Source organism: Barbus barbus (genome assembly GCF_936440315.1).
Source record: "Barbus barbus genome assembly, chromosome: 35".
In the NCBI taxonomy this organism is placed as follows: Eukaryota; Metazoa; Chordata; class Actinopteri; order Cypriniformes; family Cyprinidae; genus Barbus; species Barbus barbus.
Window position 1 is genome coordinate 9,458,981 of NC_136763.1, and position 132,438 is coordinate 9,591,418.

General features: G+C 36.9%; 8 protein-coding genes and 1 pseudogene across 11 annotated transcripts; 4 read left to right on the top strand and 5 right to left on the bottom strand.

The window, feature by feature from the left end:
• Positions 1 to 3,349: 3,349 nt before the first annotated feature.
• On the bottom strand, positions 3,350 to 10,154 carry LOC306854850 (gastrin-releasing peptide receptor-like). The gene is made up of 3 exons (XM_079393100.1): positions 9,640 to 10,154; positions 5,840 to 6,191; positions 3,350 to 5,563 (listed from the first exon to the last, which is right to left on the bottom strand). The coding sequence occupies exons 1-3, from the start codon at positions 10,038 to 10,040 to the stop codon at positions 5,180 to 5,182; spliced, it is 1,137 nt and encodes a 378-aa protein (XP_079249226.1). The 5' UTR covers positions 10,041 to 10,154; the 3' UTR covers positions 3,350 to 5,179.
• A 16,955-nt stretch (positions 10,155 to 27,109) lies between these two features.
• On the top strand, positions 27,110 to 34,641 carry LOC306854731 (endoplasmic reticulum membrane adapter protein XK-like). The gene is made up of 3 exons (XM_079392973.1): positions 27,110 to 27,462; positions 29,810 to 30,072; positions 32,520 to 34,641. Exons 1-3 carry the CDS (start codon positions 27,218 to 27,220, stop codon positions 33,323 to 33,325), a joined length of 1,314 nt encoding a protein of 437 aa, XP_079249099.1. The 5' UTR covers positions 27,110 to 27,217; the 3' UTR covers positions 33,326 to 34,641.
• A 272-nt stretch (positions 34,642 to 34,913) lies between these two features.
• LOC306855059 (NADPH oxidase 2-like) lies at positions 34,914 to 41,681 on the top strand. Of its 2 annotated transcripts, none has more exons than XM_079393482.1 (13): positions 34,914 to 35,125; positions 35,369 to 35,461; positions 35,846 to 35,956; positions 36,079 to 36,163; positions 36,753 to 36,901; positions 37,966 to 38,147; positions 38,661 to 38,793; positions 38,882 to 38,974; positions 39,048 to 39,301; positions 40,029 to 40,191; positions 40,602 to 40,748; positions 40,841 to 40,965; positions 41,059 to 41,681. In XM_079393482.1, exons 1-13 carry the CDS (start codon positions 34,940 to 34,942, stop codon positions 41,174 to 41,176), a joined length of 1,839 nt encoding a protein of 612 aa, XP_079249608.1. In that variant the 5' UTR covers positions 34,914 to 34,939; the 3' UTR covers positions 41,177 to 41,681. The 2 variants fall into 2 exon arrangements, with proteins under 2 accessions (XP_079249608.1, XP_079249609.1); XM_079393483.1 differs by having other exon boundaries at positions 35,025 to 35,125; positions 35,434 to 35,461; positions 41,059 to 41,680.
• LOC306855060 (dynein light chain Tctex-type 3-like) lies at positions 41,523 to 44,647 on the bottom strand. The gene is made up of 5 exons (XM_079393484.1): positions 44,511 to 44,647; positions 44,019 to 44,060; positions 43,700 to 43,823; positions 43,475 to 43,552; positions 41,523 to 42,501 (listed from the first exon to the last, which is right to left on the bottom strand). Exons 1-5 carry the CDS (start codon positions 44,535 to 44,537, stop codon positions 42,425 to 42,427), a joined length of 348 nt encoding a protein of 115 aa, XP_079249610.1. The 5' UTR covers positions 44,538 to 44,647; the 3' UTR covers positions 41,523 to 42,424.
• Positions 44,648 to 44,771: 124 nt separating this feature from the next.
• On the bottom strand, positions 44,772 to 57,299 carry LOC306855304 (X-linked retinitis pigmentosa GTPase regulator-like). 2 transcript variants are annotated; one of them, XM_079393883.1, is made up of 17 exons: positions 57,162 to 57,299; positions 56,449 to 56,574; positions 56,268 to 56,360; positions 55,771 to 55,833; positions 54,721 to 54,879; positions 54,440 to 54,589; positions 53,599 to 53,757; positions 53,364 to 53,519; positions 53,111 to 53,235; positions 51,880 to 52,071; positions 51,556 to 51,700; positions 50,921 to 51,018; positions 50,422 to 50,481; positions 46,281 to 46,493; positions 46,102 to 46,150; positions 45,554 to 45,624; positions 44,772 to 45,461 (listed from the first exon to the last, which is right to left on the bottom strand). In XM_079393883.1, exons 1-17 carry the CDS (start codon positions 57,190 to 57,192, stop codon positions 45,282 to 45,284), a joined length of 2,070 nt encoding a protein of 689 aa, XP_079250009.1. In that variant the 5' UTR covers positions 57,193 to 57,299; the 3' UTR covers positions 44,772 to 45,281. The 2 variants fall into 2 exon arrangements, with proteins under 2 accessions (XP_079250009.1, XP_079250008.1); XM_079393882.1 differs by having other exon boundaries at positions 45,554 to 45,651.
• A 368-nt stretch (positions 57,300 to 57,667) lies between these two features.
• LOC306854673 (pleckstrin homology domain-containing family A member 3-like) lies at positions 57,668 to 62,524 on the top strand. Its single transcript, XM_079392875.1, has 8 exons — positions 57,668 to 58,018; positions 58,352 to 58,468; positions 58,626 to 58,781; positions 60,190 to 60,326; positions 60,451 to 60,621; positions 61,200 to 61,243; positions 61,346 to 61,455; positions 61,655 to 62,524. The coding sequence occupies exons 1-8, from the start codon at positions 57,979 to 57,981 to the stop codon at positions 61,774 to 61,776; spliced, it is 897 nt and encodes a 298-aa protein (XP_079249001.1). The 5' UTR covers positions 57,668 to 57,978; the 3' UTR covers positions 61,777 to 62,524.
• A 763-nt stretch (positions 62,525 to 63,287) lies between these two features.
• gucy1b2 (guanylate cyclase 1, soluble, beta 2) lies at positions 63,288 to 76,042 on the bottom strand (the record flags this gene model as incomplete). Its single annotated transcript, XM_079393006.1, has 15 exons — positions 63,288 to 63,520; positions 64,032 to 64,222; positions 66,351 to 66,505; positions 66,605 to 66,751; positions 67,017 to 67,165; positions 67,259 to 67,579; positions 67,815 to 68,031; positions 68,138 to 68,241; positions 70,654 to 70,765; positions 71,085 to 71,281; positions 71,559 to 71,658; positions 71,998 to 72,158; positions 74,626 to 74,720; positions 74,800 to 74,873; positions 76,022 to 76,042. The coding sequence occupies 15 exons, from the start codon at positions 76,040 to 76,042 to the stop codon at positions 63,288 to 63,290; spliced, it is 2,277 nt and encodes a 758-aa protein (XP_079249132.1).
• A 24,434-nt stretch (positions 76,043 to 100,476) lies between these two features.
• Positions 100,477 to 102,923, top strand: LOC306854934 (nuclear receptor subfamily 0 group B member 1-like). The gene is made up of 2 exons (XM_079393254.1): positions 100,477 to 101,123; positions 101,854 to 102,923. Exons 1-2 carry the CDS (start codon positions 100,571 to 100,573, stop codon positions 102,093 to 102,095), a joined length of 795 nt encoding a protein of 264 aa, XP_079249380.1. The 5' UTR covers positions 100,477 to 100,570; the 3' UTR covers positions 102,096 to 102,923.
• Positions 102,924 to 107,801: 4,878 nt separating this feature from the next.
• Positions 107,802 to 131,799, bottom strand: LOC306854774 (RING finger protein 207-like; annotated as a pseudogene). The gene is made up of 17 exons: positions 131,621 to 131,799; positions 125,819 to 125,936; positions 125,581 to 125,725; positions 124,914 to 124,995; positions 124,757 to 124,832; positions 124,565 to 124,575; positions 122,064 to 122,115; positions 121,788 to 121,834; positions 121,286 to 121,358; positions 121,123 to 121,191; positions 117,372 to 117,608; positions 109,800 to 109,962; positions 109,145 to 109,330; positions 109,010 to 109,061; positions 108,786 to 108,903; positions 107,993 to 108,070; positions 107,802 to 107,907 (listed from the first exon to the last, which is right to left on the bottom strand). The product of its transcript is annotated as an RING finger protein 207-like (transcript).
• Between the last annotated feature and the right edge of the window lie 639 nt (positions 131,800 to 132,438).

Below are 132,438 nucleotides of genomic sequence, written 5' to 3' on the forward strand. Positions count from 1 at the left end.
TCTGAAGAAGCCAGAAATAGGCATGGAGGAAGTGAATAACATCTCTGCAATAAGAAATATAGGTCCAATCAAAAGAATATGAGAACGATGTTCTTTCAATGGACTCTGTACTTGGTAAAATACCAGGAATTCAGTCTATTTTAATGCACTTCCTGTCATTTTATTAAGTATACAATGCTCTACATACCTTTTTGCTGGCTAAATTGCATAGGATGTATGTTTCAGCCTAATAACTCACTTTTTACACCATTTATCTTAATCATGAATGAGGACGTGAATCATATATAGCTATATATATATTTTCTTTTTCTTTTTGTATGACATGTCTTTTTATGTAATAAGCATATTTTGTTTCTAAAGCAAAACAGTCAACGGTTATGTACTGCCCAGTAGCTCAGGAAGTGTTTTCAGTGGTTTTACCTAATTAAAGCGATAGCATCAGAGGACAGAAGCTTGTAAAAATATCTGATAAAAGATCAAAGGCTATAGCTTGTTTTTGCAAGGTTTTAGCCAAGAAATTGACAGATTATCAAAACAACAGAATAATTAAATGACTAATCTGGAGCCTCGTACAACATGATGCAACACAATTATATATGCAGAAAGCTCTCATCTGTACACAATTTATTTTAAGAAATACTATATATATATATATATATATATATATATATATATATATATATATATATATATATATATTTAGAAATACTAATATGTCGTTATGTAGAGTCATGCCCACATGCCTGTGTACCTCAAAAGCTGTGGTGTCCAGTCACGTATTTGATGCAGTGCCTGCCAAACTGCTTTAATCAATTTCCCACGATACCCTGATATTGATGATGAGGTATTTACAGGAAGTGCACAGCTCATTGCACATGCCCAGAGGAGAGTGATGAAAAGATACTGTCCATTACAGAACAAAAATAGACCTGCATTTAGCATTCCAGTTGAAGTCAGTTTGATTCAGTTGTATTAAATCATGTTTTTGAATAAAACTTGAATACAAATTTAGATGATACCATGAAGTACCACATATTTTGTATGTTTTGAAAAAACTTTGTTTAAAAGTTAGTTTTTTTAAATTGTGCAAAGCGCCCATCTTTATGTTGCCTAATGTTATAATACATAAGGTCAAATGTTTTATTAGACATTATACGTCAAAACGTCAGAATTGCTGTTAGATTGACTGGGCATCTGCAGCAGTGTGGGACACATGAAGACTCGTTTTTGTGCCAGATAAATATGATTCCAAGTCTGCAATTTAAAGTACCACAACAATAAATCTAACCTCGTCATTTTTGACATTTAGTGCAAACGTGTGAATAATGACTTAAAGGTGCAAATTCACTATAAAAGCATATACTCGCGCGCACACACACACACACACACACACACACACACACACACACACACACACACACACACAGATGTGCATAAGGAAAGCACTTACTGATCTAAAGTGACAAGTCAAAACCCATATTAGGGGAAATGTTAAATGCCACGTTATTTGAAAACACACAACGCTTTTAGGTATGACTGCAGCTTTCATTTTTTACTAACCAGCAGCACTAACACAGCATCATTCTGAATAAATACAACCACTCTGGTTTAATCATCATTATTTGTGCTAATCACTATTTGCTTATCACAATATATCACTATAAACACTTACAGAATAAACAAGATACATTCTTGGTGAAAGATACTTTACTAAAAAAATAATTAACCATTTTAGCCTGACACAGTGACACTGGAGCAACCAGCAGAATAAGTTTGGGGGCATGACCATCTGTCTGCAGAGGGAGTGTTCAGAAAACCTGTTTGAAAACATTCATTATTATCAGTGCTTGAAGTGGGCCGGTACGCACCAGTACACAGTACTGGAATTACTATATTTTAGCCTTTTGAGTACCTGCACTTTTTTGTGCGTACCGGCACTTCTGACATGTTGCCAGTACTCAGAGTAAAATCGTCAGGGTCTGGGTGATTAGGCAATATGATCCCATATATGATTAGAAATTATATAGAAACTTTTTTTTTTTCCACTTCAAGCACTGATTATGATGCATACTATCCATTCATTCATAATTGATATATTTTCTCTTCTTATTAAAACTAATTTGTACTGTGGCAGTGACTGATTTTCTTATCTATATCTCTCTGTATATATTGCCTTCACTGCCAATAATGAGGGCAATTATATGCTTAGAGTACCATTCAAATTATTATTTTAGTATCATTCAAATAGTTTGTATTAATAATTTGAATTAGTATTAATTTTTACATTTTTTATATTTTCCATTCCATTTGAATGTTAATTAGTTTTAGTCATTTTTCTATAGTTACAAGTCTATAGCTTTTATTCATTTTTATTTCAGTTATAGTTTTAGTACATCAAGTTCAGCTCATTTAAAATAATAAATGTTGCCTTGACAACTAGCACAAATAAAATAAGTTTATTTTTTATGTTTTATTTCATTTAACATTTGTTATGATTCAAATAACAAACATTTTATGGTTTTAGTTTTTGTTAACTACAACAACCCTAATTTACAGACAAAAAGGTCATAAAACAAAGCAAAAACAGTTATGGGGTGAGTGTAGACAAACAAATAAAGTCTTTATCAGCTCCCAAATGGAAAAACATTAATAACAGATTGATTATTTGACAACAGTGAAACTAAAACAGTGGGAAAACAACTGATATTTTCCAGTGCAAGCATTCTTAAAAGGTCAGACTGACCTCAACACCATTTTCTGCTCCCATACATCTATTTTTACTCAGTCTAATCTCCTCAGATTTCCCTAAGGGACCGACATGGCTCTGTTATATATCTCTAAAGAGGGGTTGGTGAGAAAATACTGATTTACAAATAAAAATAAATTATAATCCACCTATATATTCTGTTCATAACATCAGCTGTCTGAACATCAATATCTGATCTGGACAAACATTGGGGACCTCCAAATGAGTTTTGATCCCACATGGTTTATTAAAAGGTCATATACTGTATGTTCATCCAACATGATGCCTTTAGATGTCATGGCTTTTATCTTTCTTAGAATCAATAAGACTAATAATTATGCACTGGTTACTCAGATCATCCAAGAGGTCAAGGTTAAGCATAGTCCAGTTTGCCCCTTCTGGTAAATGTTGTAACTACACCACTCTGATGGGACAAAAGGCATCTTTATCCTTCATCTTCCCCTATTTGTCACAGTATTATCTCTCCATTAGTAATAGTTGACTGCCTTTTATTTTGTTTTGCTGTCTTTTCACAATTGCTTGTAGATTATTGTACTATTTGTACACACCAAGCTTTCAAAAATGGACAATCCCACGTAATATGCAGCTATTTTAGCGAGTAAATGCACCATTTTATTCACAAAGTCAAATACACTGAAGTTTCTTCATGTGATCACAAGTCCACAACAACAACAACAACATGATTGCACATTAACTTCATTACAGGTCAAATAGTTCTCTTTTCATCTTATAGCATCCTTTTTAGATAGAAGAGCAGCAGTCTGCGACATGTACAAAATGAAAAGCTTCATCAGTTTGCTACTATGCTCTTTGGCAAATACAATATAAAAGCAGCATGAAGGACTGAGCCACAAAACAGCAATGCAGAAAATATTTTCTATTTCTTGGAAATACAAAGAATTATCCCCTAAAGGTACCACAAAGCATGTGTCCTTCAGCAAATCCGGTCCATTTCTAGAGTTCACCTTGTACACAATACTGATGAATTAATACAGCAGAACATTAGCCAATTATCTTTTTTCTTTACTTCTATCATGTAAAGCAAACAAGGATGCTATTTTTGTTCACATTTAAATGCAATGAAAGAAGTGCTTTTTCTGAATCAACCTCTGTAAACCTAACAGCAAAAATATTCAGAATAATCACAGTCACAATTTATTAGAACGGCAAGACACCATGAAAAATATCTATCCAAATACTGCAAATAAAACAAAATAATAATAATCTTTGTTCATTCCTTACATTGAAATGTTGGATGTACATACTATGATACACGGTGGTCGGTTCTTTCTTTTCAGTGAAATGGCCAAATGGGTTTGCAAATCATTTATAGCGGATTCACAGTAAGTAAAACATATAGTATCAAGATACCTAAAAACATGGACTCAATATCATTAGATCGTGAGAAAATACGATTAAGATAATTAAAATTCAAACAAATTAGCCAGCAATTCACTAAAATGTAAAATTGCGATATTCACCTTGCTAATATGTTTTTCAGTTGTTTTGCTATTTGAACATACATTAGATGGATGTCTTTGACCATTTCATTACTTTTTGGCTATTTTCATGTTTTAAAATGTATAAAATATGTCTAGAGACACGTTCGTTCTGATCAGGTGTACTGTTGAGCTCACCTATTGTTTGGTCTGAAGAGTCTCGTAAGTCTTGTACCATGAGTCCATGAGAGTTTTTGAATTTTTAATATTAGCATGTAATATATATTTTTTGTATTTATTTTTATTTTACTTTGCTTTACCAGAAAGGTCCTGTTGAGATACAATGTCTCTTTTATCAGGGAGTCCTTGTTCCAGGTTTGAACTTTTAGTTTACATTTTCCAACCAAAATAAGTAAAAATAAATAAAAATCCTCTCTGTGCGTACCATCAGATGAATTCCTGCAGGCCCCATGTGCCTCTATGTATAAGCAAATTTATTCCAGGCAAGCATAGACATTTATCTTGAATTATCTTTAAAAATGTGAATTAACAACAATAATTACCAACATTCATTCCAACCAGTGGTGGCGTTTAAAAAAAAAAAAAAAAACATAGGGAAACGCCACCACTGATTGCAACAGAGTTAGAATTTAGATACAGATAACCGAAAGTCTCATAGTCCATAAAATTTTCCATTGTCCTCATTTGATTGTATTTTCATTCTTTCAGGTAAGCAGTAACCAATAATAACCAGCAGGCACAAAACCTTCCTAATTTTATGTGGTTTCAACAACTAAATGGTTTTTTATTTTTTTCAATTATTTTAAAAGGAACAGTTCCTCCAAAAATGGAAATTCTGTCACCAAACCTGTATGCTGTTGCAAATGTAACATTTTAAACAATGCATACATTTTCATTTTTGTGTGAACTATTTCTATAATGTAACTGTAGAAGAAGTAATTGATGTTTAGCTCTAATGGCAGACAACGTTGCCGTTGACAAGGCTGCAGCTGGCCACAGAGTGGTTCTGGGTACTTTTGATTGAACTCAGTCGTGTATTGTTACGCCTAGCGCTTTGTGAATGCATCAAGATAGACGGGCAGCAGCAGCAAAGCTGCTTGTTGAATTGCTTTCTAAAGGATTTGCTGAGCAGGTAGAGAGCAAAGGGATTCACACAAGAGTTGGTGAAGGCAAGGATACGTGCGCACACGCTGGAGATGAAATGGACCATTGAGGTGTCCACTTCTGTATAATGGTAGGACCGGTAGAGGTAAATCACATGGTTTGGGAGCCAGCAGATGGCAAAGAGACCCACAAACACCAGCACTGTCTTGGCAAGCCGCATCCGTGACTCAATCTATGGTTTACAAAGCACAGAGGTAAATATCATATGTGCAGAACACTAGTGTCATTTGGTGACACTAGTGGCACAGAAACTACACATTTCAGCTTTCACACATTTTTGACAATTAAATTGAATTTCTAGATTAACACAGAAAAGCCTAAATTCAAAATACAAACAAATCAATATTTTTTAAATTGCATTGTGTTTGTATTAAACACATGTCTTGAAGTTGGAATGTTAAAAACCATTCTAACTTCAACAAAAGCACTACTTCATCTTTAAACTCACCTGCCTCCGAATATGTGCATTTCCCTCCACAGGCATGTTAATTGCACTCTGAATCAGACTCCTGGCAATAAAGATGTAGTACACAGAAATAACGAAGAGAGGAATGATGTAAAGAATAAGGAAGGAGGCCATGGAATGGATTTTGGGGTGCAGGTCTCCAGCGTGAGGGTATGGGGCACATGCTTTAAAAGTCTCATTGGTTTCTGGGATGTGGAAAGTGTGTAGATCGGAGAACACCACCTCAGGAATGGCCAGGATCATGGACAGCAGCCAGATTGATGCAGCCCTAAGGCAGACCTTTAGCGAGGCTTTAGACGCCTGGATATCCATTGGCTTGACAATGGCCTTGTATCTAAGAGACAGAAAAGGACCCGGGAACAGAAGGAGCCATTTTAATTACGAATCTAACCTTAAGACCGAACACACACACACAAAAAAAATGATGACTATTTGGTTGAACAGACATGACTAATTATATCATGGCATAGGGCAGGATAAATAAAGGGGACTCTCATGCAACTGAGGTCTGTTAACCACATTTTTATATCTATGGACCGCTGTTCAGTCCAGTTATTATTATTATTATTATTATTATTATTATTATAATAATATGCATTTAGCAGACGCTTTTATCCAAAGCAGTTGTAACCTAATGTTCCCAACCCCCTAGTAGCATTACCATCACACGGTTAATTTTTCTCAAAATGAATTGTGATATATTATATTATATTTCTGTGAAAAAGTTGTGAAAAAAGTTCATTATAATTCACAAACAATGGTCCTAGAAACAAGATGACGACTGTAATATTACAGTATTATTCAAAGGTCATTTGCGCAGCAATTGCTAACTACATTGCAAAATGGCACTAGCTGCATTTGTATGAAATAATACAGCTTGAGTCATAAAAGTTTATAAGCAGACAAAGAAACAGCATACCTATATAGATGATAAAGAACTAAAACGCAAAAGTAGGATTCTGTAAGAAAACATCCCATTTATATTCTCCATGGGAATGTTAATTTTTTTTTCACAGTAGCTTAAATTGTTAAATGATAAACCTACTGTGAGTTATAAGGTTGCTAATAGATTATATCACATTTCACATTATTTAATCTTGGTGCAAAACTACACTACCCATTCTTCAAATGAATCAGAACTGAAACAAGCAAATCACACCAAAAAGAGCTTTTTAGTGACCACCCACTCCCATGAAGCACTGCGAATGATGCAATTAAGTTTGAGATGTAAAATATATTGTTTCTACATATATAATCATAATCTTTAGTAGTCGTTTATTTCTGTCACTTTTATTTAATTGTCATTTGCAGTGCTTCATGGGATTGTAGTCTTTCATAATTAGCCTGGACTCAAAATTAAAGTATTTTCAAATTAAAGTTTATAGTGTTGTGACACTGTCACGTTGCACAGGGAGCGAGGAGACACGGAGATTTCCAATCACAAGGTTTATTCCAACTCAACACACGGAACGAGGAGCTTGAGGAATGATGAACAATACAGGTTATGGGACACAGGGAGACACAGGGCTTAAGAACACAGGGAAATCAACGAGGAAGAACAGAAACAGGTGAGGAGTAATTAAACACAGGTCTAGGGACTAATTAACTAATGATAACAAGGAACGAGGACAGGAACAGGAAGGCCAAATATGGACACGAGAGGCGGGGAAACACGAGACACAGTCTGACAGACACCTTATACCTGGTTGGTCTGTTCATGGCATATAATGCTTTAAGGAAAACTTTTAAAAAATCATTAACCAAGGCCGCTGAAAAAGTTTCAGAAAATATCAGACCACTAGAAGGTGGTTGACCAATCAGAACTGACTAGTTATACATTTTTTTTTTAAAAGTTACCAAAAGTGTCACTGGCCTATTTATTCTAAAGCAATGAATGCAGACCACAGGAAAAGATCCTCCCACATATGAGTGCCATCTACCATCTGTTCATGGCTGTTCACCTACATATGAAATCAAGCCTCCAGTGCTAATTAGATTCCCACCACATAGATCATGGAATAGACACTCTCTTTTAACTATTTAGGCTTTTTTTTCATTTTCTTTATATCAGATAAAGACAAAGGTGCAGGCTAAGTGGAATTTCATTTCAATCACATGAATTTGTATAGTGCATTTCCCAATTAAGCAGTCTTACAAAGAACAAGTCAAGTCCCCTTATATATATATATATATATATAAAGAAAAAGTACCTAACAAACCCCTCAGTCAGTGACTCCTCATGAAATTCTGAGAAACCGTATTTCATGTTTTTAAATAATTTTGTAAAGTCTAAATTAACAATAATTCATCTTAATTTTGATTGACTTTTGATTTCATAAAAACACTAATGTCACCACAGAATGTCAGCACTGTTTCTCATTTAATCAGACAGCTACTTGACAGTTGATCCCTTGCTCTCGAGGTCCACATGTTACTCTTGAGTGCTCTAGCATCAACACTAACAAGCAGAGGAAGCAGATCATTTTTCTCCATCATTAGGCATGTTATTTTTCATTTCCACTCATCTGCTAATATCACACACCAAGTCACACACTTCCTCATGAGAACAGACAGCCCATGAAGGCATACAAGCATACGAGTAGAAGAACAGAATAGAATGTTTTCTGATCTAAACCACTAAAGTCAGGTTGCCTTCTCTTTTATATTGGGAACTACACAAAAATCGGGTTTTGGTAGGTTCTCAGATTGTGTGTGTGTGTTGCTAAAACCTCTTAAATATAAAATTACCTTTTTAAAAAAGTGATAATGACAGATGTATATGAACATAGGTACTTATTTTCTCCTGAATTGTTTTGACAAGTGGGACAGATCATCAGCAGAAGTGGGACAGTGACTTTAAGTTTATAGTTTACATGTTGTATTGAATTTTCCAGTAACATTTTACAATAAGGTCCCATTAGGTGCATCAGTTAACTTTAACTACAATGAGCAATACATTTGTTACAATATTTATCAATCTTAGTTAACATTAGTTAATAAAAAATATTATTCATTGTTAGTTCATGTTAGGGTATTCCATTAAATAATATTAACAGATATAACTTTTGATGTTAATAATGAGTTTGTAAATGTTGAAATTAGAAGTATTTTTCATTGTTAGTTCATATTAACGTTAATAAATGGAACCTTATTTGTGCTGTTATTGGTATACCTTAAGTGTTACCATTCCAACTGAAAAATCATGTCATATCATCATATGTGGTAATGAAGGAATATCACATAATTTGTTACTGTAATCTACTTAATCAAGGTCTACCAGTTCAGTTCCACCCCTACCTGTTAGTCACACTGTACTAGCTAATGAATAACCAAACCTAGGCTACTTAAAACAGACCCTTGCAAATAATTCAATATGATTTTGCAACATTTTCTATCTCCATTTTAACCAATCCTTTTTTTTTTTTTTTTTTGTAGATTATTTGTATTTTTTTAGAAGAGCATTCCCATTCTCAAGCTTGATCACATATGACTCTGGAGGAGGTAATTAATGAATTTCATATTTTCATTGCTTCCTGATATTTAAAAGGCAATCAAGCATGAAGCATAATGTCCCGTTTTACACGATTTCCTAGTTTTACTGAACTAGACCTAGGCTAATAGTGATATGAAGAATGTGGGGAGAAAAAGCTGTTAATGTTACTGTGAAATTAATGAGTTTAAACAGAAATAGTAGCCTTGTAAAATGTTGCCAAACAATTCAAGTTTTTGCTCTCTAAACCACACTGTGGCAAATCAATAATTGGTTAGCTATATTTTGCTACCTGTCCGCTGCCAGCGCTGTGAGCGTGAACACCGAGACTCCAACCGATGTCAGCTGGATGAACGGGATGAGTTTACAGCCCATCCGCCCGAAAAGCCACTCATCCGCTAGAAACTTGCTGGCATCCACGGGCGCGCAAGTGACCAGCAGCAGCACGTCTCCCAGAGCGAGACTCGACATGAACAGATTGGGGACATTGCGCATGGATTTCACGATGTAAAACGTCCTAATGAGCGTCACATTACCAATTAGTCCAGCAGTAATGAGGAGCGCGTAAATGGTGGCGATAATGATGCCTGATTGCAAGTGCGGATGCTCCGGAGCGGCGCTGATGTTGTTGCGCTCCGGAGTGTCGCCCAGGAACTTTACTTCGTCAGTCGGTGTTAATATTACGTCAGACATGTTATCAGATCAGCCCGTGTTCATTTTTAATCTCAAGTGTCTGGTATACACGAATATTGCCATGAATACGGTTTGTTCCGGTCATATTCCTCTCCAGCGCATCCTGTGCGCAAATGGAGAGTCCATGTGAGGTTTGGCTCCTATATGCCAAATTGATGCGCCTGCGCTCTCAAGTGCAGAGGGTCACAAAAAAATTATACAAAAATAAACATATATATGGTTCAATGCTCTCTGTAAATTTACTAAGCTGCCTATCTAGACAGCATCGTACAGAAATTAATGTTTGATGTATAGCTCTTTAAAGATGAAAATTCATAATCCAATTTACATTCTGTATTTTTTAAACATTTTTTGGAATGTTGAATGAAATGTTAAAATGGGATTATTATGAAATGGAATGTGAACTTCACATTTACATTTTTAAATAAATTGTGATATTATTTTTGCAAGTAGTGAATTTTCAAAGCATTACTAAGAGTTTATTTACTTTTCTGAATACAAAAATAATAAATTCTATTTTCACATATCTATTATTATTATTATTATTATTATTATTATGTAAAATTAGCCTACTTTAGTAAGTTTGCAATAAATAGATAGAGAGAGAGAGAGTTTTGTTTTAATTCAACAAAACAATTCAATACAATATGCACTTTATTGGCATTACAATGTGTTTACATTGAATCTAGAACAGATATGTGTTTATAAATAAATACATTTAAAATTCAGAGTGGTGTGTGTGTGGGGGGGCATCACTGATTTGTTGACTCCTCCCTCTATTTGTGACATGCATCAATGTATCTCGCTGCTAGTAAGATACAATCTCTTTTTTCCCCTAATAAATATTGAAGTTCTGTTTTATTGTTTCACATTGTAATTTCAGGGCAAAGTATTTCAAACTATGGATAAAATTTATTTCTAATGTCTTGATAGGGCAGCTAGTGAGGAAGTGTTGACGTTTCCAGCTATGCAACAGGGCATGTAATGTCAGCTAGGTCCCCTGGCAACTGTAAGTTATTATTATAGGCATATTTTAAAATTCTGCCTGCACAGAAAAGTCTTTGTTCCTGGGAACATCAACATAACTTTTTTTCTAATCAAACAAACCTGATTCAACTCATCAGCCTTAGTGGAGTCTTGGATGGGTCAGATAAGGTGCTATTGGTGTGGAACAAGGAAACACACTGCTAAATATGATGAGAACACATCAATGCATAGTCTTGAAAACACTTTCAGAATATTTTTATTATATGTAGGCCTAATCCTCAATGACAAATCTGCACTCTGGCGTAAACATAAATAGTGCTCGGCTTTGAAGCATGTTGGTATAGCCATCTACTTAATAGTCTGAAAGTACGAACTATGGCAGAAGATTACTCAGAAACAGAAACAGACTTTGAATGTGCTACCCAAGACAGGTTTATGACAAAATAGAGAAGCTGACACTTAACACAGTGCCAAGGTTTCAGTTCATTAGATGAAAATCAAAAACACAGAGAAGATCAAATTTTACTTTCAAATTTGCAGTGCGTTAATTGGCTGAACCGAAACTGATTGGTATCAAGGATGCAACGTATCTGTTTGTCTTAAGCCATTACTGTTGCACAATGAATCAATACCTTGAATGCCGGTGTGCATCTATTAAAAAACACTCCATAATACACAAGAGACACCAGCTATCAACACAAGGGATAGCTGTTCATGGAAACAGGCTTCAAGTACAGCCGCATGATGAATGATCTGGCTGTAGTGGAGAAAACCTCTTACAGTGCCTTCCCATAAACTAATGCCATAGTCAAAATCATATACACAACTTTCATCAATATTATGAGGTACCAGATTATAGTCAATGTGTGGCTCCTGCAGCTGCATGGGAGAATGGATGAAGTGTCTAGCGATAACAGAAATGTCCTAGCTTATCTTCACCAGGTGTGAATGAATAGGGCAAAGACTGAGCTCCCATTGTGTAGGCAAGATAATCCTGTATTACACGAAGAAAGGGGATGCTACACAAAATACATTTTTTAGAATTCATTCACCAGGCTTGCCACTTCCCAGACCACCCCACACCTTCCCTTTGATTTGCCGGTGAAATTGTCCGCCTCAGTTTCACTCTGAAACATGCTTTAAATCGAAAAGCAATATGCTTTTCTGCTTTTATCCTCTGATAATACAACAACCTCACAAAACCCACTCCACAAGCATTTCCATAAAATAAAATAAAAACATTCTTCTCTGTGTTGTAAGACACTTTCTGCTTTTAGTTTTTTTTTCACTTGCAGGTTCTGAAGAAGTTGGCTGATGCAATGAGGATAAATGAAGATCCTCTGCATGCTGAGGTTCACTAGTAATGTTCTAAGTAATCAGTGGTATCGATGGCGATATTTACAGCAACAGTTTATGATTGCCAATGAAATCTGAAGTACCCTTATCACATTCAGGCAGATTGCTCTCAACTTCCCAGTGTCAATTAGCATTATTGTTTTGACTGCACTGACACTATTGGATGAGAACAAAACTTGAACTGAATTAAGGTGAATAACAACACTATTGCCTTCTTTATAGCTGAATCTGCAGCTGAATTTTGCAACATCAACACTAGTATTAAACTGAACTGAATCAACAGTTGAACTGACTTGAGTTATATATAAATAATGAGAACATTATCTTGCTATAGCTGCTTTACAGCACAATTTGGGGTTGCACTTTATTTTACAGCACGTGTATGTACTTATGGTGTACCTACAGTGTACTTACCTAAGAAAGTACTGGTAATATAAGGTAACTACATGGGTTAAGGTTAGGTTTAGGGGTATAGGTTCAGGGTTAGTACCTAGTTATTGTAATTACTATAATAAGTACATAGTATGTACATGAGAAACAGGACTGTAAAGTAAAGTGCTACTGAATTTGGATTTGAAATTTGCATAATTGATTCTGGTACTTACCTGTTTAATACTGCAAAGCTGCTTTGAAACAATCTCTATTGTAAAAAGAGCTATAAAAATAAAATTGAATCAACTTGGTTAAAACTATTATGACAAGTGTGACATCATTGTGAAGCTGTAAACATAATCTGAACAATGACAGCAACAAATGAATTGATATTAGTCTGTTTTTACAAGCATGACCAGTATATGTTTTGTGTTGACACCACCACCAAAAAAAAAAAAAGTTAATGTATTTTGGGACTTGCAAGACATGTTTAAAATTTATTTATAAAATAAATAAATAAAAATCATGTATATAATATCGTGCACAAACGGACATCTGTCCCCTACTCTGCGTTTAGGGAGCAGTGAATACTTTATAGAGACCATGTGGATTGGAACCTGTAGCCTTACTGATTAAATGTCCACTGCCAAATTAATCTGCTCTCTAAATAATCTGCTAATGAATGAGAGGATGAGGATCTCAAACCAGTATTTTATTTGTAATAAAATATGCTATTATCTTTAAGCCATGTGAGATACATGTCACGTGTCGGTTACCATTTAGTTCCGTTTTGTCCTTATTTGGCATTTCTTGTCCTAGTTTAGTTCATTATCATTCAGTTCACCTGTCTTGTGTTAATCATCTCGTTTGCTCATTAGTTTGTGGTCTTTATAAGCCTTGAGTTCCAGAGTCTTTTTGTCCAGTCTTAAAGTAACTTCTGTTATTTAGAAATGTTGTTTCACTGCTCTTTGTTATTAAATCTCACTTTTGATATATTCCCTCCCTGGAACGACATACCATTACAATATGGGGTCTGAATTAAAATTCCTTGATTAAAATAATGGAGGAAAATAAAGACATATGGAATGGCGGAGTAGGACATGACATAAAAATTAATTACAATATTAAATTTGACCCATTGAGTGCAGGGACACGTATTAGAAGCTGAAAAGTCATGAGGAACAGTTATTTATACAGATTCCTTGTGGGACTTTTGGGACATGAAGAATGGATGTTTAATCATAAAAGTACAAAGGTCTTAAATAACTTCCAGTGGATTCAAAATGAAAGTTTGTTAAGGTGAAATAAGTAAGATTTATAAAGATATAAAGAGCTGGAATTGTGTGTAAAACACAACTCTTTTTACCATGATACAAAGAAAAGGTATGATGGGAATTTTTTATATTATATCGATTCTTTTTATACAGCCTGTTCTAAATGGCTTCTCAATTGCTTGCTATGTCTTTGTTTTTCTTCAGTAAAAATACAGTTACACTTCAGTGTGACAATTTTATTGATTTGCCTAAATGTCACATCAAATGAATGTCTCATCTATAGGACATTATCTTGGCCAAACCACTCCTTCCAGATAAGCAGTCTGACAAAAAAATAAAAACTCCCCACTGCAATTTTTCTGGAGTCAAAACCTGGATGCTGATTAAATGTCATTCTTTATTATGTTCCATAAGCAAACATTCAAAGAGCCTGCCTTTCTGTTAATCCACCTATGAATCCATAATAGCATTTATGATATTCCTTGAAAATATCTGAAAATAGTTTTCTTTTCTTCGCATTGAATGAATGTTGTTGGATAAATAAGAGGACACAGATATTTTCCAGTATATTCATATAAAGACCTATTCAACATCTTAAATTCTGGAGGGAATAAAAGACTAATCATGAACAATGAGCAAGGAAAACTCATGTCAAAGGTCATCAGACTTGCAGCGAACTGTTGTAACCTTTTCAGCATGACTGGCGATGAAAAGGTTCCGTTGAGACCTTTTCTTCTAATCAACTATAGTGATAAATACAGAATCACAGAGTGGAGTTATCAAAGCTATTATAAACAGAACACATGCCTGACATGATCGAAAAGCTGCTGCTTAAATATATTTCTAGCAAATTATGCCAGTGTGCAGATCATTAGCCTCTCCCTTAATAATTTATTTCATATTTCCTGGTCATTCCGCTTGCAATCATTCAGGTGTGCAATGGGTTTTATCATTCTGTTTGCTCTTATCAAATCTTGTTCCCAATATTATAATTTTAATTACAGCGGGTAAAATAAGTATTGAACACATCACCATTTTTCAATAAAATAAGTATTGAACACATCACCATTTAAATATATTTCTAAAGGTGCTGTTGACTTGGAATTTTCACCAGATGTCGGTAACAACCCACGTAATCCATACACAAAACAAAACTAAACAAGTAAGTTCAGAAATTAAGTTATGTGCAATAAATTGGAATGAGAAAGGAGAAAAAGTATTGAACACATGAAGGAAGGGAGGTGCAAAGGTGCATGGAAATCCAAGACACCAGCTGATATCTATTAGTCATTAGAAAGCAATCCTGCCCCTTGTCAGTGGAAATTAATATTAGCTGGTACAGTCCCAACACCTACAGTACCAGGATGATGAAGATTAAACAAGGGTGGACATTTCAGCAATACAATGATCCCAAATACAGCCAAGGAAACTCTCGATTGGTTTCAAAGAAAGAAAATAAAGCTGCTAGAATGGCCCACCTGATTTGAAGAAAATAAGAACTAAAGATCAAAGTTCATATGAGGCCCACAGTACCTTCAAGATTTAAAGACTCTTTGGAGGAATGGGCCAAAATCACACCTGAGCAATGCATGCGACTAGTTTCTCCATACAGGAGGTGTCTTGAAGCTGGCATTACCAACAAAGGCTTTTGTGCGAAGTATTAAATACATTTCAGTAGTTCAATAGTTTTTTCCTGTGTCATTCCATTTTTATTACACATACCATAGATTTCTGAACTTATGTGTTTTGTTTTCTTTGTATGGATGGATTACCTGCGTTGTTACCGACATCCTGGTGAGAATTTCATGTCAACAGCACCTTTAGAAATATATTTACTGAGAAAACTGGTGAGGTGAGCAATACTTATTTTTACCCGCTGTACACACACACACACACACACACACACGTATATGTAAGGGATAATCAACGGCTAGCCATGCATTAAAGGATTTTTAATATTCCGCTAAGTGCATTTAAAATCCTTTAATGCACGGCTAGCCGTTAATTATCCTGCTTATTCCACGGTCATTTGCCAAGTTATAGACAAGTTAAAACTAGTATTGCTCTTTGCAGCGCAATATTTGACCGAATGAGTAAAAATGACAGTTTTTGTTAGCATTCCACCTGCTTCAAATCATACACAAATCATTCAAATCATACAACTTATTCATGACCATATTGTAAATATATTATCATATATAACACACACACAAACAATAGCAAATACACGGTAAATATTAACAGACAGCATTGATAAAGAAAATGCAGTTTAGCCTTTGTCCCTCATAATATGGCAGGAGGATACATACTGCGGTACTAGGTGGATACACTTTGACTTTTCTTTCTGTTGAGTTTGTCTGTGTGGCTCGCTTGCTGGAATTCAGGCACAATTTGAGCCATTTGGGTAAAATAAGTGTCTCTAATGTGTTTATATTTGCTGCACTCTGTGAGGAAGTGCAGCTCGTCCTCTATGAGTCCCATGATGAGTGGAGTGAGAACACAGTCTGAGCTCTCTGGCTCTCCACCTCTGCTTGTGTCGGCCCGTCTCCACACTCAGACTGTACTCACTCTGACGATACTTCGTCAGGAGCTTTCTCTGACCATAGTCTTTTATTTTAATCAAGTAAGGTAACAATTGATAACCAGTCTTTAATCTGTGGAAGTACTGTAATTTGTTAATTTGTGCTACTTTGATCTGCCAATCATTGATGTAGTCTTCCTGGGTTATTTTTCCAATTTCTTTAACTTTTGCATGTCTTAACTCAATTGTTGAATTGAGTTGGTGTTTTTCCACTAAATAGTGCATGGGGTCACTCTCTGGGTGTCCTGCCCTGTAAGTAAGAGTGCAGTGATGGTAATCATCTGTCAGTGTGTCTGATAGATGGAACCAGAACTTCGCTGTTCTCTTCTGGATTTCTGCTAGAAGGGGGAATCTGCCTAATTCTGCCCTGCAACCGAGACTAGGGGAGTTTCTGTGTCCTGAGTCCCAGGATGTTCTTGCAGAACTCGAGGTGGCAAGTGAGGCTCAGTGGGATTTTTATCCCAATATTTATAGTTCAGTTTAAATTTGGGGCCCCAGATTTCACAACCATATAGAAGAATGGGTTTGATGATGCTGTCAAAGATTTTCACAATTTAATAGGTGGGTTGAATTTGAACAAAGATTTTCTTATAGTGTAATAAGCCCTACGTGCCTTATCTGTCAGATGTCTCTCTCTCTCTCTGTGTGTGTGTGTGCGAGTGATGCGTGTTGGTTAGTGAGTATCAGTTAGCCTAAAACAGCACATTAATATGGAACAGTGATTAACCTGACTTGGAACTACCTGTGCATTAAACGGTTTTCAGAATCCAGTATTCAGACAGACCATGGAATATATATATATATATATATATATATATATATATATACACACTAACTGGCCACTTTATTAGGTACACCTTGCTAGTACCAGGTTGGACCCCCTTTTGCCTTTGGAACTGCCTTAATTCTTCGTGGCATAGATTCAACAAGGTGTTGGAAATATTCCTCAGAGATGTTGGTCCATATTGACATGATAGCATCACGCAGTTGCTGCAGATTTATCGGCTGCACATCCATGATGCCAATCTCCCATTCCACGACATCCCAAAGGTGCTCTATTGGATTGAGATCTGGTGACTGTGGAGGCCATTTGAGTAAAGTGAACTCATTGTAATGTTCAAGAAACCAGCCTGAGATGATTTGAGCTTTGTGACGTTGCATTATCCTGCTGGAAGTAGCCATCAGAAGATGGGTACACTGTAGTCATAAAGGGATGGACATGGCCAGCAGCAATACTCTGGTAGGCTGTGGCGTTTAAACGATGCTCTATTGGTACTAAGGGGCCCAAAGTGTGCCAAGAAAATATCCCCCACACCATTACACCACCACCACCAGCCTGAACCATTGAGACAAGGCAAGATGGATCCATGCTTTCATGTTCTTTACGCCAAATTCTGACCCTACCATCTGAATGTTGCAGCAGAATTCGAGACTCATCAGACCAGGCAACGTTTTTCCAATCTTCTCCTCAAATTTAGGCCCTAGCCCGAGAGCTTGACAGAATTATCAGCCCGAGTCTGTCCCAAGCCCGACTTTTTTCCCCCTTCTCCCAAATTAGATACTAATTTGTATGTATCAGTTTTGTATGTAATGGCAAAGTGATTATATTTCGTTTCGTTTTTTAATTTTTTTATTAAGTTAATTTAGAAAAACGTTTGGAGCATTTTTTTGTTCCTTAAATAAGTTTTTTTCTTTCTTAAAGTAATGACTAAGCGGTCAGCGGCAGACCAGCAGGCTGATCATAGCCATGTTTGATCAATTTAGCCTTCTCAAATCATCACGACTTGCCTAAAATAAAATCTATAGATATACTAAAACAGTTCAAGCATATAACAATGTTTAAACATTAAACCTAGATAAATGTGCGCTAAATCCTAGTTTGTGTTGAGAGTGGAAGCTAAAGCGCAGGACATGGAGGCGCCAGCTCAATCAATTGCATTTTTTTCAATGGAAACAACTTAAGCCGCAATTTTTGCTCATAAAAGTAAGAGTAATACATCATTCGTAACTGTAAAGGGTCTACTTTTATTTGTGTGCACTCACAATATCAACAAAACTTTTTATAAAATATATAAAATAATTTCATAAAATAAAGAAAACAATGATGCGCCGTCTCGTCTTGAACAGGAGCGCTTCACAAAAATGAATCGAAAGTCAGCGAATACATGCCTCACAGACATAGATAAATATATCTATAGAAAGCTTTAAATTACTACTTAACTAACTAAATCTAATCTAAAACAAAAACTCTTTCATTATAATCCGTGAAGATGCACTTTTCTCTAAAGGCGCGTCTAATGAAGAGATGGCGAATCAGGATCATCATCTTCATCTTTGTGACACTGACACAGAAAACACTAGTTTATTAGTAAATAATTCAAATATATCCTTACTATTTCCCCCCGGGACATTCATGGTAATTACTTTTGCTGGGGCTTTGCAGCAAGCTTCAGCCTATTGTGTGCATTTGAACGCAGAACTCTTCATCTGTGCTGACGGCTCACTGCTGGCGGACTCTAAACACCGTCGAGCCGCTCTTGACAGTCATGGCACGGTCTCGTGTTGTTTCCACCAGTGCAGCAATTTTTTTCATCAATAATTGATGGATGTCTAAAATATAAAAATAGGGAGAAGCCTAAAACAGGCCTGAGGCCAGGTCCGCGTCTGAACTATGACGTGAATATTGGCCCGAAGCCCGGCCCTAGAGGTGTAAAAAAGTCGGGGCCCGGTGATTCTGATGCTCAGTTTGAACTTCAACTAGCCACATCTAGATGCCTAAATGCACTGAGTTGCTGCCATGTGATTGGCTGATTAGCAATTTGTGTTACCAAGCAATTGAACAGGTACCTAATAAAGTGGTCAGTGTGTGTGTGTATATATATATATATATATATATATATATATATATATATAAATTTTTTTTTTCTTTCTTTAACAACAAGGGGAATAATTTTATTTAATTGATCATACATTCAGGATCAGTAATTAACTGCAGGTAAATCTTTCACATGGTAGTCGTAGTCATGTCCCGAATGACAGAATATATAGGCTATGTCTGCCTGGAATAGACTGAGATGCTGATGTGTCATGAACATTAGTGGCTCTGATGGGGTGCAACTATACAGAGTTATGCTGCTTATGAAACTCTATGATATTTTCATTACGTGCATTAATAAATGCCATCTTTGTCCTCAAAAATTAATTAATTTTTCTTATACAAACGCATGCGCTCATATACACACATGAACTCTTACATGGGAAGGAAACCATAGCAACATTACAATAATTTGCTAATGCCAGCTGCTTGAGCTTTTTTGTGTGAAAACTGGATTTTTTTTATTACTCAGAGTACCTCATTTTGGCCTGACAAACTGTAACTTCGAGATTGTGAATTATGCAACCGGGGGGGCAAGATCAAGAATGGCAGTTAAATTCTAGGAAAATGCATATTCTTACCTTTGACTGATGGCTCAGGGTGAGGTGATGGTTGATGGCAGGGCAGCGAACAACTTGAATTAAGCTTATAAGAGGGGAAAACTGAGAAAATTTCAAAGTAAACCATTGGGCTGTAATACATTTGAATAGCTGTATCTTAATTGTTCAAATGAAAATTATTACATTTCTAAAATATTCTATTCATAGATTAATTGTGATACATTAGCTCATTATTGCTTTCTAAATGAACCACTTTAAATACATAAAAGAAAAATACATACAGACAGACAGCCGGACAGCAGAGAATGTTTCATGACTAGATTTTGACTGGAAACCAGTTTTTAAAAGCCTCTTTTTTCGATTGAAAATTAACATTGTATTTTGACAATATGATTCCCTACAAACAACAAATACATTGCAAAAATTTCATTACTGTACACTAGATATTTTACTTGTTTTTTTTTCTGGAAAGCTCATGAAAGGTTTCTCTTGGTTTTATAAACATCCTTGACACACAACCAAAGAGTGTGTCTTTGCTTTACTGAACCTGCATGTGTTAACCTGCAAATTATATGAACATTTAACTAAAAAATTAATAGTAACAAATATGACGTCATTTTTATCCCTTTGCACACAACATACACAACATGCAGGCCTTTAGCTGAATCCAAAGAAGTGAATAACAAATTAAAAAGCATTTGGAACACAACTGACAATTACATGAACCCATAAGACCCTCACTGAGTGACACAGCTGAACTCTATGGGGTTTCCATTAAAACAAATGTAATGACGCAGACCGCTCTATTCACTGTCAAATCTAACAGCTATGGAAGAGGACCTCCTTTCCACCCTGTTCCGTCCAGGGCCCAATCCCAGCAGAAAATCACACACTGATTAGGTCTGACAGCATTTCATTCTCTTTAGTACTTCTGTTGACTATTCAACTTCAACTGGATTACCGCTGGGTTTTATTGCACGCTAGTCAAGATAATGCATCGCCTGAGCCCACCAAGGAAATTCAAGTTTAGATTTTTATAGGGTTATTCAAGCTGGACAAAGTTACATAAGTTATTTGCTTGCTTAAAAGCAAGACAGTAAATTAACACCAAATTTCCACGAAGAGTTTACTCCTAAATAAATATTTTCTGAAAATGTACTTACTGTTAGACCATCCAAGATGTAGAGGTGTTTGTTTCTTCATCAGAACAGATTTGGAGAATTTTTTCACTACAGATAGTGTTATAATGGAGAGAGGACTTTGGATTGAAACTTGGATTTCAAATTAAAATCATCTTAGTGATGGATTTGTTTATTACAAACATTCATCTTTTCACTTCACAATACTAAATGATGGACTGAAGCTGTGTGATTTACTTGTGGATTATTGTGATAAGCTGTTTGGACTCTCATTCTGACGGCACCCATTCACTGCAGAGGATCCATTGTTGAGCAAGTGATGTAATGTTAAATTTCTCCAATTATGTTCTGATGAAGAAACAAACTCATCTACATCCTGTATGGCCTAAGTGTGAGTAAAAATATGTGGCAAATTTTCATTTTTGGTAGAATTATTCCTTGAAAACATTCTTCATTGAAACAATGTAGTTCTAGAAATCCAGAATTTCCACATGACAACTGATAACAATGATGACAAACAGGGTTTCAGATTAAAAATTACATTGCTAATTGTTTTATGCTGTTTGTGTCTGGCGCATGAATGAATATAACAGTGCTTTGTAGACGTAGATAGATAGTATCTCCAGATCACAACCGCAAAGCATCTGTCTGTCCTTCTTACACCTCTCTAACCCTTTGCTTGCTTCCGCTATTGCTTGTGAAGCTGTGTGTTTATGTTTGACGGTCTATGAGATCATATCCAACTTATCTTGCATTCTCTTGAGCCAGAGCCAATACTAATCCCGTTCGGAGAGCCCGGAGGAATGTAACGGAGCAAAGTGGAATGGGCGTCCACAATCATTGCAGAAATCAGTTCCTGAAAAACTGTCAAATTGCACAGAACTGGGATCCTATTACATTACATTTTATAGATTGGCCCACAAAAACACACACAGAAACACACACAAACAGAGCACAGTAAATCAATTAGGCTATGGGAATCTATATCTCAAGCATTAAATGGGACTGCAATTACTCTTGTTCTTATCGGTGGTTTCAGGATTGAATTTTCCCATACTACAGTGAATGGTGTATATATATATATATATATATATATATATATATATACAGCAGGTAAAATAAGTATTGAACACGCCACCATCTCAGTAAATATATTTCTAAAGGTGCTGTTGACATGAAATTTTCACCAGATGTCGGTAACAACGCAAGTAATCCATACACACAAAGAAAACAAAACAATAAGTTCAGAAATTAAGTTATGTGTGATAAAATGGAATGACACAGGAAAAAGTATTGAACTACTGAAATTGATTTAATACTTCGTACAAAAGCCTTTGTTGGTAATGCCAGCTTCAAGTCGCCTCCTGTGTGGAGAAACTAGTCGCATGCATTGCTCAGGTGTGATTATGGCCCATTCTTCCACATAAATAGTCTTCAAATCTTGAAGGTACTGTGGGCCTCATATGAACTTTGATCTTTAGTTCTTATTTTCTATTGGATTCAAATCAGGTGGGCCATTCTAACTGCTTCATTTCTTTCTCTGAAACCAGTCAAGAGTTTCCTTGGCTGTGTATTTGGGATCATTGCCTTGCTGAAATGTCCACCCTTGTTTCATCTTCATCATCCTGGTACTGTAGGTGTTGGGACTGTACCAGCTAATATTAATTTCCACTGACAAGGGGCAGGATTGCTTTCTAATGACTAATAGATATCAGCTGGTGTCTTGGCTTTCCATGCACCATTGCACCTCCCTTCCTTCATGTGTTCAATACTTTTTCCGAGGTGTCATTCCAATTTCTTACACATAACTTAATTTCTGAACTTATTTGTTTAGTTTTCATTGTGTGAATGGATTACTTGGGTTGTTACCAAGCGGCAACCTCCCGCTCCCTCTAGTGAAACCAACACGGAAGTGATTAAAACTGCAATTCATCGACTAGCCGCTGGAGGCTGGCTCCAAAAGGGAGTCAATCACATTGACTCTCCATGTTAAAATGCCCAACTTTACAGTAGAAAAAAACATGTTTACAGCCTGGTACAAAAATTTATTTTGGTCTATATAGCTAATTTTGCCCTTCGAGACAACTGTGAGGGGGATGAATTGTTTTATAACTCATCCATTTAAATTATATTAAGCCTTAAACTTCTGCATAATTAAGGGCGTGGCCACTTGAGTGACAGGTTGATTGACGTTGCTGTCTCTATCTGCTGTCTGTTAGCCGTCACGTTACCTCAGCCGCTGAACTTGGCATCTCTGCCGTGTTTCTGCTTTTGTTTTATACAGTCTATGGCTTTTTTCGTTATTATTTCTTAAAATTATCTAATAAAATGGCTTGTTGTGCGGTTAATTGTACTAACAGACCGTCCAAGTCTAGGCTCCATTTTTTCCGGTGAGTGATATTGTAATGTAATTTTATTTATTAATTTATTTATTCTTTATAATTTTATTTAAAACTTAACTACACTCCAGAATCCGACAGATTGTGATTGGCTGTAACGTTAGGCCTGTAATTAACGTTACTGGTTAAGCGTTTTCCTCCAATAGAAAACTGTTAGGCTATAATACAAACTCTGTGGCTTAAAGAATTAAAACTGATTAAAACTGTTTTTAAAAGACGAAACTCAGTGAGAACATGATTAATAAAGCATACTATATACAGACAACCAGGTACCTCAGTTCCGCCCACGTCCCGCCTCATTGCCCATTTTGGATCATCCGGGAGTGACGCGCGGTGACGCGTTGCCAAGATGGCGGCGGTCGGCTCCGCCCACTTTAGGCTTCAAAAACGCTCTTCAGAAACCTACGAGTGACGTCACGGACACTACGTCCATTTTTTTTTTACAGTCTATGGTTGTTACCGACATCTGGTGAAAATTCCTGGTGAAAAGTCAACAGCACCTTTAAAAATGGTGACGTGTTCAATACTTATTTTACACACTGCATATATATATATATATATATATATATATACAGGATATATAATAGGACTCGCTGTAAATACTTTGATCTGCATGAAAGAACACCCGTTTAAATGCAGTATAAAAAGGTAGGCTACTTCACATAAGAAAGCATGGAAGTCTTCTGCTTCAAAGTAAAGTTGCAATTATGAAAAAAAAGGCAACTTGATAGGAATTGTATATGGAAAAAGTTAAATGAATTATTTTGTTTTACATTTTCATTACTTTGCCATTTACAAATACAGCATTTGATCATAATTTAATTTGAACTTTAATTTAGTCTTATGAACTCTTACTCAGACTGATTTGCAAAAATATAACACATATACACACACACGTTTGTTTTTGTGAAAAGTGGGAACATCCCATAGGAATGGCTTGGTACAGTAGCTAACACTAGGAGAGTGCTAAATGCTAGACAATGTAGTGTGTGTAATAGCTCTTAGGTGAGCGTGTGATTGGTGACAGCTGTGTGATCAGTGCATTCAGCTGTGTGTGTGTCATCAGTGCAATGGATGATGGGAAATGCAGTCCAGTGTTATGTGTGGTGTGAGAGTCAATATGATGGAGAGGCGACCTCTTGTGGCAGTCGGACAAAAGACCACGAACCAGATTCGTGACAGCATTTTGTTACCTTGAAAGGCTCTGTCTTTATAATAGGGAAATTAGTTTGGCTGTAATGCTCAAGCAACTTGCAAAATAGAAAAACCAACATGGCAAAGAATTGTGATAAAACCGTGAATCGTGATATTTCAAAAATATTTTTTGGATATTTTTGTCAAATCGCCCAGCCCTAACCGAGGGGGACCAAACCCATCGCCCCTGTCCCTCCGGAGGTCTGTGCACACCACTGGGTGTGATTGTTAACCTTTCCATGATGGCTTATGAAAATCCCAGAACTTTAGAAGAGTTAGATTGTATTTTGTTCAAAACTCCCGGGCCTGATGGCTTTCCATTTTAATTTCATAGAATTTTTTGGAAAGATCTAGAGATTAAATTTTCACTGTAGGCCTATATGAAGACTGTTTAAGTTCTGGTGAACTACTAGACTCTATGAAAAAAAGTCTTATTATACTTCTGCCAAAGCCAAAGAAAATAAAGACAATCCTCATTGAAAATTGGTGGCTGGGCCCATCCTTCTCCTAAATCCTTTTATAAATGGTTAACTTTTCGATTTACAAAAAGATTAAAACCCTGTCTGGAAGATATTATTTCAATAACACAATCAGGTTTTAGACATATTTCTAATAAAATACATATTGTATGGGATTTGATGGATTATTCAGATTTTATTGAAGAAGGTGCCATTATTTTGTTTCTAGACTTCTATAAGGCATTTGACTCTATTGAGCATCCTGAGTGTTTTGAAAGGGCTGGAGCTTTTTTTTGGACAAGGCGGAACGAATTTCAAGAATGGTTTATCCTGCCTTTTCCACCTTATTCTTCAAGTAAAGATGGGCATGGTCATTTGTAAATTGTATGGGTCTTGCTTCTGGTCTCATTTGCTTCCAGCTATATTTTTAGCTACACAACCACTCATTTTGCTGCTTGATACTGCAAATTTGTATGTCTTACCATATTATTTTAGTGTATTATCTTAATTATGAACACACTGGTTTGAAATGCAAACACTTTTACCGTTTACTGCACGTTGTTATTCTTCTCGTTATTTCCTATAGTTGCTAATGAACCGAAAGTCTCGCCCATAGGCTTACTTCCTCATTTAGGAATAGGATGGATAGATATTGACCTACAGAATTAATATTACTTGCATAGAGTTTTTGAGAATAATTAATGGCATATTTCCTAAACTTCTAAGCTCATTAATCACACATGTACTCTACTTTTAAGGAAGAAAGTCCCAAGGTTGAATTGATTTCTTAGATAAAAATGCAATAGGCCTAATATTCATACCAGAAAAACATTACTCTCTATGAGCAGCACTGCCCTTAAAGCAATGTCTTCATGGAAACAGATATATCCTTCCTTATCTCTATGTAACATATGGTCTGTTCATAATAATTTTGTAATACTCAACAAGGTTAAAGAAATTCATACCCTTCACAATTTTTATCCCTTTAAGTCATTTTCATCAACTTTTTGTGCATCTGAAAATGAATCATGTACCTCACAATCATTTTATAATGTGATTTCAATTTTGATTTTTACAGCCTTTAATAACCTCATTGATATTAGGCTATAGAAGAAATGGACCTGTTTCTGTTTTGTTACACTGGTTCTGCTCTTTTAGATAATGCTGTCAAAATCGTGTGCTTGCTTGGAAAAGTCATATCCACAAGTCTAAAGCAAAAAAAAATTAGCTCTGAATTAAAACGTTTTGCTTATTCCCTGCAGTTGCAAATTAAAAAGCAACAAAACAGCAAAAAATACAAGATTTTAAATTAGATCATTGAGTCATCTGTGAGTTTTTCCCCTATCCCCCACTAGAGTAAAACAAAAAGTAAAGAATATAGCCTAATTTTGTTTATTATTAGCCTATACTTTGTTAATACTCAGTCTAAATCCCTCACAACAATTGATTGTTAGTTCCATTTGTCATTGTAAGCCTACTTTAACAGTCTGTATTCAGACATTACTTGCAAAAAAAAAAAAAAAAGACCTCTCCAAGATGCATGTGCTGTTGACAAGCGTACACACATCTCTGATGCCAAATACAGTATTTTTTTTGTGCGGATTTTTGCAACGCAGCTCGCGGTCACAAGGTGTGTGGGTGGAGAACTACTGACAGGTTTTCTTGCGCACACCCGCTTTTAACACGTCTTGACTGTCATACAGTCTGACATTAATAACAATCGAGATCCCACAGAGTGACATGATCGTCATGTTCGTACAGTCTGACAAGTACAATAAAAAAATCGCACAGTGTGCGCCCGGCTTTATGAAACAGGCCCCAGGTAGAAACGCGCCGCTGACACAGTGAACGCTGCGCTCGCTGCGCCCTCTACCGGTTAGACGCGGCGATCAGCTGTGAATCTGCGGCTGCTGCGTCTACTGTAATTTAAAAATGCAGGCTCACAAGATCCGAGAACAGCAAACCAACATGGTTGAGTGAGAATGAGACTACCTATCTCTGTCCTTGTGTCGGTGTCTTTGTTTACGGCCGAGACGACGGCTGCTCTGTATCTGAGCAGCACTTATCGCTCCGCTGGTGATCAGATTTGGCAGTGCTTCACGCTCCTCTTCACGCTCGTGCCATCCGTGCTGGTGCAGCTCACACTGATCTTTATTCACAGAGACCTGAGCAGAGACAGACCTCTAGTGCTGCTGCTTCATATACTACAACTAGGACCAGTAATAAGGTGAGTGGCCAATTTGCGATTCTTCTTCAATGTAACGTTATTTGGATCATTTCTCCTTACAAGCCTGTGGAAGGAAATTATTCATCTACGTATTAGAGGAAGACATAAACAATGTCCATGATTGTGAGCGAATACACATAACGAAGGTGTTTTTATTTTTTTATTTTTCGCACGTGCACGAACCTGTGCTTTACCTGTTACAGATTATGAATATTTGTTTAATTCATAGTCCACAGTGGGCAGTCGTGTCAAAGCTTTCATGGTTTAGGGCTCAAGGCTTCATGTCCCCGGGGCTTTCCATGAAATACACCCATTTAATTTCTGATAAGGTGCTTTTAAATGTTTTTCTTTAAGCTGTTAACATTCTATTAGACAAACAATATAATTTATATTTGGATATGCCTATATGGCTTTTAAAACAAGTGACAGTGATAATATTTGCAGTTATTAGCTTTTTACTCAATGCCATGACATATTGCACAGTATGTTTACTGGAAACAGAATTTAATGCTTATAATATTACCAGGTCCATTTTTCATCAATTAATTTTTTACTGTATGAATTAATGCTAGTAAAAAGAGGCACTTCACATGAAGTATAGATGATATGATATATGTTTTGTTAAATTATAGAATTTAACGAGTACGTACGTCCCTCTACCGTTAGTACAATATTTTTATTTATTCATTTATTTAATCTTATTTTAATATTTAATTTAATTTTTATGTTAAATTATGTTTTTGTGAACCAACTTTAACATATATTTATGTTCTTTGTTCTTGTGTTCTTGTAATGTTATACATAAATTGTTATGTTAGCTGGGATATATCACATAATGGGAATATAAATAATAGATTATATATATATATATATATATATATATATATATGTGTGTGTGTGTGTGTGTGTGTATTGTCCTCAAATCATCTATTAGTATGTTATTGACAGTTTGCTTTCCAGTCCAGGCCTCACAGTGAACTCTATCGGTCTCTGTTTGTTTTTGCATTGACTGTGTGCATAATTGAAGCATTGATATCGCCTTTTCTAATGGTTCAGTTTAGCAACATCACCTGGGCTCACTCAGATTAAGCCCAGCAATGTTTCAGACCTTTGTGATTCATGTATAATTCAGTTGTTTATTTCACTGAATTAGTGGGAATGGCCTTTAAAGGCTCTCTTGGCCTTCTCTTAACACACTGTCATACGTCACATTATCATCAAGGTTGCCTGCACCCTATTATTGAAAAATAGCAAGGCTGTTGTCAAGGTTTGGGATAGGAAATACTCATTCAGTGTTTGGCACCTACTACCTGTCCTATGAGACCTAGCCTCTGCATTTTAAATGAATGAGATGGACAAATCGCCCACTGAGGCCTTATAAAAGCTGTCCTCGGGTAAGCTAGAACTATGCTTGTGAGCTCTCACTGGATTGAGCACAATTCTCTGAACTGTGACATGGTCTATTGTAACATGGAGGATGAATATAACTGGACTGCAACATTTATAGGACATTTGCAGCCAATCCAGTAACCCCCTAATATAATTATTTTTAATTATAAAAATGACCAAATGCAATATTATGTTATTTCTTTCAAATATAATTTTAAAAAAAGTATAGAACAATTTTTATTTAATTTTATTTAATTTTACCCAAGGCAATATATGTGACCCTGGACCACAAAACCAGTCTTAAGCAGCATGGGTATATTTGTAGCAATAGGCAAAAATACATGGTATGGGTCAACATTTTCGATTTTTCTTTTATGCCAAAAATCATTAGGATATTAAGTAAAAGTTCCTGTTCCATGAATATATTTTGCACATTTCCTACTGTAAATATATAAAAACTTAATTTTTGATTAGTAATATGCATTGCTAAGGACTTCATTTGGACAACTTTAAAGGTGATTTTCTTAATATTTAGATTTTTTTGCACCCTCAGGTTCCAGATTTTCAAATAGTTGTATCTCGACCACGTATTGTCCTATTCTAACACACCATATATCAATCGAAAGCTTAATTCAGCTTTCAGCAAATCTCAATTTCACAAAATTGATCCTTATGGTTTTGTGGTCCCGGGTCACATATGTTGTTTCTCAGCTGTTATTTATAAAGATATAGGACAGTTTTTTTTATTGTATTGTATTTTATTTTAATAATAAAAATAACCAAAGGCAATGTAGTTGTGTCTTTTGATTATCATTTTAAAAGTAAAGAACTAATTTTGTTTTTTTTAAATATACATTTGTTTTAGAATACACACACACAGCTATTTTTTTGTTTGTTTGTTTTTTAAACCTTGGCCACTCATTTATTCAAACAATAAAACTCGGTTTTATTCCTTTAGGTGCTTGGATGCCATCTGTATCTATGGCAGTTCCGGAAAGGTGGAGGAGCCATATGTCACCATCACCCGTAAGAAGCAGATGCCCCGGGAAGGGCAGACCGAGGAGGTGGAGCAGGAAGTGGGCCAGGCAGAGGGGAAGTTAATCACCCACAGGGCCGCTTTTGCCAGGACATCGGTCATACAGGCCTTCCTGGGCTCTGCACCCCAGCTCACACTGCAACTCTACATCTGTGTGCTGCAGAAAGGGGTGTCCATCGGTAGAGGTGAGAACACACACACACACACACACTAAGCAGTATCAAGTACATTCTGACACACTTAAAATAGAGCGCTGCAGGAGACAGACTAGGTTAATAAAGGCTTTTAGAGAAACTGAAAGCTTAGTGCCATAGTGTAGCTAATTGGTTTTTATAACACGGCTTTCTGGAATACTTGATTCTGATTGATCAATTGCGTGATTTAGTGGCCAGATATTTCTGAATAATGACTGTTGCCTATGCCAGCTGATCGCTAATCCGAGAAGCCGGTTTCCTAGAAAGCTGTGCTCGTGTTTCCATGCTTTCTAAGTAAGCTAATGAAACAATTTCCATTAATTAGCTATATAATAATTGGGATAATGTACAGACGGACAGTCATTATCACAAAATAAGTCACTTCAGGGTGATACAAGATCATGAAAACTCTTTGTTTTGCCATAATGAGCAGCTGACTGTATATCACTTACTATACATGCCAGTCACATTTCTAGGATTTCTAGAGCATGGCTAAGACTTTTCTTATTCCTGCTTTGTTTTCATTCTGTTATCTGGCCTTCTGAAGTACAACTCCCAAAGTGGACACATTGGGACACGTTGCACATTCTCTAAGTTTCCTCTTTAGAATAACCTGTAAACATGGAACTGCTCTCCATGTCAGACGTCACCCAATTAAATTGAACAAGCTCCCCTCAGTGACACATTCTACACACATGCTTGAGTTACATTGAATACCTCTGAAATAACTTCTAGTTCTGTACTATCTGTTTCCTCTTATTATCTTAAGCACGCACACTTTGTTTCTGAGAATATCAGATAGAACAGCATGTTTTCAGACAGTATGTGCAGCCCTCAACAGACAGAAATTATTTATAAACTAGACCACAGATAAATTCATTTTGAAATACCCAGAAGCGCTGAACAGTCACTGAAAATAACCAATAAATTAGATACATTGCCAGTAGGCTCAGACTAATTTAAAAACTTTTGTATTTATTCAAACTTATTAAAAAATGTTTTAATCATTATTTTAATTTATTATTATTATTATTGTAAACCTGGAACTAAACAGAAAGTTTTGGGAATTTACATAAAAAGACCAATAAACAACATTTACTGCAACATGTACAGTGTTTTTTTATTTTTTATTATTTTTTTTATTTTTTTATTATTTTTTGTTAACCTGGAACAAAATAAAGTCATAGGATTTCTTGTGAAAATAACTAATAAACAACATATAATGCCAATATTCTGAAAATATTCTGCCAAAATTCATGTGCATCTATTTAGACATTTCATCTAGATTGTTATGCTAATAATAATAATGAAAACGTAAAATGTGTATTTTATTACAAATGCAAGGAAAATGGTCAGTTTTGGACTGTTGGACTCCACTGTATATTGTAGCCAGCTTAGGCATTTGCAAGCTGTTATTTGGTATAATTAGAGTTTACTCTCCACCCATCAACTGTCACTCCACATTGAATATTAGGAATTATATACCTGACTCTGCCTCGCAGATATGCAGTCATCCGCACTGCATGAAGAATGTGTTGACAGCCTTGCGGTCTATCCTTGAAAGCAGTATTGCAGATCATAATGGATAGTGAATCAGTCTGACCCCTTTACCCACGAGGCATAGAGTAATGGAACGGTGGCTGACTTTAGATCAGATGGAAGGCTGATGGAGGCCATATGTTTGCACTGCTGGTGGATCTGGGCCTTCAGGGTATCTGCTTTTGTTATCTTTTATTACTTAACAACAATAGTAAACAGTAGTAGTAAATAGTAAATTATGTAACCGAATGGCAACATATTCTGTGCCACAGTTATAAAGGCCCAAAACCAAATAAAAATAAATAAATGATTTGATAAAACAAATACAGTTAATTTTCCAGTTAATTTTGTCCTGAATTTATTTTTGTATTGCTTTTTTGTGTGTTATTTTCTGCATTTTATTTTACTTTTACTTAATTTATTTATTAATTCATTAATTATTTTCTGTTTGAAATGTGGAAAGAAGAAAGTATCAAATCTTTTATTTGTGTATTTATTTTACATTTACTTATTCCCACATTTATTTTCTGCAACATGGAAATGTGTTGGGTATAAAGTTTTTTATTTATTTATACTTTTGTTTTTTATTCTTATATTTTTCATGCATTTATTTATACTTTTGTTTTTATTTTTACATTTTCATGCATTTATTTATTTCCATTTTTTTTTTTTTTTTACTTTTCTATGTGCAACATAGGAATGGAGAAGGTCATAGTCATATATATCCTTGTTTAATTGCTTATTTATAATTTCTGCATGTTTGGGCCTCTATACACACTGGAGTGGTTTATTTATTCAATATCTACTTATATAATGCAAATGTTTGTTCAATTGCTCTTAACCACAAAGTATGTTTGGATTTAACGTGATCATGTTTCATTCCTTTTGCTCTTTGCCAGGTACACTGATGGTAATTTCCCTTCTCTCGATTGTATACGGAGCCCTACGCTGCAACATTCTGGCCATAAAGATACGCTACGATGATTACGAAGTCTCCGTGCGTCCGTTGGCATACCTGTGCGTGTTCCTGTGGCGAGGGTTTGAGATCGCCACACGCGTGGCAGTTCTGGTCCTCTTCAGCTCTGTGTTGAAGGTATGGGTGCTTCCGGTGGTGTCGGCCAACTTCGTCCTGTTCTTTCTGCACCCGTGGGTTCTCTTTTGGAGCAGCCGCTCTCCTTTCCCAGAGAACATTGAGAAGACGTTGACCCGTGTAGGGACCACGATTGTCCTTTGCATGTTGACCTTCTTGTACGCCGGCATCAACGTGTTCTGCTGGTCTGCCGTTCAGCTTAGATTGGACGACCCTGATCTGATCGATAAGGGTCAGGCGTGGAGGCGCCTCACTGTGTATTATTCCCTCCGTTTTTTCGAGAACACAGGGCTGACTTTGATGTGGTACGTCCACCGGACTGAGTTCTACCAATGGGTGGATGCCCCCGTGTTAGAACTGTCGCTCTTGTTGGGTTATGCCACAGCTGTTTTCTTTATGTTGCTCTTTTACCAGTTTTGCCACCCTTGCAAGCAACTCTTCTCATCCAGTCCAGCCCAAGGCTTTTGGGAATGCTGTGGATCCCTCTGCATGCTTCGTGGGACGCTTTCCCAGCCGGGCTCCAGGAGGACCAATCCACCAGGGAAAGACACTGGAGACGGTCCACCCTGTGTAACCAAAGGGGACATTGGACAGAGTTTGTGCGGCGCTGTGTGAGCAAAGCATAGTTCACCTAAAAATGACAAGCCTGTCATCATTTACTCACCTTCATGTCATGCCAAACCTGTATGACTAGGTATAAAGTCATTCGGAGCCATTTGGAGATGAGGGTGAGTAAATAATGGCAGAATTTTCTTGTGTAAGTGAACTATCCCTATAAATCACTGTATGAAGTGCTCTTTAAGGATCAAAAGGGACAAATACAATTAAAATGTTGGATTTCTGCCTTAATGGTGGAATGTAAAAGTCAACGTTTGTTGTCCTTTGAGGTGAATATTCTTTTTCCTTGTTTAGTTTACAAGGCAAACGAGCCAGCATGTTCCACTGAAGTGCATGTGAAATTCCCTACCGAGATGAAACCGCTGCTTTTGTCATGTGATGTGGGAGCGCTCTGTGTTGGTTTGATTAATGTTATAGCTGTCTCTGTGTATGGATTGTTTTAAGCAGATTTAATTAAACGATTGTATTTAAGCTGTTGATTTTTCCATCACCTTGGGGACATTGCTTTCTGAAAAATGTTTGACAACCTCTCAGGTTCATTATTAATACTTTCTTCTAGTTTATCTCATTATTCTACTCATACATTCTAAAAAATGCTGGGTTAAATAAAACCCAGTGCTGGGTAAATATTGGACAGAACACATGCTGGGTTGTTTTCAACCAACAGTTGGGTTAAATGTTTAAATGTTTAACCCAACCTTCTGGGCAGTAACCCAACCGCTGGGTAAAAACAACCCAATCGCTGGGTTTGTCCATATTTTACCCAGCGCTGGGTTGTATTTAACCCAGCATTTTTTTTTTGAGTGTACTGTGTGTAAGACTGTGAAATTAGTCCTAATTGGTCAAATGACAGTGTCCTATCATATGATAACATATGGCCTAAATTCAAGCAATTGCTTGAAATTTAAGAACTAATGGATAGAGAGAATGACAGTTGGGTTGCCAGGACCTTCATAATCCTGTAATGAATGATTTAATCGATTGTTTTTCTTTCCTTTGTTTACTCTCCTATTTTGCACTTGTCTCATCTGGAGGCCTCTTTTGCACATTATTCTGATTTTTATTACAGAAAGTAAAAAAATGTCTTTATTTTCTTTGAAGGCAGTAGATGATTGTATCCTAACTGTACTGCCCCCTTGTGGGGAGTTGAATTGTTTGAGTTTATTCATTTTGCAAGACTGTGATTGGGTTCCATCTGGAAAGTCCCTCAAAATATGTCCTTCAGCGCACTGTATAGAGCACATCACTGCTTTTGATATGTGCAACTGTCAGTTAAACCCATAATAAAAAATAAAGGAGAATGTTATTTTGTCCATGGTGGTACACAGTTTATTGAATTTATATTGTTATTTATTTATTTAGAAACATTCTCATTGTGTTTACTGTATGTTTTCTATGTGTGAGGTTCATTTTTTTCTGATAACTTAAATTAAAATTACAATTATATATGCTCAAGAGAAGTTTTTTATTATTATTATTATTATTTAAATCATATAACCATAAAAGTTCTGACACTACAGCAACTAAAAATGAATGACAGGCTTGACTATAAATCAGAAAGAGAACTGAGAATTATCTGACCGTCCCCTTTAGGTTGAGGAACTTTGCGTGATGGTTTCATTTGCCTCATGGTCTCACAGTTTCCTGATTTGCTTCTCTGCTTTATATACCAAATCCTCTTTTGTTTTGTGGCTTTCTTCAAAATCGTTCATCCACACCTCTCAATTTTCTCTTTCTACACAGCTCAACATCATGGGAAACTTTGCGGCTAATGAAGGACTATCCATTTTTGTTATTGTAAGCTATTGGAGTTAGACATGATAACTTTCTAATTTTTTTAATCTCTATTTTATTATCTTTGGATTTTAAAGTACTTAATTGTTTTTAATTGCATTTGTGTGTGTATGTGTGTGTGTTTGGCACATTATTTTTTATTTCTTAAACATACTGAAGAACAGAGATACTCCTCATGCTTTATACTTTATACAATATTTACTTAGTCTGCAAATCTTCTCAGATGCTCTCCGTTGTGATTTTCAGCTGGTATGGCTCGGCATCAATGCGTTTCTCTTTGTGCATTTTTATATGGCGTTTTTGGTTGATAGATACTACTACACTAGAGTCATCCTTGGGGTAAGTGTTGAAAAATGTATGCATTTTAAACATTTAATTCATTCAATGATGTATAAATATGATTAATGTATTATTGTTGTAATTGTTTATGATTGTAAATTATTGTATTGATGTCATTTGTAATTGTAATAATTTGTGTAGTAGTGTTAATTATGTTAAATTATACTGTTAATCTAATTTCATATTTGTATGTTGTACTAAGCTAGTGGATTGTTCTCAGAATTTAGAAAAGTACAATTCTCATATGTAGGCCTATATATTGTTACATTTTATTTGCAAGTACAGTTTTTAATGCATCAGAATATGTTGTTCAGAGTTTAAAAAAGGAAATGAAACTTTTTCTGTCTCTAAGGCTCATTTTCACTCTCTCTCTCTCTCACTCAGGATGCTCTCTCATGGGCCAGAGCTCCAGCTGCATGTCTGAATTTTAACTGTATGTTGATCTTGCTGCCCGTCTGCAGAAACCTGCTCTCATTCCTACGTGGATCCATACAGGTTAGAAAGTGAAAGTGAAAGGCCTATATGCACTTCAGGTAATGAAAGCGAAAAAGCCTGAATCTCCTCATTAACGGTGTGCGTGTGTGTGTGTGTGTGTATGTGTGTGTGTGTGTTCGCAGTGCTGTAGCCGCACTGCAGCCCGTCAGCTAGACAGAAACCTCACTTTCCACAAACTAGTGGCCTACATGATTGCCCTCCACACAGGTACAACGAGAAAGACTATTCACTTACTTCACACTTAACCTTTTTTCAATTTTCAAATCTTTCCTCAAACCCTAAAACTCAACTGAACTCAACATTTTGCACACACTCTCAGAAAAAAGGTACTAAAATGTGCCTTTAAGATACTAATATGTAATTTTTACACTCCAAAAAACATGGTGCTGAATAGCACTAAAAGGGGTTCTTTGGCTCGTAATCATAGGGGAACCAAGTGCTATATATCACCTATATCTTTAAAGATGGTGCTGTATAGCACCTTACCCACCCCAAAGAACCAAGAACCTTTACAGGTTCTTTATAGATGCTATATAGCACTTAAATTGGTTCCCCTTTAATTACGAGCCAAAGAACCACTTAGCGGTGCTATATAGCACCTCAACTACCACAAAGAACCACTGAAGAACCAATTTTTTGTGTATGTAAGGATAAATAAGGCACAAACCTTTTGTACCTCTTGTAACTTTTTGCATGACCCCAGTGACAGTTTTGACCATTTTTTCTGAGAGTACATTTATATTTTATGGATAAAATTCTGAAAGCCTCGCTCATGATGTCTTGTATATTCTCCCAGCCATCCACATCATAGCTCACTTGTTCAACTTTGAAAGATTCATGGATTCCCAGCTTATGATCAACAGCAGTCACCTGCCTTACGTGCTTTCTCAGATTGGCAACAATGACAACAGATCCTACCTGAACCCTATCAGAACCAATGAGACGGTGAGGTTTTTACTCGTTTCATTCACACACGTTTCGTGTTTTAGTTACACAGTCTCGTTGTTAACAGACGCCCCCATTAAAACTCTGTTTCTGAGGCAGCATCTTGTTCATTACACAAAGAACCTCCAACTGATCTCACTTCAGCCCTGTAGGATAACCTCCCACTTCCACCCACGGTTACATCACATAACCATCATGCTGCTGCCGCTGTTGTGATCACATGATTTTAAAAATTCTGTTGCCATGGTTTTGCTATGATGACCCGGTGGACAATAGCCAGAAATAGAACATGAGAAGCCCATGATCATAACAAAAGCATTAATAGTGCCATGTTGAAACACATTCAACACACACATCCTATGACTGATATAAAAACTGTATTTATAGCTGCTATTGAGAGTAACTATAACAGATTTGAATGATTTTGTGGGTTTAGGGAAATATATATAAAAAGATTGTTTTACCTCTACACACTATCTCTATTATACACTACCATCTGGGATCAGGGAGATGTTTGAAATGTTTTGGAAAGAAGTCTCTTATGCTCACTAAGTCTGCATTTATTTGATCAAGAATACAGTAAAAACATTAATATAATGAAATATTATTACTATTCAAAATAATTGAAATTTAAATTTTAAAATAAAATTTTCTATTTTAAAATACTTTGAAATGCAATTTAGCCTTGAGTATCACATGGTCCTTCAGAAATCATTTTAAAATGCAGATTTGGGGCTCAAGAAACACTTTTTTTATTTTTGAGGAAACAGATTATTATTATTTTTTTCAGGATTCAGTTTAAAAGTTTAAAGCATTTATTTGAAATATAAATATATCAACAGCATTTATTTGAAATATAAATCTTTTGTAAAATTATAAATGGTTACTTTTGATTAATTTAATATCTCTTTGTTGACCCCAAAACTTTCTACGGTAGTGTATATGAGACTGAAATGTAATTAATTTAGATTTTTGCAGTCTACTTTATCTTTGTTTCTTTTTAATGTAATGTTGCATTTTGAGTAATGTTTTATGTTGTCATTTTTGCGTTTTTGATTTCCCAGAACCCAACCATAGTGATGTTTACTTCTATAGCAGGACTGACGGGGGTGGTCATCACCCTCGCCCTCATCCTCATCATCACTTCCTCTATGGAGGTCATCAGAAGGTCATATTTCGAGGTCTTCTGGTTCACCCATCACCTGTTCATCGTCTTTTTCATCGGTTTGGTGGCTCATGGAATCGGGTGAGGGATTAGTTCAATTAATATTTGTATTTTTTGTTAATCGAAACCAAAACTACATCTGTATTTCACAATATGTGACCCTGGACCACAAAACCAGTCGTAAGTCGCTGGGGTATATTTGTGAATGTTTTTGACAGGTGGCACTCACAGTGATTGGATACTTTTCTTTTTCCTTTCATTTGTACTGTTTAAAGTTGAGCAATTCTCAACTATTTGCGCTCTCCGCTTTCTCAACTCCACTGTCAATACCACAATTCCTCTTGCACACATTGTGCTCAGCACTAATAAGGGATGATTTGAAAACACAAACACCCACTCATTTCTGCTCATTCATGCCAGTGAACACATGGCTAGACATACAGTTTTAAGCTAATAAAAGGCAGGGTTTCTAGCAGCCTTTAATGAAGCATTATAACACATCTCAGTCGTAAGACATGTTGACAGGCACATAATGCTAGCAAGAGAATTACCATGCATTATTTATTCAATAACAGTGCGTGTGTGTCTGTGTAGGCGTATCGTGAGAGGCCAGACTGTGGAAAGTGTATTGGTTCACAACCCAATTAAATGTCACAGCAAGTTCGAGACCTGGGGTCAACATGGCACCAGCTGCCCAGAACCTGTCTTTGCTGGAAATCCCCCGATGGTATATCCCAACATAATCTCAATCTCAAATACATCTAGCATTTCATTCATCATTTTGATGGCATCTCAACATGTACTTCCTCTTACAGACATGGAAGTGGGTGGTTGGCCCCATGTTTCTATATGTATGTGAGAGACTGGTGCGTTTCTATCGCTCGCAGCAGAAAGTGGTTGTCACCAAGGTTAGTCAGTCAAGCTGTTTGATTAGCAACCAATAGATTTCTTCCTTTCTTACTGTATTGCCTCACTTTACAGGTAGTGATGCACCCATCTAAGACCCTTGAGCTGCAGATGAAGAAGAAGGGCTTTAAGATGGAGGTCGGTCAGTATGTTTTCATGCAGTGCCCGTCCATCTCTCAGCTAGAGTGGCATCCCTTTACCTTGACCTCTGCCCCGGAGGAAGACCACTTTAGCGTGCATATCCGAATTGTAGGAGATTGGACACAAGCCCTTTATACAGCATGTGGAGGCGACAAAACCGTGGTGCTGGATGCTTGGACACTACCAAAGTAAGATTAAACTGACAGATGAGGAATTCGTCCAGAAATTAACATTCTGTCAGCATTTACTCACCTTTATGTTCTTCCAGACCTAACTTTCATTGTATGGACAAGAACATTCTTTAATGGAGTCCTATAATGCCCCTTTTTACAATATGTAATATAAGTCTCGGGTGTTCCAGAATGTGTCTGGGAAGTTTCATCTCAAAATACCCCACAGATCTTTTATTATATCATTTTGCAAATGAGCTGCTGCTCCCCGCCCCTTTTTCAGATACTCTGCAAAAAACATCTTTGGTTTTGATTATCATGTCTATCTATCTATTATCATGTTTTTCTATAAGAAAAAAAAAGTAATACAGGTTTGGAATGACATGAGGGTGAATAAATGATGAAAAAGTGTTTTCTTTTTAATGTCAGGTTTATATCTTGAATAACACAGATGTAGTGCTTTTAATAGTACTAGTAAGTCTCACTTGTAAAATGTGTAAAAAGGGGATGTGGGCATACAATCACAGTTGAGAAAAAAGAGAAGTGCTGGGAGACCAGTTTTCTGTTTGAGAAGATGGAATGCAATATGTTGATTTCAACATAAGTGAATTTTTCTTGCTATTTCTCCATGTGTTTCCTAATTTCTTCCACCTACAGTAGAGAACTAAAAAAGTACAGACTAACAATGCTCAGTTTTTAGTACAATTTGCTAGTTTGCCGCTCATAATGTGTTTTTCTCGTGTAGGATAGCTGTGGATGGGCCGTTTGGGACGGCCAGTGAGGATGTCTTTCGTTATGAAGTTGTGATGCTTGTGGGTGCCGGTATTGGTGTGACACCTTTCGCTTCCGTTCTGAAGTCTGTGTGGTACAAACACGTCCAGGAGAACAAAAACGTCTTCACCAAAAAGGTGATAAACGGCATATAGCGATTCAGGCTTTGAATGACAGAACAACATCTTTGTTTATTTTGCAGTCTAAAACTCATAAATGTCAGTTTTTAAGGCAAAGCACTATATGGTAAAAATGGTCAGTAGTAGATATCATCATACTTCTACAGTTGATTAATCGCAGTACATATAATTGTTATGTATTACAAGTTTGCAATTGAGGCATAATCTAATTAAATATGCACTATTTTGTTTACATTTCAAGAACAGAAGTATGAACATGGGAAGTTATTCGTTTTATTTTGTCGACGCATCAAAGTTTTTTACACAGGGGATTTTGAACATCTCTTTTCATTACTCTGTATAAAAGTGAAGTTGAAGTGGAGTTTTGTCTGTTGCTAATGTAATGTTCTGACCCTTGAACCCTGCAGATCTATTTCTATTGGCTGTGTCCGGAGACGCAGGCTTTCGAATGGTTTGCAGACCTGCTGCAGAGTTTGGAAAGGCAGATGTCGGAAAAAGACATGAGGGATTTCCTCAGTTACAACATCTATCTAACGCGCTGGAAAGATGCTGAGGTGGGCGAAAAAGACAAGACACTGTGAACTATTTTGAACTTCTTCAAATACAGAAATACTTTGACACTCATTATTTTCGATTACTGTTAAAGGCGGCCCATCTTAGAGTTCAATATGAGGCAGAGAACGATCCCATCACCGGGCTTAAGCAGAAGACTCGGTATGGTAAACCCAACTGGGACAATGAGTTCACTGCCATCGCTACTCAACACCCAGGGTACGTAGAGTGTGGTAAATAACAGCAGCATTAAAGGCTTTCTCCACTTAATGTGCATTAATAACTAATATTGTTTCCTCTTCCCTCTTTCAGTTCAAAAGTAGGCGTTTTTCTATGTGGTCCTACAGCTTTGGCCACAGCTCTGGGGAAGCAGTGTATTTCACACACTGAATCTGGAACAGAGTTTATATTCAACAAAGAAAACTTCTGATGTGCTTAAATCATAAAATCTTAAAGTGTGTAAACCAATGTAAATGCTGCAGAAATGACTTCTTAATGAGTCTTTTGAATTGTTTTCTTATTAAAAATATTGAAGACATTCAGACTTACTTTCAAAGATTATATCTCGAGTATGAGTAGATTTTGTCTCACTGATGGCAGATTTTGTTCAAAAAGTAAGTAAGTTTTTATTTTCGGTTCCAAATTCAATTCTGGCTAAGATTATATATATATATATATATATATATATATATATATATATATATATATATATATATATATTGCAGTGCAAGTTTATGTCATTATTATTATGCAGTATTAATTAATTTTTCATTTTCGGTTCAAAATTAAATTCTTGTTACGATATATCTATATTTTGCAGTGCAAGTTTATGTCATTATTATGTTGTATTATTGATCTAGATATATCATGGCTGTGCATGATGCACAATTAATTTGATGTACTATAAAGATCAAAGTGTTTTGTATTGTGAAACTATCCTGATTTCCACACCCGCTTCCTCTTTCTTAACTGGTAGTTAAATAAACCTTACAAAATATTTACGTTTAGCAATAAATCATAACGTTACAATACAATCCATGCCACTATAAAACAAAGTCAGATACTGAATTGAATATGGTGTTATAATGGTTAATTCTATGTGGGCTGTATAGATGGACTTCAGTTTCGTTTAGAATGTTTTGTTAGCAAATTTATTGTGTGCTGGCTGATTTAAAATTTTAAAGAAGGAGAAATATTTAGTTTCATTTCCCTTTAACAGAATTTAACAGACATTATGCCATAAAGTTACATCCTTGCATTGTTTGTAAATTCCTCCTCGTAGTTTGTGTTTGGTTGAGAATTTAAATGAATTTTCAGATATGAAAAATGCCTTAAAAGTCTGAAGACTAAAAAAACAAAAAAACATCCTGATATATTTATTTTGGATTGATAAACCCAAATCAGACAACTTTAATAATTAAGCATCAACATAATTGCATTTCATCCTATACAGAGCAAAGGTGCACGTTACCTTTGCAAGTCCAAAAAAAAAACAATTTAAACAAAAATGGCAAATAAACATACAATGTGGTAGACAGGCATTTGCAATACAGTTAAAATTTATAGATTAGGCAAAACCTGACAAGTTGAACATGGTTTTAATCCAGTATTGAAGCAGAGGATGTGATGGTTAGAGTGAAGGTGTTTTTATCCTTCTGTTCTCAGCCCTGATTCCTGTTCATAGCGCAATAGCCACTGCAAACACACTGACGACGCAGTACATGGTGCGGTTCTCCCACCTGACTGTGCAGCTTCCTGCAAAAACAGACACACACACAACCAAATGCACACAGTGCGTCATCTCATTCAGTTCGAAAAATTGTGATACTTAAAAATACAGATTTTTTTTAAAGAAAAAACTTCATAGTTTATTATAAAGATCTATCGTTTATTACAAATGCAATAAATAAAACAGAACACGTTTAGACAGCTGACATGAAATTTTAAGCAGTTTTAGTGGTGAACTACACTTTTTTTTATTATTTGACAATTATCTGTTCCCCCTTTTATTTTATAAATATTCTACAGGTATCTTTTAGAAAGCTCGATTCTCCCATGGGATAAAAAAATCAAAATCAAAAAGCTAACTGCAACTTTTTATCTTACAATTTGGACGTTTTTCCTTGCAATTCGGTGTTTATATCTGACAATTCTGACTTTTTTTCCTCTGAACTGTAAGATATAAACTTGCAATGGCAAAAAAGGCTGAATTGTGAGATAAAAAGTCATTTTTTTCCACATCTTTTTGACTTTTTATTCTGTGGAGGAAAAAACAAACAAACAAACAGAACTGAGATATAAACTCAGAATTATGATAAATGTTTACATCTTGCAATTCTTAAAAATTTTGAGAAATAAAAGACTAATTCTGAGATATAAACGCAGAACTGCAGGAAAATATTCTAAATTGTGAGATGTCGCAATTAACATTTTCATTTCCATAATCTTTTTGTGAGACTACATGGAACTGTTATTTGAACTGTTACAAATCAAAAATCACACAACAGAACTATTTAAACAAATAATTACACATTTAAAAATTTTAAAATACGGACATATAATATTAACTGCATATTCATATAAGCAAAATAATGCATGTTCCACGTACAACTAATATGGAATGCATCTATTTAAACTTTAATCAGAAGAATATAAATTAAGTTAGTAGACCAATGTGCCAGTGTGACTGTGAAAGCACAAAGCAGCTATATAGAACTAGAAGCGTTACCATCAGTGGTAGTGTCCCAGTAACAAGAGTTGGCTGTGTGAAGACCTGCGCCACTTTTCTGCATCACAGCACAGTTGACTGAAATTGATACATAATATATATACGATCAACAACAGCACTTTTGGCCTTGTGAAAACATGACATAGAGCCCAATAAATACATCATAAGATATATAACCTATGAGATATTTGCATACAAAAAAAACTCAAATGGAAAAGCTCATACCAATGTACTTGAAGGGTTTCCCCTGTTTGACTAACTGAGTGAGAGTGTGTTCGACTATGCTGGCTGTCCACTGGTTGACTTTGTTCTGGCTGTAGTCCACGCCTCCAATAATACCCTCAATGCACTGACCGATAAACACACACAGGCAGAGTTAATGGGGCAGACTTGCACTCAAATAAATAGGCTAGCATTAATCCTGCAGGCATGAGTTAGACATGAGACTAACAACAATGCAATTCATTCAGTGAGACACACAACAGATCATGTAGGGGTTTTAATGTTGTTATACGTGTGTGTTTGGTTTTATAGTGATTTTTACCTCCTTTACAACATTACTTGCATCATCTGGACTGAAAGACACCTGAAATGAAAGATTTTAAAAGATAAACAAGCTGTCAAATGGGTTTAATAATGCATGAACATCCATTAGATCAAAACGTGTACACGTAAGTCAGCAAAAAAAAAAACTCTAAATACTTATGAATAAAGGTTTATGAATACAAAAATGTTGATGTTTAATTCATAGTTTGCTTTATGATTCAAGTTAACGTTATGATTTGGCCACACCCTGAATCATTTTATGTGAAAACGTACAACACAATAATGTAAAACATAAATCAAATTGAACTTTCAGTCATCTATATATATATGCAAATGTTGTCAAAAATATGTACGTTTGTGGATGAAGTACTATTTTGTTTCTGTCCGGATGAAGCGGTTAGCAAGCTAGCATTGAATGCCAGTCTACAGTTTGCCAGTTTTAGACAGATAATAACCAATTATACCATAACAAGCCTTATATAACACCTACTTCATCTCCAGAATGATACTCCTCCATCTTTTTAGCTTGAAAAACAAAAACCTGGACAACAAACTCAGACTCAGATGAGTGTAGCTGTTCCCTCACTGACAACTAAAGGCTGACGTTAGCAACACAGACGATTGAGTGCTGCCACCTAGTGGCTCTCCTCCCACTCACTATCTATCTATCTATCTATCTATCTATCTATCTATCTATCTATCTATCTATCTATCTATCTATCTATCTATCTTTAAAAAAAGTAAAGACAATGACAATTCTGAGTTGTTTACTTGTATCAAGTCGAATACAAACGTTGTGAGATGATTTTTACAAAAATGCCATTGACAAAAAAGTATCACGTTACCTTGAATAATACAAGATTTGTATAATATATAAAGTGCACAGGTGCTTTCAACAAATTTAAATAAATAGGTATAAAAACATATGCACACATACATAATTGTATTTCTAGATATACTGCACATATTGGTAAATTTACTCCCAAGTAATGACTTGTATAAAAAGTTATACAAATCAGACACTGCAAACATATAAAGGGAAAAACATTATACAATGTAGTACCAAAACAAAACCATTATGGCTCACAGCTATACTTAAATCAATCTCCCAATCTCTCAAGCTACTTATTTTCTGAGGTCTGCTTTGCAGCATAAGGCACAGTACAATTAACACCACCAACATCAACAGGATGACGCTTTGTTGAACTGCTGATTCTACTAATTCTGATCCCCTTTTTCGAAGATGGTTTCAAACCAGGTGTCAAAGCAGATTGCAAGTGGCTGAATGTGGTCGACTGGATGCTGTGGTCTGTGCTTCACTGCTAGATCTCTCTGGCTCTCGAGTCTCTGGGATTTGAGGGGGACCGTGAGTTGCTGGCTTGCCTGATGTGGTGATCTCTGCCTGATTGCCTTTGGTGGAAGCTCTCTTGAAAAGAGAAAGCTGAAAAATTCAGGTAGGAAAGAGGTCAAGCAATGGACATGTTACGCATGATTATGGGTATATTATAAGAATTAAAATGAGTGGTTAAATACCCTGTTCCTGGAGCCAAAAATAGTCTTTGGCTTGTCTTCTGTAACACCATTCCTCTCTGACTGTGTTTCATCTTTTATAAGAATAGCAGGATCAGAATCTTCAAAATTTCAACAACAAAAAAGAGAAATACAGAAAAAGCTGCTTATATAAGCAATTTGCATTGCAATTATACTCTTAGAAGATATATAGAATACAATATAAAACTTCAGATTTTTTTCTTGCAATTGTGAATTATAAACTAGCAATTCTCACTTTTTGTCTTAGAATTCTGAGTTTACATATAACTATTTTCTCAGAAAGGTGTCTAAAAATGCAGAAACAAAAGTTACAATTGTGAGATGTCAACTCAGAATTGTGGGGGAAAAAGTTGCAGTTACCCTTTTTGTATTTTTATTCTGTGGTGAAAATAAGCTTTCCTATATACAGTAGATGACCTCAAAACTAACAGACAGACTAAAAACCACAAAACTCATTTTGGTTTTCTTGGGGACTGTACAAGAATAGTGAAAGTGAAAATGAAAAAGGATGCTGAAAAGTAAAAAAACACCTTTTTTTGGTCCATCGGGGTCGGATGCATCTTTTATTATCTGCGTTGTCTGTAGGAGTAAGAAAAAACATCACACAAACGAATCAAAGCAATACTGCAGTTGGTTACTGATGTGACGCTAAATCATTATGTTCATGCATAATTAGTCTAAATGGTATGAATGAAGGGTTTCAGGGCACCTCTATGTCTGGCTCTGTAATGCTTTGCTTCTGTTCCTCTGTCTCCTTTCTCTTCTCATCTAGAATATCTTCCTTCTCGTCGCACTTTTCACCCTCTTCTTCTTCCACTGCATTCTCTTCCTCATCTTCTTCGTCATCCTCCTCTTCTTCATCTAAAAATTCTTCCTCCTCATCTTCTCCCTCAACCTTTTCATTCATCTCATCAGTCCGGAGCTGGAGAAATGGATGGTGGCCATGCAAAAAATGAAATACGACACGATCATTGACTAAACAGATGACTGTGAAACATGAAAAGAGGGTTAAAGGCACTAGAATGGCAGGAGAGGGTTCATGTGAGTTGATTGGTTTTTGTCAAAATAAAACTAGCTAACAAACTACATGTATAAACACATACACAAGTAATGCGAGTAGGCACATGAACTAGGGATCTATTTAGGAGGAGCACCTCTACAGAGATAGTATATAAAGAGGGCAGCCTCACCTGTCCGATGAAGGATTTTCAGTACTCTGCCTGATTGCAACGGCTTTGCAAGTTGGCGATATCTCAAATGGCTTTCTATATTTGCATATTTACAATTCAAATAAAACTTTGCTTTGTAAATATGTTATATTCTGAAATTCTCAGGTACTGCATGATAGCTTCCAATAAACAGTCATGTAATATGTATTTTTCTTCATTTAATCCATACAGACTTTTGTTTTTATAAAGTCCCTGGATAATCTGTGCTTTTTTAAAAATAAAAGATAATAAAATATAAAAAAATGTAAAAAATAATAATAATAATATATATATATATATATATATATATATATATATATATATATATATATATATATATATATATATATATACACCTGCCACTTTATTAGGCACACCTGTTCAATTGCTTGGTAACACAAATTGCTAATCAGCCAATCACAAGGCAGCAACTCAGTGCATCTAGATGTGGTGAAGACGACTTGCTGAAGTTCAAACCGAGCATCAGAATGGAGAAGAAAGGGGATTTAAGTGACTTTGAACGTGGAATGGTTGTTGGAGCCAGACGGGCTAGTTTGGAGTATTTCAAAAACTGCTGATCTACTGGGATTTTCAGGCACAACCATCTCTAGGGTTTACAGAGAATGGTCTGAAAAAGAGAAAATATCCAGTGAGCGGCAGTTGTGTGGACGAAAATGCCTTGTTGATGTCAGAGGTCAGAGGAGAATGGGCAGACTGGTCAGAGAAGACAGAAAGCATCCACAGTCACCAGATCTCAATCCAATAGAGCACCTTTGGGATGTGGTGGAACGGGAGATTCTCATCATGGATGTGCAGCCGACAAATCTGCAGCAACTGCGTGATGTTATCATGTCAATATGGACCAAAATCTCTGAGGAATGTTTCCAACACCTTGTTGAATCTATGCCACAAAGAATTAAGGCAGTTCTGAAGGCAAAAGGGGGTCCAACCCCGTACTAGCAAGGTGTACCTAATAAATTGGCCAGTGAGTGTCTATGTATGTATGTATGTATGTATGTATGTATGTATGTGTGTGTGTGTGTATATGTGTATATATATATAGCAAATAGTTGAAGTAAAATAAAAATTTTATTGGTTATTATATGTAACAAAAAAGTTCACAGAACAAGCACAAGTGCAACATTTTTACAAAATGCTACCTATCTAATGACTAATCCTTGAGCTCAATTTTTCCAATTATTTTCTTCCAGTCATAAAGATTATGAGCTGCCATTTTAATATGGTTAGGTATCTGACATAAAGGCAGAAGATTGGTTCATAATTTTGTATTTTTAAGAATGTAAAGTCATTGATAGGGGGGTTTCAAGGTTACTGACAAATCAAGCACATTTGTTAGTAAAAGAACATGGCTGTCCATTAGATAAATCCTAAGGCACATCATGAGGTCTTCACTACTGCCTGGGCATATAATTACTTAAAAAACAGTTTGTAAAATAAATAAAATTAAATGAAAAATGTGACGCAATACATCTAGTAAGATTGCCATGGGCGAAATTGCAAGAATAATAATGGCGGGGAAAAAAACATGACAAAAGCAAAAAGCAAGAAAGAACACAAAAGGCAAATATGAAACAGCAAGCTCATAAACTAAAGATAAGGGCTGAGGTTGCTGAATTATTTTAGATTGAGGTATTGAAGTAGAACATCATCCCAAAACTGCTTAGACTCATCATCTGACTGATCGTTTTGCGCTCTGCCCCGTTTGGTTTTTGACTGCTGTTTTGATGTTTTCACACTTGACTTTGGTTTGGTGGATTCAGCCGCTTTGTCACGTTTTCTCTTTGCCTTCTCTTTTTCCTCTTCCTCTTCATCACTTTTCTCTTGCTTCTTGTTTGTTCTCCTCTTCTCCCTCCTCATCCTCTGCTTCTTCTGTCTCCTCTCTTTCTTCACTCTTCCTCCTCTGCTTCCTCTTCCTCTACCGCTTCCTCTTCTTCATGTTCTTCCTCCTCATCATCACTTTCTTCTTCCTCTTTACTCTCCTGTTCTTCTTCCTATTCATTTTCATTATCTTCTTCTTCCACTTCTTCGTCATTCTCACTCATTGCTTCATCTTTGTCACTTTCACCCTCCTCATCCTCTTGACCTCCCTCTCTCTCCTCATTCTCCTCACTTTCCTCTTTATCTTCCTCATCCTCCTCACTTTCCCCCTCCTCTGCTTCGCTTTCACCCTCCCCTTCATCATCTTCATCATCTTCAGTCTCACTCTCCTGCTTTTCTGAATCTTCCTCCTCTTCTTCGCTAGTCTTTTCACCGTCTTCATCCTCCTCTGCCTCACTGTCACCTTCCACTTCCTCATTCTCACTATCTTTCTCCTCTGACTCCTCATCCTCGTCATCTTCATCTGACTCTTCCTCTGATCTGTCACTTCTGCTCTCTGTCTTTCTCTCTGATTCTTCTCCACTCTCCTCTTCTTCCTCTTCAATTGTTTTTCTTTCACCCTCATCTTCTCCACTTTCTTCTTCACGGTTTCTTAAAGGCAGCTTCTGAGGTAATGGTAGACCCCTTTTTTTTTGTCCTCTACTAGCAATTGGCTTTGTTCCGTTTGTGATTTTTTAGTCTTTGTAGAAATTTCTTCTTGGCAAGAGGATTATTGTGAAGTAGTGGAGAGCTCTTTTTGCTTTTTGAATCTAACTTTTTGCACTGTGGGACAACACCTTTGGTTTCTGTCTTAGCAGTGTTCATTTCACCTTTCATCTTCTGAGCTTTTGGTAAAATCTCTTTTGAGATCTTCTTACCTGTTGGGTCTTGGTCTTTATGTGTGCTTTGTTCAAGATATTGTTCAACAACTATTATGGGTTTCGTTTTTACTTCTTTTACTTCCCCCATAACCTTTTGAGACCAACTACTGACTTCCAATGGACGACCTTTGGGTTTTGTTTTACCTTCTTGATTTGTTTTTGTACTTTCTTTCGACTTGTGAGCAACCTTCTCACTGTTAGCCTCTACCTTTGAATGTTCCTCAAGTATCTGTACTTTATTTCCAGCAACTTTTCCTGTAACTCTATCCCTTGACTTCATCAGCTGTTTGTGTTTGGGCTGAAAAGATTTGGATTCAGTTCTGCTTATGTCTGTCCCCATTCTTGTGTTACTTCCTGCAGCTTGGTGATGTGCAGGCCTTCTGTCCTCCAAAGCTATAAGTACATTTTCCTTATCCTGACCATGTCTTTTAGGGCTCTTGTGGGGGGTCCCTGACCCAAGACTGCCTCCGACTACTGAGATACCACTTGAACTTTTAAGTAACTCAGTCGGAAGAGCTTTGCAAGCTAAAATATCTGCCCTCTTTCTATAAAGGACGGGGTCACCTCTTTGCTTCCCCTTCTCCTTACCGTGCTCTTTCACAAGCTTAACATTCTTCTATCCCAGGAAGCAGAGGATAAAAAGAGGGAAAGTGTTAAGAGAAATTAATGAACATGCAGAGCAGGCTGAACGAGAGCAGAATGCGCTTTAAAGCTGCAAAGTAAATGAGAAGAATAAGTCAATGAAACGAAAAGAGAGAAAACATAAACAGAGGTCTAAAAGAGTGCAGCCCTTTAAAGAATACATTTTTATTTATTTTTTTGCTCCTCAACCTGTTTGACCATCTAAATAACAAATTTCTCAAACAGCCAGGTGAGCTCTTACCTTCTCCATAGGAGACAATGTTAGAGTGTTATGGCTAGGGTCCATCTTCATTACATGAGTCTGAAATCAAAGAAATGTTCGCATTAGACTTGGAAGCTTTATGTCTTTTATATCAATGGTTCTCAACAGGTTTTTCTACATAACTCAGATTTTTACATAAAATGGCCCCAAACTATTAAATTAAGCCTGTATTTAATGTTGTCTGTGTCTTTTTTTTTTTTTACGTTTGAAAGTCTATTCATTTTTCTCTCATGATTTCATACATGATTATACAGTTAGTTCTATTTGCATTTAGTATCGTGTTTTCCTGTGACCTGTCCGAATGGTTTTAAACACGGTTACCGTGCCACACTTTTTTCCCTTATGTTTAAAACTGGCAGCAATTTCTCATTAAAAATGACAATAAATCAAATCTAAAAGGACTAATGCTACTTATTTTTCTATATATATTCTATAAGCATGCATGCTTCTTTAATAAGTAATAGTATGTTTATCCTACCAGGTTTAATAAGTCAGTGGTTTCTCCAAGGTCTTTTACACTCTCGCTATCCTCCACACTGCTTCTGTCATCGAGAGACTTTTCTCTCTTTCCGGGAGCTTGTTGAAAGAGAAGAAATAAAACCTGAACAAGACCCAATAATGTACATTACCATTCAAAAATTTAGGGTCAGTAGGATTTTTAAAAATGTTTTTGTAAGCAGTCTCTAATACTCACAAAGATTGTTTATTCTGAAAAGCATTTTTAAAATGCAATATATTCCTCAATTTTCAGAAGCCATTACTCCAGGCTTTAATATGCTGATTTGGTGCTCAAGAAACATTTCTTATTATCATCAATGTTAAAACAGCTGTGCTGCTTAATGTTTTTTGTGAAAACTGTGATACATTTTTTTGGATTCTTTAAATAGTTCAAAAGTTCAGAAGAACAGCATTTATTTGAAATACAAATATTTTGCAACAGAATAATAGTTTTTACTGTGACTTTAGAAATGTAATGTGTCCAGATGAGTGCTAAATAAAAAAAAAAAAATCATACCAACCCCAAACTTTTAAACAATAGTGCAAATTAACAAATTTGCACATTCATAATAAATGAAACCACAAATATGCCCTTTTAATACAGTTTTTTGTTACTTTTGAGACTGTTGTGAGGGATCTTTCCCGGTTGTTTGCTATAAGATTGGATCTGGCTGGGAACAGATAAAGATGCACTCAGCTGATTTCCACCCAGGGCTGGAAGTGTTCGAAAGATCTGTCCAAACTGATCTGGTGAACGCTCCTGCAGAGGAAAAGCAACTCATCTTAGATTCCATATTTATCTCATTTATGTAATTCTTTAGGTAATATACTATATTAAACATTATTATTTTTCACAATTATTATTCATCTTAAAATACACTGCCACTAGTCCAGTTTATAATCAGTTGCACTAATTTTGATCCATCAGGATCTACCCACCCGTTCTCTGCGTCTGACCCGAGCCAAGAGACTCCTGTGTAGAGTGGTCTGACTTTGCGTGTCCCCCAGTAATTCAGTATAGGATTTCTCAAAGTAGTCTTCTGTGACGTCATCCTCCTCCAGGATCAATTCCTCTGACCCTTCAGGCCTGGGCTTTGCCAACACAAGCATGTGACACCCACCACAAGTAACCTGAAAAACACACACTGTTTACAGATGCCATGAAATCAAAATAGGAGTTTTGTGGCTTATATTGATCTGTACGTCACAACAAAACACATTTACATTACCGTTCAAAGGTTTGGGGACAGTAAGATTTTTAAAATGTTTTTGAAAGAGGTCTCTTATGCTCACCATGGCTGCATTTATTTGATCAAAAATACAGTACAAACTGTAATAAATCCTTAGTCATCTTCAAGAAATGGCTAAAACACTATATTATATATTTATTTGAGCCTCTAACTCTAGCACTCTCTATTCTAATTCTATTTTATCTATCTGTCTTCTTTTTATTAAAAACAAAAAAAATCACACACACTTGACCCTCTATCAATTGCATATTTATTCTCGAACTACTAGCTTTTCTTGAAAAACTAACACTAGCTTTCTTTTTTCTATTCTATCTACTTCTTCTGATAAAAACAAACAAACAAAAGCACTAGGTTTCTTTTTTCTATATTCTATCTACTCGTTTTCTTTAAACAACAACAACAACAACAACCTTGCTACGTGTACTGCGTTAGGCTAACCCAGACTTGTCATAGCACTTGCATGTTGTTGCTCTTTTATTGGTTTTGATTGCTTCTATTGTCCTCATTTGTACGTTGCTTTGGATAAAAGCGTCTGCTAAATGACTAAATGTAAATGTAATATTGTGAAATATTATAACAAATTGAAATAACAATTTCATATTTTAAAATATATTAAAATGTAATTTATTCCTGTGATGGCAAAGCTGAATTTTCAGCATTATTACTCCAGTCTTCAGTGTCACATGATCCTTCAAAGAACATTAAAAATATGCTGATTTGATGCTCACATAACATTTCTTATTATTATCAGCGTTAAAAATAGTTGTACTGGAAATGCAGTATTTTTTTGGAAGAACAGAAAGTTATGAAAATGGCACTTGTCAAACCATTTCATGAGATTTTAAAGCAGAAAATGTATATATCTGATAGAAATCAAATGTATATTGTATTATAAAAGATAGATAGGCACTGATACGTACAGAATGTACATAATAGTCTAGGAATCTTGGACACAGGGTTGGTTTGAACTGGTTGGTGAAGTTCTCTTCTCCAAGCCCCAGCTTTCCATGTCGACCATCACCAAAGGTGTACAAAAGTCCGCTGTCTGCAACCAGCATGTCAGATTTATATAAACAAACAGAACTGCCGTATGTTTTAGAGGAAATTATATCATATCACATGTATTACAGTACATAAAGAATGTTATCAGGTGGTTTTCTGTGCATGTTTTACCAGTAATCAGTGCTGTATGGTTCTCTCCACACTCCACACGTTTAACTCTGCCCCTCCTGAAATATTCAATCGCTCTGGGTAAACGTGACTCAAATATGAAAGTGCCGTGACCGAGCTGTCCAAACTGACCCAGGCCAAACGAATACACCTCGTGCTCTGCGTTACCAGACGTGCATAACATTCAGTCTTCACAAAAAAGAAAGACAACACAACAAAGCAAAATATGTTCTCCTACCAGTAAGCGCCACTGTGTGCCCTCCTCCACAGGATACCTGTACCACTTTATCAGAGATGCCGGTCACCTGTTGAGGCACTTTATGATTGGCCAGCTTCTCTGTGGACAAGCCCAGCTTCCCACTGTCCTTTTCTCCAAATGTGAACAAGGTCCCATCCACTGCAACAAATGAAACAAGCATCGTCTAACAACAAGCCAGCCTTCATAGAAGGTCAAATAATGAACATTTTATGAATTCAATGCTGCCATACTGAGCTGTAAAAATCATGAGAAGGTCAATGAATAGTCCAAAAAGTGGAGATTTTAAATATTATGCAGGTATTACAATGGAACACAGTTAAATACAGTTCTTAAATCACCCAGCTACACTTAAGAAGTATTTCAAATATTACTCATAAAAGAATAATTCAATATTACGTCTTTAAATTTGTATTAAATATAATAATTGAATACACTTTTTAATAATATTATGCTTTATTATAAATTAATGCTATTTTATTTAATATTATTATTGTAACTAGTATTGTATATTATAATTCACTAAAATAAGAGATAACATATTATTCTTCAGTTTAATATGTTAAAAATATTTACCGCAATATATTTTTCAAAGCCTATTACAAATAAAAATAGGCTTTAAATTATACTGTAATGTTAAACGGCTAAAATTAATAGCTGAAATTGAGGGAAAAAATGCCATTAGACATCATCAACAGCAATGGTATCATTGATACATTGATACTTAGTAAAAAGATGCCATTTATTTATATATAATAAAATATTCACGGTTAAATACAAGTTATGAATGTTAAGTATAATGAGGTAGCAGTGGTATACGTACCAGTAACAAAGGCAGAATGATAATATCCACAGGACACCCAAGACACTCGTTTCCCCACAGAAACCTCCCGAGGAGTCAGTGCATTACTCTCCTTCCCCAATCCAATCTGGCCCTCTGAGTTATCGCCCCACATATAGAGCCTGCCCTCCTCTGAGATGACAAGGAGATATTGTTACATTACTATTAATATTTGCTGCTGCATCTTATGCATGTCATGTTACCCCCACATGTTTTTGGCAATAGGCTCTGTTGCTGTAAGGCACATGGAGCAGAACTCTTACGCGTCAGGGCAGCAGATGTATTGGAACCAGCAGCGAGCATTTTGACTGGTCCATGTTTGCTGAAGAAGTCCACCAGGTGGAAGGAAGTTCTGTCATCACAGTCACCGAGACCGAGCTGTCCTTCATTATTCCCTCCAGAGGCATACAGGTTACCACGGGCTGCTCAGTAAAGAAAACAACTATTTTAGGTAAGGATAAATCAATAAATGTGCAAGTATTTAGCACTTTAAAAAAGAACAATTTGGTGTCAGAAGAATTTTTTGAAGGATAGAAATTAATAATTTTATTCAGCAAGGATGAATTAAATTGATCAAAAGTGACAAATTTTTATAATGTTTTAAAAAATTATTTCTATTGCAAAATGATGTTGTTTTAAACTTTCTATTCATCAAATATTTCTGTAAAAAATGTATCACTGTTTCCACAAACAAAAAATGTAAGACATAAATGTTTTCAACACTTATAATAATATCAATTATTTCTTTAGGACCAAATCAATATATTAGAATGATTTCGGAAGGATCATGTGACAATGAAGTAATGGCTGCTGAAAATTCAACATGCCATCACAAGAATAAATTACATATCAAAATATATTAAAAAAGAAAACAGTTATTTTATATTATAATAATATATCACAACATTAATTTTCAAATAAAAACATCCAGACTTTAAAATGGTAATATAGATTTAAAACAATAAAAAAAAAAATTATAAGCATACTATTTTTTTCTTTTTAAAGGTAATGTGTGTGATTTTATTTTTTCCATATTAAAACACATTTTCTTAAAACCCTCTTGTTAATTCCTAGAGAGTTCCCCTATGTTGCCCTGTGGCTCTTTCAAAACACTGCTCTGTTTATTTCAGTGGTTCGCCTTGGTTTGCCATGTCAACTTCTGGCTCGACTAATGGAATAAGTAAATAAATGAGAAAATATGTAAATAATTAAGACGAAAGAAAAAACACATTACACCTTTTTAATAAAAGGCACTGAAGTACTAGACTCAAAAGCATAAAGCAACTATTCTGTCACGTTTGCATAAAACTTACATGTATAAACAAGTGTGTGAGTTCTTCCACAGGCTGCAAGATTCACCCGCTCTGATTTTAGGGCTTTAAGAAAACAAATACAGTAAGAGCACATCAGAAAAATGTTTATTCTTGCTAAATATATATATATATATATATATATTTGTTTATGTATTTAGTTTTAACAATTAACTTTGCTAAAATACTGAAAAATTGTACTTCTCTCTGCTTTCCAGATTAAGGCAGATTATGGACCACTCCAGATTGGGATTAAATCAATATATGGCTTTGTCTTGAAAAAAACTAATTTTCTTAGCAACATATACTTTTGTGTGTCAAACAATATATTATTGCTGAATAATTCAAAATCACTCATCATTATTATTTGACAAATATCATACCCAAACAGCTAAATGTGAGTGACAGCATGGGAAATGTGTCTGTGTAAGTGATTAATCAGCTGTGGATGGCAGAAAACACTCAGTACTGCTCTCTCTTTGACTGACAGTCTGTCCTACCTTTCACACAAGTGGGTTTCTTCACAGTAGTTTTTGTTCCGAGGCCCAGCTGTCCCCAGTTATTGCTGCCAAACATAAACAGCTTCCCATTTTCTAAACACAGTAGCAACAGAATGAATGCACAAAATGATGGAATAAGACTGTACTCCCCAATATCCACCACTAAAATCATAAATCATACCTGTCACCAGTGCTGTGTGCTCATCTCCACAGGCAATTCTCAAAGGTACATCATTTTTGAACCAGAATTTACTGGGGGCATTATCTGCGAATTTACTCTTTCCAAAAGTGAAGACGGCTCCGGATTCTAAAACAAAAACAGAACAATGCAGATAGATTTAATGTCGCCATGTTGGTTGTTTATCTTTGAGAGATTATTCAGATGACTGCTGTTATCAAAAACAAGCTGTTTTTTTATCATAAAAGCATACAGTATCACGCCATATTGCGTTGTAATGATATGTAATGATTTTAGTTGAAGTTTCTGGTTATTTGTTTATATACACATTCATATGTTTAAAATGAATTCTTTACTTCATAGAAACAGAGAGAGAGAGAGAGAGAGAGAGAGAGAGAGAGAGAGGTGTGACCACATGGCGTGGTTGCCTTGGCGACAGGTAGCCACAGGCGTCAATGAATGAATAAAATACAAAACACAAGCAGTCATTTACACTTATAAACCCTGATAAATATAGTATTAGCAGGGCATAAAAGCAGTTAAGGCATGTTTACATAGCACATCATTCTCTTCCACTATAATGTAACTTAGCACCGTTGTATAGCCTATACGCTAATCATAAACTGCCAATAGAGTTAAATAAACACACGTGTCGCATCTGAAAATAACAAAACAGTTTACACTTTTGATCACTAATGAAGCACGTAATATTTTACCAGGGATCTCATCTTCTGTTTCTCCGGCCATCTCCCCCGACTAATCAGTTTATTTACGCTGGGCTCTAGGAAGTGTGACCAAGAAGTTTCGAATATGACAGAATGTCCGCTTTACATGTTCTTCCGCGTTGAGCTGTCACGTGTTACTCGTCAGCTTCTTTAACTGGTTACTTGAATTCGACAAACTTTAGACGATATCCAGTTCAAGTTTATTCTTATAGTAAATATATTAAATATTGTCTGTATACCTATGATAAACAGTAGTTATATAATAGCTCGTATGTCTTAAATGGCCTTTTTATGTGTGTGTGTCCGAGTTTGTCCAAATGTCCCCACAAGGATAGTAAAACCGGTCTGCGGTAATAATGATAATAATAATAATACTTAGTCATTCGAGATAAAGTAACTCTTATTTTACACAACACCATCATTTGCAAAACATTTGACTTCTGTAATTACCGTTAGAGTGGAGTGGCTAGACAGCGAAGAATCTCTAAATAAACGCCTCTTCCGGTTCAGTCTGTAAACAGTGATTTCATCCCTAATCTTGCGCCGTCTTCCTTTAGCAGAATCTCCCAGCATGAGCGGCGCGCCGTCTCCACAGAAATGACCGTGAAAGCGAATGTTAATTATTCCTTGTCCTTACGATCCGCCCGTCTTTTGACATAATTATGAGTAGCTGGGGATCTTTGAGTTAGCTTGGAGCATGCTAGCATGCTTATTAGCCTGTAAAAGGGGCAAACAAGCAGCTGCCTGGTGCAAGCTCTGTTAAAGCTGCTTTAAAGTGTTTTTCACTGGGGTTTCTGCTTGGAGAATAATGGAAGGTGTGCTTTACAAATGGACAAACTATATGACAGGTAAGAGTGAATGGACATTACGGACATCTAGACACTTGAGCTGCAGTCAGTCAGACAGACAGCCCTGCAAGTAGCACAAGATCTGTCTCATGATGTCTGCATTTGACAGAGAACTGCTGATGTATGCAACTTTGTTTTGTGTTGTATTGCTTTTTGCATTGCATCTTTTCTAAAATACTCTATGCTTTCGAAACGTCCATGTTGAGTGAGAGTAATATAGCTTATGTCAAACTTCCCGACGTGTGATGTGATGTTACATACTTCAGGTTCAGAAGTGTAGAAGTTGCATTTTGGATGCATTTTGTCATCTGATAATACTTTGTTTTATGGCAGGATGGCAGCCAAGGTGGTTTGTGCTGGACAATGGCATTATTTCATACTATGATTCACAAGATGATGTGTGCAAAGGTAGCAAAGGCAGTATTAAGATGTCAGTATGTGAAATTAAAGGTGAGATTCTACATTTACATTTAGCTGACGCTTTTATCCATAGCAACTTACAATACAAATTGAGATTGTATATCTCATCTGCAAAATCTTCCTTCCATCCCTATGACAAATTAAACTGGTTATTTTGCAATTTTTGACTTCTGTGTGTTTGCTCCAGTTCACCCAACTGACAACACTCGTCTGGAGCTGATCATACCAGGAGAGCAGCATTTTTACGTGAAGGCAGTAAATGCAGCGCAGAGGCAGAAGTGGCTGGTGGCTCTGGGAAGCTCCAAAGCTGGACTCATTGACACTAGAACCAAAAAAGAGAGGGGTGGGCTTCTCCAAACAGTTTGTTCACTGTTCATATCCTTGGTTTTTTTATTATGCTCTTTTGCCTTCTTGTCATAGCACAAGATTCAACACACAGTAAAATATTTGGTTACACTTTAAAAATACTGATATTTTCATATTTTTTTTTTATCTCCACAAATGTTCATATTAGTTATAATTATTAGTTGTATTTTTTTTTTAACTTATTTCATTTATCCTTAATAATAATAATAACAACAATTATTGTATTTTATTATTTGAATTATAGTAATAAATAGAACAAAGTTTAAGTAATAACAATAATAATTATTAGTAATATTGTTAACAATAGTCATTTCTAACAAAATAATACACATTTTTATTTATTTATTATTATTAAAATGGAAAAATGATATCTATATATAATAATGTCTTAAGAATTATTTATCTTGATATTTTCTATATTAAGAAAAAAAATCAGAATTTAATCAAATGTAAAAAAAAAAAAAAAAAATTAGATTTAAAGGGTTAGTTCACCCAAAAATGAAACTTCTGTCATTAATTATTCACCCTCATGTCATTTCAAACCCGTAAGACCTTCGTTCATCTTCGGAAACACAAATACTTTTTTTTTAATGAAATCCGAGAGCTTTCTGACCATCCATAGGCAGCAATGCAACTGACACGTTCAAGGCCCAGAAAGGTAGTAAGGACAACGTTAAAATAGTCCATGTGACATCAGTGGTTCAACCGTAAAGTTATGAAGCTACAGGAATTTTGTGTGCAAAGAAAACAAAAATAAAGACTTAATTCAACAATTCTTCTCTTCCGTGTCAGTCTTTGACATGCTTTCGATAAGAGTACAATGACGTATGCGTGTGGTGCTGCTGACGCAAGAGCCAGCGTTCTGACATAGAACTAGAGGAACATAAAGGAATGCACACGTATGTGTTGTGGTACTGTCATGAATGCACGTTGAATTCTGTCCTGAGGAGAAGAAATTCTTGAATAAAGACGTTATTTTTGTTTTCTTTGTGCACAAAAAGTATCTTCATAAAAGTAAGATTGAACCACTGACTATTTTAATGATGTCCTTACTACCTTTCTGGGCCTTGAACGTGTCAATTGTGTTGCTGTCTATGTAGGGTCAGAAAGCTCTCTGAAAAAGCTCTCATCAAAAATATCTTAATTTGAACAAAGGTCTTATGGGTATGGAACGACATGAGGGTGAGGGTGAGGACAGAATTTTTATTTTTGGGTGAACTATCCCCTTAAATATATTATAGTTAATATTGTATCATAATTGCATTTTTTAGAATTGAATGATATGCTGTATTCATGTTTCCTGGTTGTGCATCAGTAATCTTGACTGCCAAGAAATATCAAGGCCCATTAACAGTTGCATTTCCTCTCCTAATGGGTTTTTGCAGAGTTAACAGAAACCACAGAATCCCTTAAAACTAAGATGTCAGAGCTGCGCCTGTACTGTGACTTACTAATGCAGCAAGTGCACACTATTCAGGAGTCAGTGGAACAGGAAGGAGAGTCGACGGTGGCCAGCACTGAGGTTAGCTGTTTTTCATTCAAACCACAGTAATCATTGCAATTATTGCAGTTGGGTGGGTGTGATATAAAAAGGTTATCATCATAGAAACTCTTTTAAACTGAATATTTTCTGCTGTTTTTCCCAGACGAGGAACGAGGCGTCCTCATTACTGAGTGCCACCTGTGAAACCTTCATCAAAACACTGGAAGAATGTATGAAAATTGCTAATTCCAAGTTTAAGACTGATATGTTGCAATCCAGTCCGTCTGATACCATAATGTCCCCTGTGTCCCCCTCTCCCGTCCAGATGTCTCGGGTAAAGACACAAGCATAAATCACATGCAATTTTCTAATTCTATTAGTAGTTCCTATTTTTCTTAGTTTGTATAGCATTTTTTATGGCAAGATATTTGGGTGAATTTTACAGACAAGCCCAAGTCATGTTTGACCCCAAAATCAATGGAGAAAAAAAACTTATATTTAACATAAAGGATATGTAGCTTGTTTTTGACTCTTTACATTGTGCATTATTTTCATGACAATTAAATTATTAAATCAAATAATTACGTATATAATAAGTACATTTTCACCCCAAATTCTTCTCAAATATTGTTCACATTATTGTAATGAGAACTGGAGGAAAATATCCTGCCATTTTTTCTTTATGTACTGTATAATGTATTGTTAGTTATTTTATGATTTTGTTGAGAAATATGACTTGGACATATTCTTTGTTCACTTACTAGTAAAATGTATGATATGTTATTTTAGTATTATTTAATTTTATTATTTTATTTATCAATATTTTGAATGTTTTTATTTTTATATTTTCAATTTTAATTTTGGTACTTCACCTTAAATTTTTCTCACTGTCTTTTTTTGCTTATTGTATAGATGAAGCGCTCAATCAGCCATCCTGGCACCTACAATTATGAAAGGTACAAAATGTTTACACAACACAGACTTCTTGTTTTTGGTTCAGACAGCATATGCTGTTATTTTCTGAGTGCCTATAAATACAGGTGTTGTTTTCCTTCGAGGTCGAGCTTGCCAAAAGAGAGCATGGCGTTGCAGAAGTCCTCCCAGAGGCGAACGCGGACATGCTCCGATACAGAAGCTCACAGCAACAGAGGGGCTGAGGAGACAGAGCGTAAGTCTCACACAGACACACACACATTAGTATCTGACTCTGTGCCCACGCACAGAACAAATTCAATCTGAGTCACCTAAACCTTTAGACGTTGTTGCTGGTGCAGTCACTGAATCTTGACGCAACTAATACTGTTGTGGCCCTAATAATGGAGTTTAGCATAAAAAAGTGATTCCTGCGCCTCTTGTGTTTTTCACAGGCCTGATGTTCCACAGAGCCAACATTAACGGTGACTCAGCTCCAAGTATCCCTGAAGAAGTTGGAACGAGCACAAAGTTCCTGTCGGAAACTGACACTCCGGAATCTGACATTTCCCTCTGAACCACGCGAGACGGCTTATGATATGGGCAATATAAGGAAAACTCGTACTGCTATGCAGTCAAAGATTGCGGCGTTATATACAGTAGATGGATTTTACAAAGTATTGTTGTATTTCCTGATGAAGAATTCGGTGGCACTTTATAAAAACAGATTATGAAGAAAACGGTAGTCTGATTTGAATGTTTATACTCTTCCAGGTATTTTAAAATATTTGTTTGCCTTGATGCTAAGATGTTTTTCCTTTTTTGTCATAAATGATTATTGCTGTATCCCTTCAGTGAAGAGTTGAAGATGTTTGTACTGGATTTCTAACGTGTTGTGAAGTTGCCTTTGTTAAATGGGAACCTTGATAAAAAGGTTTTTGTAGCTGTGCCAAGGGGTTGTGCATACGTGCTGACATTAACTTTGACAGTTTGCTTTTTTATTCACTCGGCATGCAATGTTGTTCATTAGTTTATGCTGCAGAATACATGTATTTATTTTTGTATGTCTCTAGAATTTTCCCCCAAAATTGTTTTTGCCTTAATTCTTCACATGGAAGAATTTGATCCTTTAATTATTGTAATGTTTGGAAAAAATGATTAAAAAGCTGTAGCAAGATAATTATTTCTTTTATCTCCAAAAATCTAAGTGGGTTTCATAAGTATGAGGGTGTTTTTTAAAATGTTTAAAATGTCTGTAATCATGTTTATCTAACACAGAGGCAAAGAGAGAATTAATAATACAAATGAAATACTTTCATGCAGTCCATGATGACTTGACTTTTTATTTTACTCACTGGGAAATGAGTGTTACTAATTTATGATGCAAAACACATTTACATAATTATTTTCATATGCAACTAACTTTTACTCCAGAAAGTTGTTTAATCACTGAAATGTGATCTAGTAGTTTTCATATGTATTAGATAAACTTTTTTCTTAATTAGATGTCCACTGTAATCATGGGGTAGATGTAAAGGGAGAATTAATAGTACAATATTACATTTTCATGCAGTCATATATTTATTTGAGAGAAAAACAGATTGCGTGTTGTTGGGCACAGTGAATAATTAGTTCCCATGTTACCTAACAGATACAATTTGATCGTTATACAGCAACCATATGTTTATCTACCTCTGGTCATCTGTGTTTGCCATCTGATTTCCACATGAAAACAGTTCATAATAAGTGATTAATTTCTCTAGAGGCAAATTAGCTTTCTTCGGGGGTGGTTCTACTGCCGGCCATCACCAGCGGGCAACCAGCAGGTGCAAATGAAGCTGGGCTGCCCGAGGACCACTGGGAATCAGTGTAGAGACTTGCCTTTCCCAGATGACAAATCTGTGTCCACAAAGTAGAAATCCCCCACTGTTTCTTGGGAGAGCTGGGAAAAATAGTCATTATACACTGCACAGAGCATATGGTACTGCGAGTTTTAGATTACGGCTGTTGATTTGTGTTACTGGCCCTTTGAATGGCAGGCTTGAAATGCAATCTTCTTAAAATTGGGTTTAATTCGGGGATGTTGGACTAAAGTATCGCACAGAACTTTGTACTCATGCTGTCTGAATGAAGACCATTGTGTAGATGTTTGAAATGAGTGGGGCTTTCGTACGCTGGCGTTACATCGAACTGAATTAAATGATCAGGGGAAATTTTGCCTGGACAGAGAGATGGTGATGTGTGATTTTTCTGGTTGTCAACTTCTTCCTCCTTTTTCTCTTCCTCTTTCTGTCCACCGTCTGTGTCTTCAGTGCTTACTTCTGTGCAAATGATAGTTTCAACAAAATCATATGTGACTAAATTTTAAGCAACACAACTGATGTTAACATTGATACAAATATAAAATGTTTCTTGAGCACCAAATCATCATATTAGTATGATTTCTCAAAGATTATGTGAAACTAAGACTGGTGTAATAGCTGCTCAAATCACAGAAATAAATTACATTTCAAAATATTTTAAAATAGAAGACACAATATTACTGTATTTTTCTTTTTCTCAAATAAATACAGCTTTGGTGAGCATAAAAGGCAAAACAAAGCTGTTACTAAGCAGAATATATATATAGATATAACAGGGCGCGAACTACGGGGGAGCTCGGCTCCCCTGAAAACGTGATTTGTGAAATTTTGGGGGTCTCAAAAAATATTAACAATGTGATTTTTGACGTGCAATTTCAGTTTTGTGTAATGTAATCGTCATGGATTATTATGTTTAAAATTGCAAAAATATCATTCATTCATGCATGACGGCGATTTAAACCTAATTCACCATTTTGGACATCCATCACGTCCTTCGGGTCTTCCTGGTACACGCAGGTCTCTCCATCGACCAAACCCATGATCTGTTCATCGTTCTTTTGGAGGTTCTTCAGCAGAAAGTATGTTCGCATCAGGCCTTTGCCTTTCACCTCGATCTCACCCCTCTCAGCGATCTCAAAGATTCCTTTGTCCTTTAACACACTGTGGACAGGAAGTGATGAGTTCAGTTTAGTGCTTTTCTTAGAACTGGTTTTAGCTCAAGTATGCGCCAGGTCTTCAGAAAGAACAAAAGAAGGAAAGCACCAGGCCCAGACAGTGTGTCACCAGCCTGCCTAAAAACCTGTGCCCGGTCAGCTGGCCCCCATCTTCACACAGATCTTCAACAGATCACTGGAGCTGTGTGAAGTCCCCTCATGCTTAAAACGCTCCACCATCATCCCCGTCCCAAAGAACCCAAAATTACTTAATGACTTAATGACTACAGACCTGTGGCTCTAACGTCTGTAGCCATGAAATCATTTGAAAGACTGGTTTTGGCTTATTGGAAGGCCTCCACTGGACCCCCTGCAGTTTGCCTACAGAGCAAACAGGTCTGTGGATGATGCAGTCAACATGGGACTGTACTTCATCCTGCAGCATCTGGACAGACCAGGGACTTATGTGAGGATCCTGTTTGTAGACTTCAGCTCCGCTTTTAACACCATCATCCCGGACACCCTTCAGAATAAACTGACACAGCTATCCGTCCCCACCTCCGTCTATCAGTGGATCAACAGCTTCTTGACAGACAGGCAGCAGCTAGTAAAGCTTGGTAAATTCACATCCAGCACTCGTACCATCAGCACTGGAGCTCCTCAGGGCTGCGTTCTCTGCCCACTGCTCTTCTCCCTCTACACCAACGACTGCACCTCTAAAGACCCCTCTGTCAAGCTCCTGAAGTTTGCAGACGAAACCACACTGATCGGCCTCATCCAGGACGGTGACGAGTCTGCTTACAGTCAGGAGGTTAAGGAGCTGGCTGTAAGGTGCAGTCTTTACAACCTGGAGCTTAACATCATCAAAACTGTGGAGATGATCGTGGACTTCAGGAGAAACCCCCCTGCTCTGCCCCCACTCACCATCATGAACAGCACTGTGACTGCAGTGGAGTCATTCAGATTCCTGGGCACCACAATTTCTCAGGACCTGAAGTGGACAATCACATTGAGTCCATTGTGAAAAAGGCCCAGCAGAGGTTATACCTCCTTCGCCAGCTGAGGAAGTTCAACCTGCCACAGGAGCTGCAGAAGCAGTTCTACTCCGCCATCATTGAATCCGTCCTCTGCACTTCAATAACTGTCTGGTTCAGCTCAGCTACCAAATCTGACCTCAGAAGACTACGGAGGGTAGTCCGGACTGCTGAGCGGATCATTGGTACAACCCTCCCCACTCTCCAAGAACTGTACTTATCCAGAGTGAGCAAAAGTGCTGACAAAATCACTCTGGACCCCTCACATCCAGCACACTCCCTCTTTGAACTGTTACCGTCTGGTCGACGCTACAGAGCTCTGAGCACCAGAACGACCAGACACAGGTCGTTTCTTCCCTCAGGCAATCCATCTCATGAACACTTGACATTAAACGTGGAACACACAACACTATTATACCTTATTTATTCACCACACATACTTATTTTTTCATTTCAAATTTTCACATATCAGACCTGCACACACATAATTGTCTATATTATATATTGTGTTTTTGCTATTTTGTACATTGCCTATTTGTATATTATTCTTTTATTATCTGTGTTCTGTCCTGTTGCAATGCCTGTTGAGCTTCTGTCACTACAACAAATTCCTCGTATGTGTAAACATACCTGGCCAATAAAGCTCATTCTGATTCTGATTCTGATTCAGTGACTTCCCCCACAGAACTTATCAAGACCCCACAAATCTCTTATGCTCACCCAGGCTGCATTTAATTGATCAAAAATACAATAATACTGTGAAATATAATTAAATATATAATTAATATTTTAAAACATATATTTCTATCATAATAAATTTAATATAATTTATTCCTGTAATGCAAAGCTGAATTTTCAGCATCATTACTCCAGTCTTCAGTGTCACATGATTCTTCAGAAATCATTCTAATATGTTGATAGGATGCCTAAGAAAAATGTCTTATTATTATCAATCATTAGGAAATCATACATATAAAAACCATACATTTTTAGGATTCTTTAATTAATAAAATTTTCAAAAGAACATAATTTATATGAAATAGAAATCTTTTGTTCTATAATAAATGTATATTTAGGCCATGAGAGAAAACTAGTGTTCACCTGTATGTGAAGGGGCTCAGGTGTATGTGATCAGGAAGTCCGTGGCTTTCCATCCGAGAAGCTGTATTGACCGTGTCTCCAAACAAGCAATAGCGTGGCATCTTCTCACCTACAACACCAGCCAAAACTGAACCGGTGTGCAGGCCTACTCTAATCTAGATTGACAATAAACCAATTCATTTGGCAAATCATATGATAAAATATTACACAGAGCTTATATTTACATAGAGCCAACTATATAAACACACACATACCTGTATGGGCTGTCCTGTGATAGGGCTGGTTACTTCTCTCGCAGCAATTCTCATACCGAGGGCAAAGTTTGCCACCCGCTCCGCATGAGTGTCTGTAGGAACAGGCACACCGCCAACCACCATGTAAGCATCACCTATAGTCTCCACCTGTTGTGAGATAATTTCATTTCAGGATTCACTGAAATATTTTCAGGTTTCCTTATAATTTTCCATTTTATGATTATATATACGCATGTACACATACACACACACATACATATATATATATATATATATTAAATAAATATGTAGTTTTTATTAAATATTTAATATTTTTATTTAATAGACAGACAGACAGACAGACAGACAGACAGATAGATAGATAGATAAATAGATAGATAGACAGATAGATAGATAACACCATCCTACACACCTTATAGACATTGTGGATGTTTGTTAGTCGATCAAATCTGGAGTACATGGCGTTGAGCATGTTGACTATTTGAATAGGTTCACAGGCTGCGCAGATATTAGTGAATGTGACCACATCACTGAAAAGAATGGTGCACACATTGAACTCACCTGAAAGAGTAACAGAAAGAGTGTGATCAATGTAAAGCATGAATAATGCCAAGTATAATAATGTTCTTTTGGGAGTTCCTCTGGTTTCATCACCTGCCTCTACTCTTTTGCCCTCTTTAAGCTGGTTGGCAACGTGTGTCGGCAGCATGGCATACAGAAGCTTTTCTGATTTCTGCTTTTCGATCTCTAAGTTGCGTGAGAGGATTCTCAACTCCTCCTTCTTCCTTTCTAGCTGATTGGAGAGCTCGATCTCCGCCAACCTCTGCTGGTTGAGCAGGATCAAATCTCGTGTGGTGTCGTGCTGGGCGATGTCAGCCAGATGGAGACCCCTCTCCTCCAATTCCTGGAGGCTTCGTAGCTTAGGAGAGCACAGATAGATCATGCAGTTGAGTGACTCCATCCACATCATCTGTCCTAAAACACACACACACACACACACACACAATTAATCATCAAATGATATGTGATATACAAAATGATGTGAAACAGATATAAACAAAATTACTGAAATTATATGAAGGCTTATATTACACAAGAAATTATAAAACATTTTGGAATCAACTTGATTAAACCAGAATGCGCCCATGTAATCACAAAATGGCACAAATATCAAGTGTAATAAATCTCTATGGATAAAATGGAAAAATACCTCTCAGCTTGAGTGTGCACTGGTTTTGATGGATCTCTGGTAACATTTCCTTCCTGGTTTTTAGTACAAATTGGCTGTTGATGAACTTCTTGATGCTCTGGATATTGAAGATGACTTCTGGGTGAACGATGGTAAAGTACTCATCCAGACGGATACCTGCGGTTTGCAGCCCGGGAACAAACTTCTGAATGTTGACACCTGTTTGCTTCACCACCAGCTAAAAAGACATGAAATTGTTAAAAAGGTTCAAAATGACTGTGTTTTGATGTACTTTAATATTTGACATTGTTAATGAAAAGAAATACAGAGTTATAGTTACTTACATCTTGATCAAAAACAATGTGAAAGGGAAAAGCATTACAGAAGGCTTGTTGTTCAATCCAAAGTCTTTGTGGATAGCTGGGAGTGAATGATTGTCGCAGATTGCCTCAATAAGAAAGATACCAAAACCCATTAAATCTATTGTTCATTAATTTTTTAATAATATGCCAAAATAGCACGCGCACACACACACACACACACACACATATAAATATATATATACAGTATATATATATACATACACACACACATATAGCTTGGTAGATTAGTTACAAATTGTAGTCTATTATAATTACAGATTACATGGTTAAAAACTTTAATTAGTAGCATAATCTAGGTTACTAATTTTCTGTATTTTATTTTGACTACATTTTAGATTACTTTTAGATTAGTTTTTTTTTTTTTTTTTATCAAACTTGGTTTTAAACTTACCATTAAACATACCATATAAATATAATAAAGCAAAGAGTAAAGCTGTCTGTTTTTGTGAATATAATCAAAGCTGAATGGTATGATACACAGTAGCATTTTTAGAAATGAAAAATTAAAAGTGAGAAACAAAAGAATTAGGGAGAATCAATTAATTATCAATAAAAAAATTACTGCAATTGTGTGAATAATATGTAAACTTGTGATCCATAAAAAAGTAATTGTAATCTGATTATGAGCATTTTAAAATGTAATATTACAAGTAGCCTACTTCATTTTTTAAATCTGATAACTTAATCTAGATGTCTACGTAATCTAGATAATCTAATTTTACATGTTACTACCCAGCTCTGTATATGTGTGTGTGTGTATATATATATATATATATACATACAGTCATGGCCAAAAATATCGGCACCCTTCATAAATATGATCAAAGAAGACTGTGAAAATGAACCTGCATTGTTAATCCTTTTGATCTTTTATTTAAACAAAATTCACAAAAATCTAACCTTTAATTGGATAATAAGAATTTAAAATGGGGGGGAATATCATTATGAAATAAATGTTTTTCTCAAATACACGTTGGACACAATTACTGGCACCCCTAGAAATTCTTATGAATAAAATATCTCTGAAGTATATTCCCATTCATATTCACCTTTTTGAGCACTCCAGGGTGATTATGAACATGAAATTATCCAGCCATAGCTTCCTGTTTCACAGAAATATAAATAGGAGGGAAAAGCCCAAATTCCCTTAATCATCCATCACAATGAGAAAAAACAAAGAATATATTTCTGATGTGCAGCAAAAGATAATTGAGCTTCACAAATTAGTGAAGTGGCTTCAAGAAAAGAGCTAGAGCAGTGAAAATTCCCATTTCCAACATCAGGGCAATAATTAAGAATTTCCAATCAACATAAAATGTTACGAAACTGCCTGGAAGAGGACGTGTGTCTATATCGTCCTAATGCACGGTGAGGAGGAGAGTTTGAGTGGCTAAAGACTCTTCAGCTGGAGAATTGCAGAAAATAGTTGAGTCTCGGGGTCAGAAAACCTAAAGAAAAAATGGTCAAACAGCCCCTTCATCACCACATGTTGTTTGGGAGGGTTTCAAGAAAAATTCTCCTAGCTCATCCAAAAATAAACTCCAGCATATTCAGTTATCAGACACGACTGGAACTTCAAATGGAACTGGCTTCTATGGTCAGATGAAACTAAAAAAATAGCTTTTTAGCAGCAAACACTCAAGATGGGTTTGGTGCACACAGGGATAAAAAGTATCCCATGTGTACAATGAAATATACTGCTGTATTTTTTTTATATTTTGGGCCTATATTTCTGCTGGAGGTCCTGGACATCTTGTTCAGACACAAGGCATCATGGATTCTATCAAATGCCACAGATAAAAAATCAGAAGTGACTGACTCTGTTAGAAATCTTATAATGGGCCATATTTGGATCTTACAACTGTACAACAATACAAACACAAACCTCAAAAACAACACAAAAATGGGTCACTGACCAAGCTTCTGTTATGGCCATTCCAGTCCTCTGACCTGAACCCTGTAGAAAATGAGTGAGGTGAACTGAAGAGAAGAAGCACCAACATGGAGCTGTGAATCTAAAGGGTCTGGAGTGATTCTGGATGAAGAAATGGTCTCTGATCTCTTGTCATTATAGGAGAAAATTTAGAGCTGTTATACTGGAAAATGGAGGTTTCAAAAAGTATTGAATAAAAGGGTGCCTTTAATTGTGGCCAATGTGTATTAGAGAAAAATATTTAATTTCATAATGATATTTCCCCCCATTTTAAATTCTTATTATCCATTGAAAGGTTAGATTTTTGTGAATTTTTTAAATAAAAGATCAAAAGGATTAACAATGCAGATTAATTTTCACAGCCTTCTTTGATCATATTTACCAAAGGTGCCGATATTTTGGCCATGACTGTATGTATATATATATATATATATATATATATGAATATCAATCACATCTACATAATTTTCTTGTAAATAATTAACATTTCCTATGTAGTGGCAAAGTCAAAGGCAAAAACAGCAGCTATGAATATCTGTCAAACCTTGGCCCAACATGACAATGCTCCTCACAGTCTCCCATGGAGATCGTTTCCTTGGACACAGCTGCAGGCTGGCATACCTGGCCTTCAGCCTCTTCATTTTCTCCTCCTTGTCCTGTTGGTATAGCAGTTGTCATGGTTACAAACTTTCTCACATGTTAGTTATAATTTCAAAAATACAAAGATGGCAGACAGGCAAGTGTCTAGACCCACTTAAACATTCATGACGTCTCTGATACAACATGAAATTGATTGAAGCGTCTGATCTTTGCACAGGTAAGACTAATTGAAATTGTGATATGTCTTTACTGTGATATACATGATGGTGCCAAAGCAACTAAAATACAAGAGACACTTTGAAACAGACCACAAAAACAAACATGACAGTCCCTTATGCTCCGCAATGTCTTCCTGTCAGTGGAGACTTTACACACCTCTTTCTCAGCCTGTATTTCCTCATTGCTGCCTTTCTGTCTTGGTTGAGCCTTTCTTTTGGTCACCTTTTCCTTCTGTACCATGTGGAAAACCACATGTTCCTTCTTTCCAGTGCGCTCATTCTCTTCAGACTGGTTTAGAATGGTCATCGTAACCTCACTGTCAAAGAAATCCTTTGCCACAGCCTCGATAATACCTGACCGTCAGATATGAAAACAAAAAAGTATTTTTTTATTTTCAAAAAGCTAAAATATGTGTTATAAATATATGTTGTAAACAGTGCGGCCTAAGGAAATGTATTCAGACTGAAAGTAATTTCCAAATGTATGTGACCTTAAATTTAAAATGTATGTCAAATGTATATTACACAGTGTATATTTATGTATATACTTTTACATTTATATTAGCAAAATATTTTGGAAATGTTATGTATGTTTTGAAATATTATGATGTGATTATGTTGAAACTCTCGCCTGGCACGATGTGATGCAATCCTTTCCTATCTGAGTAATAGTGAAGGAGAATTCGGCCATCATCCATCCGCTCCACACGAAAGGATGGAGCATTCATTGCCTAAACAAAGGTGTGTCATGTGACAAACCACAATAAAGTTCATAGTTCCATATTTCATATGTACTCTGCAAACAAAAAACTAAGCAAACACTAAGCCAAATGTCATAGTAAAATCAGTAGCAAGTATAAAATCTAAAGTGTTAACTGCACTTGGACTAGGATTAATTTTTAATATAACACCACTGTATGTGACGATTTTATCATGTAAGAATCAATCCACATTTTGTGTTCCAAAGCACTGCATTTTTATTGTTTTTCTATGTAAACGTGCTTGATGGATGTCTTTAGGATTACAAAAAGACAATGAGAAATTTTAAGGAGCATTAAAAGTATTCTGACCTCATAAGATAATGCCAAATAACTGTGTAGAGCATCAAGATTTTCAATGAATTCCACCAGGTTTCCACCAAGTGTTCGCAGCATAGTGTCATATCCGGACATCTTACAAAAGCTGAAAAAGTACTCTCCAAAAAGCTTCAAAACCACCTCGGAGGAGACATCTAGAAGACACATAGAAGAACATATAAGTTTTAAAGCAGAAAAATAGCATTAAATGAGTAGCTGCTACCCCCCCCCCCCCTCCCAAAAAAAAAAAAAAAAAAAAAAGATGTAGATTTGGAGCAATTTAGTATTACATCATTTGCTCTTTACCAGTGGATCCTCTGCAGTGAATGGGTGCCGTCAGAATGAGCATTCTGATAAAACAGCTGATAAAAACATAACAATATATACAGCAGATCAATTAAAATTTTCTAAAGTGACATGTTTGTAAGAAATAAATCCATCAAGTCGTTTTAACTAAGAGCCATTGCTTCTGACCAAAATATGAGTCCATAATGTGCAATAAAGCTTCCTCCAGTGAAAAAGTCCCATTGTGTTTTCACATCCAAAACCAAAACCACCGACACATTTGTTTAGAACTGTTTTCACTTGTAAACAGCACTTGATCTGTGCATATTTCTCTCCTGATTCAGACAAGACAATTTTTGAACTGGAGAAAGCAATATTATGGGTACAGGACAAGTATATAATTAAGAAGCAACAATTTGAAGTTAAAAATGTCTGATGGATTTGTTTATTATAAATCGCAGTTTTAGCTTCACAAGGTGTTCATTGATGGACTGGAGTCGTGTGGATTACTTGTGGATTATTGTGATGTTTTTATTAGCCGTTTGGACTCTGACGGCAGCCATTCACTCCAGAGGATCCATCGGTGAGCAAGTACATTTCTCCAAATCTGTTTGAATGAAGAAACAAACTCATCTACATTTTGGATGACCTGACGGCGAGTACCTTTTCAGCAAACTATTTCATTTAGACTGCAATTAATTTTCTCTTTCCAATTTTACTTGTGTCCAGGTTGTTTTGAGACCAGCTGAGTGGAGTTCAGTTGTGATTCACACCTTTCCTTGTCCACTCACTCTCAGGGACAGATTGGAGGACAGGTTAGGACATCAACCGTCGTGATGCCCAGTGGACTATTCTCAGCAGGGACATTGTTAGCACTCTCTCAGACACTTTGATCAATGTCTCCAAGTCCCCAAGGACATTGTGAATACGAGATAACTTTGAGGCTTTCACAGTCGAATCTCTCTGTCTTTTTTCCTCAATGTTTCATACAATGAAAGACATTCAAGAGTGGATCCTAACAAAAATAGGCTTTTTAAAGAAGTGAAACATTCTGATGAATTAAACAAAGTCCCTAATCAACCGTGAAAGGAAGTACACTTGCAAACAGACATAAACCCAAGGGCAAATAAATACATTCAGATCTAAAAAATGCCTAACAGATAAAGGGTACAATGTCATCCTGTGATTTGTACTACAGTGGGAAAAAAAATATTTGATCCCCTGCTGATTTTGTACGTTTGTCCACTGACAAAGAAATGACCAGTCTATAATTTTAATGGTAGGTTTATTTGAACAGTGAGGAACAAAATAACAACAACAAAATCCAGAAAAACGCATTTCAAAAAAGTTATAAATTGGTTTGCATTTTAATGAGTGAAATAAGTATTTGATCCAAATTAACGGTCAATCTCCCTCAGACTGGGACTCCATGCAAGATCTCACCTCGTGGAGTTTCAGTGATCATAAGAACGGTGAGGAATCAGCCCAGAACTACATTAGAGGATCCCAGAACTACTAGGAGGATCTCGTCAATGATCTCAAGGCAGCTGGGACCATAGTCACCAAGAAAACAATTGGCTAACACACTACACCGTGAAGGACTGAAATCCTGCAGCGCCCACAAGGTCCCCCTGCTCAAGATAGCACATGTACAGACCCGTCTGAAGTTTGCCAATGATTCAGAGGAGAACTGGGTGAAAGTGTTGTGGTCCGATGAGACCAAAATCTAGCTCTTTGGCATCAACTCAACTCGCCATGTTTGGAAGAGGAGGAATGCTGCCTATGATCCCAAGAACACCATCCCCACCGTCAAACATGGAGGTGGAAATATCATGCTTTGGGGGTGTGGGACAGGACAACTGCACCACATCAAAGGGACGATGGACAGGGCCATGTACCATCAGGGCCAGGGCATTGAAGCCAACCAGGGCATTGACAATCGGTCGTGGATGGGTATTCCAGCATGAAACCTCGAAACCATAATGACTTGGAGAGGATCTGCAAAGAGGACAAAATCCCTCTTTAGATGTGTGCAAACCTGGTGGTTTAAATGTAACTGTAGTAAAACTACAAGAAACGTCTGACCTCTGTGATTACCAACAAGGGTTTTGCCACCATGTACTAAGTCATGTTTTGCGAAGGGGTCAAATACTTATTTCACTCATTAAAATGCAAATATATATTTTTTGCTTTGTTGCTATTCTGTCCCACTGTTCAAATTTAACTACCAATAAAATCATAGACTGATCATTTCTTTGTCAGTGGGCAAATGTAAAAAATCAGCAGGGGATCAAATAATTTTTTTCCCCACTGTACAACGTACAAAATAATACTCACCCAGCATTTTACAAGCCTCTTGCACTAAATGAAGAGTGATGACATCGTCGTAGATTTCATAGGTCATAAATGTCTCCTGGACCCCAGCCATTAATCTGGGAAAGATTTTATTTAGTTGAAACAAACCACAAAACCATCCATGATTTCTTTATAAGTTACATGTATTATACACACCGCAGTTTTTCCCATGTCTCTTCTCCAAACCTTTCAATGACCAGTGACTTCAGACACGTATTAATAAAGCCGTACTGTGAGAAAAAAAAAACCAATGTTAGTTGGAAAGTGCTGAAGTGCATTCCAGAGAAAGCATTTACATTTAAATGTTTAATGATTTTTTTTTCAATAAAGTAAAATAAAAATATTATATGTAGGTATATAAACACATACACACACAAAGTTCTGCACATACCATTTCTCCAAACCAGCTGTTGTAATCCCAAAGTTGTACTCTTTATATTATCCACACTGAGCAAAAGATGCTCTTTAAATTGTTGTATGTAGATTATGTAGTCTCTTCCAGATCCATCTACATACACAGACACTCCCACTCAACCATACTCATGTGCAATAGATGTTCTCTTGGATACTCTAACCCATTAAACCTGTTAAACAGACAGAGCAGGAATTAAATGTTTAAGCTGATCTTTTGATGTTTTTTTTTTTTTTTTACTGGAGAAATATCATGACCTGTCTTAACCTTAGCCCTATAGTGTTGTTGTGTTTAAAATACTTTCTCTTTCACTTTATCCACCACCAATAGAATATATTGTCTGTGATGGAAAGTACAGTGCATAACCAGTCCTACAAACAAGAGTGCAACAAAACACTTCATGACTATATGCGAGCAATTCTGATTTATTTAATACCAATGTTTTTGTGATATTTGTCATGTAACTGGAGTAACAGATTCCCTGAGTACACAAAAAATATATAAAAAATGGGCTTTATTTCAACATTTTATTTATGTTTTGATATGAGGGAACATACATTATTATCTATCTACTATGTTTGGACATTTTAAACCTCTTTATTCTTTACCTCTTTATAAATAACCTCTTTATAAATATTTTATATATTTATTATTGGGGGAAGTCGTGGCCTAATGGTTAGAGAGTCGGACTCGTAATCCAAAGCTTCGAATCTCAGGCCGGCAGGGATTGTAGGTGGGGGGAGTGAATGTACAGCGCTTTCTCCACCCTCGATACCACGACTGAGGTGCACTTGAGCAAGGCACCGAACCCCCAACTGCTCCTCGGGCGCCGCAGCATAAATGGCTGCCCACTGCTCCAGGTGTGTGTTCACTGCTGTGTGTGTGCACGTTGGATGGGTTAAATGCAGAACACGAAATCGGAGTATGGGTCACCATACTTGGCAGTATGTCACTTCACTCACTCACTTCACTTATTCCAAACTTCATTCCAAACACCTAGTACATCTAAACATTTTATGTCAGAAAAATATTATTGCAAATGCTTGTGATTTTTTTTTTTCATAGAAGAAGAAGAAGAATCTGCAATAGTTGGAAGTTCAGGGAAACTTCCGTGGAAACTCCTCGAGTGAAAACTGCAATAAAAGCGCTGCAGTGCTTGAGTGTGTCAGTCATTGCACTGGAGCAAGTTAAGGCATAGCCTATCCTTGAGAAATCACCTTAAGAAGACACGTTTAAGACCTTTGGACTTTCTATTCCACCTTTTTACGGTTAATTGTGTTGGGAATCTACACAGGTGTAGTACAATCTGGTTTAAAAGCAGCGTGTGCTAACTGCAGATAAACATCGACTGACAGACAAACGAGTCGAAATCAAGGTAAGACATGGTTGATTTTTTTCAAGCTTCTGTTCTTTTCCTTTTTATGCAAATAGCGAAGGCGTCCACTACCAAATGCAAAGTTCTTAAAGTAGGTCAGTGGAAATTAGGCAAAATTATTCTTTTTGTAACCTAGAGAGCCGCCTAACGTTAGTTCGCGATAGTCTATTTCTGGTAAAAACAAACAAACAGATTTTATAATATATTTGCCATCATTTCCCTGAAACAGCTGTCTGCTGTTATAAGCTGCTTTTTATAATTGATGTCTAAAACTGAACAAACTTAATTTTTCATGGTTTGTTTTGAATTCAGTGTCTATTAAAATGTGCCAGTCTCATTTAAATGTATTTTTTAATAAGCAAGTGTTGTCACGTGACTTGTTACTATTCTCTGCGCTGTTAAGGTTGGCCCAATCATTGTAGTCAGCGATATCTGAATAAGGACTTTTTAAAACTCATTTAACTCAGTTTTATAAAGAAGCCTGTGCGGCTGTTCCGTTTATTTTTCGGTTGCCAGTTGATTAAATGAATAGATCTGAACGACTGTACTTTGTTTTGATATTTAAATACAGATCGATGTCTGATTAGGTTTCTCAGCCGCCGAGCGCCACCTAGAGATGGGTTTAGTTTCAAAGAAACAACTACATACAGCAGTGCAAATAACTTTTTTTTTTTTTTTCTCTTTCCTTAGATGTTTTGTGAATCTATTCTGTGGAGCATGGGATGTGACGAGCATCTTCAGACAACCAAGGATCCCATATTCCTGGTGGAAATCTCATCAGGCAGAGACCTGAATGGAGAAGGATGGATATCTGAATATCAGATGCCATCCAAACAGGATCACAGGGTCATCAGTAAACCACAAATGACAGCCAGGAGCCGAATCTTCCATCCTACAAAGTTCTGGACCTTCCTCCAGTTCAAGACATCCACACGAGCATGATGGGATAAGTGACCCTCTGCTGTCAAAACGACTTTTAAAAAGGACTTGCACGTTGAATATATTATCTTATGTTAATATATCATTACGTGAATTATATTTATTAAGGAGAAACTACATGCTTGTTTTTAGACACCTAATTCTATATATAAGGAAGCTTTAAAAGGCAAAGGCTGGTGCTTTTTTCCACCAGAGGGCAGCGATAAGTCACTACCTTTGTAATGAAACCTGTATGTGTTGACAAGGTTTTGTTTGACCATGTAGCTCTTTGTTGCATTTTACTGTAGGGTTGAGCTTGTCAGATCTGGGGTGCGTTTCCCAAATGCAACTATGGTCGCAAGTTCCGTCATTACCAATAGAGTTCAATAGAATTAATGACCATAGCTAACAATGCTTTTGGTAAATGCACCCCTGGCTGACTATAATTTTTGTGAAAAAAAAAAAAAAAAGTACTATCGTAAATAAAAATTCAGTTTTAAGTGACTGAGTTCAGCTGAAGGTTTAATTTATCCTCCTACTTCAAAAAGAATTCAAATGCACATGATTATGCACAATTTTTCTGAAATGTCGCTATAATAATAAATGTTTAAGATGGTACAATTTTATACCGTATGGAGAATGTGATTTTATTAGTTGCACTATGTATATGTTTACAGCTGAATTTGAAATGCACTATAAAAGTGTGTCAGATGTGTATTTGTATATAATGTTTTCTATATTATGGTTTATTGTTTTTAATAAAATGTTCAAATTGTATCTTGCTTTCTCTTTGTTTGACAGACAAATAAACAAAGGTAAAAAAAAACTGTATGAACAAAGTAAAACAGGCCATGTTTAATACATATAAATGAAAATGTTATTGATTAGAATTCGCACATCAAGGATGGAAGAAAAATATGGCAGATCATTAAAAAGGGATTGAGGATGCCAGATTCAATCCATAAGGAGTTTGTTTGTTCGGCCCAAGGACTCCGGATACAAAATGCCCCCTATAATCATTTGCATTGAGGCCTTGAAAGAGCTCTGATCTGAACTCGCACACGCTCTGCCATGATCTAATTAGTTTACCTCCAAGACCTGTTTGTCACTTTTAACTTCTCATGTGGCCCTCATTAAATTAAGTGATGGCAGAAAAATAATTGAACAAGTAATCACAAAGAAATCGCATTCACATGAAGAGCCTTTACATCTCTCCTCTGCTTTGCTGACCTGTCTCCGCATATTAAGAAAGGTGAAATTATTTATTTATCTTGAAGAATAGTTTGAAATAATGACTCCAACAAGAGTGTGATGAAAAGATCCAAGGATGTGTTTAGAATGGAACTTGCATAAGGATGAGCCAACTCGTAAACCACTGGGGAAATATTTGTTGTTTTATAGACTCTTGAGACCCTCACAGAAACCTCTCCTGCCTCGTTCTTGTCAGAAACTGAGAAACAAAATAGTTGCAATCACTGTAAATAATGATAGCACTATTAACATATATGTAATATGTATACAGTTTCATGTTATTTAACGACATTTTACAACATATACATTCATATGCCGAACCCAGGAGAGGAGAGTACCTAGACAAATTTTAATTTCTGACAACTAAACACTATCTTAACTCTTTAGGCTATCTAGAAAAGTTAGGTCCTATTCTTGATAATCGATAACTTACCTTTATAATCATGAACACATTTTTTAAACACTTATATTCTAACTCTTCAGCTGTGCAGTGAAATTCACTTTTCTTTCCTAAAAATATGTCGGAAAACAAAGACTTTTAGAATGAAAATGACATGAAATTACCATTGTAACCAGTAGATGGCAGCAGAGGATGACTCATTAGCTCGGTTGCCATTTCAACTCCCTAGTTTTTTTGTTTTTCTCATCTTGCTCATCCATCTTCCATTACGACACTGAATAAATGCTGCTTTTGATGCTATAGCTGTGAGTGGTTGCCAAGGTTGTCTATGTGGTTGCTAAGGTTTTCTGAGTGATTTCTTTTAGCATGTTGCTATGCGGTTGTTGGGTGTTCTGTTGGGTGTCCAAGTTAAAACTCAAAGAATAAGTAATAATTTTAGTGTCTCCTAATGAAATGTAATAGTATGAATATTTAATTTTGATTACAACTGAAGCAAGCACTTTTGAACACATCACTCTAAATGAACATGCAACAAAGCATGACAATAATAACAAACAAGACATGACATCATGTTTAAGACTCACTGATGGCTTTTGAAGGTTGCATGTTACTTGGAGGCTGTAAATGTTCTTTTAGGATCCAGATACTCAAGCACAAAAGTCCAGCCTTGATCCCAAGGGGATACTTACAATTTCCTTTAGGACTTCATCGACAATCCAGTGAGACTACAAAGTCCAGCAACATGAAGGAAATTATTTTATGACAAAATAATTCAGAGAGGAAACATCTGAGCCGTCAACGTCACCCAATAGACCATATCTGGTAAAAAACCCCAAGTGTTTTTTATAGGTTCATGAAGTAATTTGCGAGATATAAGATGATATTAACGCAAAGATGAGGAGAGCAAGGACTGAAGACCTCAAAACAAACCGAAGGACACCTTTTTCATTCTTCTCATTACAGCCGTGTTTTCTTTCTCTCCTCTGTCAAATCGAGCCTTTGACGCACCTGAAAGGAAAAACAGACTCATTAAAAGGTTTTTCCCTTAAACTGTCAATTTTCTGTGTTTGCCGGATCTGTCTACAATGTGTTTGTCCTAAAGGGGTATGAGTATCAAGTATTCAAGGCTGCGTGTATAGAAACACTTTCTTCAAGGAAAATTTAATCAAAACTCTCGCTGTATTTATTTCCATGCCTTAGTTTTTATGAGAGAGTGAAAGAGGGAGAATATGAATATAGAAAAAAATCCTTTGAATAACGGCCTATGTAATATCATATCAGCTAATCATGTTACTTTATGCTACAAAGCTCCTTCTCCATCAGTGGCCAGCCTTGACCTTGGCCATCCTTATTCATATCCTCAGTTCAGCAAATGAGTTTTATTACAGGTGACAGCTCAGATTCATATTTCCGAGATGCAGGCAGAGACAAAAGAGAGAGACTGTTTAGATGTCATGTTTGGGCCTGTGCTCCGTCAGTCAGCTCAGACAAGTCTGAGACGTGTGAAACAGATTCTTTAAAATGGAAATGAAATCAAAATGGATCATATTTAGTTTCTTAATACACAGTCCTGGTCTCATCATGCATGATTTGCCATTAAAATGAATGTGAATGGACAGCTTCCTCCAGTTATATATTAAGAAAAGATTTCAATTTTGTTAGGACATTAACAAAATGTAAAATAAATAAATCAGTTTCCACAAATATATTAAGAAGCACGGCTTTTTTCATTGATCATAATAAGAAAAAAGATGTTTCTTAAACATATTCAAATGATTTCTGAAGGGGCATGTGACACTGAAGACTGGAGTTATGGCTGCTGAAAATTCTTATATGTTGTTTTTACATAAATTCTTAAATTATACATTTTAAGTAAATTAATACATACAGGTTCACATATTTAGACAAATGCAGCATTTCAAGTACAAAATGTAAAGACAGTTTGTCTGTTTCTTCAGTTTACATCTGTGTTTCTGCTGCAGCCTTGGAGAACACTTTTAATTGTAATTACATCAGCAGAAGACACAGCAGAAAACGAAGGGGAAAAAAGGGAGAAGAAACAGAAGTGTAGATTATCCTGCCAGCTGACATTGAGAAGTACAAGAGCAAAGCACACACTTTCTTAGTCAATGAGGACTTCAAGGCTCTCTCCGCTACCTAGTTTTTGAACTTCACTACATAGGAAGGCCTTGAGACAAAGGATTATTCAGATCTCACTGTAAAAAAACATCTAGATCTAACTCCAAAAAATGTCCCTGCATGCACTTCGGTGAAGGAGATGACTAGCAGTCATTAGAGTATTAGCATTAGCATTAATCTGCTAACACTTTATTTTGATGGTCCTCTAACAAGCATTCTACCTTTCTGACTGTGAATAACTTTGAAACTACACATCAACTTGAAGGTGACAAATAATGAAAATCAGACTTTTTCCCAGTTTAAGTGCTATAATCGGGTCGCCGGCACATCTACCAACCCAGAAAACAGGGTTTTTCGTAAGCCTTTTTCTATAAGCTTGTGAAAAAACGAGCCGCACAGATTTAACCCTAACCCTAACCCTCTCCAGACGTAGAAAGGGGATCTTATTATAAAATTGCCACCCCTTAATCACATATTAAAAAAGGGGCGTCAGTCATTCTTGAAACATGGGACAAAACATGTCCAGCAATTGTAACTGCTATCAGGTTTAAAAATTTAAAATATTTTCAATTGTAAATGTTATGGGGATTGATCATAGAATCTATTTAACACAATTACCCCCTTCAATTTAATTGTATCATTATTATGTGAAATCTATGACACTTATTGTCTTCTCACTACATCTAAAACAGTGTGTCTACAGAGAAGGGTTCAATCATTCATATGCTATAAAATGGATAAAAACGTTTTTAACGATAAAAAATAGCTTGTTTTATCAAAACCAACACTTAATAATATCTCATATCAACGCAAGGTTGTTTTTCAGTGACACATGCATGTTTCATAAGGTTTTAAAGTTTTGCCCCCACTTTTTGTCAACACCGTCAGACATTCATTCAAATGTAATAAAATCAGGGAATATCAGGGGCAGCTGTCACTCTAAAGGACCCCTTGCCACAGTCCTCCTCTGCAGACTACGGCTGTGTCCAAATTCAGGGTCTGCATCCTTCGGAGTACTCATTTGAAGGATGTTACGTCACAGCGCCACGACGAAGGCTGTCCAAATTCGTAGGATCCTTCAAATACATCCTCCTTTTCCCCGAATTGGAAGGATGGGTGTGGTGGATCCTTTCCCGTCCTACCTATCCCATAATTCTTTTCGGCAGAGCGTAATGGCGGACGAAGCGAGCGGTAGCGGAGTGGGAGAGGAGTTTCTCAGACAAAACAAGCTAAAGTTTATGCTTCGGCTCAATGAATTTGTAGGAGAAATTAGTAGAATACTTAAAAACAAATAAAAATAGGCTATAATGGCTTACCTGGATGTGACTGTCTTGTAGTCTGATATAAAAAACTCTCCGACAACGAGCAAAGAAAGTATTTAATTTATTTAATTGCTTTATTTCTTCCAAAAGAATTAAAATGAGGAGAATAACTCTTTGTTTGTCCATTTTCCCGCTTCTTGCTTGGCGCTGTCACGGTTGCTAGGCGACAGGATATGAGCAACGGGTAAGGGAGGGAACTGAAAGAAGGGTAGGCTGTCCAAATTCACAAACACCGACTTCCGGGTTTTGCGGACGTCGGAGGATCCCTCCTCCTTCAACCGGGTAGGAAGGATCCTAAGGAGGATGCAGACCCTGAATTTGGACACAGCCTACATCACTGTCAGACAGACTCTGGTCAGTTTTATAGTTTTAGAATATTTTAAATCCTAATGTTAATATTTCATGTCTCACAACCATGATACGTCAACACCATCTTCCAATTTCTGAGGAAATTATTTGAAATATTTAGATCATTTTATTCTCCTGAAGCAGGTTCCATTAGCATCTAGTATCAACAGAAAAAATAAAATGGCTACTACATGAACTCCATTTGTTTTGTGAAAGAAATGTCAAATGTGTCAACACCGTCAGATGTCACCACATCAAGATTTTGTGTTCCAATAATATATCAAAATACTTAAATGTGACTCTTGAATAAAAGCTTTATAAACAATAACATACTCACTGCCTGTTGTGGTTGTTTTAACACAGTAATTGTTTGATTCAATGTATTTGATAGTTAAAAATACTACAAATTCAGGTTTTCGTCACCACCTTCAGATGCGTCACCTCCGTCAGATGACTATTTTGATAATATTTAATTATGATATTTTATATTTGTTGTGGAATTGTTGGTCGCATGTGAAAGTATAATCTGTTTGCTAACATGAGAATGTGTTTTGAAATGTTAAAAACATCTTGAATGCTGTTAAAGATAAAGTTGAAATTATATTACACAGTCCAAGGTAAAAAAAAACACATTTTGTTTAAAAAAGAGAAAAGTTGGGAGGTTGCATCAAAGCATGGCTCAATAGCTTAGTACATATAAGATACATAAATGTAGTTTCATTTGTCTGAGTACAAAGTTTTATTTTTTTCAATTTTGCACCCTGTTTTGTCCCACTTCTCAAGAATGACTGGCATAATTTGTTTCCTTTAACTACTAACCCTAACCCTAACCAAAACAGTCTACTATATGTAGTTGCAAATCAGTGAGAATTAGTCAACATAGTTACTTATAGTTAGCATAATGTCTTAAGTGGACTATCAAAAATAAAGTATAACCCACTTTTATTAAATTGGTTATAATTAATGTTTTAAAAGTGAAAAATTGCTATTATGGAAACTCAAATGACCACATGGTTCAAACATGGCTCTAATCTGTCTGAGAATTATCCTTTTATCTATAACAAATCAACCATTGCTGATGCTAAATTTCATACTGGGCAAAAGTTCACACATTAAGTACATTTCATTTACACTGGCCATCCTAACAAATACACCGGCAAAACAAATCATACTGTTTCCATACATCATATAAATTCTATTTAATTATTTCTCCACCCATAATCATATCTTCTCTCCTCTCCACAGCAGCATACTCCACCCATAATTTAGGCTTTTATGCAAACATGACCCTGTTTTACTCACCTGTGAAGGCAACGTATACATGCCCTGTTTAAACAAGCCTTACAAAAGGTGATGAAAGTGTCATAAATCATAGAGAGAGGGGCATTCATCTCTCTGCAAATAGCCAGCTCCCTCCTCCTCTCTCAATTACAACCTACAGAACATAAATTAATATGTAAAATTGTTGGACCGTGGTGGCAGAGTTGCAGCAGCTAAGGTCACAGCTATCAATCTTCAGCAGGCGGAGCGGCACCCACTGTCAGCTTTTCCACCCGCAGAGACGGCTCGGTGATTGAGAGGCACAAAGCCAGATGAACTGTGGGTAACCTGGCTCACCTACAGTCTACCTGAGAACAAGGGAGCAGAAAGACAGAGAGGATACAGAATGGATTAAACACAGTGATGGAAAAGATGGAATGAGATCTTTAAAAATCTATTCATATAGGAATCGCGATTCTGTCTTCTAACGATTCTAATGGATTCACAAGTTTCAAAATCAATGTTCCAAAGTGGTTTTCAATCATGATCCTCGCGTGCCCCTGCTCTGCACAGGCTCTGCATCTCTATCTCTCTCTCTCTCTCAGATCATCAGCTGCTCCAACAATGAACTGTTCCATTTATACACTTATTTTTACACAGCTATGAGAAGTTTGCATGAGGTTGCCGTGCTGTATTAAAGATTTAATCAGGATAAAACCATATATTAAAAGCTAACTGAAGCAGTAGCATTTACAAATAACAGTGTATCTTAAATATGAGACAACAACAAACAAAAAACATACAATTAAAAGCCGTGCTTGCACAGGTTCTCTGCGATCCTCTTCACTAATATCCTCTGGGTCTCAATCGGGCTCAAATTGATAAGCAATATAGACGACTCCATTGTTTACAGTCCAACCGGAACGCATTCTGAGCTAAGGGGCGGGACATTCAGACACGCACTATAGGTGGTTTAGCCATTCACAACACACTAGATCAGCTAACCAATCAGAACACATCGCGTATTTCTGAGGGAGGGGCTTGATAAAAGCAGGAAATGATCAGCGCGTTTAGAGGAGAAGGGACAGAGTGGTGTGGAATAAAGGTAAATTATGTGAAAAATAATGCGTTTTTTTTTTTAAGGAATCAAAATAGTTTTAGGTCCCATCGACTTCCAGAATATTTTTGCTGATTTTTCATCATCATTTGCTAACATATATAATATAGTACATTATAAAACAGTATGCAATAAGTTATTGAGTGTAAATTTTAATTTTAATTCAAATTATTAAATGGAAGCCACCTTATTAGGACAATAAGTCCTCCCTACTCCTACCCTACCCGTTACTTTATTTTCAATTTATTTTTTTATTTTTTTAAATTTTTATTGAAATGTACGGAGCCCCTTAGAGCTTATGGTGGTGGAAAGATTTCGGGGTGGGTGAAAAAAAATATTTTTCAAATCTTTTGCGTTCTCTCGCAAAACTTTTGCGTTCCCTAGCAAAACTTTGCATTCTCTCGCAAAGATGTTTGCATTCCCTCGCAAAAGTTTGCGTTCTCTTGTAAATATTTAGAGAACGCAAACATCTTTGCGAGAGAATACAAAGTTTTGCGAGGGAACGCAAACATCTTTGCGAGAGAACGCAAAAGATTTGAAAAATATTTTTTCCTCCCACCCCAATTTTTTTTCACCCACCCCGAAATCTTTCCACCACCATGAGCTCTAAGGGGCTCCGTAGAAATGCACATGTGATGCATCAGAGTCACCCCTGTAAAAACTCACCGTTCAAATTAATGCACAGCTCAGACAAACAGTTTTGTAAAATGAGAAAATGAGAATGAATTATTCACATGGCCTTGGTGATGTGTTTTGTTTGTGTGTGTCATCTAGCATTTACTAATTAGGGTTGATTGGAGCCAGAAAATATGAAGAAAGCAAGGACCTTTCTGTTATGAATGCTGTGTTTTCATATGGAGGCATCTTTTTTTTCCTGTGAATATTTAAATTAATTCCCATTAACTTTTTCTTTTAATAATTCAGTACTCAGACAAAAATGTATCCTTTTTTTTTTTATAAAAGTGACTATGCAAGTGATAGTCACTAAATGAAATGACTAATTGCAGTATTCGGTTTATTTTCTGCACTGTACATATACAAATTGAAATTGAACATATTTTTGAGGAATATAAGTGTTTACAATTTATTAGACAATTATGCATATTCATCTTTCATTACAATTTTTTAATCAGAATCACATACACTTTTAATACACTCAAATACACTTGGAAAATTCTGTCATTATCTTCAACAACTCACCCTCATGTGGTTCCAAACCCACATGCTGCATTTTTTTTCTGTAGAAAAAAAAAAAAAGAAATTTGAAAAATCTTAACACAGCTCTTTTCCCTTCATATTGTCAATTAAGCACCAAACCAAAAAGCGATATAAAAGCAATTTGAAATCTTGTCTCTTTTTTAGCACCACTTTAGTCGGTTGAACATTTGTCTTTTTGCTATGAAATGTTTACAGATTTTTATGAGATAAACATAATTCTTTGTTAGTAATTTTTAAGCTGGCCACTACGAGATTAAAGCAATTTATCGCTAACACATATCGCTCCAACCTCAGACCGCCCTGACTTAAACACCACAGCGCGTCCTCAATTGAAGTTCTGTCACACTTCAGGAACAAGGGAAACGAGGAGGCAAGGAACTTCTTCAAATAGTGACTTTATTATCCAAACACTGGGTACGCTGGAGACACAGAAAGGACAAACTCAGAATGACGATTAAGACAGGGAAGCAGAGGACTAATAAACACTGGGGAAAAGATAATTAATAAAACACGGCTGGAGACTAATAAACTAATGATGAGAACTAAACGAGAACGGAGAACTGGAAACTGACCAAATAAGGGCACGAGAGGAGGGGAAACACAAGACACAGGAAGACAGGACTGACAGATATAGAGTGACTATTGATATATCTATGCATTTTATGTAAGTAGTCTGCTACACAGTTAAATATCCCAGTGATTTAAATTATAACATATCAGAATTTCATCTCACTTTTGACCATATCAATACCAGCAACTGCACCAAATGGCATACTTTCTTGAAAGGTTCAATAGTCTCTTCAAATTAAAAAAAAGAAAAATCGATTTTTCTGACTATTATTTCATATCAGATTTTACAAGGTTAAATATACACTGAAGTTTAAGTATTCATGTCTAACATGTGCCATAGGTGCTGTATTTATATAAAGATTTACATAAATTACTGAGTGAATGTATGGCTTATAGCACACAGGTGTTGCATTATATTCAATTTTTTGGTCTAAATACCGTTTGCCCTTGCCTGAAGGTGACGTGAAGCAAGTTTTTCTACTTTCAGTTCATCAAGTGAATTATGTTTCCATTGTTGCATCTTCAGTTAGAAAGACAATGCCAAGGCCAAGCTTTCAATCCCTTATACCGAGACCTAGAGCAGCAGAAAAAGGCTCCAATAATCATTTTTTCAAAGAGCCACACAAAAGTCAGAAGAAGGGCTGGCAATGTGCACTCGACAAGGCCTCCGGGTTGTGCAAAGGAGGAAAAGGTCCATTTACTCAACTTTGAATTGACAGTTCCTTCTTGTGTACACACTCACATACAAACACAACACATCACTCAACCCTTGCGGTCCCTGCACTAACCCTGATGGTCCATTAAAGGACGGAAGCCATCAGGCCAGGTCGTTAAGCCAGTGGACGTGTGGGTGCCGGCCGAAGTGTGTTAGTGGTTGAGGGAGGGACCTGTGTGTTTGGCATCTGTTCCTTTATGTTCTGTGAACAGAGCGACCTTGTGTTTGTATGCCTGTGTGCTGACCTTGAGCTAGACTGAAACAGCAGACACTGCTGCTTCTGAACGACCCTGAAAACCAGTGTGTGCGTAAGTGCGTGTGTGTATATGAGAAAGAGAGAGAGAGAGTACTGAGAGAAATATCAGAGCAGCTTTCAAGCTCCTAGCTTTCAGAGAAACATTTTCAATGTCTCAGGGTTGCAGTAAACTTCCAACAATCACACTATAAGCAAATCTGTTTGCATCTTTATCACACTGCAACATTTATAACACTATATAGTAGTAGTGGTTCTCAACTGGTGAATCACGACCTAAAATTTGGTTACTGGTCTGTTCTGATGGGGGGCCATGAATGACATGTATATGTGTGTGTGAATTTAAAAATGCATAAAAAAAATGTTTGGATGCTGTCCTGCACTGTAAATAAATAAATGCAGATGACTGGAGTATGTTTTACTAGAAAATACTATTTCAGTATTTCTGTTTAAAAAAAAAAATCCTGTTTAATTGAATGCATTGCTTGTCATTTCTTTCTAATTATTTGAGAATGAAAATTATTTCAGAGTAAATCCCAGTGCTGTGAACCTACCCTACACTGTTTTGTTTTGTTTTTCAGTGTGATATCATGGTAAAAAACTGTATTATGTACTTTGACATTATCAATTTTAACAAAACTGCTTTACTGCTTATTAATATTTGAAAAACTTTTGATATTGGAAAAAAAAAAAACTTTGAAAAATATATATTTTTAAAAATGATTAAAAATATAGGTGTGAAGAAAATAGGTTGAAAATCTGTCTTTTTTATTATAAAAGTTTGTTTCAAATTGTTTAACAGCTTATAATTGTATAAAAGTTTATGTAGGCTACAAAATTAGATTTTTCATTCCTTTTCAAATGAACAATATTTATCCTTCCTTTTATTTACCGTGGACACTCTTATACATCGTTGACCCAATAAATATAAATAATAGGCTAATACATTTTAAAATATTAAAAAATAAATACATTTAAATTATTTGAGATTTTTGCTGTCGATGGCTGTCATCCTTGTTCTGTTCACCAGGTTCCCTGTCAATCTCTTTAAAATCTTGTCCTGAACATCCCTGTGATTGTCTTATCTCTCCTCTACTCGCATTACTCATGTCGTGTTCGGAAGTGCGGTGACTGACAGCACTGACCTCTTATCAGTGTCGGTAAAGGAGGAGGAGACCAAAGTGCTACTGGTCTTTTTCACGGTCACTGACCTGTAGAATAACGCTCTTTTTGCACAGCAACTGCACCTCGCAGATCAGCCAGCCAAGACAAACAAAGCGAAGGGCTGCAGTTTATTTATTTGCTGAGAATAATGACAGGTTAATGGACGGAGGTCAACGCTCAATGTTTTTATCGGATTAATGAGGTTGCAGGAAGTTGTACCTCATGCAGTGAGAGAGGCATGAAAAAGAACCTGTATAGAACAGTACATCGATTTTGTTTTATAACATTTTTGTTATACAACAAAAAGTTGAGAAATTTCCTAAAAATAAGTTGAGAACTCAAATATCTGCTGAAGCTGGTTGCCTTAAACTTTTAAGTTGGCTCAACTTCTCTTTTTTCACAGTGATGGTGGAAACAAGCTTCTATACATGTAAGTGATGCAAACAGTAAAAAAAAAAAAAATTACTGAATATAAATATGAAAAATATAAATATAAAAAATCTAAACTGTGTGCATAAAAGATGCATACAGACTTTAATCATTTGGCTTGTGGAGAAGCAGTGTTTCAATATCAGACTGTGACATTTTAATATCTTGTAAAAATATGACCTTGAAATGGCCATGTATGCTACAGCAGATCTACTTAATTTATACCCTTTCTAGACTGGCACGGGTGTTCATTATTCCTGCAAACCTTAAATGCACTTCATTTTCACATGTTTACTGTTAATACCCTGATTGTGGTTAGAAGCACCATCATATACGGTCCCTTTTTAGTAACCTTCACTGTATTCTTGCCTTTTAGCTTTGCCATCTAAGCCAGACTCAGTTATAAACCCAAAGATAAGGCATGAGTAAATACATCATTATGTCATTAATTTAGCACATAACACTGAATGAGTCATCAATATTTTTAGTCTGTTTTCCTGTAAGAGAACAACTTAACTTTTAAAGGCATGTATATGGCTTTAAAAGTATTTTAAAAGGTAGGTAAAAGTACATTTTGTTTTGAAAATGGATGACTTACTGTCACGGAACGGCGAAGAGGCGCCGCGAAAAGACGGAGTCAGAGTCCAGGTGCAGGTAAGGTGCTTTTAATACAAACAAAAAGGCCAACACGGCACAAAACAAAAAAAACAAAACAAAACAAAAAAAACAAAAGGACTGGGATACAAAACGGCAACACAGTGCATGTATCCCAGACCCGAGCAGACACTAGAAATAAAAAAACACATCAACTACCAAATCCCAAATATCAAATAACGAAACCAGGCAGAGTGGTGGGAGAGGGGAGACTAAATAGTCTGTGGCAATGGGGAACAGCTGCGGGTGTCGTGAGTGTAATAATGATGCGGCAGGTGTGAGTGATGTGGCAGGTGTATTTGGTTATGGGAAATGAGTCCGGGAGGACAGGAGATGGCGGCCTTCTGTGGCGACAGGGAGAAGTGCCGACCCGGACTCATGACATGACCCCTCCCTTAAGGAACGGCTTCCAGACGTTCCACCAAAAACCCCAAAAGTCCAGAGGGAGGTGGAACAGGGGGAGGGATGGCGGGCCAGGCCCGTGTAGCGGAGGGGGACCTGGGGCCTGAGGCAGCGCCGGCGGGATGGAGACCCAGGGCAGAACCAGCGGCCACCACAGCGGTGTGTGTGGAGCTGCCACCCTGCAGCGGGCAATGGTGGGCTCCACCGCTTCGGGGGGCACATCAGGGTGGGGAACATCAGCAGACACCGCTGCCATCTCGGGAACTTCGTGAGCGAGCACAGCTGTCTCGGGAGCTAAGTGAGCGAGCACAGCTGTCTCGGTAGGAATGTGAGCGGTCACCATCGCCTCGGGAGCTTCGTGAGCGAGCACAGCTGTCTCGGGAGGAACGTGAGCAAGCACAGCTGTCTCGGGAGCTTCGTGAGCGAACACCGCGCTCTCGGGAGGAATGTGAGCGAACACCGCGCTCTCGGGAGCTTCGTGAGCAGGCACCGCTGTCTCGGGAGCTTCGTGAGCGAGCACGGCTGTCTCGGGAGGAAAGTGAGCGAGCACGGCTGTCTCGGGAGGAACGTGAGCGAGCACGGCTGTCTCGGGAGGAACGTGAGCGGTCACCATCGCCTCGGGGGCTTCGTGAGCGAGCACAGCTGTCTCGGGAGGAACGTGAGCGAGCACAGCTGTCTCGGGAGGAACGTGAGCGAGCACAGCGGTCTCGGGAGCTTCGTGAGCGAACACAGCTGTCTCGGGAGGAACGTGAACGAACACCGCTGTCTCGGGAGCTTCGTGAGTAGGCACCGCTGTCTCGGGAGCTTCGTGAGTAGGCACAGCTGTCTCGGGGGCTTCGTGAGCGAGCACAGCTGTCTCGGGGGCTTCGTGAGCGGTCACCATCGCCTCGGGAGCTTCGTGAGCGGGCACCACTGTCTCGGGAGGATCGTGAGCGGGCACCGCCGCCTCGGAAACCTTGTGAGCGGGCACCGCTGCCTCGGAAGCCTTGTGAGCGGGCACCGCCGCCTCGGAAGCCTTGTGAGCGGGCACCGCCGCCTCGGAAGCCTTGTGAGCGGGCACCGCCGCCTCGGAAGCCTTGTGAGCGGGCACCGCCGCCTCGGAAGCCTTGTGAGCGGGCACCGCCGCCTCGGAAGCCTTGTGAGCGGGCACCGCCGCCTCGGAAGCCTTGTGAGCGGGCACCGCCGCCTCGGAAGCCTTGTGAGCGGGCACCGCCGCCTCGGAAAGACCACAAGCAGACCACGCTGCTCGCACTGACATCAGTGGGGGATCCTGCAAGAGATCCCCCACTTCCGGATGCTCCGGAAGCGGGCGCGAGGCACTGGGCGCGGCCGCCGACGCCTCCGCCGCCCCCCAGATCGCCGCCTCGGGAGAACTGTGAACGGTCTCCGCAGCTAACTCCACTCTGAAGGCTGAGCCGCTCACCTGCAGAGCCAGGTCGATGTAGTCCTCCAGCGACTCCTCGGGGTCCCAGTATGGCACCAGGGACTTGAAGGGCTCGGCCAGGCCTCCGTAAAAGAAGACTCCATGCTCCGGTCTCCCTGGCGGATGTTGAGCAACCTCCCTGCTGGACCCATGCTTGCTGGTTGCGTTCTGTCACGGAACGGCGAAGATGCGCCGCGAAAAGACGGAGTCAGGGTCCAGGTGTATTTAATACAAACAAAAAGGCCAACACGGCACAAAAAAAAAAAAACAGAAAAGAACTGGGATACAAAACGGCAACACAGTGCATGTATCCCAGACCCGAGCAGACACTATAAACAAAAAACACATCAACTACCAAATCCCAAATATCAAATAACACAACCAGGCAGAGTGGTGGGAGAGGGGAGACTAAATAGTCTGTGGCAATGGGGAACAGCTGCGTGTGTCGTGAGTGTAATAATGATGCGGCAGGTGTGAGTGATGTGGCAGGTGTATTTGGTTATGGGAAATGAGTCTGGGAGGACGGGAGATGGCGGCCTCCTGTGGCGACAGGGAGAAGTGCCGGACCCGGACTCATGACACTTACGGTCTGCCGCTTGTTATTTGTTAGATATAGTGGAAAGGTGGCTTGACATGTTTCTTGTTCACGACACGACAAGATTTTAAAAGGATAAGTTTTATGGCCTCAAAGTTGACTTATATAAACTAAAAGCCACAAAATTGAAATTTTGAAATTATACATTTAAAATAAAATAAAATATAATAACGTGATGTAGTGATTTATCAGGCTCACTAAGTATGTTGGATGAGTTTTGGCCCACTTTCTTTACAAATTGCTTAAATTCATTGATATTTGATGGCACTCATCCATGCCACATATCAATGGGTTTGAGGTTTGGACTTTGACAAGGTCATTTGAAAACCTTCATTCAATTCTGTTCCAGAAGTTCAGTTAATGTGCTTGTGTACTTTGGGTCATTGTCCTGTTGCATGGCACAACTGCTTCAGCTGTAGATGATCTCACCTTTCTCTGTTTCAAATTGGGGTCATGGTCCAGTTGATGACTGCAAGGTGACTGGCTGCAAAACAAGCCGAAAATGCTTGTTGGTTGATATCAGGCAATTGTGCTGATAGTGTATAGTTTTGCCAAACATGCTGTTTTGCACATGGACCAAACAACCTCAAAGTCTTGATTTCCCAAAGACTAGAAATTTTGTGGCTTGTTCAAAGCAACTTTGCAAATTTAAGCCATGCTGTATTGCATTATTGCATTTAGTTTCAAATGATTATTATTCCAAAATATTTTGTTAGAATAAAGTATTCAAGAGATCTGCATGATAAAAATGAACATTTGGAAACTTTTACACTTCATTCACATTCATCTAATAAAGTATTTATTCGCAAATAATTTTGTAAACATAAACAAAGCAGCATGTCCTCAGCTAGTCCTCATCCCATGTTCATATACGTTGCGTCTAATTTCAGAGGCTGTGTCCTTCAGAGGTCATATTTGAAGGCTGCATAGGCCTACGTCATTGGAGGCAGTCTCATTTAAAAAAAGTAACTGCAAAGTAAAAAATTTAAATTGCAGCCTTTTACACCTCACAATGACTAATATTCAATTTTATTATGGTTACTTTTCTTAAATAAGAAAAAAATGCAACCTCTGGAGGATGCAGCCTCCGAAATGAGACGCAGCTTATAGCGTGCTGAAGCTGTTATAGTTAAGATTCATACATGATCTGAAAGCTGAATAAATAAGCTTTCCATTGACATATGTAATGTGGGGCTTGGGTTTTCAAGTCTTTTATTTGTGATATTTTGCCTTTTTTTCATGGTTCCTGTCTAGTCATGTGATTCCCTTGTCCTCTTATAGTCATGCCATTGGTTCTCTTGTTCATTGTGTCATATTCTGATTGGTAGTCTTAGTCATGTGTTCTGTTTCCTCATTGGTTGATTCTTGTCATGTGACCTGTTTTGTCTGCTATAAGTAGCCATACTCTATAAGTCTTTTCCTCACTCCCTTTCTCTTGTGAATGTTTTTGCCACGCACTTGCTCACTCACCCGAGAGTTTTGTGTCAGACCTCATTTGTCAGCAATATTTTAAATTTGAAGTAAACTTTTGTATAAATTATGATTTCTGTGTTAAAACATTAATACATAGATTTCACGCACGATTAAGGGAAAAAACATTCTGTATCTAGCTCTCTCATAATTAAAGTAGTTTATTTGAAACAAACAAAAATATTTAGTTTGTTTGAGGGCTTTTGTCACCCCCCCCCCACACACACACACACACTGGTGAACATGCACAGCAGCACGTCAAAGGAATTTCCTCTCCCATACCTCTTACAGCCACAGACAGAATGACAGAAGCCCTTGAGAAAAACGGTATTCAATTTGTAACTCTTCGACACAAGGCCATATCACTTTATGGGTAAAGTCATAGAGGCAGGCAGGAAGAAATTCAAGTTAGTTACTATAGTAACAGACAGAACTTCTCATAACACAAGGCAAAAAAAGAACAATTTGCCCAAAAATCTTTTTTTTTTTTTTTTTCCTGTTTTTAAAAACAAGCTTGGTCTTCTTTTTTCCTTTTCATTGCCTATGAAAGGACACAAGACTTCACTGGTTTTTTGTTGTTGTTGTTTTTTTTGTATCATTTATTATTCCATGAAAATTATTATCAGAACTGTATTAGGCAATACTATAGTATTGAAAAGACTGCAAACTTGCAGAGGAAAAATGATAGAAGAAGGGTAAATAAAGAAAGACCTTTTTCATACTCTTCAAGGTTTTCTCTGCGAAGTTGAGCCAAATTCTTATTCTCATTGGGTCATGACAACCTGGTGGGCTGTTTCTGTGTTCTGTTTGTGCATGTCTGTAAAAGGGAGGCTGATCTAGGCTGAGAATGGATATAGTTACCACAAAGATGTTTATGTAAATATTAGAACTCTATGCAGGACTGAAAACATTTTTGAAGTCCAAAAATAATGTTCACATTATTCATGTGAAAATAGAACACATGCATTAAAATATAATTAAAATACACTATTATAAATATACTATACTATATGCAATATAAATATAATATTACATAATTCTGAAATTAATATTGATGCTCTTAATAAGGCTCACAATTGTGGTTAAGTTCTGAAACAGTGAACATAACAGTTCCTGAATACTTCTTTTCTCACTGTCTTTTATCTCTTTTTTTTTTTTTTTAGGAATGATTTAACTAATAAAAGGTTCTGTTAACCAGGTGACAATCAATAAAAAGTTGATAAACATTAACTTTTAACATCTGAAATTCGCAAATGTTTATTAACATCATAATCCACAGATAACAGTCCATGAAATTAGCCTGAAGTCTAGAAAGGAAAAATAATTTAAGCAGAAGCACAGATGTGGGCACATGGAGGGAGGGAGAGAGAGAGAACACAAATCATCCAGCATGACCATGACCTTGCAATGAAGGGAGACATGATTGGAAATGCAGTGACTCTGACTTTTGATAAAATCGAAAATTCAAACACAAGCAGGATACTTTTGATGGTCAGTCTTTGATTTGAAGTGTTCAGCATATGCATTTAATAAACAGCTGAAATGAAAAATTCAGTCATTATTTACCCACCTTCAAGATGTTTCAAACTGCTCTATTTTTGCAGATTTCACACAGTTCTTTCCAGACGTTGATAGTGACCATGTCTCTGAAACCACAAAAATAAATAAATAAGAAACACTTGTGCACTGAAGTCACACAATAGCTTTGTGTGAGAAACAAGGGTAACTTCTGCTTTAAAATCTGCTCCTCTGCTGAAGTTATTGTCTAGCGTAGATATGTATGGTGTCTAGTCTGTGTTAGCGTGCGGAATTCAAAAATGACTCATTGCTGCTAAACAAATAACTATATAAACATTTATTTTATCCAATACTTTTTAAAAAATAATTATTCATTTTATTTGGTTAAGCAATCATGAAATCAAAGTGGACAATTCTTATTTTTTATGGACTATTGCAGTATTTCTTATAAATGATTTATCCATACACATCATCATCGTCATCATTTTTATTATTATTTCTATTAATATGCCCTCATTATCTTTAATCAAAATAACTGATATACATCACAATGGGAGACTATTTAATTTAATTGCAACTTTAATTATAATCCTAAAGTTGTATATGTTTTGGTACGTTACAATTTGACCTCTTGGCTGAAAAGAATAAAAAATACAAATAAAGGCAGGTTACTGTTTGTAATTAAAGAATTTTCACCTACTGTATAGTGAAAAAAAACAATTATTATATGGCATTGTTAATTAAGAAGGTAATGCTTATACTAGTACACAGTAAGATAATAGATACATTTTACATTTAGTCATTTGGCAGATGCTTTTATCCAAAGCGACTTACAATTGGGGAATACAAGAAGCGATTCATCTTGAAGAGGCAATCAGACAGAGGCTCGTAACACCAAGTCTAGCAAGGGAAGGAGAGAAAGATAGAGGGAAAGATTAAGTTTTTTTTTTTTTTGAGTTTAGGATGAAGTCAAGTACTGCCGAAAGAGATGTGTTTTCAGTTGTTGCTTGAAGATTGACAGGGATCCCGCATTCCGGATAGGTGTGGGAAGATTATTCCACCAGCCAAATAGATAATGTCCATTTAGAAAATAAATAGTATATTTTTTGATAAATTTATGGACATTTCCAACCCTAAAGCACAACACAATGCAATACATAAATCAAAATACAGGCAAAATACCAGAGAAAAATCAGTGAGGAAAGATCCTGCATATTAACATGATACACTGGGCTGCATTTTTACTGACTTTTCTTAAAGTGTAGGCTGGCTGGATCAGTGTTTGCTAAAAAAGTTGAAGGCTAGTCACTTTAAGGGTCAATGGTCTCAAAGTCATGCTCATATTCACACTAAACTCAGAGAGAACAAGCTTTGCACAGCAACCAAAGAATCAACATTTAGCTGGCACTGAAATTCAGTTTAATTCATGTTCTCAGTTCATGATTGACAAAAGTTAGCAAAATAAGGCATAATAAGGCATTTGAATAAAATTACATTTTACAGATTAAACATTCCAGCTAGTTGAAGACCATAAAGAATGATTTTGAAAAAAAAATCTTTAAAAGTTTGTATTATATTCATTGTACTCTCAGACAACAGACATTATATTCACAGTCAGGTACTACGTTATTTTACTTAATTATTTCATCCTTGACAATTCTAAAATTAAACAGTGACATGTAAACACTAGCCTTGTGATTATGTTATCTGGACCGACTCCTCTGATGTTGGTTCTACAGTTACTGAGGATGTTGTTGACGTGAGTTTTGGCCCTCAAACTCGCTAAACAGAACATAACTAAGAGCCTTCATCCAAGATGCAGTCCCAGTTTCACAACTGAGGACAGGTAGGTGAAGAACATTTGCCCAAACTGGCGGTTAGACCTGTTAACCTTGAACAGAGTCTGAGTTGGATGCAAAATTGTGTGTAAGTATAAGTGTGTTGCTTCATTGGGGGGAGGGGGACAGGTGTTAGAGAAGGCTGTGAAGGCTGTTTATTTGACATTGGCCTTGATGCAAATGGTAAAAAACATTTCTTTTTTTCAAATAGATCAATTGTGCGAGTTGTCTCTCACAACACAATATTCTAATGCTTTCATCACTTCCACCATAGACTTGTCCTTCGGCTATTCAGCATCAGGAGTGGCGCCTTGATATGACTTTCCATACAGGCTGCAAATCAATATGCTTTTATATTCTTCTTCAGAAGAGCAATGACATCAGTACACCCCTGTCTGCCTCAGACAAAACCGATAAACAGTGCACAATATAGGTGACCCTGGACTTTAATAACAAAACAAAAATAATAAATTATCACAAGCGCTTTGGAGTAAAATGGCCTACACACACACACACACACACACACATCATGTTACTGTAAAACTGTCAAACCAGACAAGGCTAGACTGGGGCAGGTGCCAAACAAGAAGGTAGCACCTACTGTCACCTGCCATAGTACTCAGAAATGAATAGATAAATACCTTTAGGCAAAATATTGGCATTCTATACAAATCTTTGGTAGTACAGTCTGGAAACAGGTCAGTCTTGGTCAGATTAGTGCAAGAAATACGTCGGTGTAATCCAGTCTTTTGTTGTTAACAGATACAGATTTTCATCATTTATAAATGATGATATCCCATAGAGGGTTAATATATATATATATATATATATATATATATATGATGTCAAATGACATCCCCTTCAACCAATAAAATTTCTATTTATTAGCCATGTGCTTCACATTTTTGGCAACAAAGTAGTAAAGAAGGCATTAGCACATGTTAGGTCACATGCTCTCAAGGCTCCATAATTTGAGCTCATTTTAGACTAGAAAATACAAATAAATTCAAGTTATAAAAAATATAATTGTACATCTAAATGTTTTAAATGTGTTTTCTAAAGTTTTTTGTAATTTTTAATGCACTTTTATAAAAACAATAACTCACAGACCAAAAAATCATGCATAGCGTCATGCAAACTGATAAAGTCTTATTATGGGATACATATTTGCTGTAGCTGGCACTATTGACCAGCATTGGCAGGCAGAATAATAGCCTTAATGCATGTGTTTTAGGTTCATTTTTGGAAGATGGAGAGACAAATCTGTACTTATTTGAGAAGGTCTTGATGAAAGTAATGGGAGTGCATTAGATAATCAGGTCAGGTAAATATATACACTCACTGGCCACTTTATTTATTTATTTTGCCTTTAGAACTGCCTTAATTCTTCATGGCATAGATTCAACAAGGTGTTGGAAACATTCCTCAGAGATTTTGGTCCATATTGACATGATAACATCACGCAGTAGCTGCAGATTTGTCGAACGCACATCCATGATGTGAATCTCCCGTTCCACGACATCCCAAAGGTGCTCTATTGGATTGAGATCTGGTGACCGTGGAGGCCATTTGAGTAAAGTGAACTCATTATCATGTTCAAGAAACCAGTCTGAGATGATTTGAGCTTTGTGACGGTGCATTATCCTGCTGGAAGTAGCCATCAGAAGATGGGTACACTGTCATCATAAAGGGATGGGCATGGTCAGCAACAATACTCAGGTAGGCTGTGGCGTTTAAACGATGCTCAATTGGTACTAAGGGGCCCAAAGTGTGCCAAGAATATATCCCCCACACCACCACCTGAACCGTTGAGACAAGGCAGGATGGATCCATGCTTTCATGTTCTTTACGCCAAATTCTGACCCTACCATCTGAATGTTGCAGCAGAAATCGAGACTCATCAGATTAGGCAACGTTTTTCCAGTCTTCTATTGTCCAATTTTTGGTGAGCCTGTGCGAATTGTAGCCTCCGTTTTCTGTTCTTAGCTGACAGGAGCGGCACCCGGTGTGGTCTTCTGCTGCTGTAGCCCATCTGTGTTGTGCGTTCAGAGATGGTAACAGATGTTACTGTTGCCTTTCTATCATCTCTAACCAGTCTGCCCATTCTCCTCTGACCTCTGACATCAACAAGTCATTTTCGTCCACACAACTGCCGCTCACCGGATATTTTCTTTTTCGGACCATTCTCTGTAAACCCTAGAGATGGTTGTGTGTGAAAATCCCAGTAGATTAGCAGTTTTTGAAATACTCAGACCAGCCCGTCTGGCACCAACAACCATTCCACGTTCAAAGTCACTTAAATCCCCTTTCTTCCCCATTCTGATGCTCGGTTTGAACTTCAGCAAGCAATTGAACAGGTGTGCCTAATAAAGTGGCCGGTGAGTGTATATATATATATATAATTTTTTTGTTTGTTTTTTTTTGGTACAGTTGCTGATATTTATATGGTCAAAAAGATAAAATTCTGATAGGTGTTTAAATGGTTAGTTCTGTTATCAAAACTCTGTAGTTTTTATTGAGGGGCAAAACATATAATACAACACAATACAATGAGAGATGTACAAAAATGTTTCATTAAAGACTGATGTATCATATTTGATACTCACATTTCAACATTAATTTTCTAAAAAAACTTGAAATTATCAAGTTTACCTTCTAAAAAAATAGCCTAAACACAGCAGTAAGATGACACAAGGAATGTAGTAGATTGTGTACAACAGGTTTTAAAGCTTCGATTATGTTGATAATTTAGAGACCTTTGAAATTTGTGCATCAAATATGATAGAGTACTTTATAGGATTAGGCAATTGTACTTGAGTTTATGGTTTGGCTGGTCCTCTCAATGTTGGTGATTTTAGCTTTTATGGATTTTTTGGGGACATTGGATGCCCAATCATGCACAGTGGGCAAAACCTGATGTGGCAAAACCCCACATCACTACAGGGACTATAGCGCCCCCTATGTTTGCATAAGAGAGAGACAGTGGGAGGCGTCCAGCGCTCTTTAAAAACTCTAAACTATTTGGCATTTGGGTGGATGGTAACACACAGACCTCAGCCATGCATGGACATCCCCAAGCGTAAAGCTCATAAGGGTTTCAGCAACGAAACGTAACAGTCCCCGCAGCACCAGGAGGATGGCGTACTTTGACAGCAGCTGCCACTGCAGCAGCGAAAGGCGACAGAACAGCATCTTATATAGCATTTTAAAAAACGATAGTCAGTCTGCGCAACTTGGGAACCAGCCAAGGACCCCGAGGCTCGCCTTGTCAATGCGCGCGTGTGCGTGCGGCTCCAAGAGGAAGGTGTCTCTCCGCTCCCCTCAGACCACATGCAAAGCCGCTTCCGCGGTCCTGGTCAAGACCCTGAAGTTCGTGAAGAACGTGCCGTGTTTCCGGGAGCTGCCGGTGGATGACCAGCACATGCTGGTGCGGAGCAGCTGGGCGCCGTTGCTGGTGCTCGGCATGGCGCAGGACAGGATCGACTTCGAGACTTCGGAGACACAAGAGCCCAGCATGCTGCAGCGGATATTAACGAGCGGACAGGACAAGCAGGACAGCCAGAGTAATAACGGCGGAGTGGCGTTGACCGACGTTCAGGGTATTAAAATGTTTCTGCGGAAATGCTGGGGACTGGACATAAGCACTAAGGAGTACGCGTACTTAAAAGGGGCTATTCTCTTCAATCCAGGTGAGACACACTTGCTACACTGTAACACCTGAATTGGGACACTTCCAAACTGCCGTTAAGAATGACCGGTTTTATTATGACTCACACTTAAATAAATATATTAACATTCATAACAACAACAACAACAATAATAATAATAATAATTATTATTATTATAAAACCCGAATTAAGACAGTTCATAGTTGCTTTTAACTGCTTTACATTTAAATCACATTGTAATAATTAATATTAATAATATTAATCATAATAATAATCATAATGCATACATACATGCAAACATGCATGTATACATATCTAAATTACAGTTCATAGTTGCTATTAACTTTAACTGGCTTAAATTTAGATCAAAGTGTAAATAATTATATTTATAATCATTAACTGTATAATAATATAATGATGATAATACACACAACTAGAGAAATATCAATATTTAAAAATAGTGCTTTGTTTTTCTTAAGCTGCTTTTAATATTATAATAATAATATAATTACTGTAATATGCTAATAATAATAATAATAATGTTGGGGCATGTAACAGATCAGTAATTCAAATATGAATATATGACCATATATGAATCAAAGTTTCATGACGTTTCTTTGTTTATCATGAATTGTTTTCAAAAATTCATAATTTAGAGAATTAGTGTACAGGTAATCAAAAGGTATCTTTTTCACATCAAGTTATTTCTGGTACAGGATATAAGAAGTCTTTTTCCATCTCTTGTTCTTAGATGTTGCAGGGCTGCAGTGCCAACATTACATTCAGGCACTGCAGAGCGAGGCGAACCAGGCACTTAATGAGTATGTCAGAATGATTCACCGCGGGGACAGTGCAAGATTCGCCAAACTCTTCCTCGCCCTCTCCATGCTGAGATCCATCAACGCCAACGTGGTGGCTGGTCTCTTCTTCAAACCGGTCATTGGCGCTGTCAACATGGAGGAGCTTCTTCTGGAGATGTTTTATGGAAAATAAACTCTAATGCAAATGTCTGGACAGAATGATCAAACTTGGAAAGAGTGGCAGTCAGCAGTGAATGGACAGATTTTGAAAATGACTGATTCCTTTTTACACATGCTATTTTTGTACGATATATAAGAGCTCTCTTTTTGCCTTCTGAGTTGAACTCATCGCTGAATCCAAAGTTGATGACAATGTTTTTTCCATTTGGGGAAAGAGCTTTATTACTTTGTTCTGATTGTGCTGTTTTTTCTTGTGTGTGTTTTTTTTTTTTGTTTACTTGCTTTCCTGTGATGTTGTGCAGCCTTCTGATGAATGTTATTTGATTCTCTGTGACACTTTGTAATAACTTTCATTAAGAAATCATTAACAAGCATTCATTTATATGTATTGCATTTAATATATACATTGAAATATAATTATATTTGATTTAAATAATATATTACATTTATCAACAACAACAATAATAATAATATATCTTTATATTTCATGACATCAATTTGAATACAAATGAACTAATGACCTGTTTTGCATTTTATAATAATTTTAATTTGTAATAGCCTAATTTTGGTTGGTATTGTTAATGAAAGCTATTATAAAATGTAAACTATATTTGAATATTAGAAAGTATTGTACATTTTTGTTATGCAATGACATAATGAAACAGTTACACTCCTTCACAATTACCACAACATGATTGACAGGTAGCCTATGTATTTTTTGCATTAGAGTAACAATGCAATTTTGAAAAACATCAAAGTGATGACAGACCTAAGCACAAATACAAAACAGATATGAAAATAAAAATATTAATTAGGAAATAATTGATTGTGGCATTGTTCTTCAATGTAGTTTACCAAACCACTGCATATGTCGTCGATACCCCAGTAGATGGCGACAAGTTACTGTCTTAATGAGTGAGTCATAACCATGTATTCAAACGATTCGTTCAGAAAAGTGAATAGCCTATATCACTGAATTATTCATTTAACTTATTCAAATGCCTCTATGTGTGAGTCACTGAATTCACGAACTGATTCTTTCAAAAACTTTGATTCATTCAGGAGCGAATCGACAGGATTGTGCTTTAACAGTTCATCCTGCTATGACATTGAAACAGTTGTCAAAAATATTCAAATACATTTTCTAGAGTGAATTATCATAGTACAGTTATTATATTTAAGCAGGTCCTGCAGTGTCCACTCTGAGAACGTTATTAAGTCATTTATTAAGTGATTAAGTCATTAAAGAATCATTTGCATCCTGTCTGTCAGAAGTTGAACCAGTTAAGCATCTTTCACCTCTTCAACGTGAAAGTGGCCTAATGGTTAGAGAGTCGGACTTGTAATCCGAAGGTTGCGGGTTCGAGTCTCCGGCCGGCAGGAATTGTAGGTGGGGGGAGTGAATGTCCAGCGCTCTCTCCACCCTCAATACCACGACTGAGGTGCCCTTGAGCAAGGCACCGAACCCTCAACTGCTCCCCGGGCACTGCAGCATAAATGGCTGCCCACTGCTCCGGGTGTATGTTCACGGTGTGTGTGTGCACGTTGGATGGGTTAAATGCAGAGCACGAATTCCGAGTATGGGTCACCATACTTGGCTGAATGTCACTTCACTTCACTTCACTTCACTTCACTTCACTTCACTTCACTTCACTTCAACCTTTGAAAAACAGCTAATATAATGAGGAAGAATAACTAGGCACTCTGTGTGTGTTTATGAAGACCTTGTTGGGCAGGAGGGAGGAGATGATAGATGACTGTTGAGACGAGGAGTCCTCTCCTTCATTCATAGCGCTTTCCAATATGCTGTCACCAAATGTATTTTTAATGAGTCTGACTAACTTTGGCGGCCTGTTCTTGAAGGTCGCGGTGACCCCATTTCTTTCTCTGTAACTGTGCAGCTGAGCATTCTGTGTCACATATTCCCCTTATGTATGGAATTGTGGCTTTGTAGCTTTATTCATGGCAAAAGGTTAGTCTTCAAGTAGAAAGCGCTGTTCTAGTCATTGTTGGACTTTGTTGGAGCATAAAAGTACAGAAAAACATGTGAAATAAATCTATTAGGGTGCATTGAAAGGTCCTTGTATAATAAAATAAAACAAAATAAACATAATTAGACAAAAATCCAAGATTTACCTCCTTTTCATATAAAATAAAATACAGACACTACAAATGTCTAATGGTTGTTTTGAAGACAACTGTCTAGCCTGTCATAGCTGAGCCAGGGACAGGTGAGATCGAAGAGAAGAGAGCTTGTCATGGTGGGCTAATGGATATAGCTTCATAACTTTACGGTTGAACCACTGATGTCACATGGACTATTTTAACGATGTCCTTACTTTTTGGGCCTTGAATGTGGTAGCTGTGCTGCTGTCAATGCAGGGTTAAAAAGCTCTCGGATTTCATCAAAAATATCTTAATTTGTGTTCCGAAGATGAACGAAGGTCTTTTGAGTTTGGAAAGACATGAAGTTGAGTAATTAATTACAGAAATGTAATGTTTGGGTGAACTAACCCTTCATTACTTTTATTCAGCAAGTACACATTAAATTGATCAAATGTGACACTGTGAGTCAATATGTGTTTTATTTGCAATACACTGTGTTTTAACAGTGTATGCAAATTCAAATGTGCTTCCTGTAGTTGCGTCACACATTTGATGTCAAATACCATTGGCTCTCATGTATCACCACTGACACTGATGTCAAACCTGGCTACTCGTTTAGAATATTTCTTAACTACAGTGGGGCAAATAAGTATTTGATACACTGCCGATTTTTCAAGTATTCCCACTTACAAAGAATGGAGAGATCTGTAATTTTCATCATAGGTACACCTCAACTGTGAGAGACAGAATCTAAAAAATAAATCCAGAAAATCACATTGTATGATTTTTAAATAATTAACATCCATTTTATTGCATGAAATAAGTATTTGATCACCTACCAACCAGCAAGAATTCTGGCTCTCACAGACCTGTTAGTCTGTCTTTAAGAAGCCCTCCTATCCTCCACTCATTACCTGTTTTAATTGCACCTATTTGAACTTGTTACCTGTATAAAAGACACTTGTTCACACACTCAATCAATCAGACTCCAACCTCTCCACTATGGGCAAGACCAAAGAGCTGTCTAAGGACACTAGGGACAAAATTGTAGATCTGAACAAGGCTGGGATGGGCTACAGGACAATAGGCAAACAGCTTGGTGAGAAGGCAACAACTGTTGGCGCAATTATTAGAAGATGGAAGAAATTCAAGATGACTGTCAATCTCCCTCGGACTGGGGCTCCATGCAAGATCTCGCCTCGTGGAGCATCAATGATCCAGAGAAAGGTGAGGGATCAACCTAGAACTACACGGGAGGACCTGGTCAATGACCTGAAGAGAGCTGGGACAACAGTCTCAGCGGTTACCATTAGTAACACACTACACCGTCATGGATTAAAATCCTGCAGCACGCGCAAGGTCCCCCTGCTCAAGCCAGCACATGTCCAGGCCTGTCTGAAGTTTGCCAAAAACCATCTGGATGATCCAGAGGAGGCATGGGAGAAGGTCATGTGGTCAGATGAGACCAAAATAGAACTTTTTGGTATAAACTCCACTCGCCGTGTTTGGAGGAAGAAGAAAGATGAGTACAATCCCAAGAACACCATCCCAACTGTGAAGCATGGGGGTGGAAACATCATGCTTTGGGGGTGCTTTTCTGCAAAGGGGACAGGACAACTGCACCGTATTGAGGGGAGGCTGGATGGGGCCATGTATCGCGAGATTTTGGGCAACAACCTCCTTCCCTCAGTATGAGCATTGAAGATGGGTCGTGGTTGGGTCTTCCAGCATGACAGTGACCCCAAACACACAGCAAGGGCAACTAAGGAGTGGCTCTGTAAGAAGCATTTCAAGGTCCTGGAGTGGCCTAGCCAGTCTCCAGACCTAAACCCAATAGAAAATCTATGGAGGGAGCTGAAACTCCGTGTTGCCCAGCGACAGCCCCAAAACTTGAAAGATCTGGAGAAGACCTGTATGGAGGAGTGGGCCAAAATCCCTGCTGCAGTGTGTGCAAACCTGGTCTAGAACTACAGGAAACGTCTGACCTCTGTAAATGTAAACAAAGGTTTCTGTACCAAATATTAAGTTCTATTTTTTTATTGTATCAAATACTTATGTCATGCAATAAAATGGAAATTAATTATTCAAAAGTCATACAATGTGATTTTATGTGTTTTTTTTTTTATATTCTGTCTCTCACAGTTGAGGTGTACCTACGATAAGAATTACAGATCTCTCCATTCTTTGTAAGTGGGAACATTTAGAAAAATCGGCAGTGTATCAAATACCTATTTGCCCCACTCTATATGTCATGATTATTGTCTTTTTTTCATAAATGTCCACAAATGGTTGCTTGCCACACTTGACTAGCTTATCCTTCAGACTGTGTTAATTTATGTCTGTTTATACGGTATTCTCTGGGGCATTGGTCTGAAGTGCTGTAATCTGATTTTATAAGATGCTATGTTAAGTTCTCTGTCCATTCTTACACACAGGGAAGGTGATGACAGCCATGATCAGCAGACCCAACATTTCACAGAAACGTAATGGCTGTAGCGCACTGAAAACCCCCACCCTCTAGCATTGGTATACAAATGGTCTCCTGTGTTCCTCTAAATGTATTTTATTGAAGATCCTGCTGGTATGAGGGATAAGCAAATCTTTGAACTTTTTAAAAAGATTATTTCTTATTATATTTTATTTATTAAACTTTTGCTCAAAAAGGCTGATCAGCACTCAAAATCAGTATTTATTTGACAGCACAGCACACATAAAAAAAAACGTAGCTAGGATTTTATGAAACATAGCTTTTAAGAATTTTTCACACAATCATGACATAATTTTAGTTTTAAATATTTCCTATTTACTCTGTATACATGCCAGCATTATTTTTTACTTTAGTATTTATTTATATTTTCAATATACTTGTAGTTTAAGATTTTAATTTTAATTGTACTATTTAATAAAAAATGTTATTGTCAGTCCTCTGTTGAGTGTGTCATGTGTTCCTGCCTCTTGTGCCCTTATTTGGTTTGTTTCCTGTCCTTGTTATGTGATTAGTAGTTTATTCTGTTCCAGCTGTGTGTGTTTGAGTTAATTATCCCTGTGTATTTATAGTCCTGTCTGTGTAGTGCCATTTGGTCTGGTCTACTCGTTACTCCCTGGTGTTTGAGGCCTGCCCTGCTCTCCAGTAAAGTATGTAATTTGAGTTACATCCTCGTCTCCTTGTTCCTCCCTGCTGTGTGCACCGTGACAGTTATGTGTTCTTGTCAATATTAATATTTAGTGTTAATCTATTTTTTTGGTTTTAGCTTTAGCAATTTTAGTACTTCATCTTATATTAGTTATTTAACTAATTTAATAAATTTTACCTTTTTATAGTCTCAGTAAGCTTGAAAAAAAAAAAGCACAATCCACTGGTCTGTGACCCATTTATGGACTGTCCGATTCAAACGGTTTATAGTTAAGGCCCAGTTGATTTGACACTCATGCTATCAATATTCCATTCATGTCCTTCTTATTTTTCAGTTACTGTAAAGCCCCATGTTTCAGTGTTGACATCTAGCACATGCCACATTTGTGGTCTGTGTTCACATTATCCTGACATGCAGCTCTATAGTGGCAGCTCTTTGCCGCAAGAGGCCTTTGAAATATTTATCTGCTTTCCTTGCCATCAGAAGTCACTGCTCTTTAGTAGCGTTTCAGCAGGCGGCATGATAACAGAGTTGTCTGTGCCAGGGTCCCGATCATATCCTGCTGAGCGACTCCTCTCATTGCAGCTGAAGGAAGAAATGATGTGTCATTCTATCTTATAATGTTTTAATATATGCACTTTGAGCTGTTATAGTAACATCAAATGCAAACCGGTTTTGTTCAGTCATTGCGCTGTCCTCGCATATTTTCATTACAGTGTCCACACAGTCATTCTCAGGCTTTTGAAACCTGTGAATACGTCAACAATATACAATGACTAAAATATTCAACTACCCATATTAAAGGAACCGTTCACCCAAAAATTAAATTTAGCTGAACATGTACCCACTGTGAAAATGTCACAGTAAGTAATCCACGTGACTCCAGTCCATCAATTAATGTCTTGTGAAATGAAAAGCTGAGTATTTGTAAGAAACAAAACCATCATTATGGTGTTAACTTTCTTTTTTTTTTTTGCAGTCCATAATCTATAAAAAATGCTTCCTTCAATCTCCTGGTGTCCTCTCACATCAGAATCCTCTAACATATTTGTTTAGGACCGTTTTAGACTGTTACTGCATGTAAATGGTGCTTGATCTGTGCGTATTTCTCTCCTGATTCAGACAAGACGTTTTCACTGGAGAAAGCAACATTATGGATGGATCAATTAACTGTTTGAGTTAAGAACGCTTAATGATGGATTTGTTTCTTACAAACATACAGCTTTTCACTTCACAAGATATTAACTAAAAGACTGGAGCCGTGTGGATTACTTGAGCAAGTGATGTAAAATTAAATTTCTCCAAATCTGTTCTGATGAAGAAAAACGCATCTTGGATCGGGTGAGTACATTTCCTGCAAATGTTCATTTTTGGGTGAACTATTCCTTTAAGCAAATGGATTGCTGAAGTGAAATATTCAAATAGAATATATGAATATTTCAATGGTAAAACAGAAAAACAACCTGGGTTCCAGACGCTCTTTTACTTTTGCTATGGATAAGATGTAGGGTCCAATTTGTCGTGCAATAGTTGTCAGGTAGGAATTTTCTTGCTTCAGCTGCAGAAGGTCATGGAGCTGTGCTGTAATTAGCAAATGAATTAGCTGACTAATTAGTGGAAGGAAACAGCTTAACATGCATGGTAAAATGAACCCTGAGGCAGCACAGACAACTTGTTTTTTCCTCACCTTCATAGATCTCTTGCTCTTTGGTTACTCTTTGAAAGGTCACATCCCATATCTAGAAACACATCCAGAATATGCTAAGATACTACTGTGTTTTGAAAGAATAATGTTTTTGCGGGAATTATAATTTAGCCTCACCTCCTCAAATATGGCCCTCTGGGTCTGCACAGCAGAGTACTGAGATGCGATCTGTTTGTCAATGAGTAGAGCCCTTTCCAGGATCTCATCCATAGTGTCCATGTTGACGAGAGAATGATGTTTTGTTAGGTCTCTGTGCATCTCTTGAACCTCGTTCTTCAGCCTCTGGACCTCTGTCTGAAGAACCTGGTGCACAAAAAAAATACATGGAATTAATAAAATAATACTCAACGTTATTTTACGGGACTCCAAATAACAAACATTGTTTAGAGCATAAATGCATGGAATAAAAAAGCATTTTATTCTCATGGTTGAAAATAACTGAAATGCAGCAGCGTTCAGAAATTGTGAAATAATGATATAAATAATTTTGTGTTAATGGAACAGTTAATAGTGTAAAAGAGAAGTTTATAGTATGACAGAATCATTAAATTATTTATGAGTCATTTAATAAAAATGAGGCTAACATATTAAGACTTGACAATTTTTTTAAAAGACTGATAATTGTTTAACTTTGTCAATGTTTAGGAGTACACTAACGTATCCAGACCTTACACACACAGAATAAAAGGCAAAAAACTCACAATTTTGAATTCAAACGGTCTGTAAAAGACTATATGGCTGCATTTATTACTGAATGAGGACTAATTCTTACCCTGTAGCTCTTCTCAAAGTTGCGGCAGTGCTCAGTGAAGGGTGACTCTATGCCCTCAGCCAGCAGCACCTTGGTGCAAATGTTTCGGTGAAGGGTGGGCCTGCAGCCAAAAGGCATTTCACTGAGAGAAGGGGACGGGCACGACATAGACAGAGGGGACAACCTATGGTCGGATAAGAGAGAGACAAGTATGACAACTCTATTCAAAATAACTCTTTAAAAGTTGTGGCCTAATGGTTAGAGTCGGACTCATAATCCAAAGGTTGCAGGTTCGAGTCTCGGGCCGGCAGGAATTGTAGGTGGGGGGAGTGAATGTACAGCGCTCTCTCCACCCTCAATACCACGACCAGTGTTGGGGGTAACGCATTACAAGTAACGCAAGTTATGTAATATTACTTTTTTCAAGTAACTAGTAAAGTAACGCATTACTTTTTAATTTACAAGAAAATATCTGAGTTACTTTTTCAAAAAAGTAACGCCAGTTACTTTTTCCCCATTTATTGACTGACAGTGCGCTGTGAGCATGCTGTTAGTATAGATCTAAATGTGACTGTGCATGAACTCATCCCACTCGCAAAAAACAGATTTAGTATTCATCAAAATGAATTAAAACAGTGAAATGCGAACTCAGAATGACGCAAACTGCAATAATTAAATTAATTTATTAATTTAAAAATTGTTAAACAACACATGTATCTAATCCCATTTTATTAACCAATGTCTTTGCTGCTGACCTTTGATCCAGTTCAACCATACTAATAAGCAAAAATGACTTTAGATAAACTAACAATTGTGCTCCATTGTCTTTTTTGTTTTTTTTTATTACTGAAGTGTTAAACCTTCTTATCCTGAGTTTTACTTTACAGACGTGAATTTACTCTTCCTTCACAAGATACAGGGCTTTTACATTTGTATTAATGTAATTTCTTGTATTAAAAACAATCAAGCCCTGCTCCTATTTAAAAAGTAATGCAAAAGTAACATAACGCATTACTGTCCATAAAAAGTAACGTAATTAGTTACTTTTTTAGGGAGTAATGCAATATTGTAATGAATTACTTTTAAAAGTAACTTTCCCCAACACTGACCACGACTGAGGTTCCCTTGAGCAAGGCACCGAACCCCCAATTGCTCCCCGGGCGCTGCAGCATAAACGGCTGCCCACTGCTCCAGGTGTGTGTTCACTGCTATGTGTGTGTGCACTTTGGATGGGTTAAATGCAGAGCACGCATTCCGAGCCTCTTTCCTGCCTCTTGTGCCCTTACTTGGTTTGTTTCCTGTCCTTGTTATGTGATTAGTAGTTTATTCTGTTCCAGGTGTGTGTTTGAGTTAATTAATATTAATTACTGTTCTTGTCTGATGTAATCACTAGTTCTAGCCGTGTCTGTCTCATTATGCTGTGTATTTATAGTTCTGTCTGTTCAATGTTATTTCGTCTAGTTTACTTGTTACTCCCCAATGTTCCTGTGCGTAAGCCTTGCCTTGTCTTGTCCTGTGTTGAGTAAAGACTATAATCTGAGTTACATCCTCGTCTCCGTGTTCCTGTGTCCTCCCTGCTGTGTGCACCGTGACAGAAGACCAGACCTATACAGTAAGCGCCGTCCCTTCATTTCGTTTTGTTCAGTTTTTTTTTTCTAGTGTTTGATGTCTGTGTTTCCTTGCCTTGTCCTGCCCTGTCCTGATGTCTAAAGTAAAGACTGTGTTTTGAGTTAGGTCCTCATCTCTGTGTGTCCTTGATCCTCCCTGCTGTGTGCACCGTGACGCATTCAGACTTATTTTGAATAAAATTTAACTGAGATTCTGTTACTTATCACATTTTCACAGCTTCATGACCATTGATGCTCCCTACATTTAACAGTGCACAGAAATGCAGCATTCCCACTTCAGTATTCACAAACCTTAGTTGGAAATTCCTGAGGTACAGGAATTAAAGTTTACGAACGAGAAGCCTATTGAAAGCTCATAATGAAGAATAAAAAAAAAATCAAGAAAAAAGCGTTACCTTAGTTTCAAAGCTCGTTTAATCTCTCTGTCCTAGATCCATGTACTGTGTCGGTACAAGTCCCACGAGTGAGTCTGGACACTGTATGTTCTCTGAGCCTAAGTGACAAGTGTCCCAAATTTTACCAATTTAAGATGCTGGCACCGGCGTGACATCAGCAGCATAGGAACAAAGTGCTCCCATGGCCTAGCGCCTTTGTGTGAGCTCTGTGCTATGAGCAGAATCTGAGACGCTTCTCTGAAATTGTTAAAAATAGTGAGAGAAGCCTGACCTCCGTACTATCCTGTGTGATGGCACAGGGACAGATGGGGGAGGATGTTTGTTTGGTGGAGGGCTTCACAAACCTGAGAACGGTACAGATGATTGATGTGGAAAGTAGTCACAGGGACTTGCGTCATTGGACTCTCTATGGAGAGATGGAGGCTGCTGTGGCGGAATGGCTGGATTCATTCTGATCTCTTATCACCTTCGGTATTCTGTGTTGATGCATCGAGGCTGTAATGCTGAGTCTTTTGTCTAAACGTGCAGAGCAGATGGTATGGCAATGAAAATTCAATATGGAAATTTTTAATCAAGATAGTGGACTAAGAGGATTAGGACTGATATGAAGAAAGCTCTTGAATTTCATCAAAAAACAAAAAAAAAACATATATAAAATTAATGGCAGAATTTTCATTTTTGGGTTAATTATCTATTTAATTCAGTATTGGCTCTCTGTGAACCCAGGCATCCGACAGGTGCATATGTACGGAAAGCCACCTCAGACAGCAATTTTAAACAACCTCGTAAACACGGTCTTAAACTAGTTAAAGTCCTAAATGACCATAAAGAGTTGGGAGAAAACCTGCTGCAGTCTGTGCCGTTGATGTAAATCACAGAACAAAAGAAAAAGAGAATTCACTTCGATGCTCTTCGACGATTACCTTTTGTTTCTTGAATAAAGACTCTATATTCAGCGTATAGTTTACAATTTATAGTTGTTGTGAATATTGTATTAAGTTCATTACTTTTCAAAGCCTATTAAACACAATGGCTTTCAATTATACTGAAATGTTGAATGGGAAAAAACATTTAATAGAGACATCAGTAGCAGTATTGGTATCAATGAGACTGGCCTTCATAAATAATAGACTATTTATAAAAAAAAAGATTAAACGTGTATTTAAAATATAATTTCTACATTAATTTGGATGTGATATATATATATATATATATATATATATATATATATATATATATATGAGCACATGTATATGTGTCCTTTTTGATACTTTCAAAAGCTAGAACTGCACAGCTAACATTCATCAGCCCTGAAAATATAGCTACTACACTATGAAGATAGACAGGAATCAATGCAGATATCCCTCTCCTCTGGTTTCTTGGAAAAGTGCTTGTAAAAACTCCATATAGTTCACTCCACGGCAACATGAGCTTGATGCAACCTGAAATTCAATGAGATCTAAGGTGGATTCAGAGAATAGGAATTTATGGTCACATCCCTTTCTTTCATAAGCTCTGTTCGTATAGATTTGCACTGATACCAGCACATGTTCACTTCTGCTGCACTAATCTTTCTTACTGCAAACTGATCTGGAAACAGTCCTCATATGCAGTTATATTATGAATAAGGCTCTGAAGTGCTCCAGTCAGTGGCATAACTCTCTGAGCCCTTCTCCCGGAATGAGACCTTTCCAGGAAGTCTGGCTCCTGTGTCCCCGTGCCTCATGTTATCACCTCAGCCCCTGGCACCTCACAGACACCGGACTAACTCTGGCTATAACAGGACAGTTGCCACCTGGTGATTGTCAGGGAAAGTTACATAAATGTTTCTCTGTTTAGGAGCTTAATAACCGGCTGAGTAAGCACCAGAGTAATGCCAGTGTCTCCTTCCTGTTGTGTGCTGTCAGCTCTGAATCATTAGACAGAATTCAGTAACTGAGTATCTGAGCACACGAAATGGGTATCTTTGAAAAATATAACAAAACTATGTATTCTTTCATCAATATTCCATAAAAAAGGTAATTAAATTATTTTAAATAATGTAAATAGCATTTATGCTGATTAGGGTAAGGTTTTTGGCCTGTCCCTCACTATGGTTTCTCTTTTTCAGCAGGATGTTTAATTTACAAAATTATATAAAAAATCATATGTGCAAATTGTTCTAAATACTCATTGATAAGCAATGTTTTTGGCACAGGTATACATTTTGTCTCTAAAATATAAATAATTTTATTGGCGTCCCCTGGTTTCATGTCAAGGACCTTAAAGGATGGCTTCAATGTCCTGACCCTGACGGTACATGGCCCCATCCATTGTCCCTTTTGATGCGGTGCAGTTGTCCTGTCCCCATTAGCAGAAAAACACCCCCAAAGCATAATGTTTCCACCTCTATGTTTGACGGTGGGGATGGTGTTCTTGGGGTGAAAGGCAGCATTCCTCCTCTTCCAAACATGGCGAGTTGAGTTGATGCCAAAGAGCTCGATTTTGGTCTCATCGGACCACAACACTTTCACCCAGTTCTCCTCTGAATCATTCAGATGTTCACTGGCAAACTTTAGACGGGTCTGTACATGTGCTTTCTTGAGCAGGAGGACCTTGCGAGCGCTGCAAGATTTCAATCCTACACGGCGTAGTGTTACCAATTGTTTTCTTGGTGACTATGGTCCCAGCTGCCTTGAGATCATTGACAAGATCCTCCCGTGTAGTTCTGGGCTGATTTCTCACCGTTCTCATGATCACTGAAACTCCACGAGGTGAGATCTTGCATGGAGCCCCAGTCTGAGGGAGATTGACAGTTAATTTGTTCCTTCCATTTGTGAACAATCGCACCAACTGTTGTCACCTTCTCACCAAGCTGCTTGGCGATGGTCTTGTAGCCCATTCCAGCCTTGTGTAGGTCTACAATCTTGTCCCTCACATCCTTGGACAGCTCTTTGGTCTTGGCCATGGTGGAAAGTTTGGAATCTGATTGATTGCTTCTGTGGACAGGTGTCTTTTATACAGGTAACAAGCTGAGATTAAGTCCCTTAAAGAGTGTTCCTTACCTGTATAAAAGACACCAAAGAGCCAGAAACTGACAGGGGATTAAATGCTTATTTCACTTATTAAAATGTAAATCAATTTATAACTTTTTTTTAAATGTGTTTTTCGGGATTTTGTTGTTGTTATTCTGTCTCTCACTGTTCAAATAAATCTACCATTAAAATTATAGACTGATAATTTCTTTGTCAGTGGGCAAACGTACAAAATCAGCAGGGGATCAAATAATTTTCCCAACTGTATGTTTCAAAAATGTTTTTGAAAGTAGTTTTAAGTTTATAAAGGCTGCATTTATTTGATCAAATATAACAGTAAAAACTAGGGGTGCAAAGTTTCTCATTAAAAGAACGAACCGTACCGTTCGCCACCCTCGGTTCGGTGCGTATTTGTACCGCGATTAAGCTCAGTTATAACAAAGGATTTGGATGATGTTTTGTCAAAAAACAAGGCTTCAAATACACATTTGGATTGACAACTTTCTTTATTGGACAGCACGTTTTCTCGTGTCCAAGTCTGCGTCTTTCTGCAAACATACAGCCAAACTGCTAGAGGGTGCTTTCGACTACAGGAACAAAGCAGCAGAAGACGTTTGTTTATCTTCGTGAAACGGCAGCAGTGTAAATGAATAAACTAAAATTTATAAGCATTTAGTGGAATTCTCTCTTTTAGCTGCTGTGTAATGTTGTTATATGAACAAATATATTATTAAAGGGCTCATGACATGAAAAATTTCATTTGCCTTGATCTTTTGGCATATGAAGTATTTGTAACATTAAAGCATCCAGCAAGTTTCATAGCTACAAACCATAGATGTGTATAAATGCCCCATTCGATCTCTCCAAGCACGTAGATGTGTCCGCCATCTTGGTACGATCAACTTGACGTCATTCACCATACTATGGGCTCATAGACTATCGGCTGTGCAGGATTGTGGCATCTTCGGATATTCATTGATTACTATGGTGAATGACGTCAAGTTGACCATTACAATATGGCGGATGGCTTACGTATAGTGGCCCACAGAAACAGTTGCTAATGAGGCATCTACGTATACATCTCTATGGCTAAAACGTCCTCATAAGCAATCAAGCTCCAAAAACAGCTCCTTTTGGATCTGAGATGCAAGATGACATCACAAGGGCACACATATTTGCATAAACATCACCTGCAGCCCACTGATGTTCAGCCACTTAACGGCTGACACTTGATTACGCTGACTGTGAGTGTCACGTCAAAAGAAATTACAATCACTGCCGCAATCTTGTCTACACTGGATGTAGTATACAGATACGTGTTCACTTTTTGACAAAGTCCAGGTGCTTGGGTCTAACACTAGCACAAATGGAATGAAAGAACATTCACTTTGACGCGTTTGGTTTAAAAAGCTCGTTCGTGTCTTTCTACAGATATCAGAAGGTTCCCAGCATAAGTGGATAGTTTATTTTTAAAGGGACCCCAGATCATGTCAGAGGATCGTTCAGAGCATTTTGTTTTGTAAACGAGGCACATTAACATGGAGAGTTCACAAAGAAACATTTGTTGAAAGATGAATGGTTTGAGATCTGACTGCAGCTGCCTCACAAACTGTAAGTAAATGATTTCATAATGCTTTGTCTGGAAGTGACACAAAAACAATTGGTTTTTATCAGCAATCGAGTTACGGTTAAACTTGAAAGACTTGAGGATGTGCGTGCCTGATGGAGCACATCAGAAAGGAGAGCAATTATATTTATAGAAATATGAACTTTAATATAGGCTATACTATATTTGTACTTGAGGCAAACTTTTACATTTATTATTATTTTATTTAGCATACAGACAGTAGAGTATTCTCTTGTGGAAACTTCTAATAATACTCCCCCTTATCCCCATACCGAAATATGACCCCAAAATTGCAATGCGTACCAAACCGTACAGAATTTGAACCATTAGACCCCTAGTAAAAACAGTAATATTGAGTTGAAATAACTGCTTTTTTTTTTTTTTTTTATATATATTTTTTTCAATTTCACATGATCCTTCAGAAATTATTTGTTCATTTGGTGCTCAAGAAACATTTACAACTATCAGCGTTCAAAACGGTTCCTATTTTTTGTGGAAACACAGAGATGATTCTTTGAACGTTCTAAATAACTTAATGTATTTTAAACAGAATTATTTTGTACCATTATAAATGTATTTTCTTTAAAAAAAGTCTATAAGTTATTATATATTTACATTATTATATAGTTTTATATTAAAATAGACTCAACTTACCAGCAAAAAATATGTAAATAAATAAAAATATTTGTTTATTGTTATCCAAATTCTAATTTATTGCAAATGTTGTGCAGTTTAGATTTTTACAGTACAATTCTTCTAGTTATAAATATCACAATATTTAAAATGAGACCACCATCATACATTAGTGTATTTTTCAAAAGCATTTCAGCAAAGTAACACAGTCAGTACAAGGCCAAACAAACAGAGGTAGAATAACAGTGCTGCCGTATAACATTTCTTGCATAATACTATGAATGTAACCGATAAACTCACCTGTAACTCCTGCAGTTACAGAGCCAGGCCTCCACTGGCCCAACAACAGAAGAGGCTCCAGACAGCGGGGCAAACTCAGCATGTAGTCTGTTTATCTGTAGGTTCGATGCATCTTTAGTGTCAGAGATCTGCACAACGGTCAGCATGTTTGGTTGTGAACTCGCCTTACTACTCTGGACAGGACGAAGCTTGTAAGGAAGCTGTACAATGCTACATAGTCTGTCCATCAACTGCTGTTAAGGGTCATAGAGCATGAATTAAAATCAGTTTATTTAGTCTTTAAGGCATTACATTATCTGTTTTGAATAATTACAATTTTGTAATGTTTATGAAAGATTCTTATTATTGCCAAATCTTCATTTATTTAAATAATTTAAACAATCGGGCTGCAAAACGATTAATCACAATTAATCCCATTCAAAATAAATTTTTGTTGAAATACTACATACAGTGCCCTCCAAAAGTATTGGAACAGTAAAATTGCTCTGTTGGTTTTGGAGTCAAGACATTTTACAAATATGATTAAAAGATGAATATGCGACAACTACAGAATGTCACATTTTATTATTGGGTGATTCAAAACACAGATGTCTTACCAGTTAAGAAGTTCAGCACTTTTAGAGTTTCATCCCTCTATCTGATGTGAGCATAAGTATTGGAACAGTTGCCTCACAGGTCTTTCTAAGTGATCAGCTGTGTCCTGTTGCATTAATTCTTCAGATATTAAAAGCAGGTAATGTGTCATATCAGTTATATCCATTACTTCTGCATTCTGAATCTTGCATTCGATGATGACACACACAAACCAGGATGAAGATGAGGGAGCTGACTTTGAGAGAAAAGCAAGCAATTTGGATGCTAAAAGAAAAGAGGAAGTCAATTAGAGCTCTAGCAAAAACAAAGGGCATGGAGAAATCAAGAGTTTGGAAACCACCAGCAACCAACAACGACCTGATCGGCTGAGAAAACAACAGTAGTTGATGACAGACAAATCATAAAAGCTGTGAAAATGAATCCTAAAAGACATGTCTGTAAAATCACCAACAACTTCCAGAAATCTGGGGTGATGCTCTGATAATTTACTGGAGAAAAAAAGGGAACTGCAATGATCCCAAGCATACAGCATCATCTGTAAAGCATGGTGGAGGTGGTGTCATGGCATGGGCATGCATGGCTGCCTCTGGAACAGGCCCTCTCAACTATACTGATGACATAATGTATGATGACAGTAGCAGAATTAATTTGGAAGGGTGCAAAACCACCTCCTATATTCAAGAAAATGCCACTAGATTCATTGGGAAGTGCTTCATATTGCTTTAGGACAATGACCCAAAATACCCTGCTAGTTCAGTCAAGGAATTTATGTCATGGAGACCCATACTCGGAATTTGTGCTCTCCATTTAACCCATCCAAGTGTACACACAGTAGTGAACACACACCTGGAGCAGTGGGCAGCCAATGCTGTGGCGCCCGGGGAGCAATTGGGGGTTTGGTGCCTTGCTCAAGGGTCTCACCTCAGTCGTGATATTGAAGGCAAAGCGAGTGTTGGCTATTCACTCCCCCCACCTACAATCCCTGCCAGACCTGAGACTCGAACCCACGACCTTCAGGTTACAAGTCCAACTCTCTATCCATTAGGCAACGACTGCCATAGAAATGGAAAGCCTTAGATCGCCCAAGTCAATCTCCAGATTTAAATCGGATTGAACATGAATTTCACCAGCTGAAGAGGAGAGTAAAAGGCAGAAACTCCCCAAAACAAGCAACAATTGGAATTGGCTGCATTAAAGGCTGGGAAAAACATTTCAAAGGATGAGACCAAGAGTCTGGTGAGGTCTATGGGTCACAGACTCACTGCTGTAATTTATATATCTCATTATATTATATTATATACATATACATGTGTATATACTTTTATATCTGACTTATGCTCAGCTGTCCCAATACTTATGCTCACATCAATGAGTGGGATGAACTCTAAAAGTGCTGTTCTTTTTATTTGGTAAAACATATTTGTTGAAAGGGCTAATAATAAAATGTGACATTCTGTAGTTTTGTTTTATATTAATCTTTTAATCATATTTGCAAATGTCTTGACTTCACAGCCAACCGAGCAATTTTGTCTTTACTGTTCCAATACTTATGGAGGGCACTGAATGTGTGTGTGTGTGTGTGTGTGTGTGTGTGTGTGTGTGTACGGTGTATATTTATTATGTGTTATATGCATACAAATATTTAAATAAATATATATATATATATATATATATATATATATATATATATATATATATATAGGGGTACAACGGGGCTAAAGGCACCCCGCGGTAAAAGGCGCCTTTGATATTATTTTCATCTAAACATTATTTTCATTTCCAAAACATCCGCTTTTAAAGATACATATGCAAATTTGTCTGATCTTTGATGCCATCCCTCGTAACAGTGCAAAGTTGATTGTGTGCTTTCTTGATCTAATATTTTGTTTTTTAAAATATTGTAGATTTAAGTAGCCAATGAGAATCACTAAAATGAATGCATATATTTTGAGACCAAGGTCGCCTTTATGATTTTCAGTTTTGTTTAAGATAATTAAAGCAACAGTTTTTAAATAACAAAAGAATATGTAAAAGTATGGTATTTGGGGTAAAAAGCGTCCCTGTTGGGGCTAAAGGCACCGTAATTAACATGATAATTAATAGATGGCTGATTTTCCAATTGTTGACATGACCTGGTTAGATTGAGATGGTAAATATCATATATTATGTTGGATGTCCATATTAGAGATGATCACCATGTTTGAAATGAAACCATATTTTAAAACATGATATTGATCATATCATATAATCAAATATCATTTGTTACTACAGTAAATATATATTCAATTATTATTGGATCTCCTTCAGTACTTTCAGAATCTTTACTTATTAAAATGACTTTGTTTCTGTATTTTAAAATGTTTTTTATATATTAACATTTTAATGACAGTATATTTATTGAACAAATTAATTCCTTTATTTTTCAAAATAAGCAGAAAATAGTACAAACTTTGTTAAAGTGATTGTTTTGAACAAGTATTAAGTTAGACATTATTTAAAATAAAAACAAAAAAAAACATTTTAGCTGAAGTATTTGTATCAATACAGTGAGCCTTTTACCCCGTGTGTGGGTAAAAACTCTTGCCACCTCATACATTTATAATATTTTTAAACCAATAAATAACTTGAATGATTTTTTTTTTCACACAAAATGTTGCTCCATTAATGTTCAATACAGCATATATATATATATATATGTATGTGTGTGTGAGAATTTTTTTTTTTTTTTTTTTTTTTTTTCCTGCAATTATACATTTTGTGTGTGAGTGAAACGTGCACAGTATGTAAACAAACTTTTATTCTGAATGCGATTAATCATTTTGCAGCCCTATTAAACAAAGAAAGTTTGAGCACTAAATCAGCCTATTTGAATGATTTCTGAAGGATCATGTGACACTAAAGACTGGAGAAATGGCTTTTGAAAAATCAGCTTTGCCATCACAGGAATAAGTGACATTTTAAAATGTAGTAAAATACAAAACAGTTATGTTAAATTGTAGTAATATTTCACAATATTATAATTCTTACTGTATTTTTAATCAAATAAATGCAGCCTTTTTGAGCATAAGAGACTTCTTTCAAAAGTATTAAATATCTTTATTCCAAACATTTGACTGTTATGGTATTTAAAATATATATAAGGATAGATCTTACATGTCCCATATCTAAGAACTCGTATTTATTGGCTGAGCTGGGAAAGGCGGAGCAGGTGACCAGGTGCACCTGAGAACAAAGATAAGATGGTTTGGGAACGACATTAAGGTGAGAAAATGATGACGGAATTTATATTTTTGGATGAACAATCTCTTTAAAGTACCTGAAGCGTGGGCAGGAGGGTGGCCAAGTGAGAAAGCTGTTCCTTTAGTGCCTTCTCCTTCTCTTTGTGTTGACTGTCAGAACTTTAATAAATAATAATAAAAATTATATTAGGTCCCTCTGGGCCAATGTATACACAACACAAACTTTTCCACACAAAAAGTATTTCCCAAAATCATTTCTTATTTTAGCATTTTGTCCTTTGTTTGCTCTTGCATGACCCTGACATAAAAACACACACATGTACACGCTGAGTCCTAGATTGCAGCCTGACATAAATAGCTTAATTCCTGGAAGACATCAAGCCAGCTTCCAGGCAGTGATGGGAAGGGGACGGAGAAAAAAAATCTCAACAAATAACAGGCCTCATGAAACGCAACCCAAGCAACTGCTGTTCCAACACAGACCATCACGCCACAACTCTGTGCTCTGCCAAAGCCATGTGGGTAAACTGTCACGGATAGACAATTTAGACTTACTGGATTTGTTTGGACAATATTTACCTTTCAGCTGCTTTTAACAGGGCCCTTTTCCTCTCTGCGAGTTTTTCCTTGGAAAAAAAAGAATGGATTTTACTTTTGGACTATTTTTATCCTCAACATGCAATTCTCAGTGATGCTTTGAGCACACATTTAGCCTGTTTAAAGCAAATTATATTATCCTTAAATGATATGGTTTGGACGACACGCGATCTATGTCAAAGAATTCTTCATCTCTCACAGTTGCCCATTATTCTGGTCTGTGGTCTCAGTGTGCCCCCTCCTGGAGTGTTACCTCACCTGCATACTGTTGAACAGAGTACAGATTAGGGATGTAATGGTATGAAAATTTCTCATCACGATTACAGGGACCAAAATTATCATGGTTATCAGTATTATCATGGTATTGTTAAAATGTGCTGGAGATGTTCAAAAAGTACCTACACATAAATCACCTCACCAAGTATATTTAAAAATCAACAAACAACAAATAAAATTACTTTTTGTTTGCATAATCACTAAAACAATAACATTAATGTTCGGATTTTAAATGACAACTTGTGGCCTAATGGTTAGTGAGTCAGACTCGTAATCGAAGGGTTGCGAGTTTGAGTCTCAGGTCCAGCAGGAGTTGTAGGTGGGGGGAATGAATGTACAGTGCTCTCTCCACCCTCAACACCACGACTGACCTGCCCATGAGCAAGGCACCGAACCCCCAACTGCTCCCCAGGCGCCGCAGCATAAATGCCCACTGCTCCGGGTGTATGTGTGTGCACTGCTGTGTGTATGCACTTTGGATGGGTTAAATGCAGAGCATGACTTGGCCATACTTGGACGTATGTCACTTCACTTTCACAAAGATAGCACGTTCCTCCTCCTCTGCACTTGTCCGCACTTCAGTACAGGTTAGTAAAAGATGTATCCACTTATCGGCTCTCTACAGTGGGGCTGTACTCTTTGCCAGATGTTGGTCCAGCAGCTTCTAGAACTTTTGTAGTTCACCTTAAGAGTTTCAGCTGTGTTTAAAAAAGATTTCATTTTAATTAAATTCATTTTAATTAAATTAAATTCAGATAAATGCTGTTCTTCTGAACTTTCTATTAATCAAATTCATTATGATGATGATAAATGTTTTATGAGCAGCAAATCAGAATCTTTGAAATCACAGGAATAAATTACAATTTAAAATATATTCAAAGAAAACTGTTATTTTAAATAAAAAAATATATATATATATTTCAAAATTGTACTGTTTTTGCTGTAAATGCAGGCTCGGTGAGCAGAAGAGAATTCTTTAAAACACATTAAGAATCTTACTGTTCAAAAACCTTTTACAGGTAGTGTACATTCTGAAAAAAGTATCTTATACTCACCTAGGCTACATGTATTTGTTTTAAAAAAAAAAAGTAATATTGTGAAATTATTATTAAAGTTTAAAATATATTTTTTTATTTGAATATATTTTAAAATTTCATTTATTCCTGTGATGGCAAAGCTGAATTTTCAACAGCCATTGCTCCAGTCATCAGTGTCACACGATCCTGACTTGATGCTCAAGAAACATTTCTTTTTATTAAAAGGGTCATATGATACGATTTCAAGTGTTCCTTTCTTTTTGGAGTGTTACAAGCTATTTGTGCATAGATAAGATCCCTAAAGTTGCAAAGACTAAAGTCTCAAAACCAAAGAGATATTCTTCATAAAAGTTAAGACTGTGCCACGCCCCCCTAAAACGGCTCATTCAAACACGCCCCCACATGTCTACGTCACGATGTGGAAATATTTGCATAATGCCGCCCAATGCCGCATAACTAATGCCGCAGTAGTGTTTATGCAGCCATGACAGGGAGACGTTGCGTGTTTCTGTGCGAAAGCAAAAGCACTTTATTTGGGCTTCCAAAAGTAGATGCAATTAGGAATCATTAAGATTACTTAGAACAGAACAGCACAACCCAGATGTTCGAATTTGTGCAACACATTTTATGGACGACCGTTTCGTGAACCTAGGAGAGGAGCTAATTCTGACTTTGCTATGACAATCTGGCGCTTCTGAATCAGCGACTGTAAGTATGTTTTGTTATTAGTTTAAGTATTTGCTTTTGACTGTTCAAATGCAGAGTTTTGCGCGTCGTGTGTGTGTGAGAGAGAGGGAGACAGGGTCACATCACAGTGGAGTCCGCTGTCTTAACCGAGGCTTGTGTGCAAATACATACGAGCTTCATCACTGTGTCTGTCACGAGACTCTGTTCCTCTTTCGGGCTTGAACTGAATATAAAACTAAGGACATTATTAACTGTCTTTTATATTTACCTTGAAAGCTGAAGTTCGTGATTATTGTAAGGGGCGTTACATTTCCGTGCTTGTGGTGTTTGGTGCTCAGCCAATCACAATGCACTGGGTCAGTTGGCCTATCAGAGCAGACGGTGCTTGTCGGAAGGAGGGGCTTTGCGTTTGAGAGGCAGGACAAAGAGGACCTACAATAAAGTACAGTATTTGAAAAATGTGTTTTTTGAACATTAAAGCATGTCAACATATTCTGTTACATCAAACACACAAAATAATCTTCTTTAAAATAGCATCATATGACCTCTTTAACAAGATCAAAAACAAGTTGTACCATGTTTTTGTGAAAATCACAATTCATATTTTTTAATGAATATAAAAATTCAAATGAGCAGCAGTTATTTTAAATATCTTTTGAAATATTACGAATGTCTTTACTGTCACCTTTGCTCAATTTGATACATCCCTGCAGAATAAAAGTATCAATTTCTTTGGAAAAAATATTTTTGACCCAATACCTTTCTGGCCCCTGGTGTACAGTAATATTAATCATGAATGTAATATTCACTGTATAGACTGGAGGGTACATTCTATAATGTATGAGTGAATGATCATATGGCATATACACATTTCAGTTAATAATTTAAAGATTATAAGATTTGGCAGTTTCTAGAACTATCCCTACTTACTTTTTTACTTGCTTTACTTACCAGAACAGCTTGATCCAGTATTTCACATCCCTGCCAGTATGCAGTCTCAATGTCAATGCAGTGCGTGAAATTCCCACTATATCATGAAGTTAAATATTCATCACATTAATTTCATTTATATTTTGTTCTTTTATCATTCAAATTGCAAAAATCTTACATTTGTATGTCTCTGAAACACTTGATACACAGCATAGACTTTTTCTCGGTTGAAAACATGATGTAAAGCTCTTCATGGAGCGCTGTAAAAATGCAAAACATCAGAGGAAGAATTTATTTTGACTACACACGTTAATCAATGATATGCATTATTTAATGCACTCCTTTAAGGAATGAGGATAATGGGAAAGAAATTATACTGATAAGACAATTATTTTCTGGTTAACCGCCAATAACAAATACATGATTAATGTCATATTAAAATTCCGTACCATTTTGTCTAAGCAAATTTGTTTAAGCAAAAAAATGGATATTCATTTTGAGATCTGCTAAATACTACACAACATTAACGTTATTTCACAAAAAATAATTTGCTTATTTTCTCTGTTTAGGTGAGTATTTTAGCTTGACGTTAAAAACGCCTTAATGATTAATTTGTTTATTACATGCAGCTTTTTGCTTGACAAGACTTTGATGGACTGAAATCTTGTGGATTATTGTGATGTTTTTATCAGCTGTTTGGACTCTCATTCTGATGGCACCCATTCACTGTAATTTCTCCAAATCTGTTCTGATGAAGAAACATTTTTGGGTGAACTGTTCTTTTAAATCTTGAACCTTTAAGTGAGAGTTAGATGGCACAAATAAGGAAGGATGATGGAATAAACTCACAGCACGTTGGAACTCTTTGGTGCGTTTGGCCAGGGACACCATATCATGCTGGGAAAACATCCTGCCTTTGTGTGTGAGCTCTCTGCACTCTCCACACAGTGGCAGGCTGCAGGTGTTACAGTAATACATGGCCCCAGCATCCTGTGCACATATGTAAATACTCATACAGTCAAAAAAATGTGCTGTTACTGCTGATGCCTCAAAATAAATGAAGTGCATGTATTGTTCAGGCACCTGTGCTTTGCACAGGTTAGCACACTGTACTACACTGTCTGTCGAATTATCCACCAGGAACTTGAGCAAACAGTCCTCTGGGGGAAGTGCATTAGTCCCCATCACGACTGAGGGGTATCTGCAAAGAAACATAAATTAATTTTTTATTAAATTTGTTTACACATTTGAATATCTATTAGGCACCTATAATTTTTTTTACTTAATTTTAGTAATTTAACCATTTAATTCATCTTAAAAATTAACAGATCAATTCAGCTCAGTAACTGTGCAATAAATAAATCAATTCTAAATTTTATACACGCAGTATATTACTCATAAATTACTTAGAAATTGTACACTCTTAAAAATAAAGGTCACTAAACGCAGAGCATCGTTCACAGGTTTCCGCATGGACCTAACTACAGCCTATAGGTTTTCAAACCCTGGGTCAAAGGATGATTTAAGGAAAATATATGTAAGTTACATTAAATAACAACATTTGTTTGCATAAAAATAAAATACAATCATAATCTATATAAAAAAGGCATAAATGTGTGAAATATATCTGACATAAATAATTAACAGATATAAAACAGATGTGAGGTGCGGAGATCCGCAAACGAGAACCGAGAAAACAGAACTTGCATCCTGTTTGTTTGCTTAAATACAAAAACACACATGTTCTTTTTATTGTGTGAGTGAGCAAAAATAATAGTAAACACTTTGCAGGGTTGTCTTACTGTAAGGGAACTGTTTTGTGTGTGACATGTGTTCCCGCCTAATGTTTCCTTATTTGGTTTGTTTCCTGTCCTTGTTAAGCGTAATCATTAGTTAATTCTTGTCTAGCCATGTTTGTCTCCTTATCTATGATTTACCTGTGTATATTAGTCCTGTCTGTTCAGTTAAACTTCGTCTGGTCTACTCGTTAACCCCGGTGTGTGATGTCCGTGTCTGCCTTGCCTTGTCCTGCCATGTCCTGTCCTGATGTCCTAGTAAAGTTTATTGTTTGAGTTACACCCTCGTCTACGTGTTCCTGTTCCTCCCTCGTGTGTGCACCGTGACACTTACTCTAATCCAAAAATGGAGCTGTTTAATGTGTCAGCTGTCTGATCGCGCTGGCGCCTCGCGCGCACACACACACACACCGCATTTTCTAGCAATACATATGATTTGCATCTACCCCACAACCATAATCCTACCCATCGCGTAGACACGCCAAAGTCCATTTTTGCCCCATGGATTTTTTTTGGGGGGTGGGGTAGAAGGGTTCCGGCTGTAGTGGCCGGCCACAAGGACCACCTGCCATAGCCTCCTGAGCTCCCTGCACCGCCAGAGCCCCCTGAGCTCCCAGTTCCGCCATGGCCTCCAAACTGTCTGTTCTGCTCTGGAGGGCCCCATCCTGTAAGCCGGTCTGTGTGCATCCTGAGAGGCCTCCAGGACTGCACTGCCATGGCCTCCTGAGCCCTTTGCACCGCTATTAACGCGTTAACTTTGACAGCACTAGTGTATATATTATATAGTATATAAATCATTTTTATTTTTTTTTACAGTAACACAATAGGGTCTAAATGTCATGGTCATAAATTTGTTGACATACCTAGAAATAGTCCAGAATCTTTCATACCTTAAACTAGTCCAGAATCTTTTGTTATTTAATAACCTGTCTTTGTAATACATTTTCAAAACCGTAAAACTTTTTAGGGTAAAAGGAAAACAAATGGGTTCAGTGTGTTCTCAGACTTTTGGACTCCACTGTATGACACACTGACACAAAAATGTACATCCTGCCTCTCCATCAATCTACTGCTTTATCTTGTTTTTATTATAATCAGCTTTTCTTTGGCAGTAACAGCATCAAAGTGGTGAATTCCTAGATTACACTGCATGAGGGAGTGTGTGGTGCTGCAAAGTACAAAAGCTTCATTATTTGCAACTGAGGCAAAGCAAGATCCCACTAAACTGAGAAAGACACTCATACACTCACACTAAACTGATTGTAAAGATTACACCGCCACACTCGCATACAAACAAACAGCCTACCATATAATAGAATCTAAACAATAAAAAAGTTCCACATTTTGGAAAAGCACACTGCAGCATTTCTATTGTGTTAGGATGTGGTAATAGACTGCAGTGCTGAATGAAGCACTGCTTTTACCCACTGAACCACACACTGGTGGCACCATTACACTGGTCTTGTAAAGCCAGGCTCCTTCGACACAAATGCAAGTTTGCAGTGGCCAACAATGGATAAATACAGGTCCTTTTAAAAAAATTAACATATTGTGATAAAGTTCATTATTTTCTGTAATGTACTGATAAACATTAGACTTTCATATATTTTAGATTCATTACACACAACTGAAGTAGTTCAAGCCTTTTATTGTTTTAATATTGATGATTTTGGCATACAGCTCATGAAAACCCAAAATTCCTATCGCAAAAAATTAGCATATCATGAAAAGGTTCTCTAAACGAGCTATTAACCTAATCATCTGAATCAACTAATTAACTCTAAACACCTGCAAAAGATTCCTGAGGCTTTTAAAAACTCCCAGCCTGGTTCATTACTCAAAACCGCAATCATGGGTAAGACTGCCGACCTGACTGCTGTCCAGAAGGCCATCATTGACACCCTCAAGCAAGAGGGTAAGACACAGAAAGAAATTTCTGAACGAATAGGCTGTTCCCAGAGTGCTGTATCAAGGCACCTCAGTGGGAAGTCTGTGGGAAGGAAAAAGTGTGGCAGAAAACGCAGCACAACGAGAAGAGGTGACCGGACCCTGAGGAAGATTGTGGAGAAGGATCGATTCCAGACCTTGGGGGACCTGCGGAAGCAGTGGACTGAGTCTGGAGTAGAAACATCCAGAGCCACCGTGTACAGGCGTGTGCAGGAAATGGGCTACAGGTGCCGCATTCCCCAGGTCAAGTCACTTTTGAACCAGAAACAGCGGCAGAAGCGCCTGACCTGGGCTACAGAGAAGCAGCACTGGACTGTTGCTCAGTGGTCCAAAGTACTTTTTTCGGATGAAAGCAAATTTTGCATGTCATTCGGAAATCAAGGTGCCAGAGTCTGGAGGAAGACTGGGGAGAGGGAAATGCCAAAATGCCTGAAGTCCAGTGTCAAGTACCCACAGTCAGTGATGCTGGTGTTGGTCCACTGTGTTTTATCAAGGGCAGGGTCAATGCAGCTAGCTATCAGGAGATTTTGGAGCACTTCATGCTTCCATCTGCTGAAAAGCTTTATGGAGATGATTTCATTTTTCAGCACGACCTGGCACCTGCTCACAGTGCCAAAACCACTGGTAAATGGTTTACTGACCATGGTATTACTGTGCTCAATTGGCCTGCCAACTCTCCTGACCTGAACCCCATAGAGAATCTGTGGGATATTGTGAAGAGAAAGTTGAGAGACGCAAGACCCAACACTCTGGATGAGCTTAAGGCCGCTATCGAAGCATCCTGGGCCTCCATAACACCTCAGCAGTGCCACAGGCTGATTGCCTCCATGCCACGCCGCATTGAAGCAGTCATTTCTGCAAAAGGATTCCCGACCAAGTATTGAGTGCATAACTGAACAATTATTTGAAGGTTGACTTTTTTTTGTATTAAAAACACTTTTCTTTTATTGGTCGGATGAAATATGCTAATTTTTTGAGATGGAATTTTGGGTTTTCATGAGCTGTATGCCAAAATCATCAATATTAAAACAATAAAAGGCTTGAACTACTTCAGTTGTGTTGTAATGAATCTAAAATATATGAAAGTCTAATGTTTATCAGTACATTACAGAAAATAATGAACTTTATCACAATATGCTAATTTTTTGAAAAGGACCTGTATATCAGGGAGAAGTTAGAGAGAGACTTACAACAAGCTACACAACATTGTTATTTGTACAGTAGTTGGATCAGCAGACGTTAATGAGACCTATGGGAAACCATCCAGATTTACTTAGTTGTCAACAAGTATATTTTTCTTTGCTGACGCGGATCGTAAAAAAGTTTAGAGTCAGAAATATTTATCAAAATTAATATTGGTATTCAAAAAGGACAATACGAAGCAAGAATATCATTAAACAAATATTAAGCAGCACAACTGCCATAAACATTAATATTAATAAAAATGACTTCTTTAGCATCAAATCAGCAATTTAGAATGATTCTGATGGATCATGTGACTGTAATACCTACTGAGAATTTAGCTTTGCATTACAGAAATAAATTACATTTGGAAATATGTAATATATATATATATATATGTAAGTAAACTGTTTAAAGTTTTGGTGTTTGATAAAATTAATTTTACTTTGAGCATAACAGACTTTTTTCAAAAACATTACATAGTCTTACCGACCAAAACGTTTTATATAATTTAATGAGAACAACTAAGATGAACAAAAATTTTAATAAATCCTCATTTTACACAATATTTACTCAAGGTTCAACTGATCTAACCGACTGTTTGTTGATTTTGGAAATGATTCAGCTGATTATCCAAAATGTCCAAATATTGTCTGATTGATTTCCCTGGTCGATATATCATCTATCACTAATTCGTTTCACCATAGTCTCCTGAGTTTCTCTGTAAATTGTAAAGAAGCACATAAAAATAGCAGATCTCTGAATCACTTCTAAACAAGATAACAGGTCAGCACCAGATTGTGTGTAATTGCTATAAGTTGTGGGATCAATGCACCATACACCTTTGCCAAGATGCTTATTTTTATCAAATGACAATGCTGTGATGTGATCTGAGAGCCCACCATGTGGAGTGCTTGTTATGGGGCTAAAATAAGAACACTGCATGTGGATGTTCTGCAGCTGTCCTAATGCCAACTGCCCTGTGCTGCTCTTAACAGGATGTCTGCTAGTTGCATGCATTTGTGTGCTTTAAAATAAAGCCTCCTTATTGGCATTGATCATGGAACATTTCCATTGCACATAAAGTTCTATAAAGTGGGGAAAAAGTTCTAAGAACTGTTAACAGAAAGTTTCTTTGGGGAACCCAAAATAGAGCTTCTATTGTATCACTTCAAAAACCCTCTTTTGGAATCTTTATTTTTAAGAGTGATGACCAAGAAACGAATCGGACAATGAGAAGAACATATGTTTGTCATCAAAACCTTGGAGAACTTCAAAACAGAAGACTTGACAGTTATGTATACAAAACTGTAATGGGTGGGTTGTACAAAAAAAGATTACAGGAGTTGAGGTTTGGCATAAGACACATTTTGGAATTAACCCAACATCAGGCTTGAAGAAAACTAGAATAAATGGAGACCCAAATGTAACCATTATAGAGGAACTGGTGGATGGCGATGGCGCAGAGGTGGGTGGTGATGGCGCAGTGGATAAGACACATGCCTTTGGTGTGAGAGACCCGGGTTCGAATCCACTGTGAGACACCAATGTGTCCCTGAGCAAGACACTTAACCCCTAGTTGCTCCAGAGGCGTGCGACCTCTGACATATATAGCAATTGTAAGTCACTTTGGATAAAAGCGTCAGCTAAATGAATAAATGTAAATGTAACCATTATAGAGGGCTTCAGTCAGCTGTGGCTGGTTGATTGAATGCCTCTATCGTGATTTCCATTTCCTCACTTCCAAAATCCTTGAGGTAAAGGTAGTGAACTAAGATCTCAATAAAGCAATTGGGAGGTTTTTTTCAGTATCTAGATTGTCCTTATTTAACTTTATAGCATTTAAAATGTTTTTAGTATCTTTTTATAACTACAAATCTTCACACGGAGCAACTGTGTTGCGTTAATTGGTAAAGCATAATACATGCACACTGTTCTTATATTTGATTTTTGTACTTACCCACAGAGGGGGCAATTGAGGCGATTGTCATTGGCCCTGCCATGCAGACAGCTGGCACAGAAGATGTGGTTGCAGTCCAGAAGACAAGGTTGGTGGTATTGCTCATGACACAGGTGACAGACGAGGGGATGGAGGCTGGCATAGTCTGGATCAAACAGATCATCATAAGAGAAGATCATTCCTCCTGCCATCTAAAAAAAAAACAGCAAATAAAATAAAAATCTTTAATAAAAAAAAGAGAAATGCATGCATAAAAGTGACACGCGCACACACACACACACACACACACACACACACACACACACACACGATAAGATGTCTCTTCTGTTTTCCATGCATTCTCTTTCTCTCTCTCTCTCTCTCTCTCTATCTCTCTCTATCTCTCTCTCTCTCTATCTATATCTATATCTATATCTATATCTATATCTATATATCTGTTTTTATCCAGAATTAATGTGCATCTCAGCTAACAAAAATGTTTTATATAAGTGAAAATATGTTCCATTAAGTTATGGAAACGTTATTTCTGAATGTTCTTGGAATATTCAAAATGTCTAGTTTTTAAAATGTTTAAAAACATGTTTTTGTTAGGTTTAAGTCAATTTGATCACTTAATCATTATGGAAATGCTACCTGAAACCTATAAACAACCATTCTATTAATGTTTGTTCATAACTTTGTGAGATTGTTAGCCAAAGTTCTGAGAACATTTCCTGTTAGCTGGGATATTATAGGCTAATAATAACAGGCTAATTATTTTCTGAGAACAAAAAAATAAAAACTAAAAACAGTTGTTAATTATTATAGGCACAGTCTTA

Excerpts from the sequence above, each read along its gene's own strand:
- LOC306855304 (XM_079393882.1), bottom strand. The coding sequence starts at position 57,192 with ATGGCCGGAGAAACAGAAGATGAGATCCCTG. Across the intron at positions 52,072-53,110 it reads TAGACTATTATGTACATTCT|GTTACTTGTGGTGGGTGTCA; the intron begins GTACGTATCAGT and ends TGTGTTTTTCAG. Across the intron at positions 51,701-51,879 it reads GGGTCAGACGCAGAGAACGG|GAGCGTTCACCAGATCAGTT; the intron begins GTGGGTAGATCC and ends TTTCCTCTGCAG.
- LOC306855059 (XM_079393482.1), top strand. The coding sequence starts at position 34,940 with ATGGTTTCATTTGCCTCATGGTCTCACAGTTTCCTGATTTGCTTCTCT. Across the intron at positions 40,192-40,601 it reads AAAACGTCTTCACCAAAAAG|ATCTATTTCTATTGGCTGTG; the intron begins GTGATAAACGGC and ends TGAACCCTGCAG. Across the intron at positions 40,749-40,840 it reads CGCGCTGGAAAGATGCTGAG|GCGGCCCATCTTAGAGTTCA; the intron begins GTGGGCGAAAAA and ends TTACTGTTAAAG.
- LOC306855060 (XM_079393484.1), bottom strand. The coding sequence starts at position 44,537 with ATGGAGGAGTATCATTCTGGAGATGAA. Across the intron at positions 44,061-44,510 it reads AGTATCATTCTGGAGATGAA|GTGTCTTTCAGTCCAGATGA; the intron begins GTAGGTGTTATA and ends CTTTCATTTCAG. Across the intron at positions 42,502-43,474 it reads CTGGGACACTACCACTGATG|GAAGCTGCACAGTCAGGTGG; the intron begins GTAACGCTTCTA and ends CTGTTTTTGCAG.
- LOC306854731 (XM_079392973.1), top strand. The coding sequence starts at position 27,218 with ATGAGACTACCTATCTCTGTCCTTGTGTCGGTGTCTTTGTTTACGGCC. Across the intron at positions 27,463-29,809 it reads CAACTAGGACCAGTAATAAG|GTGCTTGGATGCCATCTGTA; the intron begins GTGAGTGGCCAA and ends TTATTCCTTTAG. Across the intron at positions 30,073-32,519 it reads AGGGGTGTCCATCGGTAGAG|GTACACTGATGGTAATTTCC; the intron begins GTGAGAACACAC and ends GCTCTTTGCCAG.
- LOC306854934 (XM_079393254.1), top strand. The coding sequence starts at position 100,571 with ATGGCGTACTTTGACAGCAGCTGCCACTGCAGCAGCGAAAGGCGACAG. Across the intron at positions 101,124-101,853 it reads GGCTATTCTCTTCAATCCAG|ATGTTGCAGGGCTGCAGTGC; the intron begins GTGAGACACACT and ends TCTTGTTCTTAG.
- LOC306854850 (XM_079393100.1), bottom strand. The coding sequence starts at position 10,040 with ATGTCTGACGTAATATTAACACCGACTGACGAAGTAAAGTTCCTGGGC. Across the intron at positions 6,192-9,639 it reads ACAGCGCTGGCAGCGGACAG|ATACAAGGCCATTGTCAAGC; the intron begins GTAGCAAAATAT and ends TCTGTCTCTTAG. Across the intron at positions 5,564-5,839 it reads ATGCACATATTCGGAGGCAG|ATTGAGTCACGGATGCGGCT; the intron begins GTGAGTTTAAAG and ends TGTAAACCATAG.
- LOC306854673 (XM_079392875.1), top strand. The coding sequence starts at position 57,979 with ATGGAAGGTGTGCTTTACAAATGGACAAACTATATGACAG. Across the intron at positions 61,244-61,345 it reads GGCACCTACAATTATGAAAG|GTCGAGCTTGCCAAAAGAGA; the intron begins GTACAAAATGTT and ends TTTTCCTTCGAG. Across the intron at positions 61,456-61,654 it reads AGGGGCTGAGGAGACAGAGC|GCCTGATGTTCCACAGAGCC; the intron begins GTAAGTCTCACA and ends TGTTTTTCACAG.